We start from the raw sequence: 144,179 nt of genomic DNA on the forward strand, positions 1-144,179 counted from the left end.
CTATCTCCAGCACAGCTACAGCAGTATCTAGATTTTACATGTGCTAAATACTGACAGCTTCCACTTTATGTCCTGTCAAGTAAGAAACATCAAAAACACTTTAAAAATCACTTTAAATTTATAATACAGGAATTCATTTTCAAAAAAAGTATCCTACAGATCTATGGAAAAAATGAAAGAATGTTCTTATCTGGATGCACACATTTAAAACTCAGCTGGCCTGAGTTTGGAAGTGGCTCAGGGCACCAGATTGGAAGTTAGGGCTCTCTGGATTTGTACTTAAATTCCTAAATGCAGATAAAAGCAGTCCAGCTAGCAAATTCTGGTGAAAGACTTTGAAAGTGAAGAAAATAACCCTATCCATTACTGAATAGCACTATTAAATGATTAGAAAGGGCTCGACACCACCTCGTTATCTGCACATGACCTCTCCTGAGGCATTCGCGGCCAAAAAAAAAAAAAAAAAAGAACAGAACAGATTAGGCAAGAGCATCAGTCCGCTGCATTTGAAAGCAGATCTTCGGGACAGGGACGCTTTCCATAGAGTCATTTCAGGCAAAGGTCACATGTGTGCATATAAAATCAATCCTGAAAGCAGTGCCTTTGTCCCCAAGCTCTGTCCCAATGGAGCCATTGTCCTGCGGGGCAGCTGGCACCCTGACTCCAGCTCCCAGCCCAAGGCGGCCGGGCAGCTCCCAGCAGCCGGCCCGGGGCCAGGGCAGCCGCTGCAGGGGCCGGGGAGAAGCGAAGTTTCTACGTCAAACCTCAGCCATGGAGAAAAAAGACCCGCTGGTACGGTAGGCACATCCTCCCTCCCCTCCTGCCCCGTGTTTTTCTGCCTTGTGGCAGTAGGCTGAAGTAAATATAATTACAAGCAAAGTCAGGCTGTGAAACGGCGTGAGTGTATTTCTGCCAAGCACAGCTCGGACTGGGACTTGGCAAGCTGAGCGTCCTTTCGATGTGCATTTAGGGGTGATGATGGGAGTCCTCTGAGTCATAATTAAAGTAGAACACGTTATTTAATGCACAGAGCAGTAAGGATATTTTAAAAATCATAGTAGATCTCTTACAGCTTGTTCTGCTTTATGTAGATATCCTTCCCTCTTAACCTTTTAAATTTAAACTGCCTTTCCTATCTTATTACCCTGTGGCAGTGTTAAAATTGGCATCCAGTACAGACACAAGCAAAGAAATGTCTGTTTTGTTTGTACTGACCTCCTGCAATATTAACGTCACGTCAAGAAGTGATGATGAGTTCAGCTCCACATCACCTGGCATTTGATTTGTATAAAATCTTCACCATCTGTTGGGTGTAAAGGCAATCTGTTTTAAATAAGGTTCCCATTACAAGCACCTCTACCTAATCCTTGTTTTCCTGAAAGAAATGGATAAAATTTCTTTAATCACTGCAGTATTACAATATTTGTGTTTGTTTTTCCTAACCCCCCCTGCCAAAGATGCAGAGTGCTGATTAGAGGTGTAAGTCGATAAGGAGTTAACAAAGCCATGCATACCTTGCAGTGCTCAGCGTGGTTGGAATTAAAATGATTTTTTAAAAGTTTGATTCTGAAGTAATCATCTTTGGTTCCCTCTTCTGAGTCTCTTTGGCTTCTGATTTGCTTAGATTTTAATTGTGATTTCCTCCAATTACTTCTGTCTCTGCAAGCTTCCTTTCAGTGTCCATCAGCACTGAGGGTGCTGGGTAGACAGCTGGAGCTCTGTATACCTAAAGGAAAACAAAAGAGGCTGACTGTGCTCTGAGCTGCCTATGAGTGACCTGCTGATCTTTTAGGGGTTATTATGGACATTTTTATATTAAGAAGGAGCTTCTTTTGAAGTGCATGGCTGTAGAAATGCTTCCTCCCAGCAGGTTGATCTGTAGCATGTTAAGAAAACAAGACTACTCCATTTTGTATGCTACAGAATCTTGTCTCACTTTAGAGCATATAATACAGTGCTTAAACTATGAGTTTATGTCACTGCTGTCACTGCAGCAGAGGTTTCCAATTACTCCTAAAGGATGCTAGCTGAGCTCGAATGCTAGACAGATAAAGATAGGTTAGTGTCATTCTTGAAAGCTGTAACTGTTAGCAGCAGTGCTCACGTAGCATCCTTAGCCTGAGTGCTACTTGTAATCCTTCCCACATCAAACTGAAGTGGAGGTACTGAGTGGTTCTGAGGGAACAATGACAGGTGGTGGCATGAGACCGCTCCTGGCAGTGCTGGAGCTAGCACCACCTTGTCTGAATTTCCATTTTGAGTGCTCCTTCATGGTGCTTCACCAAATTAACAACCACAATGTGACTGTGTTCACGGGATGTCAGATCTCACAGGCTTTCACTGTCTCAAAATCCATGAAACCGTGTGTGCTCCACTCACTTTGAGTAATGGATGACAGGGTCACTGTCACCTCAGTACACAAGGAAATATAAATACATAATTACATGTGGTCCCTGTTGGCAATGGAGAATGACTTTGCTCTTCTGTACTGTTTGAATTCCAATAGGAAGATCCATAGTCAGCAATCTTTTGTCCTAGCAGCCTTCATATTTCAAGACACTGATTTTCTTCCAGAAATGAAAAAGTCCTTAGAAGTTTCAGTTGCTGAATATACAGGAATAATTCAGTTCAGTACATGAATAACTGGATGAAAGATTTAAAATGTAGCAAGTGTGCTTAGCTCCTGTGTTCTGTTTCTGAACCAAATAGAGCTGTTCTACTGTGGATGGATCTTCCTCACTTATGGAACTGGAGAGAAATTGTGTTGCCTCTTCAATACAATTCCTGTGTAGTCAGTCTCTTTCCATTTCTGTAGCAAACTTTATGCCTTCCTTCCACTCTTTCTATTGTGAAGTACTTCAGAAATCTGCAGGATTTCTCCTTTGTTTATCTAATTTCAAACTATTGTGTGAAGATTTTTTAAGAGGAAGCTGTGGTGGGTTGGCTTGGCTTGGCTGTCTGCCCGGGACCCACCAGGCTGATGTATCTCTCATTCCTCAAGAGAACAGGGGAAGAAAATAGGGTGGAAAAGCCTGCGGGTTGAGGTAAGGACAGGGTGGGTGAATGTACTCCAGTGTGAGTTTCTTCCATGGGCTGCAGGGGAACCCTGCTCCAGTGCCCCCATTCCTTCTTCCTTCACTGATTTTGGCCCTGCAGCACCCCTGCTACCAAACCCTGGCACAGACACGCAGTAAAGATTTTAACCCTCTCATTTTGGAGGCCACCTCTGGCTTTGCTATCAAGCAACTCTTTGCTGGTTTTCACTTTTTAATTTAATTTTATTTTTTTTCCTAGAGGGATGCTCATCCTTTAACATAACCTTACTTTATACTCCCACGTCATCTGGTAGAAACCTGCACACTACTGGCAGAACATGGCCAGAGCTATTCCTGCCATTCTTCTGCAGAAACCCTCCCTCCTGCAGCAGTTACATCCCCTCTCCATTACTGCAATTTCCTGTTTTATTCTCTTTGTGTCTCTCTATAGAAATCAAAAGACTGCTGCTCGTTCTTTAACAGTACCTTCATCTGAGGCCCTTCCTCTCACCTCTCTAATGCTCGAAGAACTCAGGATATATAAACTATCCTGGATAAAAACACTTTTTGCTTGCAGGCTTTTTGACCTAATAACAGTTTCTGGTCTTTATATTGGCACCTGCCAAAATCGGACAGATGTAGGACAAGGCCAGGGCACACTTCCTACACTGCTGGGCTGTGCTGCTTGCACTTTGTCCAGAGCTAGCCCATGGAGAGGTTGTTTACACACAAGCTCACCCACCAGCTCATTCTTTTGCCAATCACTCCAGGTTTTCCAGAGAGCCCAGCGCAAATCTGGGATAGGATCTGCTTCCCTGGGCACTTTGCATGCAGCATAACAAAGCAGATGGGAGGAATATGGCCTATGGACACCCCATCCCATCCCTATGTATTCAGTGACTAGATTCCAACAGCTCATCTCTGCCAGGATTGCTCTAAACTGCCCAATTTATGTGTGAGTCCTCAAGGCAAGAAAAGGCAGGAAAAATTAGCAATGCTGACAAATAAAAAGGCAAAGAGATTAAGATAATTTAAAAGTAGAATTTAATATGTGCAGAATAGCTGCTTACACGTGCTGTATATTTTTCCCTGGGAAAAAACCATTTCAGTTGTACTGGCTACATGTGCCTGATAGATGTGACACTGATGAACGCAATATTTTGAAAATGCTTTATGGGATGAAGAGAGAGAATTCTGATGAAACAGTGCACTGTAAATAACTAAGCTTGAATCATCTGTAAGTTCTTGTTTTCCTTTCTTTACAAACTGCTACCAACAGAGCTAAGGTGGCAGTGAAGACAACAAAGGAACTCAGGACAAGGTTGTGCTTAGGGTAGGGCAGAGGAAAGGGATCACTGCTATGAAGTTGGGTGAAATTCCTTTGGAGCTGATAGCCCTTCATTCAGCATAAATGTAAGAAGTCCTTAAGTGCCTTTTAGATATCCAAAACAATAGGATTCCTTTCTGTGCTCAGGGAAACTGCATTTTTTGGACATTCTTTGTAAACGACAGGATTGTACCAAAGAATTTCTTGATGCCACAATCTAAGACCTCTATTAAAGGAAACATGTCCAAAAGGATTAATTATTCAGGTCACTTGTGCTTCCCCAAATAAATTCAATTCACCTACATAAGCTCTAATTTTGTTATGTCCTTCAGCCTATATTGGACTTGTGCACTAGTGCACAACAGAAAAAGAGCATTAACAATAGAAGAGAGATTACAGGGATGGTTTTATCCCCTGCAGTCCCCCAAAACAGGAAACAAAAAGGAAATATTTCCTCTTTTGGAGTCTCCAAAGATCTGTCCTCCTAACATACTGTCTCTTTTCACCCTCAAATTCAAGGTTAACTTTTCTGCCCTTGCATCACATAGGTTGGAAAGTAAATGTTCTTTAAGGTCCTTCCAACGCAAGCCACTCTGATTCTATAATTCTCTGCCAGCCATTTCCTCAGGGATGCTGGAATACAGCTCTGACTGTAGTAGGACATTGGGTGCCTCCAGATATTGCTGGCAGCATTAAGTCTAGCTTGTTTGCTGAAGCTGTTGCCTCTCCAAAGACCTCCCACACCTCTGCTCTATGCCCTCTGTTCTTACTATGTAACAAGCAGTTTTCCTTGTTTAATTTTTTTTGCCTTATATCTTCTGAAATCATCTATAGAATCAAGCAGATGTTTCAGCAGGCTCAGATTGCCTACAAACAGGGCTATGAACATGAGATTTGGTCTGATACTCATTTGCAGAACAGCTGTTGTGACTTAAGCTACTATAGAGGAAGCATGTACGTGCTCCTGCTCTTGTCATAACGCAAAGGGATCCAGGTTTGCCCCAGGGATAGGGATCCACCTTTTATGACTTCACCTAAAGGTATTTCTGCTCCCTATCAAGTTCCACTGCTCATCCCTGCTCCTTTACCCAAGATCTGTTTATTTGTTTTTCATTTTATATGTAAGGTGATTTTATCATAGAGTTCCTCAATACCAAGTTGGAGGGAAGATTAGCTGAGCAGTGAAACTCCTTTGGTTGTTGCAGCGCAGTGCAGAGGGGACAGGGAGAGACAACTGGAGTGGGCGTCTCTTCACCTGAAAGGAATAAATGTTGAGCTTGCAGATGTCAGCAAGGGCAGCAGGCCTTTCCTTCAGCTGCCAAAGATGGGAAAAAAAGCTGAAAAAGCTGGAAAAATAGCTCTTCACCAGAGCTCTATTTTACTCAAGTCCATTTTACATTGCATTAGAACAGGCACTGCTTTCAAGGGTGTTACGTTGCAGCATCTTGGAGAAGGGGCAGCAATGAACAGAAGAAAGAATACAAAATTAAACAGCCCCAGCTGTTCTGCAACCTCTATATGAATGCCCAGGAACATCTGTCTCTGCTCTGAGAAGCTTCAGCAAGTATAATTTGGAGTTGACTTTACTTGTGTTTGCTGTGGAAAAGGGATTTACTGGGGTGGGGAGGAAACATGCATCTCTTTTCTGTGAGGGCTGAGCAAAGCAGGGCTTCTTTTATTGTACAGCAGTCAGAAATCATTAAACGGAAGAACAGATTAATTCTGAAAATCTTGTATAATTCGATGGAAAAAAACAAATTAGAAAAACAAAACCTAAGTCTGTAAAATTATCCAGTTTAAAATATTGAAGAAATCTGTTAATAAAGTGGCCGGTTTCACTGCAGTCACCTTGTTTAATCCATAAAAAATGACTCTTTGTTCCGTTCCAAAGTTTTATGCTAAATAGATGCAAAAAGAATTTACAACAACAACAGCAACAACAGAAAAGGGCTGATAATCCTTGAGTAAATCCATGCTAGCAGAGAGTTGCATACTTTTGCTTTCTAGCACTTTCCTTCATGGCTCTTTCTTATTTTTTTTTTCCCATATTGCACTCCTGCACAGCTTGAAATGTATTCAGTTACACATTATGATACGGGTAGGAAAAAAAAAACAGCAATGGATTGCATTGTTATGTTGTTGAAACGTTGCTTATACTTTTCTCACCCTGAGAATACAGAGAGTACTGTTCCAACAGGATGTTTTTCCCTTTGTTCCTACATTTGTCATCTTTGCACTCAGCCGTCATCAAAAAAAAAAAAGCTGGCATGACACAGTTCAACTTAGGAAAATTTGTGATGCTTGGAAAATGACCCATCTGTCCAAAATGATCTAAAAAGTAATATGCAATTGTTTTAAGCTTTTGTGCTTTGCTGTTAAAACAGGCAGTGGCAGATGCATGATAGGGAACACAAAGAGCTATGAGGGAAGAGACGAGTTGCTCTGTGCTGTCTCCAACCAAGAGATGCTGCACATTGACATTACCCAGATCCTAGGGTTCAGAAGCAGTAGCAGCTTGCAGCTTGCTGCTGTCTACAGCAGACATGCTACTCCCAGGTCTGAGAACTAGAGCACAAAACTCATTCAACTGCAAAAACCAATGAAAGAAAGGATTATTATTTTTTTTAACTCACATTGTGACCCTAGGTAGGAGTGAGAGGAATTGAAGTGATTGCCAGCCAGTCTATGGGATTGTTCAAATAAGAGCAAAGATGCTGTAAAGGGTTTGGAGCACAAGTCTTATGGGAGTGGCTGAGAGAACTGGGATTGTTCACTATGGAGAAGAGGAGGCTCAAGGGAGACCTTATTCTCTACAACTGCCTGAAAGGAGGCTGTGGTAAGGTGAAGGTTGGCCTTTTCTCCCACGTAACAGTGATAGGATGAGAGGCAGTGGTCTTAAATTATACCAGGGGAGGTTTGGGCTGAATATTAGGAAAAACTTCTCAGAAAGAGTGGTGAGTTATTGGAACAGGCTTCCTGGGGAGGTGATGGACTCACTTTCCCTGAAGGCATTTTAGAAATGTGTAGATGTGGTACCTAGTGATGTGGTTTTGTGGTATGGTGGGGATGGATCAACAGTTGTACTTAGATGATAGTTTTTTACTACGAGAGTGGTGAGGTGCTGGAACAGGCTGCCAGAGAGATTGTGGATGGCCTGTCCCTAGAGGTGTTTGAAGCCAGATTGGATGGGGCCCTGGGCAGCCTGGTCTAGTATTAAATGGGGAGGAGGTTGGTGGCAGGAAGGTTGGAGGTTCATGATCCCTCATGATCCCCTTGAGTCCCTTCCAACTCTGGCCATTCTGCGATTCTGTGATTCTATGATTCTGTGATTCTCTGATAGAACCATCAAAGAATCAAGTCCACCAAGGTTGGAAAAGGCCTCCAAGACCATCCAGTCCAGCCACCCACCTACTACCAATATTTCCCCACTAAACCTTGTCCCTTAGTACAACATCTTGTGGCTCTGGGCAGCCTGGTCTAGTGGCTGGTGACCCTGCACATAGCAGGGGGTTGAAACTCGATGATCACTGTGGTCCTTTTCAACCCAGGCCACTCTATGATTCTATATCATTCTATGATTCTATGATCTAAATGCGTCTTGAACACCTCATGGTATGGTGATTCCACCAATAGGCAGCCCATTCCAGTGCCTGACCACTCTTTTGGAGAAGAAATTTTTCCAAACATCCAACCTGAACCTCCACTGGTGCAACTCGGGGCCATTCCCTCTAGTTCTTTTGCTAGTTAAACAGCAAAAGAGGCTGACCCTGACCTCACCACAACCTCCTTTCAGGGAGTTGCAAAGAGCTATAAGGTCTCCTTTGATCTTAGAGTGCTTTTCCAACCATGTGATGGTTCTATGATTCTATGACTGCTGACAGGTGCCTAACATTTGGACTGTACCTGCTGGTTTTGTTCAAACACCTAATTCCTCTTCGTGGCTGGGGATATCTTCAGATCGTGGTATGAGTATTTCAACTATATGACAAAGCATTCCATCTAGAATGGTTCTGCATCTGTGAGAGCGTTAGCTGTGTTGTCATTTTATGGATTTTTCTTTAAGCAGCAGCCTGTGCAGTTGCTATTGTATCCTCCTCTGCATGAGAAATCATGGGGACATTCAATGAATAAGATCCGGAGTGTAGCCAGCTTTTAATAAATGTGTAGGCTTTCCTGTTGTTGTTGTTGTTTTGGTGGTTTTTTCTTTCTTTTTCCTTTTTCTTTTTTTTTCTTTCACCAGAGTACATCTCTTCTTCATCAGCTATTCTGATTTCTTCAGAACTTGTTTTTAGTAGACTACCTTCTCTTTGTATTGGACTAAATGCACCACTGCGTTTAGTACTCCACTTTTGTAGGCCCTCTGCAAATAAAACAGCACTGAGCTGGAATCAGACTTGTGTTCACATGAAGTAGGTTCAAGCTTCAGATGGCCCATAGCTCTTTTCTGTGTAACTGCAGCTCTGTCACAGCCTGTTGCAGGACTGCAGCACTGCAGTCTAACATACCTTCATGCATCCATTCACTGTGCCAAAAAAGCTTTCACAGGTACAGGCACGGGTTGCTGTAAGAGCAGACAGTTCTTCAGTCTTGAAATACCTCCTTGTGGAAGTGCAGAAACAAAAGGAGAATGTTCCCAAATGGGGACATGCCGCTGCTGGTTGAGGAAGAATCAAGCCTGATCTCTCTTTGCTATTTCCTCAGAACATGCATTGGTGCTGGAGAGCACAGATGGCCAAAGCAAGTTGAGAATATTATTCTCAGTGACGTATCTCTTTAAACTGAAATCAAATAGAATTTTGCTGTTTAGAAAACAACAATTTTTTTTTTTTTTTTAGATTAACAAGAAGAAAAATATCAATTAAAATACTTTTCTTGATCCAAATGCCAAAAACTTTTTAAAAAAAGAGATTTGAAACAAAGAAATAGAAACTCTTGTTTGGAAAAGAAAACAAACTGAAAGTAAACAGCGCAGTATTAATTATATCCACATTTTACTTGAAGGGAAGAGATTAGCACTTGGAAGTTTTTTAATCATAACCAAGCCTTGAGCTTGGAAAGAGTGCCAAAATGAAGTTTGGGCTGAGAGTAAATACGCTTACGTAGGAGAGCTATCTTACAGGATTATTGTAGAAGTTCTCACAAGTTATTTTATATATCCAGGAAGTTCAAAGCTGATATTCTTCTGAAAAAGGGTCAAACATGGTATTTTGCACAAGTTACAGAAAGAAAGTAGGAACGTGGTTTGAGGTCTAGGAAACCAGCTTTCTTGCATCTTTAAGTGACGCTACCAGCTTTGCTCTGTTTTTTTATTTTTCTTTTCTCTTTTAGCTTTAACTCGTTGTTCCTAAAGGACTGTGGTTTTCACAGAATGGAAGAGATTGTACACTTTGTATAAAAATCAGGAAATTAACAGTGGTTATGTAGGCACACGTTTGTTACCATATAAAGCCATCAAGACTGGCTGTGATGAACTCACAAGTAAAGTGCTTGTGCTGCTTCTTAATAATAACATTATGCACAAACTGAATTCAGAAGGTGTTAACATATTTGAAGGTGATGAAAGCATGTGTGTTGGAGTGATGTTTACGCTCTTATTCTTGTATGTGTGGTTCTCAAGGACATGTTAACACGTGTTGGACCAGCTGGTCTGTTAGGTGCCATACTGCTGGAAGGAGGGAGGCTCTCAGGTACACACAGCTTTCTACACTTGCCTGTTTTTTATTTGACTTAGCTGTCTTTGCTCACAAAGCTTGCTTTGCTTGTGTATGGTCACAGATGTCAGGTGTGTGTGTTGCACTACTGATAATGTCCTGCCATGGGCATCCCAGGCAGCTTCAGGAGCTGCAGTGCTCTCACCAAACTCACAGATCTCTCTCAGTCACTGAAGCAGTCATGTATGATGTGGGGTGCTGTGGAGTTGTATTGCATTACACCTTCCTGTTCTCACTGGGCCACCTACTGGGATTTCAGTCCTCATCCCAGTGAGGACGAAGCAGAGCATGATCCTCTTAGGTCAGTGGTATCTCTTCTCTCTCAGGATAGGCAGCAGTTTAGGCCAGGTGTGTGGACCTGTTACACCTATGTTTCATGCAGGACCTTGTTTGGTAGCTAACCACCCAGGAGGGCAAAGTGAGGAGGACGGCATGTGCCTTGCTGCTCCTTCTCAGTAACGTTCAGTCTGGATTTGGGCACTCCCTGTGGGCCTCCTATAGGGTGCTCAGAAATGCTGATGGGCCTGTAGGTGCCTCAGGCACATCTTGCCTCAGGTTGGACTGCAGAGAACTGCAATTTTGAAGACTTTAATTTGTCCATGATCCTCCCTGAGGGTCTGCTGCCTCTTTACAGATCTTTCTGGCCCAAAAAGTCTTTCTCAGCCTGCTCTTTGGGTGCACTTGAGCACAGGGTTTGCATACCTTTCCCTTCAGGATGGTGATGAGCAGACAGATAATTGATGAGGCATTCGTTAAGCCCTCAGGCACTGCTGGGTGGTGTTTTGAGGCTCTTCATAAGCAGGCACTTTCATGAGTGCAGCCTGGCCTGTGGGTCTTCCAGTCTTACAGGGTAGCAGCAGACATGGTGGAGGAGCCCATCATCCCTTGGACTGATGCCCTCTACCGTGGAGATCACCTCCTTGACAAAATGGAGCTTTTCCATGTACGAGGAAAAAAGATCCTTGCAGAAGCTTCTGTTATTCTCACCACATGTTCAACAACCCAAAGAAGGGACAGTCTGATTCTTGTCTTTCCTAACTGCTTCTTGTGCTCTACACCATGCCTCCACCTTCACGTATCCATATGAACATCTGTATCCTTACCTACCCTTTAGGAATGGATTGCATGTTTTTGTTTTCCAGTACAGCTTGCCAGCCATTTGAAATTTATCCCTTGCTGGAGAACACAATTCAGTTTCTGGGCTCCTGTATGGCTGTGGCCTGATTGCCAGGCTTGTCTCTGCTGAGGTGCTGTTCATTGCAGGCCATTGCCTTCCCTCTTGGCTCTCCTGTCCTCTGACACTGATGGGCCCTGTCTCTTCATCATGTTGGCTTTGCTGAAAATATTGGGTGTTTTCAGTGAAGTGCCTGCATCTTCTCATGTTTGCTTCAGTTGCTGGAAACTTATTTGCTTCCACTGTACGTGGATCTGAGGGCACTCAGTTTGGAGATTGCTGGAATTCTGTGGCAGAGTTTCTGTAGCTTATCAAAAGATTTTGTGATTAGAAATTTTTCTACCTAACAAAACTTTTTTCTTGGCCACAACTATAATGAAAGATGTTTATGGAGGGAGAGATCAAATTCACATTTCTGCTACTCGTGTAGCTATCAACTACACTGGAAACATTCATGCTGGTCCTCTTATTATTTAATTGCTCCCAGCAGTGCACCATGGAGATGAGGAACTAAGAGGGCTAATTTCTTCAGAGCCTATTCTCCATTCCCAGCTACTGACTCAGCCAATGTACTTGATATCTCTGTAATTTCCTTTCTCATTAAAAAACAGAAACCAAGAACAAAAACAGACACAAACAAATCACAAAACAAAACAGAAAAAGCCAATTTTATATAAGACAGTAAGTATTGCCCTTCTTATATTAACTCTGTGTATTAACAGAGATAAACTAACTCTGGAACTGTCATAATATGAATTTCTCATTTAAAGTGTCACCTAGTGGCTGGTTGGAAGTTCAGCATTCTGAATTAAGCATTTAGTACCATTACATGTATTAAGCAGGCATAAATGCTAAATCCCCATGCTCATGGATAATAATTGATAAAAATGCATTTCGTATTCTGTTGATCTTGTTAAAATCCCCTTGTCATGTGTTTTATTTAAGCCCTAAAACTCATACTGAACCACTGCGTGACCAAAGGGTCAGGAACATATTATTTCTACTCTATTATTTCTTTTTCTGATGAGTAGAATGGAAATTAATTGCTAAAAAGTTAATTGCCAGTGCTCCCAGCAGTGAAATTTTCCCTGAACAAAATAATTAAACCTTGTTTATGCTAATAGGTTCCTTGTGCATCTGCGGGGTGGCTTCAGGCAGAATCCTTGTTACAAAAAGATGATTGTGCATCTAAGGATGCGGTCAGTTCAGAGCTACTGGAAAATGTGTCTTACATAACACATAAGAAAAATATTAGCAGTTTCAGGATCGCTGTCATCTATAGTTCTCAAAGGATATTGCAAAGGATGTTAATTAATATAACGTACTTGTAGTGTGAGCCAGGAAATTTAAAATGAACTTCTCCATTAACATAAAATCGTGCAGTTTATAAGCTGCAGATGTTACATGAATGAAAAAAAAAGATATCTATATTTTTACCTGGAGAAACCCATTCTGATATATATTTTGGTTTTATTTCTTGCTTCATTTTTCTGGGTGGTCATTTTTAACTTTTTTTTCCAAAGAGCTAAGCATTTGCACATTAGGAAGACATGCAGAAACTGCACGGGCTTAGCATCTCTGAAATTGAGGCTAGATATGTTGCCTTGGTCACTCAAAATGGACAACTCGATTTGAAAATTCAATTGTGTTTTGCCCAGGGTCACTTGGTGATCTGAGAATCCCAGGCTGGAAGAGCTCTATCTGCTGATTCTCATGCTTTACTCATCAAGTCATGAACTTCATCAGTTGTGATAATTGACATTGTAGAGTAATTTGGTGTGTGCTTGGTTTCCTTTCTGCTGCTGACACGCACTGCTGTAATACCTAGCACTTGCTGGTGAAGATGTTTAAGCAAGGATATATCAGAAGCTAAGAGTGAATAATGTTATAGGAAAGCTAATACAAAATCTGGTTATTACTCTTCTCTAGCTCTAGACCACTATACACAGGTCTTTCAGTTTTGTTTTTGTTTTTGCTAGAGAAAGACTGCCTTCAGCACATTATGCAACCTGTACTTCAGCTGCCTATTTCATCTTCAGCCAAGGTGGTGATGAAGCAAACTTTAGAAAAGTCTTTACTTCGGACCCCTGATCTGTGCAAGGGGAGGAATACAGTGTCCTGGTACAGCTAAGATTGAGGTCTTCCCATGCTAATAACATTTCCCTGAAGCTTGCAATGCAAAGATACAGCTGCCCAATGGATCCTCTCTTGGTTAAAAAACTGCATTAAAAAACATAAGCTCTGAGCCACGGGTGTCAGGCAGATGAATTGGGAGAAGCAAAGAGGAGACTCAGCCCTGCAAAGCTATGCAGTGGAAAGGGACAAACACTGCAGCAGCTAAAAAGTACCTCTCAGCAGAGCTGCAAAATGCGTGTGCTTCATATTGCAAGATGGCTTAAAGAAATCTGTTACGTATTTCTCAATGCCACTATATAGTATGACAGTGTTGCAAGAGAAGATAAGTCTGTCAATAGGCTTAACAGCCTTGATTCTGTCCCTTTAAATGCTATTGTTAGTAAATACCTTAATGAAGGGAACTCCCATCAGGAAAAAAAAAAAAAAAAAGCAAACCACACTGGTCAATAATTTGCCTTGGTAAACAATATTTAAACAACTGATTTGAACCATAATTCTCAGCATTACCGTCTGCTGTGTAAATAGAAGCGCTTCTCCAAACGCTTTAGCTTTCTGCTGCTGGGGAAGAAAATGGGAAAATGTGGGGCAGAAGGAACGTGCCACTTCCCTTCCTTTCCGAAAGGCTGTGGTTTCCAGCCCTCCGAATAAAACCGTGTGCGTTGCCATTGCTCTGCGCCTTGCACCGCGCCGGAGCTGAATAGCACCCCTGCGCTGGCGTGGGGACACTGCGACCCGGCTGGCAGCGCAGAGCGAGAGCGGTGCCCAGGTCGCTGCCCCACGCTTTGTGGCACTGGAGGGTGGCGTGGGGATATTTCCATTTCGCAGCCTGGGCGAGCTTCCCCCCCTTCTTCTTCTTCTTCTCTGAGCCAGATGGAGACGCATTTGGTTTCTCTTTTAGACATGTTACTTTTGCGAGGAGAATAATATGAGCAGGAAAAGCTATTGGCCGCAGTGAGAGAAGAAAGCCCTGCTTTGCCAGAGGAAACCACATAAAAGCGTGCGTGTGTGTGTTTGGGGGGAGGGCGCAGCGAGGGATGATGCCTGGAGCTTCTTGTACTCGGAGCTGCGATTTGTGAGTGAAACATGATGAAATCACCCCCTGGACAAATCACACGAGCCTGTCAACCTCACCAGGTGGGATTACTTGTAGCTAATAGCCCGAACTCTCAGAGCAAACAGAGCTCTGCTCTCACTATAAAGCAAAAGGGACGGTACCGTACGGGCTTTTCAAGAATCCTCTAGTATGGCTAAGAAGGGCTGCTTCCACTTCCACCAGGTAGGGAAGGAAAAGAGCATGTTTGCTTTTAAAGGAGGAGTAACCCGTCTCTCCTGAATAAGGTCCTACAAAAAGGAGCGTTTCAGCTTCAGAAAGAGATGTTTTATTCATAAACCCCTTCTGGTTTGTGCGACTCTAAAAGGGTGACTCTGTCAGCTGCTGTGCCAGTGATGGGAACTGCAGCGCTGGGAAGCTCGAATGTACAGGGACCATCTCTGCCCCTTTAATCCTAATGCTCTTGGCTTGGAAGTCTGGGGATTTGCACCGTCTGATCACTCTGCTGTTTTGCTTTTGCAGGTTATATCTTTATTTGCTTTTGCCTTTGGAGTAAATGTCTGCATGGGATTTACAACAAATCGCTTTAGGAGATCTGAAGAATGGGATGAGGGCCCAATCTCAGGTACAGTAACGGGCGTAAATTGTGGATTGCAATGTCCTTGTGTTGTGTGCAGTGGTTAGAAGCCATTCCTACTCTGAAACAGTAGTTTGCTTGTTCCTTTTACCTCTAGAATATAATGAAGAAATAACTCACTGAGCCTGAGTCAGTTGACCTTTGGGACTCACCTATAGGTCTCCTATTTACTTAAACTTTTGCTCTGTGTGCATGCGACTATGGAAAATCTAGCCTATTTTAGGATTGAGCACCATCAGTCTTGCAGAGATCGGTTTCCTTAGCTGCTTCATCTCTCCCGTGCTGTTTTGTGCTCTGTACAGTTTCCCCTTTAGATCTAAAAGAAACAGCCCTATCAGTTTAACAGTGCCAGTTTACTTTTGGTAACTACTGAAGCAATTTCTCTAATTTTGAGTAACACTTTCAAGAATGTGCTGCTGAGGAAAGCTTTGGGGATTTCTGTGGCGTCTGAGGTCATGATAGCTTGTGAACAGTAGAAGGCAGACATCTGACAGTGGCGAGGCTGAGCAGGTGCTAGTGTCCTGCACCCAGCAGATGTGCTGTCTAGGGGAGGAGAGCAAGAATGTGCCATAGAAGGGACTGTTTGTGTTTGGAAGCACTACAGGGTTTTGTGAGTTCAGGCATCGTTTGAGTGGAAATAACATATACAATGGAAAACTGGTGTTTTTCTTAACAAAACCTAAAATAGATGTAGAGTTCAGTTGTGTCTCTGTTCCTTCTTTTGGGAGGAGAAAGGGAACCTGTGGTTCTTAGGGCTGGGTAATATAACTGAAGTGAAAGGGTTTCATTTCCAGTACCCATCTGTAATGATAGCCTGTGAATTTTCATTGTAAATTTGTTTATGGTGGCCTGAGTTTGTTGTGTTCCTGGTGAAGAATATTGTGATCTCCTTTCCCCTTCTATCACAGAAACCAGTCACATCCAGGCTGCTGATCACTGAGCAAAGGTATTTTAGGTAACTAGAAAGATAGTGGCAGTTACTTTTGGTATTTATATCACAGTTAAACAAATTTGCTCATAAATCAAATTTCTTTCTAATTTAATCTCTAGTTTGTAGAGCATTTGGGTAATGTGTGTAACAGTGATGCGAAGGATTTACATTTTATAGTTGCAACACCTGACTGCTTTGCTTTCACTGGTGGCTGTCTAGGTTTCAGGCAGAGATGCCTTGCCTTGAAGTCCCAAAGGTCTGATACTGGGAATCAACTGCAGCTCATCAGCGCCAACTCTGCTGAGCACACCAGCACCATTCAGCGCTGCCAGGGCTAGGAACAGCAGCTGTGTGCTGTTTCCAGTAGCAGGAAGGTTAGCTCAGTATCCCAGGAGAACAGCAAGCGATACAGGATATCTCCCAAAAAGGCTTAATATAAAAATAACCCAAGTAAGGGTTATTTTGGGGCAGTCTGTTTAGGATTTCACATATGGTTGGGATTGGACCTGAACCTGGCGTTGACATCGTCTAGTCTAAGTGTCAACAATGAAAGACAAAAGGTAATGGAGGGTTTTGTCCCTTGTGTGTTTGGGCAGCCTCGTTACTTTTATTGCAGTAAAAACTGGAAGGTGATAACAAAGACAAAATTATTGCCACATGAGTCTGGAAGAGAAAGTAAACTCTTATGATGGAGAGGTGCATTTTTAACAAAGTAAAAACACTATGATCAAGTAAGCTATTTAGATTCTTGCAGTTGTATGACTTCCAGTTGTACTTCATCAGAAGCCCAGCGTTAGGAAATGTTCAGAATGAAAGGTTGCCATAAATTCTTTCTCAACTCTAGTCTGCCTTGGCTTATTCATTTCCAAATTTGTTGGTGTTCAAAATTAATTGTTTTGTATTGACTCTCTTTACCAACCATTGCCACATATTACCAAGTTTTGAATTCTCTAGGAGTATGCCATGATTGTAGGCAAACTTCAGTTCTCATCTAGTGTAGAACTGCTCTGTAAGTCAAATCCAACATCTGTTTTTTTTCCATAGCCCATTATACATAGTACATGCATGCCATAGAAGTACTATAGTGCCTATAAATGTTTTCTTGGTCTCATTTTATAGTGTATACATAGTGTATAGATCTCTCTCTAATATATATAAAAGACAATCATTAGATGTTTTTGTTTTTGTTTTTTTTGAGTTTAGTTGGACAAAAAAGAATGCTTGAAAGGGATATGGAAAGCTCTATCTATTAGAAAAGAAGAGCAGGATCTTCATGTGCGAGGTTCCTTTGCCTGTTGCATGGAGGCAAATGTCAGTGTGGAATTTGCAGACAGATGCAGGAATTTTAAAAGAAAATCTGAAACTGCATAAGTTTGTTCTGTACAAGGGCTTCTGTCAGTATGAAAATGCTAACCATGAATGGGGCTCCTGATGATATATTTTCAAACTATTCTGCATGCACCGGTAGTTGTGCCATGGCATTGTGCACGACCTGAAAATCATGGTCTGGCTGCAAAGTTGAGGTCAGGCATGGTAAACAAAGGAATGATCTTAATGTATAATATATAACGTATACAGAGATCAGGGAGTTAAGCCACATCTACTTTTGTATTGCTACATGGAAAGTGTTTTACATTGACTCGTGCTTTGTATTTGCTATGGAATTTGGGAAAATTTGGCTCACCGCTAATAGAGAGGATGCCAAAAGATCTGGAAAAAATGACAAACGAGGTAGCTAGGCTAAGCCATCCTCATGTGAAATGGAAACCCTAATTACAGTTGCAGAAGATGGAGCTAGAAGGAAGCTTGACCAGCTCTGTAGACATTATCCCAAGACATGGGCAGTTATTCCTGAAGTGCTGCTGACAGATCTTGGTCTAACCTGTTCTTCAAATCTCCGAGATCTGAGATTGCACAGCTTCTGTTAACAATTTGTTGCAGTGGTTTCCTGATAAGTGAGCTGCCCTTTACAATAGCTAGGCATTCCTTTAGATAGAATTGATGCTGTTACTTCTATAATCGGCAGTCAGGTTTACAACTTCTTCCTCCTAAATCTATGTTAGTGTGTGTCTCTTTGCCTTCTGAAATGGTGTCCTTCTCATTCCTTTGAAGTGAAGAGAGCAAGGCCAGTGTAAGTACAGTAGAGTGATGGTTTTGGTGGAAGGGGAAAGGGTGATGGATGTCATCCATCTGCACTTCTGCTAAGCCTTTGACACGGTCCCTCACCACATCCTTCTCTGTAACTTGGAGAGGTGTAGATTTGAAGGATGGACTGTTTGATGGATTAGGAATTGGTTGGCTGGACACAGCCAAAGGATTGTGATTAATGGTTCTGTGTCAGGGTGGAGACCGGTCACAAACAGTGTCCCTCAGGGGTCGGTCTTGGGACCGGTGCTCTTCAACATCTTCATCAACAACAAACAATGGAATCAAGTGCATCATCAGCAAGTTTGAGGATGACACCAAGCTGAGCAGTGCAGTCGATACATTGGAAGGAAAGGAAGCCATCCAGAGGGACCTGGACAGGCTGGAGAAGTGGGCCCATGAGAACCTCATGAGGTTCAACGCGTCCAAGCACAGAGTGCTGCACTTGGGTCGGGGCAATCCCAGGTATTTATGCAAACTGGGGGAAGATCCGCTTGAGAGCAGCCCTGCGGAGAAGAACTTGGGGGTCCTGGTGGACAGGAAGCTGGACACGAGCCAGCAGTGTGAGCTTGCAGCCCTGAAGGCCAACTGTGTTCTGGGCTGCATTAAAAAAGGGGTGGCCAGCAGGGAGAGGGAGGTGATCGTCCCCCTCTACTCGGCTCTTGTGAGGCCCTATCTGGAGTACTGCGACCAGGCACTGGTTACACACTGGAACAGGTTGCCCAAGAGGTTGTGGATGCCCCATCCCTGGAGACATTCAAGGCCAGGCTGGATGTGGCTCTGGGCAGCCTGACTGGTGGTTGGCAACTCTGCACACAGCAGGGGGTTGAAACTAAATGATCTTCGTGGTCCTTTTCAATCCAGGCCATTCTATGATTCTGTGATACTATATAGTCTGTCGTTGTATGTAATACCTTTGAGTCCAAATTTGCAGTTTATTCAATCTGTGATTATACGAGTATGTTACCTATCTTCCAAAAGGAATGTAACAGGAGAGGTTAAATAACAGAATCATTCTTTAGTAACATATATTCAGGAGCATTTAGCACAAAGCAGCTGTCATTAATAGGGACTAATACTTCATATCTCTGAAAATCCGAGTGTTTACATGCTTTGAAACAATTCTCATGTGATTAATTTCTGGCAGAGACTTGTGGCCTTTTTGTGTAACCAAAGAAAACACTGGTCTGTGTATTGCCAGCACAGATAAACCACTTTTAGCTCCAAGGAGGTCCAGGTGACCAAAATATTGAGTGGAAGTTAATTATTCTTCTGGGTCCCTTCCAACTCAGGATATTCTATGATTTTTTTATTTTACCTTTACCAGCCTGCAGATGAATGTGCCTTCCCACTATCGTGATCCATGATGACAGCCGTTGTCATCCCAGCCTCCCACTGTAACCTTGCTGAAGGATTGATCTGCTGCCCAGTTTGTTCCTTGAAGTGATTAATGCTGGTGTCCAACCTGCGTTGTTACCAGTGCCACGAGAAAAATAGTGGATCAGTAGTGCTGGTGATGGCAGCCGATGGGACATATATCACCTCTAACCTTCCTCTCCATCTTCTTTTCTATCCATCCTCTTCTCTATCTTCTAATGCTAAAAGTGTTGGAATAGTGCCATTGTGTTTGGAAATAGTTCTTTTTTTTCTCAGTTTATGTGGAGACTAAACTTTCAACCATGTAGAAGAGTAGGGAAAAAATACATGAATGATCAGAACAGCTCTTTTCCAAAAGTGCCATTGCATCAGTTCTCTTAAAATCATACTGCTAACTATGCTGAGCTTTGCCAAAGTCGAAGCCAAAACATAGTCTAAAAGAAAAATACTTAATTTAATTGGTTCCTCAAAGTACCAGTGAAATTGTGAAATATTCCTTGGAACACTTCTGTTTTTAAGGAATAACATGAATGTGTCTCAGTTTATTTTATAAAATAGCATTACCCCAATAGAGCAGCACACAACTGTCCTGCTTTATACAATATACTATGCTTTATAATGTGCTGCTACATAGGAATCTTTGGTAGGAAAAATGTGTGAGATAATAAGTTTTGAGAAAATAGCTGGGAAGCACACATCAGCTCTGACAATAAGGGCCACAGCTAGTAGATTATTGAAGTCTAATGCATTATTCATGGTTTCAGACTATCCATCTTCCATTTAGTTTTACACATCAAATACATTGACTTCTTATATATTTCAGTCTTTTGTTTAGATATTATAATTTAACGCTCTGCAGAAGCCCATCAAAAAGCCTTGCTTTACTTGCTTCTCCATTAATTTATAGAGCATCTTATGGTTTTCACCCATGCTTGACATTGATTTGGCACCTTCTAGTATAGCAGACCAAGTCCTGCTGACTGCGTGTAGATTAATTGCAGTTCTTTCCTATGTGAACTGCCCAGCCAACCATGAAAATGTCACTTGGTTTTTGAAAACAAAGGCCTGCTTCTAAGGAATAGCTGCAGCTCCTGGAATTGGGCCTTGCAGATATTAATACATTTCTGCTAACGATCTCTTGATTGTTATAGGTAAAGCCAGGTCCATTTCTATATGGAATGTTATGACAGCATGCTGCTTCTTCTCTACCCCCCCCCCCCAAAGCTGCCTTTTTGCAATTTTTAAAAATTTTCTAATTATTTTTTTTGTTCTGCAAGCAACCCTTTTCCTTTCCCTGCTCCCTTCCCTTCCTTCAGCAGGCAGCCGAGGTTTCACTCATCCAAGTGGCTTGGGGCTGAGTCACCTGTCCCACTGCTACTGGCCTGACAGATGTTGCCCTGTTTTTTGTTCCACACAGTCCTGTCAGATTCCCCCTGGATCAGTACCTCTGGCTCCTGCAAAAACAGATGCTTTGAACTTCAAGAGGCAGAGCCTCCTGGCTGCCGCTGTGACAACCTGTGCAAGAGCTACAACAGCTGCTGCTTCGACTTTGATGAGCTGTGCTTAAAGACAGGTAGGATGGGTCTCCTGCCCCGCGTTGGTGGGGGCTGATGATGCCTGGCTTATGTGAATAGTTGGGACTGGCCGCTATAATCCAGCACTCCCTGCCATAATCCGGGTCTTCTTCTGCTCCTCTTGCTGACTGGGCTTGTCTTGATCCAAAATGCAGCCCACGTATCCTTGCTGGGAGTGGTAGGGATATGCATCTATTGCTGCTGAGCTTCTGCCATAGTTTCTGCAGAAAAAGGCAGGGTACTGCTTGTACTATATGAAAAGGAGATATTTTGATACTCATTCACAAACAATAATTGGTATTCAGGCACCAGTTGTCCTTCCAGATTACAGTGTAGAGATAGTAAAGATGGGAGGTTGGTCTCTCAGTGTCAACCATCCTTTTTTCTCCAAAGTGATAACTTAATAACTGAGCAGTTCATGCTTGCTTTTGGATTGTTCATTGCATTTATTTGTGAAAGTACCTTGGAAGCTGGGAGTGCTAAAGCAGTGCAGGTCTGTTCAGAGGTGACAGGCTGGATTTGTTACCAATGCTCCAGACTCTAATTTCCAGATGTCAGGACAAATACAGCACACCGGTAAAGACGTTTACCTTCTATTCATTAGACCCCAGGGAATGGAAATACAGCTCTACATTCACTTTCTTTTTTCAGGACTCACATGAGAAGGGAACTTCAAAGAGTGTTATGAGTGTTGTTTTGTTTCTTACCATAGTGCGTCTGAATTATTAGTTGTACTCATCTCTTTGAGTGTTGGCTTAGTGGTCAGAGTTGACACAGGTGCCTTTCTACTTTTGCCATTAAATGTTTCCTTGCTTTATCAAGGAATTACACTTACAAAGCAAATAAGAGAAGTCTAATGACTAAAATTATCACTGCTCATGGATGGGAGATGTTTGAGAGTACTTCCCCAATTCTGTTTATTATGATATCATTTCAGTACCTTGGTACCAAAAAATTGTAAGCTAATCCATGAAAAAATCATTTGATTCCAGGCCAAGAAATTCCAAATTTAAAGCTAAGACTGTTTTGTCCCAGTGAAAATGACTGAAGAATATGAGGATCTGAAAACTTTCAGTGCACTGCACGATGTTTTCTACAAAAGAACAGGCTTTCAGTTCCTCAGCCTCTGGTCCACAGGGTACATTATCCACTTAAATGTGGGGATACCTCTCTAGCTCTTAGAATTGTTGTGTACATTTTCTTATAATCTCATAGGTATTTATTAAGACAATTATCACTTGCACAGTCTGTAAATATTAAATATTTATTCAAAAAAAGTCCCAAATCAAGGAGAAATGGGGAGTAAGAGAAATTGCTCTTTTCTTTTTTTTTTTTTTTTAAACTAGTTGCATGTTGTCAAAAGCAATCTTTTAAGTTTCCTGTTCCTTTGGCCAGAGCATACGGGAAACCATACAGTTACATCCTCTGGCCCTATTCTAAAATGTAGCACTGTGCTGCCCTAATTTAGACAGGCCTTTAATCCTAGCGTCATTTGCAAGATAAGAAGACTGCACGTTTCTTCAAGTTCTTCTAACTTTGCAGTTGGTGTTGAATCTCATCCACTGAGTACTGGAAGTTCCTTCTGTCTGTGAGGAGCTGATGGGAGCGTAATATCAATTTCTACCCATGTAATCTCTTCCCAACTTTCTCTTTTATTTCCCATTGGTTCATCTGGGGTCTTGAATATTTGGGCAAAAATGCACTCCAGACAAATCCATTTATCTTTCAATAGCCTTTCTTTTCTTCTCCCCTCCATGTATTTTATGGCATTCTAGTTGTACAAAACCTGGACTACAACAACTCTTTGTAGCTGAAGCACTTCTGTGAATGCAGGAGTCCTGTATCCGCAGGACACAAGGTTCCCTTTTATTTCTGCTTGACATACTTGAAATCACAAAACTGGGACAATAGATTTAAGACTCTATAAAGTTGGATGTAGTCATTATGGCTTGAGTGAGTGCTTTTCGTTTCGATTATGATCTCTCATTCTTGCTTACTTGTGAATATTTTAGCTCGAGGCTGGGAATGTACCAAAGACCGCTGTGGAGAAACCAGGAATGATGACAATGCTTGTCACTGCTCTGAAGACTGCTTAAGTAGAGGAGACTGTTGCACTAATTACCAAGTCGTTTGCAAAGGTATGTCTTTGGTCTTCCTGCCTCTTATCTTTTGAACCTGATAATAGGCAACCCTGATGGTAAAGTTTTTTTCTAGAGAAGGAACCCTCTTTGTTTTGTTCTGAATTTTGGGAATAGGGAGGAAGAAAGGGTGAGTTTTGGACTCCTAGTGGAGGTGAATGCAACTAATTTCTTGACAGTAGAAACCCTGTAAAGATACTGAAAGCAAAGAGTTTAAAACAAAATACAAAGGTATTCAGGTGCATTTGACTGCATCACAAGGAAAGCTGGGAGATCTGATGGTTTCAGAAGGAACTGAGCATTCCTAGATAGGTTATCTCTGTCTCAGAAACCTCTCCCATCCCTACTACAAAAGCATCTGTTGAAACTACTTGCATCAAGTAGGCTTTGTTTCTTGCAGGACAGTGTTTGTGAGAATATAAGAGCTTTAATTTATGGATGGAGTAGCATGGGCTCCAGGTGACAAGATGGGAATGACCATATCACCTTCTAGACACACGATGTCTGCAATACAGCCTGAACTGGCTGATGGGGGGACAGGCTGTGAAGGCTTAATTACCACCCTATACCTAGATGGTTTGGATCATGTCCTGCCTTGACAACGTGTCTCCCATTCTGTGGAGGTATTCTGATCCTTGGAAATCAGCCTTAGAAACTCTTACTATTATATTTCACCTAGTTCTAAATTCTTCATTTGTTTAATAGTGAAGAATTTAAGCTTTGATTTCCTTCCCGCCCCCTGCACCCTTTTGGCCAACTGCACAGTTTCCAAATGCTGAAAGTGGGATTTTCTTTACTTGAATTTCGCTGTTGGGAATTCAGGTGAAATATACACATTCCAACAAGTCTCCATAGATTATTTTCTTCCTATTCCCAATGAGACCCAAGGCTTAGTCTACTTAAATACTGATGATACAGTTCTCAGTTCCTGACGTTTTTTTGAGCTCTCACTTACAAGGGTCAAGACAGAGGAATTTACATCTGCTGTTCAATGTACATAATCTTTTTTTAATTGCCTGACAACAAATCTCAGTGTCCCTGATATTCTGATAGGAATAAGCCCTATCTGAGATCTGTGTTTCCTCTTTATCCACGCTTTTGCTTACCTGAGGATAGTGTTTATTTTTATTTTCCCTTGGAAATCATCCCTCTACATCCCATTGTGGTCAATTGGAATTGCTGCAGGACGCGTTTCTTGCCGATATTTTCTATGGTGCTTTTCCCTTTGTTCTCTTTATTGAGCTATGGTTCCCTTAATAGTGCTAGGTTGGGGAAGTAAGCCTCATTAGCTAGTAATTTGTTTTTCAATTGACCTGTGAAAGTGCAAGTCATGAGCCAATCTATAGTCAGCATTCAATAGTAAAAGCCTTAACAAAATAGTTGATTATGTAAAGTAATAAGCTAGCTCTGAAAGACTATTAATACTTTTTCTTCAGCTGCTCCTGAGTCTTCACCTGATCCATGAGCTGATCAGCTCCTTCAACCTGTTGAAAGCTACTTAGAGTTGTTTTTCTTCCCTAGAAAGAGTTTTTATTTTATTATTTTGTCGTTAGCCAGCAGAAGCAGGTCACGGAGACGTCAGACCTGTCGGGATGGAGGGTATGAATTGGCAACCAGAAGGAGTGCTGTACTTTTTTGACAAACTGAAAATAATAGAAATTTTTTTTTAAATGACTGCTGTTGCTAAAGCTTTACTACCATTTTTTCATCTAGGAAGTTTTAGCTTTAGTTTTAAGAGCTGCTCCTAGAAGTGACAGTTTGGATATTCTTGTTGAATAGAACGTAGCCAGAACATTTGTTCAGCTTTGTGGAAGGGACATTGTCCCTTCATTGATCATTGTCTGCGAAAGTATAATGAGACAGTCTGTTAACAGATTTAGACTTCATTTTTTTGAATTTTTCTTTGAAATCTGATGCTGTGTTCACAGATTTTTTTTTTTTTTTTCTTAAACTCTGATTTGAATTTCTGGTAGGAGAAACCCACTGGGTGGATGATGACTGTGAAGAGATAAAAACTCCTGAATGTCCAGCAGGGTAAGTGGTTTGCTTGTTACCCTAAAGCCAAGTACAACAAGGACAGTGGTCCAGCACTCTGAGCATCATCTTTCTGCCTTATCTTTGTAAAGCCTTTGCTGAATAGTTGAGTTGCTTACTTCCCTGTCCTTCAGGGTTTGTACAATTGGGTTGTTAATGTGAGCAATGATGGGGGCTTGAACTCTTGTCCTCGGATCACCTTTGATGGGTTTGCCTGTTTTACTTATCTGAGCAGGAAAGATAATTAAGCACCCTTTGAGACCTTGGGAATCTTTTTCTGATTTCTCTGAAATTTAGGCTGGCTGAGGCCTTTTTTTTAATTATTTTTTTATTTTTTATTTTTTTTTAATGTTATCTTACTAAGTGAAGGGATTTCAAAACTGCAATGGGTAATAGGCTTGACTTAAAAAAAAAAAAAAAAGGCAGAAGAAGGGCATTGAAAATGTAAGAGCATCTGAAACCAGTTATCTTACTAATATGCTTAAAGGCAAACATCTGCTTAGGTGCTGCACTGGGCTGCAGCTCAGTCTGGAGAAGAGGTTGGAGGAAATAGGAGCTCCTGTTCTACTGGTAACAATGATATCTTACCCCTGCAGTGAGTGACCATCATTAAGCACTCAGGCATGTCCATCCAGGACACATCTATGCCTGCTTGGATTCAAATCCAAGTAGAAGTAGTAAACAAAATGTAATTAAATGACATGAAATACCATCGTCTTTAGTATGTGAGAATGGGCTGTGCCTCTTAGAGCTTGCACAAGATGCCACATGGACTTTTTGTGAAGACAGAAGACCAGCTGTCCTGAAACATGTGGTTTTTAACTACAGGCTGTGTGCTAGGCTGGGTACTTCTGCACACAACTTTTTGATATTTTTTTTTTGCCTCTACTTCATCTCTTTCTGTAAGCATTTGCCTTTTTGGGCTGTGTACTTCTGGCTGCTTAGGGAAGATTTCTTTTATGTTGGAATGTAGTCATTCAGCTGACTGTGACCACAGTCTGAATGTTACTAAGAATGAAGATTATCAGTTTATACTGCTCTGTTGAGTAAGCAAGTAAGCCAAATTAATTAATTAATTAAAAAAACACATAGCGCATGTAGTAACCGTACTTTAAATTCTCTGGAGCCTCAGTTAGCAAGTGAAAATTAAAAAAAAAAAAAAAAAAAAAAAAAAAAAAAAAAAAAACCCAAAAACAAACAAAAAAAAAACCCCCAAAAAAACCATAAAATCATTTTGAAATGCTGTTTGAAATGCTGACTTATACTCCTGCTGCTTCTGCTTTTTAGCTTTGTTCGTCCTCCTTTGATCATCTTCTCTGTTGATGGTTTCCGTGCATCATATATGAAGAAAGGGAACAAGGTCATGCCCAATATTGAAAAACTGAGTGAGTACATCTGTTTTCTTACAATAAACGAAAGACAGTCTCATGCAGTCTGGTTGTTTTCATTGTGTATTGAGTAACAAAAGTCAGCATGGGTCTGGCGTGTAGAAGGGCTCTGCCAAATGCAGGGCTTTTCTGACTCAAAACTCTAATAAAGATTACATTTATTTTCCATAAAAGCAAATTGCATTAGTCCCCTTAGGTTTAGATGGTATCATCTGGTGGCTTGAAGGACCCTGGCTAAAGCAGCTTACAGCAAAGAATGAGAAGAGAGCTGCTTTAGGGAATGCAACCCAGAATTGGTGGGGTTAATTTGGTTTGCCAGCAAATAAACGAATCTTCAGTATGTGATATGTATCATAACATTGTATAGCCTAGTTGAGGTGTGCCTGGAAAATTTTGCACTTGAATCACACATGTGGAAGACGTGGGTCCTGGATTTGCAGTGTACTGAACACACTGTATGTTTGAGCTTTTTAGTGTAGTATGGTAGCTTAAGATATGTGAGATATTGAGATATGTGCTCATATCCTTGAAAGGTGTTTTTTTCACTGTCTATTTACTGTCCCTTGCATTTGTGTAGCCAACTGGGGAGCTGTGGCCAAAGCCTATTGTGAAACTCCTGCTTCAGTGTATTTGTCATTTAAAATTAGTCCGTGATTTCTCATGTTCCTTTACTTAACAGCAAGACACTTCCAGTGAGTATGAACACTGAAAGCGGGATAACTGGGAAGGGAGTCCATGGAAATGTAGCTAGTTTAGTAGTACTAGCTTCTCTGTTTCAGCTGTTTACTGTGAAGTGCAAAGTAGCATGTGTGGATTTAGCACTGCAGGAAGTCTTGCCAGTGGTCATCAGAGGGTGATCATTTAAGTTGGTTAAAGTTTAACCACTTTCTGCAGCATTTTCAGTGAAAGCAATTGACTTTTTTGTCTCAGAGCTTCACTTTTGTAACGTTTGCATTCCCTGCTGATTTTTCAGGATCATGTGGAACACATTCTCCTTACATGAGGCCGGTCTACCCTACAAAAACCTTCCCCAACTTGTACACCCTCGCTACTGTAAGTCCTTGGGAAGGATTTTTTGGTGATAAAATGTTGCACTTCACTAGAAATGTGGGTTGTGGGAAGCAATATATATATATTTTTTAATAGAACTCCTTCACAGTCAATCCTTCTTTCCCTTATGTTAAGTAGTTTTTTTCAGTATTTTGAAGTTTTGAGATAAAGCATTTCTCTCTAATATGCATGTTACTGTTTTCCTGCATTTTCCTATGCCTGTTTTTGCAGTTATTTGTACTGCTGTATAATTACAGGTCATGGTTTTTCTGGGGGGAAAAAAAACAACAGCCCAGAATACAACCAGCAGTTGTTCCTTCATTGGAGCAGCTGAAGTCAGTAGGGCTGACTTAGCAACCCACTTAAAATTTACAGCTGCTGAGTGTGTCTGGATGCTGCTTGGGTTCTACAGTAAACGAACCATTACTTCTGTGCCCTGGTGGCACAGCTGGTGGCCAGGCTGTCCCCAAGTCTGAGATGCAAACACTGCCATGTGTCAGTGCTCCTGAAGCAGAAGCCACTTTTTTCCCCCCCCTTTTTCTTCCTTTGCACAAATATTAAGATAAAAGAAGGGATGGACAAACAAGTAGCTGAGTATGGGAGAGGGCAGGAGAGAAAGGGAGATCAGAAACCTCTTAAATCACCTTTACTTCTGGAGAAGTGGAGGTATAAAGCCTCTGGGTTTATATCACTGTTTGGGTGTCTTGCTTTCATTTCTTCTTAGAAATAGCTCTAACAGAAGCACTAGTAAATATAAACTATTATAAAATGAGCATGCAGATTCTAACTCTTGCTACTGGAAAATGAATTACCATTTCCAGAAAGGGAATTCATAAAGAGGAACTCAAAGTTCAAATAAATCTTCTTCTTCTTTTTTTTTTTTGCTTATTTTTGATGGCCTCAAACTAACTTCTAACCAGTGAGAAAATACTTCAAAATATCCAGCAGCAGCAGTATTTGTGCTTTTTTTTTTTTTCCTTTTAGCACAATTCAGTCATTTCCTGCTGTTTTCACTACTACAGCCAATTTTAAATGTTCTTATGTTGAAGTTAAAACCTTTTTTGCTGTTACAAAGACACCCATTTTAAAATAATTCAGTGGTATTTGCAGATAGCTATGGGGACTGCATTTATGTGCATTAGGGTTTTACTAATTAATCTACTTCTGCACAAAGGGACTCTATCCTGAATCACATGGAATCGTTGGCAATTCAATGTATGACCCAGTGTTTGATGCCAGCTTCAGTCTTCGAGGGCGAGAGAAATTCAATCACAGATGGTGGGGAGGTCAACCAGTAAGTTTCAGTTTCCCTCCTTCTCTCTCCCTCCTCCTTCCCCTCCCCCTGTGCTGTGGAACATAGCCAATAATAATAATTAAAAAGTACATCTGTGAACAATTTGTACCTGATCTCCCCATGGCTGGCCTTGTGTCTATCAGTGCAATGTAACGTTTTTAGTTGGCTTTTGCTTTTCAGAATAATAAAGCCATTGATTATGGAAAGGTGCTTGTGTTGATAAGTATAAATTAGATGTGGCTGGGAAAAAACCCTCATTTTAGGCAGCAGTTTAACACGAATTACTGTATTTTTGTCACTGTGGCACAGCGTTTCCTTTTCATTACGGGTTTCTCAGGTTTTCGTCCTAGCAATGTTCTTCTGGCAGTTTCAGTATTAATGTTCTGTCAGAGTAGCATGGCACAACTTCATAATTATTATTTGTTAAGTCCACAAGTGATTGCTGTTACCTGACATGCTGCAGAGGGTGTAGAAGTTTGTGAATTAATTTCTGCCTAGAACACAGCAGCAATGGCTGAGTGGATCTCTCTCTTGAATAAGCATTGCAATTGGTTTTCTCCAGGTCTGAATCCTTATTTTAGGCATGAAAATGGCCTCTTTCTAAGGATTAAAAGGAGGTCCCTTTACTTCTACTGAACTTTCTCCTATTACCATATGCTTTAGTGACCTGCTTTAAATTGCCAGCAAAGATAGTTTTAAATTAAACTAGTAAGTTTTACATGCAAGCAGCCAAGGTGCATATACTACATTGATAACTTAGGGACTAGCATGTGAAAACTTCCTGAGCAGTTAAACCAGATAGTGCCATTTTCTACACCAGAAATTGACGCCATTTTTACAGGAAGCAGTACAAGTCTTCTTACTCCCTGAGGAGCCACTCTGTAATCAGAAAGAATGCCTCTAAATGGGAACCAGTGCTAGATTTCTTCATACATCAGTACAGATTAAGGCTTGATGGAAAGGAGCTCTGTGGAGAAGGACCTGGGTGGACAACAGGTTGACAGTGAGCCAGCAGGGTGCTCCTGCAGCCAAGAGGGCCAGGGGTATCTTGAGAAGAGTGTGGCCAGCAGGACAAGGGAGGTTCTCCTCCCTCTCTTCTCTGCCCTGGTGAGGGCACATCAGAAGTTCTGTGACCGATTCTGGGCTCCTCAGTTTAACAAAGAGAGGGAACTTCCAGGGAGAGACCACAGAGATGATGAGGGGCCACTCCCATATGAGGAAAGCTAGGAGACCAGTGTCAGTTCAGCCTGAAGAAAAGACAGAGAGGAGATCTTATCATTGCTTACAAACGTATATAAGGTAGGTGTCAAGTGGATTGGGCCAGGCTCTTTTTAGTGGTGCCTAGTGACAGGACAAGGGGCAATGGGCATAAACTGGAATACAGGAAATCCCATACAAGCATGAGGAAAAAAATATATTTTGAGGATGATAGAGCACTAGAGCAAGCTGCCCAGAGAGGTTGTGCAGTCTTTCTCTGGAGATATTCAAAACCTGAGTGGATGCTTTCTGCTGCAGCTTAATCTAGCGAACCTGCATTAGCAGGGGGTTGAACTGGATGATCTCCAGAGGTCTAGCCTCTATGATTCTGAAATGTAGGTGTGTATTGGAAGGGGACTGGGAATACCATAATCTGTCATTGCTGTTTGCTCAAATGATCAATGTCATCCTCCAAATCTCTAAGACATTAGTGTCCCAGGAGACGAAAGGAAGTTACTTAGCAAGCATGTGTTATTTGTCCACATGTAGTTTTAGTCCACAACAAATGCGAGACAAGACCATTTAGAGTTGCAGGCAGATGTGTGACAGGCAGATGTCTGGCTGTAGCTGAGCCAGAATGAGGTATTTGTGCACTTGTAAAATTTGTCAGCAGTAATGAGGGGCGTAGTTGCTCCCTCACCCAGCTATGACCTGGGTTAGTTTTTAGCATAGTTTGTGTAGAGTAGAGAAGGTGATGCAGTGCCAGGCTGTTATCCATCTAGATCAGAGCAAAGCAGTGGGATAAAACTAGGAGCAGTGAAAGGGAGGCAGCAGGTAGCTTCTTCCTTCATCCTAGCTACAGCAGCAGCCACACACTGAATGGCATCTGCAGTGTGCTTGCTGCAGTCAAACATGGATCTCATGGACAATAGTGTGGGCCAGCTGTTTGGTAGCTTGTTAGGCAGCAGCAATTTTAATTGTACATTGCAAATTTAATTGTGCATCTCAACCGAGTTTATGTAGGAATAACTCAAACTTTCAGGGACTGTACAAATGTCTCTATTTTTAAACTGCAATATTTTAATAGCCTGTGTATGTTGCATCAGCTGTCATGTTGAGTGGGGGATATTGGGTAATTCTAACACCCACTCATTAGGAACACCTCTGCTATTACAGAGAATATAAGTCATTCCAGATTGTAAACAAGGGTCATGAAAAATGTCAGCTGAAAAGGGTTCAAGGAAGTTACACAACTGTGGATGACCACACGCTAGAAAAAAATTCTCAGAGGATAAAGGGGAGTGTTGTATACACAAATAAGGGTGTTAAAATAGAACAGCTGATCCAAGGATGCGTTAAAAGAAAAATACAGGAATCAGATAATAAGCTGGAAATCTCCTTGGAGTACTGGGAACATGCATAGAGGGATGGCTGTAATTCAGTTCCTACGCACTTATTATGAGGAGAACCTGTAAGTCTGGCAAATGTGAGTGGCCACCACTGCCTGGGTTAGAAGAGAGAACATTTCTGCAAGAAATCTGCTAACATAAATGACCCCCTCTCTGCACATGGAGGAAATGCATGGTTTGCATGTATTTATTTGCAGAATCAAGGAAGTGTGAAAATGAGCTACTAAAACTTAGAGGGCAGAGATTTTGATGGGAAAAAAGTTCTTTCTCCTTTATGTGGATTAGATACATAGTTCTAATTCATTTCTAATTGAATTTGATCTCTAAGTGAATTTCTAATTATTTTTTATTATTTTACCTAAACATCACACTGACTAAAAACTGCCAAAAAAAGGACAGGTTTTCAAAGACAGTAAAATTAAGGGAGGAAGAAAGAAAGTCTTGCCTGTACATCACAAAGTGTTATTCAACCAATCCCTTTTAGGTCTTGGTCTCAAAGTGTAGTATGCAGCTTCAGAGAGGTACTTGGTTAGCACAGAACAGGGAATTATCATCTAAAACTGCCCACCTTCCCTAGGAAGGAAGAAGTTGTTATTGGGGTCCCTAGCTTCACATTATAATTAGAAACTGCCTTGAAGAGAATGTCATTTAACATTAATCATTCCTAAAATACTTCCTTGCTCCTGGACAAGTCTACTGTATATAGTTTGTTAAAATGTATGTTGTTTTTTTTTTTTTTTGTTAAATTACTTGTTCTGATAGTGAGCACTTTGCTAGGAAGCAGCCAAGCTAACACATGGCATCAGTGAGATTTGACAAATGAGTAGTTTAATGTTTTCACACAGGGAATTGTGAGAAATTTATTTTAAAAGCAATAGGAAAAGGGGAAGGAGGGAGCAGGTAGCTTTGGAAGTGCTCAGGGATCCTCTAACTGGTGGTGAGACTTCCTGAAACCTGTTTTTCGGACTTAGTATATAACCTTTATTTATTATATAAGCTTAAAACCACCTTGTTTTTTGAAAGAAAAAAATGTGTGACAGGAAACAGCTGCATAACCACTCCTTCTCGTATTGCTACAGCATCTCACAGAAATTGTGAGCATCAGAGCCCCTGTTCTCAAAGGAGAAACTAACTTCACTGCTCATTTTTCATGAGACTGAGACTGTTTTCATCCAAGAAACTTCAATCACTGAAGTCAACTGCCTAAATTAAGACCCCAGCTGCCTTTGGCTTCCGTTTAGCAGTAGTTTTCCACATGTTGATTTGGCTTACATTGCATGCAATATGTTGCTTTTCTCAGTGATCTTAGAAATAATCCTTTGGTCTCCTTAAGATCAGAAGATGATAGGTATAATACTGTAGTTTTATGAGGGCTGTAGTTAATGAGGACAGAGAGGCCCCTTGAGAAGGCTGTCCAGCTTGTATGTGAGTTTGCCGCAAAAAATGCCTCTCTTTTCAGAAATATCTTAATTATAACAGCATAGAGGGTGCTTTAGGGCACCTTGTATGACACTTTCACTTTTAAAATTGTAAGAAAGAGGAAATATGGCTAAAGCAAGGCCTGTGGGAGTCATGACTCCAACTTTTACCTCACTGGCAGGAAAAGTGCAAATGATGCAGGAAGGTAACAAGTAGCATCACTGTGCCAAGTTAATTCTACTTGCATGCATCACTCTTGTTTATGTTTGTTTGGGAAATAGTGATCATCAATCCTAGACATGGAAGGGATTTCCCATTCCTGCATGGCCTCCTCCCAGTTGCAGTGGGTGTCTGTGCTACCTCCATTCCTGACGTGGATTTCCTTCCCTGGCTGGCAGCTGTGTTTGCTCAGCTCGCAATGAGGCCTGCCCCTCCTGTTGGCCCTGACCTGAGGTGTGCCACTGCTGTTCTTGAATGATGCAACAGGACACAGGCAGACCTTGAAAATGTATGGACATTCTTTTATTCACAGAAGGTTAAATGTAGGGAGATGCTGCGCTGTCCGTGCAGGTTTTCAAAGACAGTTCAACAGCCATTTGAAGAACTTTGTAGTATTTGTGCAAACACATGCCTAGGAACTGAAAGAAGGGAGAACTTGGGACTTGTGTATTGCATAGTGCACTTCCACCTGAAGTTGCTTAGCCTCTCTATTTTTATCAGTAAATAAAAGAGAAAAAGAAAGAATAACTGTAGTCTGTCAACAAAGAGGATCTACCTAGCTTACAGTAGATGTCTTGTAAGCATCTAGTTAACCACGTTTATCATGTCTTGGGATGTTTGCCAGTGTACTTGAGTTGAAACAGTGGTTCTGTAATTTACCAAATCTTTTTATGATGGAAAATTTAGATATCCTCCAATTCCCAATATGCCACAGTATGAACACAGACTAGTTAACCTTTTATATATATATATATATATATATATATATATATATATATATATATATATATATATATATAAATTTTAAATATGTATTCCTCTCTTATTTGCTTAAGCAATTAAATCAGAAATATGGTCTTTTCATAACTTACAATGCTATAAAATTGTGTCCCATCTGAAAACCAGAGTGCTCATCTGATGTAGAATTTTATAGGTATCTGTTTAACTAACATTTGCACTTAAAGCCAATGTATTTATGTATGGCAAATAAATTACATAAGTTCACAAATGGAACTGACCTTGCAATGGGTAACACAGTACACTTTATGATAAATGACCTGAACAGATGTGACAGATGTGTATATAACATATTGCATTTACATGCTCAGTACTGGAATATCTAGGATTAAATAACTTAAGGACTGTGACTCTAACCAACAGAGAGGAGATGAAACAATTTTTATTCAGTTCCTGATTTTGACTGTTTCACATGGACAGTGTTGAGAGCACATCACCTAATTTTTTCTTTTGTATTGTACACTGATTGCACGGACTCATATTAACTTGGAAGAGGCATGAATGACTTGCACTCTCTCTTGAAAGTCAGTGAATTTAAGTTAGTGACACTGAGAGATGAGGCTGTAGTAGCAGCTTACCTTGATTTTGTACTGGAGTTAATATCCTATAGCCAAGAGTAGGAAGTAAATTTGTGCATGCCCATCATCTGTTCCAGCTGCCAGTCTGTTACCTGATTTTAGCTAATCAGTAAAGGGTTATGGCTACCAGGAGCACATCTGGTAGAGAAATAGTGACTGCCATCACTATATTCTGTCACAGCTCCAAAACATATTAGAAGTTTGATGTTCAAGTTTGTAGGTGAAAACTCTTTCATCTGGGAGACTGCTGCTGCTTCAGTGAGTACTGTAAGGTCACAGAATCATTAAAGTTGGAAAAAACCTCTGTGATCATCTAGTCCAATCAACCCATCCCTGCCATGCCTACTAAACTTCTCATTTTAAATGATGTCTCTGCAAACGCTTTGTTATGTGTAGTGGCTTTAGGTATGATGTTGAATCACATTGGGCTTTATTATTTTGCTTTTAAACAAACCAAAGGTTGTTTTGTTTTTTTAATATCCTGTTCAAAGAAAGAGGGATGAATGTCCAGTAGCTTTTCTTTTAACCTTGGTTTCAACCAGTCTCTGCCTGGAAAAGTCCTGAGGGAGTCGTTTCAGACTTTACTTCACATACATTGCAGATAGATATGGACCATTTGACTTGTTGGTCTTACTTTAACAGATCGCTGTCTTAGCCGTTTCAAGTGCAGCAGATGCATTTTCTCATTCAAATCGTTAATGCCAATGTAAATTGCTGCATTGGGAGCAGAGGGAGTGCTTTTTTTCCCTATCTGAAGCCAATCCAGGTGCCCTTTCAAGGGACATGCTGTTCTCTTACTGCTGACAGAAGATAGTACAACTAGGGGTGATCCCTGCTAAGATCACCTGGGAGAGATTGTCAGACCCTACAGTATGATAGAGGAGAAGCCTGAAATAGACATCTACAAGTGATTTCAGCAATGCTAACAGTCAGGAGAAGCACAGGACATACTCAGCTGCTGTGGGTGGAACTTGGCTTGTTTCATTTAGTTGACAAGATGCAGACTGGACCACCTGTATGTGTGCAGTCCAAAGCACTAGAAAGTCAAACAGATGGTAAAATTCTAAAACTGAATTCCCTGGACTTAGTTTATTGGTACCATCCCAAAGTTAACTGCAAAATTATTTCAAGTTTGCAGGAACACAAACACTTTCAAAGAAAAATAAATCTGCTGCAGCTCTGGAGGGACAATGGTTTTCCAAGTATAGCAAGACCAAGGAGCATAACAGCAGTGGAGCTGACACTCGTTATGCTAAATTTATATTTGACCTCTCTCCTCTGCTGCGGTAGGATTCTGCTCTGGGAATAAATCTGAAGTGCAATGGAAAATGTATTTGCTTTAAATGTTGACTCTTTTTCATGTGGGAAGGCCGAGAACCACTAATGAGTATGGAGTAGCTCCTGTCTTAGTTTGACACAGGGTCTGGGTTGGAGTTATATACCCTTTGCTGACATAGATGACACAAACGGGCTTGTGGATATGTCTTTGCATTACAGGCACACCTCTGACTATAGCATACAGCCTCCAGCTTGAAGGCAGCTTTCCTTGCCTCTCCTCGCTTTCAACCGCATCTTTCTGTCCAGTCAGTGTTTGTCCATGAGCATTCCAAAACAGTCTCTCTGTTGTTCAGTAGTGTCCAGATTCCCATGTAAAATCAAATTCATGGACTTTCTGCTTCTGTTCTTGTTGCGTTCATTTAGTAAACAATCATTTCTATAGTTACCTTGGATATATTCTTCCCTGAAAAAGACAGGATACGTTACCAGAACGTTAGGATGTAATAAAAACAACTGCTTTTTTTATAGCTGTGATTTTAAATGAACTGGATTGAGTTCTGTCAGATTTGAAGGAGTAAAAGATGTAAAGATAAGGTAGGAGGTATGTTCGTGGCACTAGAAAGGAAAATAGGATCCATTTTTCCATAATTGTGAACATAACAATATTCAAATTTAATTTCCATTAACTACAGCCTCAGTGTGGAAATGATCTTCCGTTAGACTGTGACAAATTAAATTCAGTTAAGGCTAATGCATGAATAATTCATGCATGACATTTGAATAATGCATGCCTAGGTGACAGTTTATAAGTGCCCATTAGAGCAAGGTAGAGTGGCCTTGAATGTATTTTGAAGAGCTGATTTAAAGTAAGTCAAAGATTTTTCAATCATTAAGGAAGGGATCTGTGTTTTGGCTTAAATGGTCATAAAATGACTAAACTGTGGAATGTGTAAATAATGACACGGGAAAGCAATTCTCTAGTTTTATGCATAATATTAGCATTTAAGTCATTACCACTTTTGAAATAAGTTTTAAAATAATTTGCTAGATCCTTGCAAAGAAATTCAGTCCCACCAGGCTACAAACTGATTATGGACCTTTTTGATTTTGGGTCATTCTGTTTCCCCTGCCTTCTATAGGTATTCTTAGAATAAAAATAAAAGAGAAAGAGGCAATGAGGATAACTAGAGTATGATGTGGTTTTCACTGAAGAAAGATCAAACTAACTTGAAAAGTAATAAACAGGAGTGAATATAGTTGCAATGTTTTGTAGAAGTGAGAAGAATTAATAACGTGTTTTCCCAGTATGGGAACAATATTAAGGTATGTGACATTGTGACATTGCCAGTCTCAAACCAAACAAAACTACACTCATACATTGTGTGTCTATACTGTAGAACGTGCTGCTTCAAACTGTTTTATAGCCAGAAAATAGATGAGTTTAAAAAATGAATTTGAAAAACTCTGGGAGATTGTTCCTGTCATTTCCATCCATCACCACTTTGGGTGAGCTCAAAAAGTTCTTCACCTTCTATGGAGCAAGGTGTTCCTTCACGCTTTCTTTATACCTCTGCTCCCTTTTATTTTTTGGTACTCCTTATCAGCTCATTATTTGCTGATGGCTACTGATAACAGAATCAGCAAAGAGGGTTTTTTATGTAGACCCTGCTGAGTATTGAGCTGTGTTCTTTCCTACCTGAGTGTCCTTCAAAACTTGAATGTTAAAGAGCGCAGGTGAGGTATGTCTGATTTTTGGAAATTAAATGGGGTGAGATACTTGTGAAGTTTCGGTCCATGTATTGTAATGCTTTCTGTTAGAAGTAACAAAGATATTTAGGGGTGAAACTACAAAACATCAGCTGATGCATTGCTACAGAATCTGTGTAGGTTTGTCACTCCACACGTTCAAATTAGGGATGGAAGCTGAAGCCTGCAATTTTTATTTCTAAGCTCAGGGTAGAAGAATGTGCCTTGAAAACATTTTCTTTTGATTTCAGAGGGTCATTAAGGATCTGAACACATTCTAATCCTCTTATATTTTCCTCATTAGATTTGGATTACTGCAGCCAAGCAAGGGGTGAAAGCTGGCACATTCTTCTGGTCTGTGTAAGTGTCTCTGTTTTCTGGAGATTTGTAACTAATAAGTCTGAATTAATTCAGTGCAAATATTTATTAATTGTTTTCCTTGCTGTAAACGTTTGGTAGCTGCTCAGTTGGAGACTGTACCTGTAAGCCTCGCATTTCATTTCTCAAATGTTTCTCATAACTAAAGCTAACTACAGTTTGACACAGGTTTATACACTGATATTTAGCAGCTGTTTGAACAAAAGTAGAGTGACTGTATCAAAAATTACTTTCCTTCATTTGACTGTGTTGTTTTGCCTCCTCAGTATTGCTGGCAAAGTCTTCTAGACTTCTGAGTGTTTGTGCAAGACTTTTATTTTCTTCACTTCATGTGACATCAACAGCCTAATTCACTCCCTCCTTTTATGATCCAGCCTGGCCTTTGAATAATAATAATCTAGTTCCCATTTATTAAGAGATAGCCTTGAGGACCTTTGCTCTTTTTTCTGTTCTTTAATGGTTCTGAATTATTTTCCCTTGTCCCAACTAAGACATTTTTCTAACTAAAAATGAATGAGTTTTAATAACTTCTGAGTTCTGAGGAATTCAGATGTATCAATGTCTCAATTTCCTTGAAGTGGCAAGATTGCAGGAATGAAGAAAATGGTCATACTATCAAGATCAAAAGTACTGATGGGATTTGCCTATTTTTTGGTTCCATTTTGAATAATATTCTTTGGTGCTCTGAATATCATAAGCATATGGAAGAAATAATAAATGTACAGTGTATATAGCTGGTGAGAGGTTTAGGTTTGCAAGTCATTTACCAGTCAGAGCTTTGATCTGCTTCTCTACAAAGCACAGAAATTTATGCAATACCAAAGCACTACAACTACATGGGAACCAGAAGCACCTTGGCTGATCCATATCTGGGGATATATAAAACATTAGGAAAAATAACCAAGGCTGAATTGTAGATATATATGCCTGTAGCAAGAAAGGGATTCAGCCACTTTACATATGAATGAAATACATCCTCCTTAAAACTGTACCATTTAATTTGGAGCATGGAATGTTTTTGGTGAAGAAAACTCAGAATAACTCTTTTAAGGAAACAGTAGTATTTAAACACTTCTAAGTCTCAAGTGATTTATTTTTTAAATAATGAAGATTTTTCAAATTGGCCAGCTAGTAAGTTTCAAAACGGCAACACCTAACATTATTCTGTCTTATGATATTTCTTTGTCTGCAAATTTTAGCATTATTTCTCATCTTATAATTCTACAAGTGGAAGTTTCCTGTGTAGATGGAGAATGGCAACCAGTGTTGTTGTACAAGCCATTAAGTAACTTGTTTCAAAATGACATCTGCATTTCTCCATCAAATACACTTCCAAAAAATGCTGAATTTAATTCACTAAGGTGAATCCAAGATGGTTGTACATGACTCTTATTGGGATTCTGCAATTGATCTAAGGGAATTTGAAACCACTGGTGCTGTTGTATTAAAACACTTGTATGGTCACTGATCTGCAGAGCTTTCTTAAGATGAGATATTTTGAAATGTAATAGCTGTTTACGTGTTTAGTAATTCCCATAGCAATAATTTGGCTTCAGCAGCCAAGTGAGATGTCTCAGGATAACAGTGAATTGTGATTTATCCATTCTGCAGAGAGAAGTTGTAAATGTTGTGTGAGTCACCATGCTGATTGCCTGATGTTTCAGATGACTCTGGTTTGATTTACACCTGCTTAATCCTGTTTGGTTACTATTAAGTCAGTGGGAGTTTTTCCAATGTCTTTAAGACTAGCAGTTAGATTTGTACCAGTGTGAGAAATGTCATGGTTTTCACTCATGCCAGCTATCCAACGGCAGCACTACCGTGCATAAAAGCAGTTCATCTGGGTTAAAGATACCAGGATGGATCTTTAGTCACTGCTATTAGAATAGTTCAGTTTCCTACCTTCAGTTCTGACTCCGTTTATGAGCTTTTAATCCAATTTATTTAGGAGTATGTGGACATTCAAGAGATCAGATGCGACTATTTGCAAAATAAGAATCAGTACCAAACAAGAAACAAGATGCAATATACTAAAAGGAAATGACATTATTATGATTGATGATAGTCACTGTAGAATCAGTTCATAGCAAGACTGTTCTGATGCTTCTTGTAGTCTCTGATAAAAAGGCGTTTTTTTGTGTTTTTGTGGTCTAGTGTCATTCCCCATGAGCGCAGAATACTAACAATACTGCAATGGCTGACCCTTCCGGATAACGAAAGGTAATTCAACCTGTTATTGGTTAATTTCTAGCCTATACTCTTCTCAAAAATAACTGGAAAAGAGCAAGAGGAAGTTTAATTTTGTTAAACTACCATTGATTTCAGGATTTGGTTTGATTTGTTTTGATTGGTTAGATTTGTTTGTTTTTTTATCCTAGCTTTTAACCATCTTCATTTTGATTCTCAATAAAAGTATGGTATCAATTTCTTTCCCATCTAGAAGCATTTAATTACATAGATTAACATGGATAGTTCTTAGCCTACTGAGTCTCATATGGCTTAACAACCTTGTAGGCAGTGGCAGAACTGGACTCTGAGGACTGGGAAAATTTTAAGATTTTAATGATGACTGTTTTTTCCATATACAAGTTTGCACACTCTGCTGGCTGCAAAGCTCCAGAGGGCTACTGTTGTGATCCCACTTATAGGGCTAAGAAAGCACGTGTCCTCAGATGGTACCCTGGGTGCTTCTCGGGATGTGTTCTGGGATTTAATAAAGTTGTAGAACAATTAATTACTTAATCATCATATCATGGAAACATATGATTGAGAAACAGTTCTCTTTAAAGCCAACTCTCATTGCAAGGTTGGTTTTATTTGGCTTGAGCTGGCAGGTTTGGGGCTTTTTGTTGTTGAAGGAAAGCTGTCCTGAACAAGGCCTTTCTTTCTTTCAGGCCTTATGTTTATGCTTTCTACTCCGAGCAACCAGATGCTGCTGGCCACAGATATGGACCTTTCAACTCAGAGGTTAGTAGAGATTTTCATCCGTAGAAAAAGCACACATCTAGAATACATTTTTAGAATAACTGCTGATGCTCAGAAGTAATATTTTTAGCAAATTTTTTCACCCATTTCTGTAGTATGCGTCACTTCTGCCAGAGAAAGCAAAATTATTGTTTAAGGATTTATCTTGTGATTCAGTTCTGAGAAGGAACGGCCCATGCCTTTCATAGATTGTTTCTCTTTGTGATATGAAAATGCAAATGGAAACTTCTCTTTGGCAAAAATGAGATTGTAATTGGGTGCGACAACAGAATTTAATGTTCCTCAAACAGTTTATCCTTCTTAAACGTTATAAAACTATAATGCACAAAATACTGAGGAAAAATACAGTGAAGAGAAAGGCTTATTTAATGCTAACAGCCTGCAGTAGCCAAAGTAATAATTCTAGTCTGTCATGAGCTGTAAAAAGCAGCTATTTCCAGTTTCATATAGACCCTAGAGGATTTCAGTTAGTTTTGCCAATACTGCTCCCTCAGGGCTGGTCTGTTGAGTTTGGAAAAGATTTTGAAGCATTGTAAGGTATTTTAAAGAAAAATTATGTGCAAAACACTGCAGTAGTTTAACCCCTTGTTTGGGGGTTCGGATTGCCAATGAGTACAGCTTCTCTGCCAGCATGGTGCAGGTTACAAGAACTTAAAGACTGTGTGGTTGTCTGGGATTTGTGGGGAGGGAAAGTAAGTTCTGCCCAAGTGTTTTACTGCTTGGGGTGGCTGGGGGCTGAGCATCTGGCAAAGCTCCTCTAGTCTCAGTGGAAACATATGCCTGTAAGTTGCAGCCACAAGACTTCAGGAGTTTTCATATGTGCTTTTTAAAGGGTAAACAAATGTTTTCAAATCTTTGAAAACTGAGGAGTATATTTACGCTTTGGAAGGTAATACCAATCTCCCTGAGCAGCCAGTTACCAAGCATATATTTCTTACTTGTTTGCTATACATCTGGTAGCTTCCTCTACTGGAGAAATGAGCAAAGAGAAGTAGCATTAATCTTTTTAAATGTACTTGAATTATTTGGGGCTGTTTAAACAAATTTACAGTGATTATGGATTTGCTGTGGGTAGCATCCCTGCTGGAGTAGTTTTAGCCATGGTCTCAAGAGCAGCATCAGAGAGGAGTTGAAAACACCATAGTGGATGGGAAGATAAAGTCCATGTTATGGATATCCTGCAGTTAATATCTGCCAACACTCCTGCTAAATTGATAGGCATTGATATGTTTTCATGTTGTCATCTGACTCCAAACAGGAGAGGTATCTGACTGGGCCAAGCAAGAGATGGATAATGAGAGCTGTCTGATTCAGATGCAGCTCAAGGATACACCACTTAATGATGCTTTATAGTTCCTCTTTTTGAAATATTACAAGTGTGCAGCTTATGACTGACAACTGTAATTTTATTTATCTGTAGACAACCGCTTCTGTCTGAGCAGAGTTGTGAGGCTCTTTCCATGGACTTAAAGGACAATATAAAGAAGATGACAGTGAATTTGATCTTTACATTCCAGCCTTTAACAAACCAATTTAGCACTTTATGCTGAGTAATGTAGTTTCAGATTGATCAGAAGTTTCTAAAAAGTGCAGTGTAACTGTATCATCACAGGAAAAATCCCTATAAAAGCAAAAGTCCCTAATGGCTTTTATTGCTTGAGGGTTCTTCTGGACGTTTATCTGAAGGCTGACCTCTAATTCAAGTTCTTAATAAGCATGAATTAATAGCTTGTGAAATTTTTACAAATGAATTGACTTATGCCATTTGTATTAAACACAAGAAGTGCTTGAAATTGATTTCTAGCCCATTGAGAACAGACAATTTAGCAGATGAGCATGTATGGGCTTGGAGTTCAAAGAGTGGCCACAACTTTCTGAATGGAAATTTAAGTAAATGAATACAGCTGTGTAAGTATACAGATGCTGAGATTTGTGAGGGGCCTCATTTCAGGATAGAGAAGCTGGGAATTACTTTATATTGTTTCTCTTGACACTTTGTTTTCAATATTATTTTTAGGAGCTACAAAATCTACATAAAACAGCTGGGAAGGAGTCCTCAAAGGGACCCTGTCCAGTTGCTTCCTAGATACCGAGAGCATGACCTCCCTGTGCAGTCGTTCTTTTCTTGTATACAGCTGGCTGTGGCTGGACAGTTGGAGTAATTCTGACCACTTCATTTTTCTTCATACAAAGGCAGATCAGTCCAACGCTTGCATTTGAATAAACCCTGTAACAACTATCTGCTATATTTAAGATAGGCTTTTTATTTCTTTTTTGAAGAGTCAAGATTTCATGCTGAGCTTTTGTTGCTGCATATGGTAGCTTGATAAATTGTTTCATACCTCAGAATCCTCCAGATCCTACAAAAGTCCATTAGAAAAGTGGGTGTTTACTAGAGCTTCTTATGCCAAATAATATTGTGAATGTTTTTCAAATGTATAATCTTAAAGGTCAAATGGCATCCATGGCCAATAATCTTCGACTTCCAAACTTCCAGACTTCAGCTGATAGCACTTAGAGCTTCAGAGGACGCACACAACAGCCTATGGACAGAGTTAAAAGCTAGGATTAAAGGGAATTAGAAGAATTTAAGCTTTATTGGGTGAACTGTCAGCACTGTTGATATAAATGGAATACATATTATGGTCAACATCCACTACGCTAACTTTGCATGTTCTCTAACATTATGAATTTCAGTGCAAATGAAACTGATTGCCTATGTAGGGTTTTTGTTTGTTTGTTTGGAGGGACATGAAGGAACTTCTCAGGAAGCATATTAATGGATTCTGCTGCATTTCCAGGGGCAGTTATGCAAGTTATCAAATATGTGCTTGCTCTTCATTTACTTCTGCAATTTTTTTTCTTTCCCTCTGTGCTTCTGCAGTTGAACTCTGGTATGTTGGTCCATCTGGGTCAAGAAGCAGAGCTTTGGCTGGCTAGTTACTCTTGTGATGTTACAGTTCCCTTCTGTAAGCAGGGAGGGAGATTTGTTTCCCTCCTCCATAACTCTATTCTGACTCTTTTCAAGCAAAACTAAGATGTGGCTGGTTAATAAGAACTTGGCTTTTTTTTTTTTTTTTTAATCTTAGCTAACTTTTATTTTTGAAAATAAAACTTCTAGATGTATACTACTGAAAGAGCTCTAAAACACATCGAAATCTGGCATTGCTACACTGTTCCTGCTGCTCCTCTAACACGCTGTCTTGAGACAGCCATTGTCAGTGTTCAGACCTGGGTCTCCTACGCTCGCGTTTCTGGCATACTGAAGCTCTGTCTGAGCGCCTTCAGAGAGAGTAAAATGAGAATCCTTCCTTTCCTTGCTGCTCCTCTCATCAGGACTGCACAAAGCTTGAAGCGTTTTAAAAACAGAAAACTCTGGTGCTGCTTTATTAAAATGCCTTTCTGGAGAGAGACGAATGAGACTGGACTAGAATCTCCTTTCCAGCTGCTTGCCTTGGAAGCAATGAAACAGCATGGCAGATGGTAACATTCCCTTCCTTCCCTTCCCTGTTTACATTGCACTGTTACTGAACAACTGTGAGAAGCTGACTAAACACATAGAAGTAAAATATCATCATAAACCAACTCTTGTCAAGCCCACTCAGCGTGCTCCGTTGTGTGCAGCGTATCTTAGTAAATATCTCCTTGTAGGCATCATCTGTCACTGCTTTGTATGCAACCCTGAGCAGTGCTGAGAGCCTGTGACTCACGTAAAGTCAGTGAGAGTGGTAAAGTTCTAAATTACAAGTGAGTTGATTAATGGGATGGTATTTTTTTCCAGTTATGTCTTACAAGGTTTTTCCCCTTCTGTTTATATATCCAGATATTCGTGCATTTATGAACAATTACCCACATGAGATATCATACCAAATGTACTAAGAAAATTAAATTTTCAAGTTGCCCTTAAAGCTGCTAACAAGGCAGGTGCTGCTTTCAAAGGCTCTGCCACTAATAAATATGCCCTACCTAGCTGATTTGAAGGATGCAAGCTCCAAGCTAACTGAGTCTCACCTTTACGGCTTTGTTCTGTGGAACTGCAGTCCCCAGTATGGATTAATGGGACTCTGGTGATTTCAGTGGGGTTTATGGCCTGGCACACAATGCGAATGCTACTGATGAGAATATCTACTGTCACCTATTTGAACAAAAATGTGTATGGAAAATCATGCAGAAAGCCATTTGGTCTGGACAGGTGCTAGTACTCATACCTGAAACACCCCCCAAGTGAGATGCACGTCCACCTGCCTTCTGCCCCAGACAATCATGACATTTTATGCAGAGATTTTTACTAAAATTGAAATTAAGCTTACTTTTGATAATACTAATGAATTGACACTTATCAGTTTTGAAAAACAATACTCATTCAAAACCAGAAGCCCCATCTATTTTCTGAAACACCAATTTCATTTGCTTTTATCCTGTCTGCTCTTGTAACTGCTGTTCTGCTTCCAGTACAATTTGGTGTATTCCTCTTTAAAGAGAGACAGATGCTAAATTGTCCAAAGGCCTGAATTTTTGAAAAGGCCTCCATTTATGCATAAGGACTAGCTGGCATAGGTGGCTTTGCTCTCTGATGTGAGTGGAGACAGGCTTTTTTTCTGAGTCCAGACATCTCTCCCCGCCAGTACAGGAGAGTAGTTATGGCTCCCCTCTTACTCCGCCTAAGAGACCTAAGAGAAAGCTTCCTCCTAAGAGGAGACAGGAAAGACCAGTTGCAGCTCCAAAGCAAAGAAGAAGAAAAGTACGTAGAGTGGATCAATATGCTGCGGAAGCTCGTCGGAAGAAAGTAAGTTTATGCATATTCCAAAATTCTATGACAGAAGTGCCACTTTTTAGGCACTTCTCTAGCTTTACCTTTTTCAACTTGAGAATCAATCCGTGCTTCAGGTTGGGATTTTGCAGACTTGCTTCTGTAAGTGCACTGAAGCACACAAAGGAAAGCAGCCAAAGCAGACCAAGTCTTCTGGGAGCTATGTTTTGCTTGTTTCAGACTGTTTGCTTTAGGGAAAGTCATCTTAAATCCTCTTATGATTCCAACCATCAGCTGGAGGCAATGTCAGATAAATACATGGGAAGGCAGAACTAGTGCTGCCAGCCCTCATTAACTCCCCAACTCTTTGGAGCCTGGTGACTATTTGAGACTCTATGTCTAGTTGCCCAAGTTCTGGAGATGTCTTGAAAACATGACTTATAAAATCTAAAAGGGAAAGAACTTGTAAAAGTTGTTTCAGAAACAATTACTTAAAAACTAGTTAGAGGCTTTGGAGTGCAAACGAGTCTTGATAACGTGGTTTCCGAATGCAGTGTATTTGCAATGGAAATGGTGCCAAAGTCTGTTTTCATTGGGCAAATGTCAGATGGGAATTGTTTTATTAGGAAAAGATGCAAGAGAACAAAAAAGCGTGTTCCCTATTATATTGTCTTTCTCCACCTGGCACTAAGTAAACATGTCAGGGGTGGGAGGTCACTTCAGTATTTCTTTCATTTCAGAATTTTAAGTAAACAATACAGAAACATAAACAAAATATTATATAAACCAAAAATATTTCTGCTTTAGGCATCAAACAAGAACCTTGGCGTGCTCCCTTGTTTCCTAAAAAAGCTATAGTCTTCTTCTCAATAGCATTTTTGTGGATGTATTTTTTAACTTGTTCCATGATTGAACTTAAAATAATTGTTTTGAGACAGATTTGGGAAGTGTGAAGGAGCAGACAGGGACACACAAAGCTTCAAGAACAGTTAATACAGATCTACTTGAGAGGAGAACTTATAACTGCTGCGATGATACTGCTATTTCTCATTAATTTACCTTCCCAAGTTTTAGCCGTCTGGCACAAACCTGCAGTATTCCTACTGATGTGAGCACATGTAGCTCTCCTTTTTCCTTGTTTCTCTTTCTGTGATTGAAAAGGTCATACAAGCTTCTTCTTATCCCTCTTCTTATCCTTACTGTGTGTTTATCAGTATTATTTTGAGAAACAAAACAAAACAAAGACATGATGTTACATGATGTTTCTCATCCTATCTGCAAATTCATCTTCTGGTGCTGATTGGTGAGGGTGGAATACAGTACAGATCGGATTCTACCATTTAAAATGAACAGTGACATTTCTTCTTCCTCCTAACAAGGCTTCTTCTAAAGGAAAATTCAGGAGAGAATCCAATTGTAATCTGTATGATTCAGATCTCATACTCAGTGTTTTCGCAATAATACCAACTCTTTAGTACTTGGATATCTGTATATCTTGAAAGACTATATGCTTTCATACATCTTTGCAAAGCCCTGATATCAACATACTGGGTGAAGAAAGATATATGCAAGACTTACTTGATCACCAATAATTCTTTGGAAGTTGCGCCTGGGGAAAAACACCAGCTTTGCTTCAGCACAAAAAAAGTAGCCTGAAAATGCCACCTACAGCCTTGAGTTGCAAGTTGAGGAACAGCCTGAGTGTAGTAAACTAATAAAAGCTAACTGAACTTAAAAAATAGAGAGAATGCAGTGAGGTGAAGTCTTACTGCCAAGGACTGTTTTCTGGGTTACTCTGAACACAGTCGAAATAGTAAAAACAGAAAGGTGAGTTGTGGATTTCTTTTATTTTTTTTTTCATGTGTGTCTTGTTTCTTTTAAAAATAGACATTTTCATTTATATTGACGTTTATACATTTTCAGAAATGTCACTGCAGACTTGTAGATGAAACTGGGAACGAGGGTAGTTAAACAATATTACCATTAAGCATGAATTCTTGAAATCTCAGGAAGCCTGCTGAGATCCACCTGGCTTTCCAGTTTCCCTAAATTAGCTTTGGATTCAGCATTTGGATTCAAAAATTGTATTTCCTTATATGATAGATGTTGTGCAAATAGAATTTCATAAAAAGCGTGCTCTCAGTCATTGAAGATGATTGACATGATAGTGAGAAAGCGCCGCTGCAAGAGGCATTTTTTTTGTTTTGTTTTTTCCTTTTATTTTTTTCCATTTTAATTTGAACTGTCCCATGGTTTTAACGAAACCAACTACTTAGTCTTTCCTGATTTCAAATATTTCAAAATATCACCTGTTACTTGGACATCTTACATAGTTTATCAAAACTATTCTTCCTCTATCCTCCTGTTTTCCTCTCCCACAGGTCACTTCTTCATCTACTTACAGTACCAACTGGGAGATGACATTTCCCATCTCATCTTCTGCACACTATCAGACTCGTTTAACATCCATCCCTTAATTCAGGCAGAGGGAGCTGAATTACTGCTTTCTGGGTCATACTAAAGTGATGTTTCTTCTCAGAAAATTCTGCCAAAATTTTGCTTTTTCTCATCCAAAATTTGTCAGCTTTCTGTTTTTCATTGGAAGAATATTTTGTTTTGTGTATTTGTACCAGCCAAATCAAACTGTCTGCGTACAGTGACAAGATACGCTTTCTTACAAAAACCAGAGCAAAATCCAAATCTTCTGCTTAAAATCTTACTTTAAAACATTTTCCTTCTCCGTTCTACCCAGTAAAATTGTTTCATTTTCTTGTAGCTAAAATCACAATGCTGTTAGAATTTTTTGGTGTTTTCTGTTTTCTTAAAGAAGCTTGAATTAAGAAATCACAATACCATATCTGTCTTCTGGGAGATGCTGACACTTTTGGCAAAACTATCACTTGAGATTTTGGAAACTGTTGGCTTTGAAGATGAAGAATGCTCCCTCCAAGCCCCATGTGTTACTCAAGTGACTTGCATGTTGTCATGCTAGTATCAAATGTAATTTGAAGTGAAATTCACTAACTAATTTGAATGAACGATCTTAAATCCAGAGCTTCATTTCATGTTTTGACTAAACCATTCACATAAAATAGCCACTTACAAGGAGCTGTTTAAAAGAAACAAACTGAAATTCACATGCATTTTTCTAATATTTTTACATCGCTTTACAAAGGCATGTATGCCATTGGGAGGCCCAGGATCATCCATAAAGATCTTCTGCTGTCCTGTGACAGCATCTCAACAAGGCTTTCTCATGTTGCAATAGATGTTTAGTGCTTGATCTAGTAGTGGTTGGCAATACTGCCTGTGACAAAGGGGTTGGATCTTGATGATCTCTGAGGTCCCTTCCAACCCAAGCCATTCTATGATGAAAATGGAAATAATAGTACAGTAATTGTAGGTGTAACAGCTCAGCCAAGGTTTTGCCTCTTGACCTGGATGTTATCACATCAGAGTTCTGCGAAAGGACCTTCACTTGTAGTAGAAGGAGGAACATTACAATTACAGTTAACTTTTTTCTCTCCTTTCTACATGTTTGTACAGATGATGGTAAATCCCCTGAGAGAGATTGACAAGACAGTAGGACAACTAATGGATGGACTGAAACAGCTGAAACTACATCGATGTGTCAATGTCATATTTGTTGGTGATCATGGTAAAATAAACAAATTCTTCATCAATATATGCAACCTTGCACAATGTAGCTGTACATATAATAGGTAGCTTAAATGAAAGTTCAGTTGAAGTTACTTTTGTGCTGTTTTTTTCCCCCAGTAGTTTAAATACTAAACCACTGCCAGTCAGTGTAAACTGGTAACTCTATTTTCCCTTTAATTGTCATTGGAGGACACTTCTCTTTCACATCAGAGATCTGGGTATTCTCCATTTAGAGTTTCTCAAAACTTGGCATTTTCAATATGACATCCAAGCACAGCTCTCCTTGCATGTATTGGAACACCATAATGTGCCTAAAATAATCTTTTAATAAGTTTTTGTAGTAGAAAACATTTTAATAGCATGTGAGGAGAGGAGTGGAGCAAGACATTTCTTGGCAATTAATGAGACAAGTTTTTCTACTAGGAGAAAGACTAGTATCTGTAAGGAGCTGTGTCCAACTTCAATAGAAAATGTCATCAAAGTAGTGGAAGAAGATAGAAAAACAGTCAAAAGTTATTTTCAGATCAGATGAAGAGTCACCAGAGAGCAAATATATTATTGGTAGGGTTTTTTTGTTTTGTTTTGTTAAGTCAGAAGAAACTTTGCAATGAGAATAAATCGCAAAGTCAAAAGAAAATTTTATTAAGTGATAAATGTGATCATGTTTGAGAGAAACCTGCTTTATCGTACCATTTTAGCACTCCTACTGAAAGTCACAGATTAATCATGCATTTGTAAGGAATTCTGGTCTGTGTAAGTCTTTGTCTAAGAACATCACACAAGAATGGCTAAATGAGCAATAAAATGGAATATGCCTTCTTTCTGGCCTTGGGGAGAGAAGGTTAAGGAGCAGGAAGAATTTCCAGGGGAGGTAGTGTTGTGCTGTACTGACTGTGACTGGCAACACATTCTTCCCTACCACAAGTGGCTGTAGGAGAGAACTGTTTATCTGTGGCTGACTTAGAACAGACCACCAACAGACAATACCTTTTGTGTATGACTTCTCTTAAAATCCTTTGTTTAAAAAAATTCAACAACCCCGAAGTAGTACACTAAACTAAAAACAGACTTTGATTTTTCCATGAGCTCAGTCTGAAGACATGTCAGTGCACACATGGTGGATGGGGTGCCTGTTGCTCCAGTGTTCAGTGCTAAGACTGGTAGTGCTAAGACTTGTGCAGGCAAGTACTAAAAGTACTCTTGATTTGGTTTCTATCAGTGTCTGTTGTTGCAACTAGATGACTGGAAAAAACAAGAATAAGATTTGTCACCCAAAGGAAAAGAGTACATAACCTGTTTGGTTGTTTTTGTTTTTTATTGTTCCTGTGCTATTTTGGAAAATGTGTTTATTCTCAAACTGGTTTAAACTTGTATTTTCTTTCTGCAGGGATGGAAGACACTACTTGTGAAAGAACTGAATTTTTGAGCAACTATCTGACCAATGTGGAAGATATCATACTGCTGCCTGGATCTTTAGGGAGAATTCGCCCTAGGTCTAGCAATAATCTAAAATGTAAGTTAACTGTATTTTTTATGTTCTGAGAACGAGACTCCATCCTTTCCTTGGGATGAAGTGTTCCAAAGGGTGTATGTCTGCAGAATGTTGGTGGGACATTCGGAGTGGAGCTCACTAAAGATCAGCTGTATTTCCAGTCTCTAGTTCACAGACCCTACAGTGTCAGAGCTGTGTCAAGTGGGTAACTGAAACATTCTGGGTTAAAAATCATCTATTTTGGTAAGAACAATCTTGAAGGCAGTTTCAGACAGCAGCATACATGTGATTATAAGTTTATTTATGCCCTTCTTCTCTCTCCCGGTGAAAATGGGACTTGAGGGAGCTCATTAGTGCATGGTTTGGATATAAGGAAAAAGTCTGATTCCTTTTTTGAGCTAACAGAGAAAGTGAATTACTAATTTTGAGTTCATTGTCATGCTTTTAGCATAAATGAGGAACAGAGCAGGTTGCTAAATAGCAACAGACTGGGGAACTGTAGAGCACACATTCAGGCACTGTAGTAATAATTAAACCTTGTGAGAAACTCACTCTGACTTGGTGTTCAAGGTTATCTGGTCTACAACATGCTCAAGAACCAATCAGGAGTCCTCTGGTGAAACTTAACTCTGTGATTTAAGACAATACTGTCCCATCTGTACATCTGTTGCCCTGATTTCCCTCCAGGGAAGCAGTGCCACAATGGGCCTTGAGCCAGCACCATGACTGCTCTGGTTCTGAGTACTGGGACAAACATTGCTTTGCCAGCATTTTAAGCTAACAATCAGACAGTGAAACTTATAAGTTAACCCTAAGTATCTATGGTGACGCAAACTGTGCTACAAGGATGATGACTTTTGGAAGAGGGGAAGATCAGATAAGTGGGACATCCTATTGATTCATCTTAGCAATGCACATATATGCAGGCTGAGGACAGATTTTACAAAACATTGGACTCTGAAGATGAAAGATTGCTAGAATGATAGCAGAAATAATAATAACGTGGTTAAACTTTTAGATACTGATTTATTTCATTTGAGACTTAATTTATCTGGGTGTTTGTGCTCAGAATACAGGAATACAGAATGGATGTGCAAAAATTTGTTGGAAATAGTCTGTACATTTTGCAATGTACTAGGATAGCATAAGACTGAATTTCTACACTTCAGTCTACTAAAAATTTGTATTTTAGTTCCTCTGAGAATATTTTTTTATGATCTTTCAATCTTTGAGTTCCCAAATTGCTGAGCAAAGTTAGTTTTCTTTGGAGCATGAACAGCAATATCTTTCAAAAAGATCAACTAGACTGATCTCTGAGTCATACTTCAGGGTTTCCTGCAATGCAGTTTTCCTCTTTTGGCCTCTGTCCACAGCTTCCTTGTTGGATATCTGCAATCACACATAAATCATCTGTTTGAACATAGAACAAAGAAGAATATTTCTTGACTTTAGAACTGGAGTTTACCTCCAATAACTGCCAAATCACCCATTTTTTGAATTCCTTTTCTGCTGTCCTATTCTATGATACTGCATCAAGACCTGCAGACACTTCTTTGCCATGGATAAGCCTGTAGCTCGTTTTGGGATTCAGTGGAGCTCATTTGATGCTCAGCAACATCATGCTTTCAGCAGTGAAACAATAAGAGTTAAGCAAAAGATTTTCCCCTACTAAGAATTTGTCGTTACTTTTTTTTTTTCTTCTCAAGACTGAAGAAATGAGTGAAGTACTAAGAGACAAAAACCACAACGTATTTATCTTACTGTTTTTAAGGCAGCATGTTAGTGCGTTCAGATGTGCTCTCAAAATCTTTCAGAAGGGATGATTTTGTATTTAAAGCAAACATAAGACTTAAAATTATATTTCCAGAAAATAGAGTAATTGTTCAGCTAAGAGTATTTCAAATCATAAAACAGTGAGCAACCTGAGCAACTAAAATATCATTAAGTAAAGGATAAGACGTTAAATTTAGTTCATATTCACCATATCCCAACTGATGCATTCTTTTAGTAAATATCAGCCAACCTCTAGGAAGAATCCTTCTGTAAGTATAAATTCTGACCTTGTGACATCTTCTGCAAATGTCTTATTTTATTAATACTTTTCTCTTTCTCTTTCTTTTTTGTTTGCTTAACAGATGACCCTAAAGTGATTGTTGCCAACCTTACAGTAAGTATTTAGCACTGCTCACTCTGTGTCCTAATTTGGACATTATTCAACATTCCCTCCTATTTATCTGTTTATCTATTTGTCTGTTCCTTCAGAAATGGCAAATAATCTTTTAGGATAAATATTTTACTAGCAATTTGAAGATGCTGAAAAAGCTCATTTGATAGCCTTCAACCATAACCCAGCTTAATGGAAAAAAAGTATTTTAAATAAAAACTAATTAAAAAAAAAAAAAAAAGGAGATTTGCTAACCAAAGTGCTTTAAATATATCTGCAGACGAGATGTATTTTCAGCATTTATCTTTCCTCTGAAATTTAATCTTGGGTTTGGTTAGCTCGCAGTTGAAGAATTTTATTCTTAAGTAAGCATGACATTTTACATGATGCTTTCAAAAAGACTTCCATGAGAATGAAATTTTCCAAAAATCTTTTGATTGCTCCATGTGCCCTGATTTTATGTAAACGTTGCAAAGAAATGACTGAACCACGTATCTAGAACTACATTGCTTCCAAGACATCATCGGTAATGCACTTAACAGCTTCATTTCTGTACTTCAGGGTTTCATGTGCCTCTGAGCTAATTGACAGCAGTGTCATCTGCAACCATTTATTTTACAGTGCAGGAAGCCAGACCAGCACTTTAAGCCATACTTGAAACATCACCTTCCTAAACGCTTGCATTATGCTTACAATAGACGAATTGAAGACGTCCATTTATTGGTCGATCGCAAGTGGCATGTAGCAAGGTAAACTTTGCTTTCAGCCTAGTGTCAGTGTGTTTTTATTTCTGAGAAAGCAAGACCTGGGACTATTTTGTCTCCAGTGTCCTCCTCCTGCCATCTGGGAACAGGAGCAGTTTTGAACTCCTGGTGAGATTCATTAGGTTCATGGTCCCAGTTTGGAAAAATAGTTGTTGGATGAAAGAGAGAAACCCAGATTAGTTTCCTTTCCCAAACAACTGTGTTTTTTGACTAATTAGCTTATATATAGGAACTGATAAACTTTTTTAGTAAGGTGCAAACTTACTCCAACCAGGTAGTGGGGAATATGGGAGGACTGGAGAAGTTAGGGTACAAGAGGCTGGGTGGATGTACAGGGTAAATGGAAAGAAAATTGAGATATTTACATAGTGAATGTAAAGCTGAGAACATGTGAAAGAGTAGTATAGGCTAATCACTGAAATGTCTGCATTGATTTTCTTGCAAAACAAATCCACAGCTAAACAGGATGCTTTCTGTCAAAGCAAACTCTGTTTTGGCTTGGCCTTTGCCATTTGCCTCTGAATTTTCAGTTATAAAGCATGGACAATTTTTAATGCTCTTGGTTCAAAATGATGGAGAAAAACCACAGAGTGAGCAAAAAAGACAGGGATCTCTTGGAAAGAGTCCAGTGGAGGGCCACAAAGATGGTGAAGGGCCTGGAGCATCTCCCCTATGAGGAAAGGCTGAGTGAACTGGGTCTGTTCAGCCTTAGAAAAGAAGACTGAGAGGGGACCTGATCCAGGTCTATAAATATCTAAGGTGTGGGGGGCAGAATGGCGAGGCCGGACTCTTTTCAGTGGTGAGTGGAGACAGGACAAGGGGAAACGGCCGGAAACTGCAGCATAGGAAGTTCTGCACCAATGTGCGCAAGAACTTCTTTACAGTGAGGTGACGGAGCACTGGAACAGGCTGCCCAGGGAGGTGGTGGAGTCTCCTTCTCTGGAGATGTTCAAGACCTGCCTGGATGCCTACCTGTGCGACCTGCTGTAGGGAACCTGCTTTGGCAGGGGGGTTGGACTCGATGATCTCTGGAGGTCCCTTCCAACCCCTACAATTCTGTGATTCTGTGTGAGCAGAAGAGGAGTTGCTTTGGCTTATGAGTTTCTGATTTAATGTATATTGCTTTTCTTGCTTTGATCTTTTGCCACATTTTGTATTACAGCAGAGAACGACTGGGTCTTAACGCATAGAGCTGACTCAGTGGTTCCTGGAAGATGACAGAGATTTTAGCATATGCCACTCTGTTATGAGCTTTAAATCATGGCAATTTTCTTTACCTATATAGCTGCCAGGCAAACACAAGGTGTGTTGTAAGTGCCTTTTGACATCTGTGCATACCGTGCTATGAATTATGCAAGGATCATTCTGCTGAAGCAGTGAATGAGAAGCTCCAAATGCTTTCTTGCATAATTTCACTAGCCAGTTGGCCATTTGCCTTGTATAGTTTCTGTGGCTAGGGCTCACAGAATTTTAGGCCTATCAAAATTTTTAATTTTAGGATTTTTACTGGAATTGATGGGATTAGGCTGGAGGGTCAAGTTTATTATTTTTTTATTAATTGCATCAACTTATTTCCTTTATTTATTATTTATATGTTCTGAAATCTGATTCACTAGTGATCCATTTGTTAGTGTAATTAATTGTATACTCACAACCAGAAAAATGGTTGTTTTTGACCCAGTTGCTGTAATGAAAACTCTAGAAATTTACAAGGCTTGAATCAAATTTTTGCAGGGCATAATTTTAATACACATGAATAAATGAATTTGTAGGATAGTCCAGTCCACTGCATGGCTTGCTTATACATGGCCCTGGTGAAATCAAATGCAAAGAAGTGTTCAGGAGCAAGCTGATAATTATACTTTTTAGGGTGCAATACTTATTTTTCCACGTATTTTGTAAAATAGTATTCAGTCACAAGCTGAGAAAATAGCTAATACTTTTTCAATTTAGGAAAGCTGTGGATGTTTACAAGAAACCAACAGGAAAGTGTTTCTTCCATGGAGACCATGGCTATGACAACAAGATAAACAGCATGCAGGTACGAGCAATGCAGTAATCTTTATAGAAGTGTTGTTAAGCCAGAAGATATTTGAGATCTCTAAAATGTAAATACTCACTGAAATAAACCCTATGATTTAAAGTTGTTCTTCTGTATTCTTCTCACTCTTTTTTTTTTTTTTTTTTTTTTTTTTAAGACTGTCTTCATAGGTTATGGACCTACATTCAAATACAAGACCAAAGTACCTCCCTTTGAAAACATTGAACTTTACAATGTCATGTGTGGTAAGCTGCCTGCTTGAGGAGTTGTAAGAGAAACATGCTGCTTTAACCATAAGGGTTTATTAGACACCTCTGGGCTCAGGCCCTGTCTCTCTCCCAGCATCCCTTCCCCAGGGTCTCCTTCCCAAACACTAACTGAGGGCATTTCTCAGGGGGCTGGGCTTGCTCTACTTTAGCAGCTTGCCAATCAAATGTATTAACATAGTTCTGCTGCATGCAGATTGGCACAAATCAAATATGCACCACTGCAGCGCATATTTTCACATACAGACCTCATTAGTCTAGGAAGGAGGCTTCTGTACTTCCATGTTTCGGGGTGCAGTTCAGGGGCATCAATTAGCTTTCTATGGCATTTCCTAATATTATTATATTTCCTAAACTTTTACTGATGATACATTCTGATATTCTGTACAGTCTTTTATTTAATAATGATTTAACACAGGAATAAAACTTGCTAGCTGAATGTATAATTAACTTATTTACTCTTTTTTTTTGAAACATGAAGTATCAAAAAGGCAGTTAGCCCATATGTGCAAAGCAGGTCACTAATTACACTGTGTTCCAGATGGTTGGATTGTAGGTTTGTGTTGGAAACTGCAGTAGTTATAATAAAATGGTTTTCTGGTGTCTTCATGCAAATTAACCTTCTTTTCATACAGTCTACCATGTTATTCAGGCAGGATTTGCAATTTTATGTTTTGGATTAGCATTTTTATTACATTAAAAGCATTCATTAGCATGGCATAGATGTAAACAGTATTGCAAATAAATATCTTTGCTAAGTATATTTACTGCTAAATACATATGTTTCCAGTCTAACCATCATTAACTTTCCTTGGGTGTTTCCACAGATCTGCTTGGATTAAAGCCTGCTCCCAATAATGGGACCCATGGAAGTTTGAATCACCTGCTAAGAGCCAATGTTTATAAACCAACTGTGCCAGATGAAGTTGCTAAGCCACTTTATCCTGTAGCTCTACCTTCTGCATCAGATTTTGATATAGGATGTACATGTGATGATAAGGTAAGTGTTAGTATCTGTTGATACTCCCACTGTTAGCCACAACTGTCTAATAAAGTTTATAGCCATTATAGCTATTTTGAGAGTGTTTGATCTGCAGGAATTTCCCAGATCCTTCCTGTGAAATGTTCTTTGCATCTGGAACAATTATTGCTTCTTGGAAACAGGAAACAAAACAGTTGTCTTTGTTTTATAGTGTTAGTTTTGTTTTGCTAGATGCCTAGTACAACAAGATGCTCCAGTGATCCTAATCTTGTTCTTTTTTCTATTCTTGAGAAGAACAAGTTGGATGAACTCAACAAGCGCTTTCATGTCAAGGGAACAGAAGGTAAGAGCTTGCTGCATCAGTTAATAAAAGCTATTTCTGTTTTCTTTTGCAAGCTAGTTTGCATCACTGATACCAAACAAGTTCCTGTTTAATTTTAGTTAATGTGTAGTAAATCAACTTTTCAAATAACTGTCAAAAGAACACACAGACATATATGATTTATGTGGGCAAGACTAACTGCTGCTCACATGGCAAAGTGCACACTACCTTTTGCTGTGATCAGAACTGAAGAATCCCTCAAAGTGAGACAAGTTTTACTTCTTTTTCATCACTGTTAGGAGGTTTAATCTCTGCTGTAAAAGCAGAGAAAGGAGGAAAAGAGAAAGTGCATGAAGCAGTGCTCTATTTAAGCACAAGAAATAAATGGGGTAAAAAACATAGACCACATCTGCACACTGGTTTTCCAGCATTGATTGGGTGTTTCACCAGATCATCATTGGAGAGCGCGGTGCAGCTTCTTTGACAACTCCTGATTGGCTTGTAGTGCTTGTTTTTTAGAGTGCAGGTTATCCACTCAACTTTCATCAAACAAGTACATCAGCAGTTCCTGGTTCAGGGATGCTCAGTGCAACTTTGTCCTTCACTACCAGTGTTTCTCCCAGGAGAAAGCATACTCTGCTCCTCTGGATGGCTGTTCTTGTGCCCTTGATGCTGAACCCGATGTTCTTGCAGCTGTGTTGTCAGCTGTGTGTCAGGCTGCTATCCAGGTTAAAAATGTACCAGAATGTACCAGTAACAGTTGGCAGTGTCCCCCTCATCATAAAGATTTATATTTCTTCTTCTCCATCTTAGCAAATTCTAAATCTTTGAATTTAGACTTAAGTTTAGACAGGTTTAGACTGGAGATACTTTGGATAATCAGATGACTGAGATTCCTTACAAAGCTGCTTTAGTTTTACTTCTGTGAGCAGGCAGTGCAGCCTATCCTTTAGTTTCTGCAGGTGAAACTGTTAATTTTTCTGTGAGTAAATTGCCTTTTTACAGCTTCCATCTTGCTAAACTGATTTTTACAATTAGTGAAGGGCTACTCCTGGCTGTAGCTATTTCAAGATAAGAAAAAAAAAAAGGAAAAAGAAACAAAAAAAAACAAGTAGTTGTGCTCCTGGATATCTCAACATCTTTATTTTGCTTAGGTTTGGATACTTCCTCATTCCAGTAGTATAAAAAAAATACTTTTGCTGTATTTTAAGAAATAAGCATTTGTATCTTTTTCAGTTACTTGTCTGTGAGCTGTCAGTTATGTGGAACTAGGTAGGCTTCCCTTATGTGAACAACAAAAAGTTCTACTTTGTATCAGTTATTTTGTTATATTCTGTGACAGGCTATAGCGTGCATTCTTGGATCTTCCTGCATTTAGCTGGTAATTCACTTGTCCCATTTGGGGAACATTTAACTGAACGTGATTGTTATTCATAAGCAGCAGGAAGAATTCCTTCAGCTTCTCTCGAAGAAGGGAAGTTTTTCATCTTTGTCCTTACACAAGGTTTCTCCTACTTATTTTCTGCATCCTATAAAAATATCTCCTATTTGGACTCAAACACTAATAAAAGATGCCCTTTTCTTTAAAGTTAAATGCCTATCTATGAACAGCGTTTAGGCTGGTTACCTCACTTCTATGCTTTGATTTCCAAAAGCAAGCCAAACCTGTTTTTGGTTATCAAAATGCATGAATGCAGCACAGTGCAAGATTAGCCAGGAAATTTGTTTTTCCTCTATCTTGTTTAATTTTTGTTTATGAAAAGATAAAAAAAAATTATCAGAGGTATCTAGTGACACTTAACCATAACACATCAGAACAGCAGAAGAAAAGCAAATTGTATGGATTTGGAAGTGTTTTTGGTAGCCAAAGTTAGGAAAAGGGCTTTTTGTTTTGTTTTAATTTGATATTTCTGACAGAAAATAGCATGTAGGTCTTCAGAATATCATCTGTATCAGCCAAGTGAAAAAAAAAAAACAACAAAACTCTTTTATTGAGTAGACTCCTTTGCCTTCCTTTTGTGAAGATCTTAGTGTTGTACAGAAAACAGAGGAAGAGGAGAAAAACAGGAAAACTGAGACAGTGAGAGATAGGATGAGAGCAGATTTAAGGCAACAAAATGATTTTCACCTCACATGCTTCAAATGTAGACACAGAGATCCTTGTCTCCTGTGCCTGGAGAAACATATTATGACCCCAACAGTTTCTCAACTGCAGAGAAAACTTATAAGCTCCAAGTGAATTTTGAGCCTGGAAGTGGGATCCCAATCAAAACTATTGAAGAACAGCTATTCCCTATGTTACAGGATATCCTTAGCAGTTTTTTTTTTCAACTTCAAGGTTTTGAGTGATAAATTTAAGTGTAATTTCATCTGATCTGTAGAGAAGCATCTTCTGTACGGGCGCCCCGCAGTGCTGTACCGCACAAAGTACAATATCTTGCACCACCATGACTTTGAAAGTGGCTACAGTGAAACATTCCTGATGCCTCTCTGGACATCCTACACTATTTCCAAACAGGTTGGTGATGACTTTTCTCTTGGAAATTGCTCTAAAAAAATCCTGGAAAGTCTATTTGCTATGTGTGTTTTTGAATTTGTAGAATCCCCTTTCCCAAACAGATTTTCCGATCAGAAATTATCTCCCAAATGCCACTGAAAATAATACCGTAGGAGAAATGAATTTTTAAGGCAGATTGTTTGAATATTTCTTTTCCTGTTTTCATTTTAACTCTCAGCTTTTCTCAGTGGGCATTTGTCTTCCCCATTTCTTTCAATCAGCTACTTCATTTGAATTTCAGCTGCCTGAAGGAGGGGCAGACTTGGTTGTAGAGCTGTGGTACGGATCACTGTGCACAATGTAGACTTACAATCTGTAGACTACCAGATGCCATTTTCTTTTAGCTATAAGTGCTGGAATTACATTTCTTTCACTGCTCAATGCAGGCAGAGGTATCCGGTGTGCCAGAGCACCTGGCCAGCTGCGTCAGGCCCGATCTCCGCATATCTCCAGGAAACAGCCAGAGCTGCTCAGCCTACAGAGGTGACAAGCAGCTCTCCTACGGCTTCCTCTTCCCTCCTCGTAAGTTCAGTAGCAAGTCTACAGAATTCAAGGACTTGAATGTCATTTATATGCACGACACTTCATTTCATTTTTAAAATAACAAATAGTGGTTTTATAAATTTCTGTTTAACTACAGAAAAACTTAGGTATGAAAAAAGCCCAGATGGAAATGAAAAGGGACTCAAGGGTTTGTTTTTTTTTTTTGAGATATTTGAGGAAAAATATAGGTAGGAATCCTCCAATTTCTCAACTTCCTGGGGTGATTCCTTCCTTCACACAGAGGACCTGGTTCAGCACCAGCATCACATATGATGCCAGATGGGATGGATACATTATTCTTGCTGCGTGTGCTCAGGACCAAGGGCTGAATGCCAGAAGTTGCCATCATGACTGTGACCTCTCACTTTCACAAGACTGGAGAGGTACTCCAAACTGGAACTTAGCTTCATGCGTGAAAAAGATAAAGTGTACCTCTTGAGTTAATAAAAACAAAGGTGAAAGCAGAGTTGCACAGACTAGAAGCACAAGCTGTAAGACAGTCTTCAAAAGCTGGCCTTTTAATATCAATGGACATATATTGGCACATATAAGCTGGAAATCTATTTGATTCATAATTTTGACTTCAAACAACAGAAGAATAAATACATATAATGTGTAAGTCCATATTAGATTGTTGCACAGTATAAAAACAAAATAGAATTCTACCATCTCCAGAAACAGTGCTAGTAGAAAATCTCTGTAAATGAGTGTTCTGGTGCAGATATATTTGTCAAGTCTTCAAAAAAAACTTGTATATTTAGTAAATGTTCATGGGAAACAACTTTGCTGTGTCACAGACGTGAACTTCACTGCTCTGCCTTCCTTATACAGTGGCTGAAAGAGTTTAGAATGGATTTCTGATGTAGAATTACTCATGCTGAAGGCTTGCTCAGAACTGGAAGATAATCCCACAGCCCTCTGCCTATAAATTGTGTGACTGTTTTATGAAAGCACACAGAGCAGCTGACTTCTGTTTTGATGACAGTATTCCATTTGGTTACTCACTAAAACCACTTTTGAAAACATTTTTATGTTCTTTGAATTCTGACATTTCATCTCATCAGTGTTTTTCTTTTTTCAGAACTAAGTTCCTCTGCAGAAGCAAAGTACGATGCTTTTCTAATAACAAATATCATTCCAATGTATCCTGCTTTCAAAAGTAAGTGTTGTTTCTATGGCTTTGTCTCTTTTTCCCAAGCTTGTAACATTTTTTTAAAATGTCTGCTGAACTGTGGAATGAATGGATGGGAGAAATTTAGAACATAAATCCAATTACCTCTAAGCAGCAGATAATATACGTGGGAATCTCAGTTCAAGGCATAGGCTTTTTGTACCACAAGAAACATGTAAGGTTTAGGGAGGGTTTATTTTCCTTGCTGCTGGGCTAAGAGCACAGGCACAGTCAGTTCCTGGAGTTCAGCAATTTTGCTGAAGTGTCAAAGTCAGTTTGTGCAAAACCATTCAGATTTTCTTGTTTGTGACCCCAGTTTGTGCAAAATGTACTCAGCGACATGTTTTTACTTCCCAACAGAAGCAGTCTGGGAGTGTGCACTTAGCATGTTGTAGTTCAGGGACAAGTGGCATCTGGAGCACCTTTGATTTTTCTATCCCTACCCTTAGAGGTAGACCAAACATTTTTATTACCTTTCAAGAAAAAGGAAAAACAAACCAATTTATGGAAAGTGAGGAATGACTTAAAACCAACTGAAACTTTCAGTGCTGCAAGGATATAGCATTAAAGTTCCTTTTGTCTGAACATCACTTTTCTCTCGAGCGTTGCCAAGAGGTAGGAAAACCATCAAACTATTCTGGTGGCATTTTTTGGCTTGGCAGGAATTGGGAAGCCTTGAAAGAATCTCAAGAGCCTGTTCTTGTGAGATTTCCAATTCAGATTTTAGGCCAGGGAGGTTTGGATAAACATCAAAGACTATGGGAGGCTTTTTCTTTTTAGCCTAAGAAGAGTGCTTTTAACTGCAAAACCTCTGAGTAGGAACAAATGGTGATGTTTGCTGGAAATTTGAAGAAAGGCACACTTAACTGATTATAGAGAGCAAAATTATTGGGGATTTCCCACTCTAAAATCACTTCATAAAACTGCTTTTTATGCTAATTTAGTCTATGTAAATTAGCTGAGATGCTCATCACAGGAGAACAACACACCACCAGCAGTGCTTTATATCCCAGTGCCACCAACTTCATCAGAACCGAGTGAAGAATCACCTGAGAACAGATGTTGTAACTTGTAGTACTCCTGGGGAATTATGAACTAGTACACATGTGCAGGTTGCAATGCAGAGCTCAGACCACTCATTACATGGAGCTGGCTTAAGCAGTTCCCACTTTAGGGGAGCTGCAGGATCATGCCCCGAGGCTGCAGCACTGGCATTGCTGTCTGTGCGGCTGCAAGTGGAAAACCAATGTGGGAACTGATTCAGCTGCAAAAATCTTTCCTTTTGGGGCTATTTTTGTTGTTAAGGCTGATGCATCAAAGGAGTGAGCAGCTGGAGGAGTGGGACTGCCAAGTGGTTACTGCAGCTGAGGTTCTTGTTAGACCAGCTTGTGGGTGCCTCTGCACTAGCCTGAGCATCCATTTGGCAAAACACACTAGGGAAGGAAGTTCTTGAGGCTGGTGCTGCTGTCAGTGCTGGGGAAGCATGAGCTAAGCAGTCCGAGCTGGCAACGCAAAAGTTAACTTTATACAAGTTAGAGCTGTTTTGCTTGCACACACTTCTGTTAGTGTTAAAATGAAAAGGGGAAAAAAAGAAGGAAAACAATTATGCAACTGGAGATCCCAGTGTATTTCTCAGCGAGTCTCTGTAAACAACTTGTTAAGATTCAGAAGGTTGTAGTGGGAGAAAGTGTCATGCTTTTCACAAAAATCATGGTTAAAGTTCTCTACTAGGCAAACCTCTGCCTTCATGAGATGCTTTGTTATAATTTGGCCATCCTAGATGGCACCTGATTTAGAAGTTGGACTTTTTATATTCAGTGAATATTTGTGAGAAATAATTTGACCTTTGTATTTCCCTGACTTTTAAAATATTTGAGCTTTGCTTTTAATCATGGTACTATTTCCTTTTGTGAATTAAAAAAGAAAAAAAAAAAAGGAAAAACCAACATACCCAGTAATTAGATAAGGAGGACAAAGGAAATGTTTACAGGGACATCAAAAGTGTGAGAATAGCTGCTTCTGCTGGCAGTGAAGGAACAGCAAACTCTCTGTGCAATGTCTAGGGCAATGCCAGGCTTAGGATGGGACCATGCATTTCCTTTATTGCTAGTTGGGGAAAAAAAATTCAAGAGAGAACAAAGAATTCTGAACAGGCTTTATTGACCAAAACAGAATGAAGTTGCAGTAAACCTGTAAAGCTTAGTCTTTGATTTCCTCTCCTATTGTCTGAATGATGCCCACTGGATTTTTTATCTTCATGCAAAAAAAAAATTATTTACAATCTTGACACGTTAGTATGTTTATCCAAATTTTAGTTGTTGTTGTTTTTTTTCTTTTTCTCCCCCATAGAGGTATGGAACTATTTCCAAAGGGTTTTAGTGAAGAGATATGCCACTGAACGAAATGGAGTCAATGTTATAAGTGGACCCATCTTTGACTATGACTACGATGGTTTACATGACACACCTGAAAAGATCAAACAGTAAGAATTTGTATTTAAATTGGTTTGCTGCTGTTTCTTTTAGTGATAACTTTATCTCAAACAATTTATTGTTTGCACTTCATTTGATTTGGAGAAGGAGTTGAATTTCGTGGCTCTGTCCAAAATGGTTCATTGAGACTGAATAAAACAGGGCAAAAATTAAGGGAATGGCAACTCGCCACGTAGCTCTTCACCTTGAGTCATTCAGACGAAGCTGATTTATATTCCAAATAATGTTTTCTCTAAAGCTGTCTGGAAGCTTAGAGTTGCAACTGGGTACCAGAGCACACCATACTGCTATTGAGTTAGACACTCTAAGCTTTTGTTAACTCTGTAAAACTTGCTCTCTGTTTCCCTGAACTGAAGAAACCTTTCAGCATTGGCATGTGGTGTTTCTGTGGCACAGTGTCAAAACATGATCTAACTGAAACGCTCATTTTCAAATCAAGCTTGTGAATCAAACACATCTTAACAAGTACATGCATCCTCACACGTAAGGAAGGAAAGACCACATTGCCTGTGTAATTCTTCTTCCAAATGGATTAGTCCTTTGTGGGTAAACGTTTGCTTTACTTCCCCAGGTTTGTGGAAGGCAGTGCCATCCCTGTTCCTACTCATTACTATGCCATCATAACCAGCTGTTTAGATTTCACTCAGCCAGCCGACAAGTGTGATGGACCACTCTCTGTTCTCTCGTACATCCTTCCCCACCGGCCTGACAACGATGAGAGCTGCAATGTAAGTTCTGCTGCCTGATGGTAAATGTTCCCTGGGATATTCCCAGGGAAGACGCTAGTTAGCTGTTAGATGATCTTAAATGAAAGTACATGGTATTGACTCAGTCACGTTCAACTCATTAGACAGGAGTACTCTTCTATGAAAAATGGGGGTAACAGAGAAAATGTGGAACTATTACTGCACCTAAAATTGTTTGGAAGAACTAAAATACATTAGGTTGGCTGTAAACAGTGTGTGGGCTTCTATGCTTTGGCAGACACTGTCAGAGTAACCTCAGGCTGAAAAAGACTGTGTGAGTAGATGTATTGTGCTGGCAGCCAGCCTAATGTTTTTATGGAGGTCTGTTTCCATATGCAGGTACAATATAATCTGTCTGCTCTTGCAGTCTGGATGCATCAGACGGCACGATTACATCCAACCCACACAGCGTTAAACTGTATGCTAAAACCTGCTGAAGGCAGAGCTGCCAGTAGCTCTTGCTGGTTCCAGATCATGTCTCAATTCAAGGGAAAAATTAAGATTCTCTTTGCCAGAGATCAAAGATGATGAGCCACCCTCCTCATTCCTTTTCTATCTTCCTTTTGGATGAAAAATGCTGTAGTATAGGAATCTTGGTGAAGTACAAAGGCTTCAGTTTGCTCAGAACTGCAGAAAGCAGCACAAATGCCCTATACCTGATGGTGTGGCAGGAGAGCCATTAGGGTCCCCATGAGCTCCAGCACTCTGCAAGGACAGCAGTCCTCCCAGGCAGCTGTATTTAGACTTGTCCTTCCGCCTGAACTTGTTCTCCCATTACACAGCTGTGCGGATTCCTGCACACAGACGCTTCACTATAGGCTGCCAGGAGTCTGTTTCCTGAATGAACGCATTAATGTTATGAATTTTGTATTGGCACAAAAAGTTAAGACTCCTATTCCAGCTACAAGCAGAAATAGTAATTCCAACTCTGTACACAATTCACCTGGAACACTGTTTCTTTCTCATTCATCAAACATCGCCTACTTTCAGGTCACTCTGTTTGAAACCACGCTTTTGGAGCAGTACTCCTCTCTTGAGCAGGTTTGGATTCCCTCCATTTAGACTCTTAACTGTTTTGGGCAGAGATGTCTTCTATCAGAAGACTTGGAAAGTCTTCAGGGTATTTCACTGTGATTTTATTCCAGCCTGCCTTCATCTGAATGAAGGTTTAGTTGGGGATCTGCAAGTTACTATCTGGCATTTATCTGTCCTTGTATTTCTGCCTGTTTGTGATTTTTTTCTTCCTTCTATTGTGTGTCATTGTGCTTTTAAAATCCTGAAATCTTTTTTAAGAATGGCTTGTAATAATTTTTACTCTTCGATTTCTTACATTCCAACCCAAGCTTCTTTTCTCTGTTGGTCATGCTACTTATGGTATATGTATTTAGAGTACCTTCAGTTCTGCTATACAAGCTCATTAGCAGCTGTTGCACTATGCTTGACATAATAAAGAAGCAGTGGAAAAATATATCAAGAACTGTAGTTCTTGAGTGAAAGAACAAGCAAAATTTTGCTATTCCAATACAGTTTGTCTTACTTTTGCACTTGATATTTCATCTCACGTATTCAAAGAAGTGTCTAAAACCTTACATGGTTCACAGATTAAATGCTTGGGATAATGTAAGAATTTTCCCCTAGCCTCTCCACAGCTTTCTTTTCAGATGTAAAGAAATATTAGCTTTCCTCAGCTCTGCTCTTGTCACACATACTTTCTCTCTCCTCACACAGCCGTTGGAGAACACCACTACTCTTCTCATTAGAATTTGTTCCATTTCCAAACTGTGTTTATTCATGGTGAGGTTATACCCATTTATTCTTGTGTCAACATTTTTCTACGGCTTAAATAGCCCTTCAGTGGTCTTCTTTGGGATTTATCCCTGCTGATGATTTACGATGATTCTCAAAGCATATACTTTTCTCTGTTCATGGGTGACCGGGATCTTTTATGCTCTTCTTGTAAGAGAGGAAGAGCATTTTATTAGCCTTCCTCTGTATCTATTCCTGTCTGACTTTTTTTTCTGGAGCACGAATGAGATAAAGTATTCCAGCTTATACCTCAAAATGGAAATGATTATCTTTCCATTTCACATCATTCCTCTGGTACTATCTAGGATTTGGTTCTTCTATAGCTGCATTATAAAGGTGGCTCACAAGATCACATAATAAACCAGCACACCCACGACCTTTCCTTCTATCTGCTGTTTCACCTGAAAATCTCCCAGGTTAGCAGAAATTCTTACTGTCAACATGGGTAACCAAATTTCATACTATACCAGGGACTCCGTCATCTGCATCCTGCAGTATGGTATTCCAGCCTTCCTCTGCACTGACAAGAGAGCCCGGTTGCTTTTAGTAGCAAACTAATGACCTTGGCACAAAAAGCATGTATGAAAATACTAAATAAAAATCCTTTCCAAAACCAAAGCTGGAGGAACTACTAGAAACTTCCTCTAGTACACAGTTCCTTTTTCTGTGGTGACTCTAAATTTCTTTTTTAACAAGACAGTTCCTCACCCACCTATATAACTCTGGTCATCTTGAGCTTTCCAGCCAACAATCTGATATTTGAGAGATGGGTAATACAGGAGTTCTTTTTCATAGAATATCTGATATCTGGACTTTAGGTTAGTTTCCTATTTTATTGCTTTTTTCTATTTACCTCCAAGTTCTCAATAGTTATTTTTTACTTCTAAGACCCATTGTACTGCTGAAGTGAGACTAACAAGCAAAGATGGAGAAAAACATCATTTTCAATGTACACTTCATTTCCACAACAATATATACCATACTAACTGATCACTGTGCTTAAAATCCTTGCTGCTTGAGGTGAGATTTTGTGGGCCAGTTATGGAATGGAAAAATTAGTGTGGACCAGTTGACCAATCTTCTAGGCTCATGGAAATGCTGTGTCACTGGACGTGGTTTGAAACAAACCCGACAGTCCTGTGAGCTCTGTCCAGAGCAGATTTGCTGATCAGAAGAAGGTTTGAAGACAAGAGAAATGTTACAGTGTTTGCATTTAGCCTCGTTGAGGCCTGTCTGCAGACAAGCAATGCGACTGGCTGACTAGGACTCTTCTATTCCCATGGCTGCAGGCTGCCATGTGGGGCTCCCGCGGCGTGGCACCCCAGGTGGAGGAGAAAGAGCAGGGCATACTCCTTTCTTTTCCATCTTAGTAGGGATCTTTATTTCATGCTCCAGTCATGGTTTTGGGCCGTGCTTCCAGTGTGGAGAGGAAAGTGGGTTTGGAGCTGAAAGGTTTAAAATAAATGAGCAAATGTCATTTCTTGTTGACAAATGGACATTTGCTTTAGAGCAGCTGGTTGTGACTAAACTAGTACTTTGTGTTCTCTCTGTGCAAACCATCAAGCTCACCCTCCTGGGCTTTACAGAGTGACCCATAAAATGGTCTGTGGGGCATCTTCTGTTTCGGTTAGGCTCTGGCATGACTGTAGCTTCATGTGAGGGTGTGTTTTGGAGGGAGACATCCTCTGAGGCCGTCAGAGGCTCACTTGGAGCAAGCCCAGAAAGACAAATTTTATCAGCTAGATTTCTAGGTCACATACATGAACCTCAACCTGAGGCTCAACCCCTCTGTTCCTGATGCACGTCCCCAGATGTACCAGCGGGGAAAAAGTCCTATTTTCCCCGTTCTTTTTCCAGGTCTGTTCCTCACCATGTCCCCAGGGGTGCTTGGAACATGACACTGGGCTGATTCAACACACTCAAACAGCCTGTCACTGCAGGGTTTTGCAAGGCAGGTTTTTCTGATTTCTGTAGTGAGATAAATTAGGTTGTGGATGGCTCCAACATATGCTGGATCTGGTACAAGGTGAGCAGCAGGGAGCTGATGTGGTGACTGCCTGTGCCTCTTGGAGCAGTTCCCTAAGGGAGATTACACCCACGCAGTCCAACCCCATCACTCTGGCAGCAGCACCTTCCTGATTGTTTTTCATATTGGCAAACATCTGGTGAAAGGTTTTTTGTTTGTTTGTTTGTTTGGCTTTTGGGGCTGTTTTTTTTTTTCCTATCTGTGAATAATATGTATGTTTTAATAGCAGTATTTTCCAGCTACCAATAAAAGGTGTAGTCCCAGTTGTGTAAGGAATCAAAGAGGTCAACAAAAAATAAGGTGGAAAGATTAAAATAATACTGTGTTAGTTGAGTCATAGAATCATAGAATGGCCTGGGTTGAAAAGAACCTCAGTGATCACCTAGTTTCAACCCCCTGCTGTATGCAGGATCACCAACCACCAGACCAGGCTCCCTAGAGCCACATCCAGCCTGGCCTTGAATGCCTCCAGGGATGGGGCATCCACAACCTCCTTGGGCAACCTGTTCCAGTGTGTCACCACCCTCTGTGTGAAAAACTTCCTCCTAATATCCAACCTAAACCTCTCCTGTCTCTGTTGAAAACCATTCCCCCTTGTCCTGTCACTGTCAACTCATGTAAACAGCCGTTCCCCCTCCTGTTAATGTGCTCCCTTCAAGTACTGGAAGGCCACAATGGGGTTTCCCTGGAGCCTTCTCTTCTCCAAGCTAAACAATCCCTGTTCCCTCAACCTTTCCTCATAGGAGAGAATCATCTTAGTGGCCCTCCTCTGGACCCGCTACAAGAGCTCCACATCCTTCCTGCACTGGGGGCCCCAGGTCTGGACACAGTACTGCAGATGGGGCCTCACAAGAGCTGAGTAGAGGGGAACAATCACCTCCCTCTCCCTGCTGGCCACCCCTTTTTTAATGCAGCCCAGAACACAGTTGGCCTGGTCCCCATTTGAGTTGCAAATCAGATGAGAATAATGTTTAAAAATGGGGCACGTGCTAGGATTTGGGTTTTGGTGACCTGGAACAGCTGATTGATATGGAGCTCTTTCAGTGACAAATTTTTTTTATATGGTGACCAATGAATTTTCTAAAGTTGTAAGCCTGTTCTGAAATACCTACAACATGGGATCAGCTTTTCCAGGTGACTATAGTCCTTGTTAATTGTCCTAATGTCTGGAAAAGCTACTTTCACTTTTGGAGTTAACTTTAGATGTGAAAAGTTATAAACATTTTGTTTTTTTCATTTCAGAGCCTGGAAGATGAATCAAAGTGGGTTGAAGATCTTCTTAAGATGCACACTGCACGGGTGCGGGACATCGAGCAGCTCACAAGCTTGGACTTCTTCCGAAAGACCAGTCGCAGCTACACAGAAATCCTCTCCCTAAAGACATACCTGCATACATTTGAAAGTGAAATTTAGCTTTCTAACCTTGCTCAGTGCATTCTTTTATCAACTGGTGTATATTTTTATATTGTTTTTATATTTATTAATTTGAAACCAGGACATTAAAAATATTAGTATTTTAATCTTGTATCAAATCTTAAATATTAAACCCTTGTGTCACTTGTTTTGTTTCTCTAATGTTTAATGTAGGTATGCCTCTTGGTTTATTTAGTAGCGCTTGTAATACTGCAGCTTAAGTCCTTACACCAAGCGTTTATCTGGTGCTGCAGAATTTGATACGTGAATCAAGGAAATACTAAATTCCCATGCTCCTTTACCACACTTTTAGTCCTGTACTGTGTATCAAAATACTGAACATGTAAAATTACATTCATTTACTGTTGACTATGTGACAGACATATTTAAACCCTATAGACAAATAGCATCTTAAATATAATAAACCACACATTCAGTTTTTTTAATGTCTTTTGGTTTCCTTTCACAGGGACTTTCAGAGGGACTTGGTAGCAGCTGACTGCTGCTACATCTTTCACATTCAGCCTTCTCAAGGGCTTAGGTTTTCTGGTAAGATGGATGACAGGGGCTCAGATGTCCTGCCCTGGGGCCTAGCAGTGAGACTGCATAATGGCACCTGCAATAGTAACTGCTGGTTAGGTTTTGCTGCAGTGGCAGAGCTGGGAGAGGAGGTAGGCTGGTACCATAACTTCACCAGGAGTTCCCTGCACTTGGCCCAATTGGCCCTGCTCTGGAGCTTGTGGGGAGGACATGAGCTGATAGTATCTGCTGTTACCCATAAGGCTGCATCACATCCCTTCTCCTCCAGTGCTGCTCTGAGCTGGTTCTTGGGCATACCCGCTCCACTGCCTTTTGCTTTGACCTTGAGGGAGCTGCAATAAGGCAAATGTTGAAGGAGATAACCTTGTCGAAAATCCAGCAATGGGTTTTTAACCAGGAGGAGAAGAAAGTCTTATTTCCTGTATCTCACTCTAATGGTCATAATGTGCAGCTTTCTCCTAAGCTGAGACTGATTCCAAGTCCTAATGCCAACCCCCATTCTCAGAGGAACTTCCTTGGCCTGACTGTGCATACGCAACTTCTGTTAATGTGAACACCATACAGCACATGTGATTTACAACCATCAGTTGGTCAAGCAGGCCAAGTCTCCGTTGGCTATTTCTGTGCAGTCAGTCTCATAATCCTGACAAGCCCCTCCACGTGACACTGATGGCACAATCCCAAAGCAGTGGAAGAAACGCTTGCATGCTGATTTCTAGATAATAGCCTGATTTGGCTTGGATTGTTTTTTATGCAAGGCACATAGTATGGAGCATAAATAAAGACTCGCAATAATGTTAGTGTACTAGAATGTGTAAAAGATCAATTACTGTGTAGAATACCTGTTGAGGAATTTGGAAAAACAATGAGGGCTGAAACAAGTGCTAGCTCTGTTAGAAAGCCATCTTTCAGAGTTCCCTCTCTGCTCCAAAGTGATTTGCATCTGTTTTCTCTTTGAGGGCTGCGAATGTAGGTGGGAAGAGGTGGGAAGCATCTTGGCCATGTACAAAGATGAATAGTCAGTTCTCCTAAGTAAAATTAATCTGCCACAATTTTCGCAACTTACATCCCTGTAGCATCCATCTAAGAGACAGTGGTAAACTGGAATTAATCATGTTAACACTGATGATCATTGTAATGATTTGATTCCTCTTACCAGTAGACAGTTTTATTATTCCAGGTGCCAAATTCTGTTTAAATTAGAAGTGCATGAAATATGAGAGCTTTAAAATCCCCCCAAAATGTTAGGATGGAAATTCTGATATGAAGCATTGGGAAACATCCTATCCTTGCAACTTAAAAGTTGTCTCTTGTGGTTGTCTGGTAGCACAGAAATATTTTTCTGTAAGCTTTTGGCAAGGCTTCCTGCCATAATAAACTTTACATTCTTATGTCTGATACAAAGAGTATTTCCTCTGGATTTAAAACAGTCTTCAGCTAAGACTTAATTTCTCCAATTCCGACTTTAGCAATGATGTAAGTACTGGTTCATAAACTAAACCAAAGACCACCACTATTATGTTGCATTGACATTCATCAGTTGCCTTTTTTGTTTGTTTGTTTGTTTATTTATTATTCTTAATGGAAATGATGCCATTCCATTGTTTTCTCCCAGAATAAGATGACATTTATAGCAACGGAATGTTTAAGCTCTGAAAGATGCTTTTTTTTTTCCTATGTCCTTAGAGAAACTTGCTTTTGAAACACGATTACTGTTGATTGTTGAGAGAGAGGCTTTATCTCAGATTCAAGGAAGAATGGTTAGTGTGTAGGGAAATGTTTTGTTGTTTTGAAACTCAGTTTCTTGCCATGAGAATAAATACTGGGGATTTACCTCTGTTCTCCTCACTTCTCTTCAGCCCCACGCTGCTGTATGGAATTGCTGTTTCATTTCACCATGCTGGCAGAAGTCGCTGAGCTGGGGAATGTTTGTGGTGACCTCTGTGAATTGCATGTTCTTTTTTCCTGTTGAAAGATGTCTTATCAACACAAAAGCTCCAGTGCAAAGCTAAAGCCTTGTAAATCCTTTTAAGCAGCACGGGCTCTGAAGGAACAACAGACTTCTGAAAGCAAACTTGTAATTTCCCTTTTGTATTCATTGTGGTAGATGTTAGCTGAGGGCAGCATGTAGGAAGGAACCCCTCTGCTTTGCATTCATGTTAGAGTGTTTTGAAAATATGAAACACTGTTTGCTTCTGTTGCATGTTTCCTTTCTTGATATTACTTTGGCTTCTGGAAGAGGTCCACTGAGGAGAACAAGTACTGAGTTTGTCTGTCAGGCAAACACCAGTTTTGAGGGTTTGGGTAATTACTGTTTGCAATTGGTGATGTAAATATGAGGCATGTTTAAGGAGTTGGAGGCAGTTCAGTTGAGCAATTGTCAGAGCAACAAAAACTGTAAGTGTCCTACATGCCTAACAAAGTTCTTTTGCTTTGAGAAAAATTCTCTAGAGGCAGTTACACAACTGGAATATCCCTGCTAAGAGAAACTTGCTTTTTTTTAACTCCTTTTCCACAATCGCATACCAGAACAAAATCAAAATCAGTAGTAGATAAGCTCTGAAAGCAAGCCAGGTGACCTGACCTATGGCATGGTATGGTTAAGATGGCAAAATCGTAGGAAAAGACGCAATGTGAAGACAGAGCGATCTGTCCTGAAAATCTCACCTGAAAGACACAGACCTATAGCAGCTGGAGCTGATGTTCCACTAGTGTCTCACACCCTCCTCAAGTATCTTTAATTGACTTTAAATTCATGTTACAGAGCCATTCAGTTTTGTCCAGCCGCTCTGTGTGGGAGATGGAGGAGATATTGCTCATCAGAAAAGTCCTTTCTGTGACTCTCCTTTCCATTTCCCTTCTTACCATCCTACGCAATCGTTGCACTTGACCTGAGACACAAGGTGCACTCAAGCTAGTTTGAGTATTCTCCAGTCAGGGTGGGACTTGCCAGCAAATGATTGGTACCACATTAACAACACATCTTCCAGGTGGGGCCAAGCATGTTTGAAATGTTTAAAGTTCAGTCCTTGTTCAAGAAAGGAGAAGAAAAAAACCAACATTTTCAACATTGTGGAAAAATACCTAATCTCGTTTCTTTGCACTTGTTGTGTAAATATGAGATAAGAGCACTATTCCCAAGGTTACTGCAAACAATCCATCACTACAGAGTACAAGCTAACATTTACTAAAATGTACGTTGACATAAAAAGCAGCATTGCTGCAGTCAACTGCGGTAAGTGAAACCACAGCTTTCTTTGCCTTCACAAATCAAAAGTTTGAGTTGTAACCTATTTAGACCTTCCCTCATAAAGAAAAATCTCTTCCCTGCTATTAGCATCCACAGTGTATGCACTGATGTTCTGGAGCCTTACCTTTTCCCACTGTTTTCTAAATACTGTGGGTTTCACCATGGAGAGAGATAAGCAGGCAAAATGAGTAATCGTGGATTAGCACTGCTGTAACTGATTGACCCTAAAACTGGAATTTACTAGAAAAGAAGTGGGATTGTTATCATAAACTCTTAACAGAAAAGGAGGAAATCCTTTGCCAGGGGATGTTTTCCTGAGAAGTTTTCTGTTTCCTGGCCCTGTGCAGAACGAAGGGAGCCATTTCATCTGTTCTATGTAAAGAATGGATCTATAAGAGGATGGATACAGGGGCAACAGAGACTTCATAAACCTGCCAAATAAATCTTCTCCAGCTCCCGTGCCCTTCTGCCAGCATCTCCTGGACCTTCAACACGTTCTGTATCTTCTCTCTCCCAAAGTGGGCAACTTCCTATCTTATCTCTTTATCACTACTATTCTTTTTCTGACCTTCTACTTTTTTTTCCAGTTTTGATCTGTTCACTGTTTCCAAATAGCTTAAGTGTCAGCCTAGCTAGTGCACTTTCTGTGCACATGCATATCTTTGCAGCAAGGACTGTTGCCAGCTCTTCTAGCTCTTAGTACTGTCAGGTCCTACACTCTGCAGAGGAGAGGATGTGGGTATAACTGCAGTTTCTCCTCTAGTACAGTTAAACCCAGAAACCAACTTTTGTAAGTGAAAGCTCTCTTCAGAGAGTTTGAGGTGGTGACTTGTACCTATGAGTGGCATTGCATGGAGGTATCTGACATCACTGAGTGTTGGATGCCCTAAACCAGGAATTCTCCACACAAGCCTCGACCAACTAGCCAGTTAATAGTAATTGAGAAAATTCCCATTTCCTATTATGTCAGTATTTTCTCCTCTGGGACTGTGAAATTTGAGCCCAATCCAGCTACACCAGAGGATGGAAACTGTCTCAGCGTTGTCTTCTGTGGGAATTATGGAGAAACATCTTCTCCACTCATCTGTCCTTTTCATCTAACGAATTCCCAGGAATGGTGTTGATGTTTAGTAGTTTTACCTGCCATTTTCCTGATGCACTTTGTCATTTGTATTCTTAGTCCTTTCTGTATCTCAATCTGGCTCTTGGGAGGTGTTTTGGGATGTGTGGTCATGGTGCTCTGGAAAACTTCAGTCAATAGCAACTTACCTTTCTCTTCCTCCCCTGTCATACAACCACGCGAACACTTGTCCCTACCCCTCTCTCTTAATCACGTATCTCTTAATCAGTATTGACTGCAAGACCTGCCTGCACCTATGTGCCCTCTGGCTGAATTCTGTAATCCATTCCCTGGATGCACATGAAGGAGAAAAAGACAGTAGAAATAAAAGTTATAAGGAACCAGCCTCAAAATCCACCAAGGGAGATGTAAATTATGTGTCAGATAGAATTTCTTCATGCAGTAGATGGTTAGGCATTGTAAGATGCTGACAAGCGAAGTGACAGTGTTGCCATCCATAGAAGTATATAGGAGGTGTAGTTCTTAGGGACATGGTTTAGTGGTGTATGTGGTAGTGATAGGGTTGATGGTTGACCTTTATGATTTTAAAGGACTTTTCCAACTTAAATGGTTCTATGATTCTATGAAGCAGGTCAAGACTGTGTTTTATCTTCTTTTAGGCTGTGTCTAAACCGTGTGGGGTGCAGGCTGGTCAGACATTGATAGTCCTTTACCATGTGAGTAAAAGTTATTCCCAGACACCGGTAAAAAACCATTTGATTTCAAAGAGTCTCCTTATCAGTAACATCAGTAGAAATATTTGCTGCCTTAGAGAACTCGGATCTGGCATCTTTTAGTATTTCTTTCATGGCAATAGAGAAAAAGAAATCTGCAGGAAAATAGTACCTTTTGTTCATCTGAAGAAGCAAATCATTACATTGTGACATGCTCAGCTTGTTTAGCAAGCATCCGGTCTGAACTAAGGATGCAGCTCCAAGACTTCCTTGCTTCTTGATCCATTTCTAACCTTTTTCAAAGGCTTCCATATGCATTCATGAAACCTGGGAGCCCTCCTGTGGTCAAAATCATGAGCTATTCTGGTTGTTACCCCAAATCCGACGCAGTCCTTAATCCAGTTCTAAACCTTACTACTGGAGTGTTTGTTGAGAGGCTCAGATGGTTTGTTGGGTGTCCAGGGATGACTTTGCTGCACCTCACTCCCCTTAGCCTTCATTTGATGCTGTCCGCATTTCTTTCCCAAGATGATGGGATTGACCATTTGCCTGTTCTATCTTTCTTCCCTCCATTCTCCTCATCCCTTTCTGCTGTCCTGAATAAATGATCTAGCCAGTTTCTCATTTCTGCATTACATCATGTAGTTAGTGTATATTCCATGCTTACTGTCTCATTTGCTTCCAACCTGGAAAAGTTCATGATTTTGAATGTAGGAAGTTCCATAAGAACTTTGCACAAAGAGTGACGGACCAGTGGAACAGGTTGCCCAGAGTGGTTGTAGAGTCTCTTTCTGCGGAGATATTCAAGACCCAGCTGGATGCCTACCTGGGCAAATTATTGTAGGGAATGTGCGTTAGCAGGGGGGCTGGACTCAATGATCTCTTGAGGTCCCTTCCAACCCCTGCAATTCCATGATTCTCTTGATCCATTTGAGAGTTTTGGTGTGCTTAATTTTCATGTTGCTCTGAATTTGGAGAAAAGATTCTGTGGGAAGTTCATTCCGTCTATCTCATGGGAAATTACTTGCTTATTAAAAGTGTTTCATTGTGCCAGATAAGCAAAAGTGCCAGCTACCTGGAGCAGGCTTACGAGGGAGTAAGATAAGGTGAAGTAAAGATGGGAAAGGAACAAAGGAGTAGTAGCCCCTTTGGTTTTGCCTTTAACTTAATAGTCTTTGTGTTGTATGTTCTTTCCTGCTGTATGACTAAATAGGGGAACAGCTGCACAGTTGGGCTAACACCCCTGACATCATGGCTGTTTGTGGTCTACATCACATAACTAGAAATGCTGAGCCATCAGAAATGCTGGAGTCACTGCACAGAGTGACTTGCAGAGCAGAACGAAGAACCTCAGCTCTTCCAGTACGCTCCCTGCTATTGAATATTTAAAGGCATATAGCTTTGTAATACAGCATTTGTCACAAAGACATGAAGAAGATTTGAAGCTTCTAGCTTGTACTATGGTTTCAACATTTGAAGATACGGAGGAGCATGGAATATCCCACTCAAAATTTCTGCACAAACTATTAATTGAGAAGGAATTGCAAGGCTGTCACAGCATGGGACAGAGGTTAGAGTTTTCTTATCAATAAGCATTACCTCATAACAAATGAAGTATCAAAAACTCCACCATCTTAGAGTTTGCACTTCTGAATTTCACGCCAAAGGGTGCACAAATACTTTGAGAAGTGAGAATCTTCCAAATTACTTGCATCCCAAATTGAACATTGAAGGAAACTGGTGTAGGAAACTGCTAGCAAGGCCTGCAACAAGTTGGCGCTACGATGGTGTTGTATTCACACTCTAACTGGAAGCTCGATTCAGAACAGTAATGATAAGAAATGACAGGCCTAAATATGTTTGTGGTCAGATTATACCTTCTTATCCCTTTTGTGTCAACATCATTCTTATCTTAACAAGCTCTCCTTCCTTTCTGGTATTTAAGTAATACACCCACTCTCTTCCAAAATGTATTTTTTTTAAGCTGCAAGCACATCTCTTCTGAAAAGACATGAAACTGTTGCAACTGATTCCTGGAAAAGGGGCTTGTTTAATATTTGTACTTATTTTATGGATTTAGATTTATGAGAACACATGCCTACATTTTATGCCCTGGGTACTTTTGCTTAATTCTAGTTTTAGTCATAGAGAGGATTGTATTTCCCTTCCTCATAATTAAATGTACGCCAGTAAATAAAGTTTGCAAAAAGATAATCGTTCTCCAGCAGCCACTTAGTCCGTCCCCACATAATTTAGTGTTGTTTTTTGCCTGAGGACTTATTCCTGTGGGACTTTCTGGAATGGCTTAACAAATCACCACCTCCAGCAGAAGGCTGTATTTTCTGGCATTGCAGAAGCGGGTTGTGTGATGTTCCTGGGCTCTTGATATGGACGCTTTCAACTTCACTGAGCTGGGTGAAGAAATCAGTGCTTCCTCTCCCAGCAAGGGAGCATTGCTTCCTCAGTGCCTGCAGAATTAAATTACTAAGCCACTCCACCTGGAGTTACAGGTGACTTCACTGAGCAACTTAAAAGCTAGAGATACATTTATGTGGCTCATTGTACTTGGAAATGGGTTAAGAATCAACAGAGGATATGCCCAGTTACATAAGCAAAAAGAGTGGTAATTGGTGATGGAGGGATTGAATTGTCCCAGAAGGACTAGACGTACTTTCATCTGGAACAGATGGAATGAGGAGAAATGATCCACCACAGCCTTCGTCTGCGTCCAGCACAGAGCATCCCAATTACTTTAATTCACCTTTACTAGCGTTTCAAATGAATCCAGTTACCCTTGTGGGTGTGGGCTTGTCCTGTAGGTGCTTTGAGACAGCTGAGCCTCAAATGGTCTCACTGCTCCCCAAACTTGTGGCCTTACCAACTTCTATAGCTGCCCTTCCTCATCTCCCAAGTCGCTTTGTTCTGCTTCCAGTTCCTATCTGATTGAGCATTTGTCAATCCAAATCACCGGTATGCCAAAAGTTGGGTTCCTTTTGGACCAAGCCTCCTGCCAGTTCAGAGAGCTAGTGTGGTCTCTTGTCTTCTTTGACCTTGACAAGACTTTGTCTTCTTTGTGCTTCCAGCTTAGCCCAGCTCCTGGCACCTCATCCCAGGGCTGCTTCCCAGGGCACTAACTGGGTGCTCAGCCGGTACTGCCAGCTGCTACCAAGGAAATCTCTGCTGCAGTTCATGACAAGTGAAAATGAATACATCTCTAGAGTGTACCCCTGTCTCCAACTGTCTCCTTAGCTGCACTGGGGCAGAATTAAGCAGTTCCCAATTTTTCTTCCTATCTTGCGTTCTAACTCTCTTGCCTAAGAGAACTTCAGACAAAAGCATGAGGACTTTGCTTGTATGGAAATCATTATTTTACAGAGTTAAAGGAAGTTGCCTGGTTACCTGTTTACTCAAATAGACACTACTTGATTTTCAGCACTGCTGGCAGCTTTCATTGACTCCAATGGGATTCATTCCCAGCTCATAAGCCCTGAAAGCAGGGCTTTGGCTTTGCTGAGTTCTCTGTTCAGTAAAACATTTCAGGAACCGCTTATGTCCAGGTAATGTCAGAGTTTGAGGATACTGCTGAGAACGCTCTGTGAGTGAAAAATTTACTCCTCTTCAAAGTGCCAAGGTAGTCTGCCCAGTAATGAGATCATGCCATTTGTGTGAGCTCCTCCCTTCCACAGCCTTTGTATCTGTGGACCTGCAACAAGGAAGATCTGAAAAATCTAGGTCCAACAGGTGTTTCAAATAGGAGTGACAGGCTGCCCAAGCTCTGCTTGGGAAGAGGACATCTGCAAATGGACATGTATGAACTGATGGATCATAGACTGATTTGTCAGGAGGAGGCAGAAGATGCAAACGTCGCAGGGTGTGTTTTGGCTTCTATATGTCCTATGTGTGCCTCTTTTCTGAAAGGAAACTGCAAGCCGTGAGGAGAGGTGGGGCTGACGAGATGAAGTTTCAGCCAGTTCTGCTGTACCAGACACTATTCATGGAAAGTCCCTGTTAGATCATCTTATTCTTGCCTGTGCAAATGTTCCCTGCTGTGCTTTTAAAGGACACAAAGGTTCAACCAGTTCATAAGCAGCCCTTTTCACATCACTCTTTGTCGGGAATCATTTTCCTACACCCAACACTTTCCTCACTGTTTCACACCTTGTTTCCAGCTGAAAATCCTCTCACTGCACCACCCACTGCTCATTTTAGTCATTGTTCTCTATCAGCTATTGTGCCTTTTCAGTGTCAGCAGGTATTTCTGCAGGGCTGCAGGAACAGGAGGGGCAATATTTGCAGCACTTTGCTGCTTGCATTAGGATATGTGGGAGCAGTTCTTACAGCTATGCTTAACATTTGAATAAAAAAGCTGCTATGTGATTGATTTGTGTTTTCTTTGATACACCCTATTTGCAATATGAAAAGCAGTATTTCCCTCTGAAAGGTGCTTAATCTCTTCCTGCCTTTCATCTTGATCTCATTCTGCATTATCTACAGATTGTGATTCTCCATGATTAATTACTTTTTGTCCACCCTGCCCAAGCAGAGGTTTGCCAAGCCATTTACTAACCACATTTATTGAGGGAAGAAGGAGGTTAGTTTTACATTGTGTCTTACATGTGGTCAAAATGTGGGATTCGCCTGGTTACCTAATCTGTACAAGTTAATAAATTTAAGTGTAAATCACTTCCAAGAAGTTCCTTCCCAACAAAAAGGTATTTCAGAGTGCCAGACCTTTCTAGGAAATATGAGTGTTTCATTCTGCACGACATATTTTACTGCTAGAATAGATGAACACTAACTGTTACAGCAGAATAAATTGAATTATAATAAATAACAGTTACTTCTTTCTAGCCTGGCTAGCTATCCAAAACCCTGGAGACATGAAGGCTGGTTAAGTTAACTGGAAGGTCTGGTGATGTTGCTCCTCTGATACCATTTGTTTCCAGGGAAGTATTCTGCAATTTAGCCAAACATATGGGAGGGTGCAGTGGGCAACAGTGTCTGTGGTGCGCCCAAGGATCACTCCTGCCCCAGGAGTCCTGGCTGCTGTGAGCGTGCAGCACCCTTGGGCATCGCAGGGCCCTAGAGCAGATGCACGAGATGAGCACAGCACATCTGGTGTGTGCTGCTCAGACCACAGCTGGATCCCGAGTATCTCATAGCTGGGCCTGAAAGGCAGCAGGGCCCACGTCTTTGGTTTGGAAGCTGCCTGCACAAAGTTCCCAGCTGGAGAAAGAAGAGGCTCTGTGGGAAGCATGATTAAAAAGTTGCATTTTTCTAGATAAAGCAGGATGCCAGCAAAGGAGAAAACTCTTCTCAGTGTCTGCACTGTTTTCTACTTCTTTTGGGTAGACATCTACCCCTTTGCAGAACAACTCCTGAATGAAATACTGGGCTACTGTACCTGACACAATGGATATGTTGTACCACACAACTGCCCTGGATACAAAAATATATCTGTAACTGGAATGTGGATTCAATTGGCCACGTCAAACCTGTGTTAGTCTGTGAGCAGTGTGTGTGCTTAGATCACCTTTGTAGATGTAAATCTCTTTAATTTCTTAGGGCACTTGAATGTGTGTTTGAAACTCTAAAGTGTTTTTCTACATTGAGCTTTGCTTTGATGGAGAACTGTATTGGGGTTTAAAAAAAAACATTTATAAACTATAAATCCTTCCATGGCTTTTCTGCTTTGTTTGCCTGCTCCCCTGCAAAGCACAGTTATTCTCTTATGTACTTTCTGCAAGAGTGTTGGGAGTGTTGCACAGAGTTACACTGCACTTTCCAAGTGTAAAACGCTGTGTCCTATTGCAGCCCTGGTGTAGGTGCGAGATTTAACTAATGCCCACCTGAGGATAACTCCTGTTGCACTGCAGTAGGAGGCTTTGTGTTAAAACATGCTTGGTCTGTTACACCACGAGTCGCAGGATCGAGCTCCTACATAGTGATACCAGCTGTGACTATGATACATGTTCCCTTTGGAAAGAATTCACAGTTTCCACTTGTCCAAGTCTGTCTGACCATGTCCTTGGCAAATCACTCAATCATTACTCCCAGTTCCTAACCTGTACTAAAAATAATGTAGATTGATTTTCCAGAAATGGTAATGTATGGTTGCAAACAACCTTGATCTTTATAAGTAAGTATTATGTCTGTCATCTGCAAATTACATGTATAAATTTTCCTGCCCATTGCATTTCTGTGTGAGCTCTGCATGCTGGAATAGTAATTGTTTGCTCCATTAGCTTGAATTTATTTCAAAATTCAGGGCTCTGGGGAGCTTATTGTTTGTTTATTTTCTTGTTTTCAAGTATTATGGTAAATTCTTAAATACTTGGATTGTGCAGAAGAGCTTATAAAAGAAAATAATCGCATATCTCTAAGTGCATCTGCAAAATAGCAGTGATTACAGGCCCTGAAGTAAGAGCTTAATATTTTATGTCCTATCAGGTAGTGAACTTTCAGTAAAAACAAACAAAGCAATCTTTTAATGTTGTTGTTTTTATCATAAATTATGAACAATGTCAAAATTGCCTTTTATTTTGGTAAGATAAAGTTCCTTGGCCTGAGGCTGTCCAGGATGTTGTGAAAAGTTTTTCTGGAAGGTTTGGAGGAACAAAAAAAAGAGGAAATAGATTTTGGCATTTTTGACTGCTATCTTGATATGAGCCGTTGACTACTGTAGTGTTTGTTCTGGTGTTGGTTTGGATCACAAGCTCCCAACTTAATAAAGTATCTGTTTGACTATCCTAAAAATAGACACTTAACTTGCCAGTACCTTTCCAAGTCTGTTCTATTCTACGTAGTACATTCATTTCAACAGATTTCTTCTCTGTATTGATGAATTTTAAATGTGGAGCCCTGGAAGATCTGTAAGCACTAAGCATAACGCTCAAAATAGTTCTTAAATGGTCTTTAAATGTTGAATTAAACATGAATTAAATGATGTAATGAAGTAAAGGATAAAATACACGTGTAACATTTAAGCAGGTGGACTGAAAAGAATTAAACTTGCAAAAAGCTATGCAGTGTCAAGGCCAAAGATAAGAATATCAACCTTGCAACCTATTTGTAGACCACTTATCTTTTTTTCACCCATAGAGCTCAGTCCTTTTTTTACCCATTGTGTTGAATCTGTTCAAACACATCAATAAGGCTAATGTATAAAAAGTACAAGATGAAAACAAGGCATGAAAAATCAAGGAGCAACTCATTATTTTGTTCTCGGCAGTGAGGCTCAAATGAAGTCCAAATTTTTCTGAGTTTAAAAGATGAAATCAGAAGACCAAAATCCATAGTTTTCCTAAACTTACAATGAAGCAAGTCTCCCATTTAACTTTTGTTAAGCTAAATGGGACATAATTTAGGATATTAAATGTTTATTGAGCAATGTTCCTTGAAATACCTCCCACAGTGAGGGATGATTGCATGCCTGAATAGGACTTAAGTCTAGGAATATGTCTGAAGAGTTTCTAAAGAGATGCCCAACCTCTTTCCCTTCCCATCTCCTTGCCTTTTACAGGGAAGTGGCCAAATTTCCCAGGTAAAAAGGTGAGAGGAGAGTGCTCAAAGAAGAGATTGTCTGGAAAGGTGGAACCACAGCATCAAGCTAAGAGCCCTGGGATTCATGTCTTGCCTGCAGAAGATGCTGATTGTGAGAAGACTAGGAGATATCCAAAGCTGCAGAACTGTGCCCTTGCCAGCAGGCCCAAATGCAGGAGGAGCTTGTGAACCATGCTGCCAGATGTTGCTGGAAGAGAAAACACCAGAAGAAAGCTTCAGGGAAACTTGGAATTAAATTATGAAGATTTGTAAACAAATCTCACTTCTGCTCATGCTGTCCTTACCATCAGGATCTTTCTATCAGGCTGGAGCTTAAGGCAGCCACCATCAAGTGGTATCCCCAACAGCTGCCAACTTCCTTGTCCCTCTCTGGGCACGCTCTCCATCTTTCTGCTCTTTTCTGGGCAAAGGAAGGATATTTCCTCTGCTCACTGCATCCTTCCTGCCAACCACCTGTGTTCCTTTCCCGGGATTTTTGGGGTGAACACCATCTCAGCCTGACCCAGAGCACGGCAGCCAGGCCGGAGCAAACTGGTGGCATTTCTCTTTGTTGTTCGGCCAAATCTTTTCAAATGAACATAACATATTAACATACGACCAGCTGTGAGCAAAATGCATACCATCTGTCACAGCAGTTTAAAACCACTGTTCTCATGGACTGGCTTCTTGGAAGTTATTGTAAATGCCATGGATCAAGTTAGTACAGGAGTCTGGACTTTGCAGTTACTTTAGGGATGCCTCTTTTCGGGCAAATAAATACATTTCCAGTGAACATAAGCACTGACGTCAATGATCCTTTGACGCTGGGGTGTCAGACTACATTGAAGGCTAAATGAACTGGCAGAAAGCCTACATAGCCCAGGAGGTCATGTGTATGTGCAAGGTCCCAGGCCCTGCCACGTCAGAGACTGTGGGAGTTGGAAATGGAGGGTGATGGACGCTTTCAGCTGACCCAATCTTGCTGCCCAGCTCTGCCCAGCTGCTGTTTCTGGCTCTGGGGACCTGGCACTGGAATGTCTTTCAGAAACCTGGGTTCAATTTAGGCCTTGAATAGGTTACGCAGCTTGCTTTGGGCTCATGAAGTGTTCAGAGGCCAACTTGTAAACAAGTAAATGGCTTTTGCTGCCGTGGGTAGGGTGCATAAAGGGTGGAGAAACCTGTAGCATAACATCCTGATAGGAAAAGAGGAAATTGTTTGAAATAGAATAGGGGAAATTTAGACTGGATATAAGGAAAGAATTTTTTACAAGGAGGGTGGTGAGGGCAATGGAACATGTTGCCGAGAGAGACCCCAGCTCTGCACACATGCAAGATCAGGCAGCACAGGACTCTGAGTCCTTGTTGGCTGCAAGCAGTTGGACTGGATGACCTTTAAGGGTCCCTTCCAACTCAATGGGCTTTATGATTCTATAATTCTATGTTTCTAACTCTGCAGGAAACTGTGAGGTACTCACACCTGGGAGAGTGACCTCTTGCAGACCATCTCTGTCAGCCTGCCCTGCTAAGTTGAGATGGTCTTTTTCCCCTAGCACAATCCTCCAGGCCTCAGGTGCAGAGTATGTGTGATCTGGGATCTGTGGTGGGACAGGCTTGTGTCTGCAGCCAGAGCAAGCACATCTTCACACTTTTCCTTCCACGTGCTGTCCTTTGGATCCTATCGCAGAGGCACTGATCAGTGCTACCTTGACTAGTCATTTTTGAGCATATTCATTGTGCACTAACCTGAATTTCTGCTGTTGCATTACTTTTTCCAACTTCTTCGGTTCCAAACTGAAAGAACGTTATGGAGATCTAAGTACACAGTGACAACATGATGGCCTTTACTAATCTTTGTAACCTCAACAGGAAGAAGACGTTTGTTTGACAGCAGCTATTTCTCATGTATTTGTTGCAAAGAAGTATGTTTCCTGCTACCCCTCACTCCCAGTTCTTTGCTGACTAAGCCCCATTGCAGCTATGCTGTTATTCTACCTGCATTCAGAGTCAGGCAGGTAAGTCTGCAATTCCTTACATTGCCCTAGAATTCTGAAAACTGGCCAAAGTGCAATGTTCTTACAATCTTGTATCCTCGTCAATGATCTGAGTAGCTGGAAATCATAGAATGATAGAATTGCTCAAGTTGGAAAAGACCTTAAAGATCATCAGGTCCAACCGCACCTGTCTTCTGGATGAGACACTTGATGCAAGGTGATGTGGGCCTGTTTATTTAGATCTTATTTTTGTATCCTTTTTGCTACTGCATTTCATCAGCACCAAAGTCAGCCCAGTACAGGACTAAGACTTCTGTTTTCTCCAAACAAAGCACAAAAAATCTGGGGGAGAGGGGGCAACATTTCTAAAATCTTCCATTATGATTCATAGTTCTACATTTAACATCTAAGAGTGAAAAATTACTGTGCTTTGGGGGCCTTTTTCTTCTAATATACTTAGGAAGAAAGCCCCTTCCAACTGTCATTCTCAGGGCCGTGCACTCCCATTTGTATCCTGTTGCTTCCCATTCCAGGCATCTACCTTTGCTGAGGTCTGATACACAGTTGTTTTCAGCAGTTCCTTCCTTATTCATTATGATATATGTGTTTTTGGTTTGTTTAATATTCTGTTGCTGGGAGAGTGGTGGAGGGGGATTGTTTGTGGAAGTTTTTACAAAAGCTGATTTAATTTCCTCTCTAAGCCAGCTTGTGCTTTTGTTTTGTTTTGCTTTTGTTTTTAACTCCACTTGACCTCTTTTGTGCAATGTGAGAATGTGCCTTTTGGGGCATTTAGAAAATTATGTTTAAATAGTTCCCAATTATCACTCACATTTTTCCTGTTTAAATTCTGTCTCAGAAATAATTTCACTCATAATTGTTTTCAGCTTTGCGTAACTGAACGTCTTGAAAGCACAGAGTGTATAGAATTGCTGGTTAGCATTTCATTTGGGCTGCATTCAATTAATGTAAAGCAGCCCTTCTGATTCCTTCCTTTGTAGCTGTCAGGACAAGTCTAAGACTGATGTTTCCTTGAGTTGGCTGCTGCTTTTTTTATGTCTGAGTTTCCATATTTGTCAGTACGTGCCCACTCCTGTAAGAGCTGCGTGCTCTCTTGTCCTTCATGTCATGTTCTCCTGCTTGCACTTGGGAATCTTCAGGCTTCCTTCTCAAGCTGGAGGTGTTTCTTAATTCTCTTTGCCAGGATCGAGTGGGTAAGAAATACCCCTCCACCTGCTTTTTTTCCATTGCTGGTAAGAAGCACTGTGGGAGGAGTGGAATATCTCCAAATTCAAGTTTCCCCTTGCCTTAATGTGGTGAAAGAACTGTGAATTGGTGACTTCCTGCTTTTTGCAGAGCTCCAGTTGTGCAAAGCCTTTTGCTGCAGGACCTGCCATGAGGTCATCTTGTGATTACTATCATTATTTTTAATATTGACTTGGTTAGATACAGGATCTGAACTTTCTCCACACTCCCATTTTGAGTGACTATAACCAAAGGCAGTTGATGGGAAGTGAGATCTGGAATGACACACTCTACCCAAAGCAAGAAGGGACCAGTGTGGGAGCCTGACCCCATGGAGTGGTGGTGGGAACACCTGGGAGGGCTGAGAGGACCCATATTTGGTTTGCTTTTCCATCCAGGGAGGACTGTACATGTGGTAGCCTCTCTTCAGGCACATACCTCAGCATTCATGGCATGGGCAGATGGATTCAGGGCATTCCCTGCACTCTTGCTCCTGGTGGCTCCCACTGCAGGTAATCCTACAGCATCTCTGGTGCCAGAGGAAGCAGCAGTCGCTGCCCAGCTGAGTGCTTGTGCCCACTCCAGTTCCAGCTGCACTAAAAAGCTCAGTAAAGGCAATTTATGCTGGAAAAACAAGACCTCATTCTGGAGCTACACACCGATGCATCTGGGTTAGCAGGGAATTTAAACTGAGTCTTGTAAGCCCACCATAGCCTTATTTCCCTGTATGTTCTGAAGGCTCACACAACGTGACATTTATTCAGCCACAAAATATTTACTTGCTTATTCTTTTTGCCAAGTGATTCAATTGTTTCTCATATGCTTCTAACCTTCTATCCTCATCCACATTTCATTGCCACGCATCCAGGATTTTAGCTTAATGGTCCCGATTTGGCCCATAAAAATCTGTGCATTTCATGGGAGAAAAACTTCATGCCAAAAGGGCCACTAATGAAAGATGATAACAGCCTTGCACAATGAAAGGAGGTATGGTATGGGGCAAACAAAAAGCCCTTTTACAACATTATAAGGTTGTTCCCTTCTGTTTTGCTTAAGGCTCCATTCATTTTAAACTGAATGGTGTTTCTAATTCCACACTCTCTAATTTTTCTGCCTCCAGGAAGGCATTGATCAGTATCATTGCCTGGGTCACCATGTCAGATCTCAAGCACTGCTACTGTTTACTCCTTCCCCAGCATGCTAACTTTGGTTTATTTGCCCATCATTAGTAATCCCTGAGGTTTGGCTATTTTTTCCAAACCATATGATGAAAGTAATTTTCAGTCTACTCAGAGTAAGAAGTTCACAACGTCTTTAAAAGCACAGCTGCTGTAGCAATCTGTCCTACATTTGCAGAGATGGATTTGTATGGTTTAAACATCACTGCACAGCAAGGGCAGTCGTCATAGCAGCAAGCTGATCTGTCTCAGAATCTGTTCTTGGTTCCACTTTCTGAACAGAGCTGCCCATGACAAATAAGGAAATAGAAATAATCATTAAGGCATATACTAAGGAAACAGAGCTTGCTAAACAGAAGCAGCAGCAGTAGCTTCTTAGCTGGCTAAATAAGCCACAGCAAATATGAACCATGAGAAAGAGAAGTATGAAAAAAAATCTATTAAGTTTGAGAAAAGTCTCAGGTACAACCATCTCTGTTTCAGATGAAGCCTTTAATTTCTGCCACTGATGTCCCTTAGTCCAGATAACACTAGTTCAGATAGACAAAATCTGCTATTAGCTGTGATTTCCTCTTGCGCAGTTTACTCTGGTTTCAGGCAGGGGAGAGCTGAACCAATGTAAATTGTGGTTTCTAGGACATTTTCCTGCGTAATTAAGAAGATGGTTTAACCGCAGCAGCTGCAGGGGCTGAATCTTGGCTTTTGAGTCCCTGCCGGCCACCACGCCATCCTGGCTGTAGCAGGACCTGCTGAACTCCTCTGCCCAGCCCTGGAGAGCCAGGCCACCGCTGCTATTCCTGGAGAAGGCACGGAAGGATGGGCAGCTCCTGCTCCCACTGACCCCGAAGTCCTCCCTGCTGCCTGGGATGGCCACAGACCCGCAATGAAACTCAGAGTGAGGAGAAATGCGAGGGACAAGCAGCAGGCTTTCTCCCTGCACCTGCCCTGGGTCTTTGCTTAGTGGGCACAGCCTGGGGGGCCTTGTTCCCCAGGAGCTGCAAAATCTCTCTTGAGCACATGGGCTGAAGACTGTTTGCACTGTTTAATGCAGAGGAGGAGGTTAGTGTAAGCATGACCTTAGCAGCACACGCAACAAGATGCTCTGATCTCAGCAGGTTTGTGTAGCTGTTTGGGATGGTGCTACACCTCAGATTGCCTTACATAAATCAGGAGATAAATTGCCTCGAGTGACAGATATTTGTGTCAGTGAATGTCATCACATTTCTCAGGACTGTAGGTGTGAGATCTTCTGGCATAGCTCAGGAGGATCAGGACAGCTCAGTGATGAATAACTCCATGTTGCACCCCATCATCAGCTTCCTGCTTCTCCACGGATCTCATGTGTGATCCAGTGAGCTTTCAGGGAGCTGTGGGGGTTTGCCCCCGCTTGACAAGGAAAACCCAGATGGAGGCTTGAGATCCTGCCAGTGCAGAGAGAGAACAAACTGCCTCAGGTGCCAGTGCGAACACAATATGGGGTGAGGAGCAGCCTCAAGCCAGACCTTAAGGAGCACAGCACACCACTGGGCCTGATGCTGGGTGGGGTCTGACTCCTGCATGGAGACTTGGTCTTTTTGTACACATAGAGATCACCTCTGGCAGCTGTCAGGGCAGATGCTAAGGTGATGGCAATTTAGTGGATCTGCATTTTCACACTTTCAGGTTGAGGAGAGTCCCCAGCCTCAGCCTCCCTGAACACATACCTTCTCTTCTGGACAAAGAAGAGGAGTTGTGGTTGTTCCCCAGGCTCATGTGGCCTCAACAGAAAAAAGAGCTGCATATTGCAAACAAGGCAGATTCTGCTAGTGTGCATTATAGCCCAGATGTCCTTGCTGAAGGCGTCTTGGAAAGAACTGCCCCATCCAGGTGTCCGATTTTTGGTTCCTAGCAGGTTTTATATAGGATTTTTGTGATTTTGTGTTGAGCAATCATTGCTAAGAGAGGCCATATGGCAGGGCCTGGGCAGCTGCTGACTCGAGTTATTCAAACTGAGAATTGGACTTAGGGCGAGAAGTGACTCTGGTTAGAAGAGAGAACTCTGTGAGGAGCCTCAGAGATGCTTTTTGCTTTCCAGTTGCCTTGTGGAGAGGGGACAGGTCTGTCTCCCAGGCATGCTGTGCCACAGGGAGCAGAGGTGGGGCTAAGGGTGATATGCTGACCCTCATGTAAGCATCTCCTTGGTATTATTCTTGTTTCATGGGAAGAAGGTATGTCTGAAGAATTATGACTACACTGATGGAGACAGATAATCCCACAGAGGAATTTAAAGTGAAGAGTTTTTTTGTTAGCTCTCCAGTGGAGTGAAAAATAACTGCCCCTGGGGAATTCAGCTCCTTTCCTCTTCTAAGATGGAGTTTTTGTTTGTTTGGTTTGGTTCTTTGTTGTATTAATACTAATTCAAGAGAAAGCTGTGGTGAAAAACTGAGGCAGGCTCCAGAGGGGCTCTTTTGTGGAGCAGTGTCATGTCCTTTACAAGCGGGCATGGGGAGGCCCTGCTGTACCCTACATCAGCTCCTGGTGCAAGGAGAGCTGTGTGATAACACTGCTGATGAGTAGGAGGAAAAAATGTGGTTTCCTATGAAAGTATTTTCCTTTGCACAGCGCTTCTTAATCTGGCTCCCCTAAATAGTCAATTTTTCAGCAGCTGAACCTCTAGGTGTGCTGTTACTGAATGATGCCACTGCTATTTTATGGGCATATGACGATCTAATGCACTAATAATACAGCTTCAGATTTGCTCACTGAATGCACTAGAATATGAGAAGTTTGCATGAGAAAGTGAAGAGTGCTAACAGACTTATTGGAAGAATGAAAAAAACAGTGGTATCATTTGCTTTTCATTGTTAAGAACAATATCAGTAACTCTTATTTGACTTTGGTCTTTTCAAACATAGGGAATGGGAAAATAGACTGTTTGCAAAACAGAGCAGACTATGGCATCCAAAAGTTGCTTTGAAACAAAGAGATAAATTCAGAGCAAAGAACTAATTTGTAAGTCTTCTCATCCTGAAAGGTCATGATGGACATAGTCAGAGATGGAAGGAGTTACTGGTAGGCAGCTGGGAAAACTAAATAAGGAGAAGAATGCAAAGGGATAGAGACAAACTAAATATGCACCACTTAGTGCCCCAACCAATGGCAAACATCACTTATGTAGCTCTATGAGTCATGAGACATCTGAGGAAATATCATCTCAGTGAGAAGCACTATGCAGTTGAGAAACATGTGTTTAGGGGAAACCCAAATAAAGATGGATTTCTTTGTCTGTGGGTTCCTTCTCTTTCTCTGCTTATTTTTTCTTTTCTTTTCTTTTTTTCTTTTCTTTTCTCTTTTTTTCTTTCTTATTTCACAGGCTTTTTGAATCCCTCAAGGAGCATCCAGGATGGAATGAGATTAGGTCTGGTCTTACCCTGCTTCTTCCAAGCAGGCTCTGAGGTATCATGAGAAAAACAGACCTGCTATTTCAGACCCATAGCCTCCTAGCAATTCTCAGCACTTCCAAAAGCTCTCTGTGAAAAAAACAAGTGTATAAATGCTAGCTCACATGTATAACCCTTACAGAAGCTAGTTATCTCCTCCTGGAGAGCTGCAAAGCTGCAGAAGAACACCGAAACCATCCACTCCCTAAGGTGGGTACAGGACCACCTGGAGGTGCATTCCCAGAGCAGCCTGCCACGGGCTGGCTCTGTGCACTGGAAGGAGAAGATGACAAAATCTCTCTGTTTATTTCTTCCCCAGAGCATCACAGGATTATTTCATAATATGTTGCATTCGTATCTCAGTTAAGGAGACAAAGCAGTGCATGGTGGTGGGATGCCATTGGCAATGGCAAGCATTAGCTTCAGCCCTGTGGCTGTGTAAACTGAGTTTATCTACATAATCTTTGTATGAATAAACAAATCTCCACAGCTCCTCCATCTCAGGAAGCCATGTGCTTCTAACTTATTATTTTTTTCCCCAGAGTAGAGCTGTGTCCAGTTTTACTTTCTTTTCTTCTTCTTCTTCTTTTCTTTCTTTTTTTTGTTTTTTTTTCAAGAAAAGATCAAGGATTAAGAAGGAAAAGGCGAGTTTCTGCTACAACCAACCAAAGATGAGTTGGCTTACTGGGTCAAGTCCAATCTTTAAGTAACTTTGTCTCTTTCCTTTGCTGAGGTTGCTCAAGAGATAATTTGTCTCCTCAGGCTTGGCCTGGGAGTGCTGTTCCTGTGTGACAGCCTTTCAGGGAAGGTACACAATGTCTTCCTCTCTGCAATCTTTTTTCCAGATTTTTTAATCTTACTCTTCTCTTGCTTCCTCCATCTCCTGTGTTTGGCTAAGTGAAAAATGCCTTTTGCAGCAGTGGGTCAGGAGCATGGAACATGTAATCAGCACTCCCCTCTCGGTTTCTGGCCCTGCTGCTGATTTGCTGTGCGATTTAGAGCAGCTGACCCAACCTTTTTGTATCCAAATGATAGCATGCTGTTTGCTTCCCAAATGGCCAGAAGTACTGTCCAAAGAGGTGTACTGAGTCCAAATCAGAAAGCGCCAAAGATGAGTTTTACATAAAATGTCCTCTCAGCCTTCAAATGCATTTGCAAGAGTTAGTGTTAGCAATGGTGATGGAGATCCAAAGAGGCCCACTTGCCCCTTCTGGCTGCTTGAAATCCTCCTCCCTCTGTGCTTCCTCATACTTCCCATTTTGTAACAATTCTATTGCCAACTGGGGACTTTGCTGCTTCTTAGAGAGAGTCCAGAGGACGGCCACTAAGATGATCAGAGGGCTGGAGCACCTCTCCTATGAGGAAAGGTTGAGGGTACTGGGCTTGTTTAGCTTGGAAAAGAGAAGGCTCTGGGGAGACCTCATTGTGGCCTTCCAGTACTTGAAAGGAGCGTATAAACAGGAGGGGGAACAGCTGTTTATGAGGGTGGATAGTGATAGGGGGAATGGTCTTAAACTGAGACAAGGGAGATTTAGGTTAGATATTAGGAGGAAGTTTTTCACACAGAGGGTGGTGACACACTGGAACAGGTTGCCCAAGGAGGTTGTGGATGCTCCAGGGATGGGGCATTCAAGGCCAGGCTGGATGTGGCTCTGGGCAGCCTGGTCTGGTGGTTGATGATCCTGCATACAGCAGGGGGGTTGAAACTAGGTGATCATTGTGGTCCTTTTCAACCCAGGCCATTCTATGATTCTATGATTCATGGTGTTCACTTACCTCTCTGTGACAGAGTGAGGACTGGATGTGATTTTTTTATTTCCTAAGGCACCAAGGAAACCTGTAAGCTGTAGAGAATATGCCACTTACAATATACCTACACTGCTCTGTGAAGTCTTGGCAACACTATTTTTGGCATTTGAGAAGTTGGGTTAGAGACAGCATGTGCCTCTCTGCCTTGTGGTGTACACACTACACCAGAAGCAAAAAGGCTCTGGCCCTTAAGGTCCTCCGGGTTTCTAAGCAGAGCTCTGTGCAGAGCTGTGCACTCCTCAGCAAGGTCACTGGGAGATAGTTAAGGCAATCCTGCACAGCACCTCACTGTCCTGCAGATAAACCCCCTGTGTGTGTGTGTGTATGTGTGTAAACGTGTATGCTGCAGCAGATTAAACAAGTATCTGCTATTCAAAGATTGATGTGTATTTAGAGTTTGGATGAACCTAAAAACATAAACCAAGAATTCAAGGATGCCCAAAACATATAAGTAAACTGTATTTGGGCAAGACTCGAAGTAGTCATTTGTGGCTAGGGATCTGTGCTTTTCCCTGCTCCACCTCCTCTATGTGAGGAAGAGAACCAGGCCTTAAAATACAGACCCACAAGACTTGGGGACTTTGAAAAAGTAGCTCAGGTCCATAACTAGTTAAAGAATGAGGCAAACAAGAAGCCCAATTAAACTATTTTATTAGATGTAGGAGAACCACCGGTTGTGAAATTTACTGGTAGCCAAGTTTTCCTCCTGGCCCTAGCACATGTAATTATTTCTTAATTGTAGCTACTGGCTGTGGCACAAAGCTCATGCATATAAACAAATCCCAGGATGTGCTGCAAAAAATATGGGAGGCATTAACAAGAAGATAATCAGGAGCTGGAACTGTATTCCCGCATGGAAAGCTGTGGGTGGTTTACAGAACTCTTATCCATATGGGTAGTTATGTGTAATGGCATTGTACACTAGCATTGCTTTTTCTGGCATGTTTCTAGCCTTCAGTCACTTGGCTGATATATACCAAACTGTGGTCTTCAGACCACTGGTGGTCCATGAAGTTACGGTGAGTGGTCCACAGGTGGTCTGCAGAGCTATATCGAAAAGTTTTCATCTGTTTCTTTTTTTCTTTTTTTTTCTTTTTTCCAGTTAAAAGGTTGATAATGTAGAGCTCACAGTGGTCCACAAAAAGATCTTAGCATTAATGGTGGCCCCACTGCCATAAAAGTTTGGGAACCATTGAGTCAGACAATCATGTACATCAGCTGCATTTTTGTGTTCTGTTATACCAAGTAAAAAGTTACAGCATGCCCTCTCCTTTACACTAATAACTTTTAATAATAACGATGACATGAGATAGTGACAAATGAGGGCTGCTCTGAAAGTAATGACTCCTATTTTATTGTTGGCCCATTACATCAACAGTGGGTATTGGTCATATGGCAGTAAAGGATGAACCTTCCTGCCAATATTTTGCTACATGTTGTTGCTATGTTACAGATGACAGCAGAAGAGCAGTCTAACAAAATGGCATCTGAATTGGAAGCGCACATGAAGTAAAGACGTGGAATTTCACTCAGAGTGGTGACACACTGAAACAGATTGCCCAGAGAGGTTGTGGATGCCCCGTACCTGGAGGCATTCAAGGCCAGGCTGAATGTGGCTCTGAACAACCTGGTCTAATGGTTGGCGACTGTCCATGGCAGGGAGGTTGAAACTAGATGATCATTGTGGTCCTTTTCAACCCAGGCCATTCTTTGATTCTATGATTCAATTCATACCTCCATGCAGAAAAAATTGACACCCACTGACATTCATTGATGCTTGCTAAATGTTTATGGAGACCCAACAGTAGATGTGAGGACACTGAGGTGATGGGTGATGTATTTCAGCAGTGGCAACGGTGATGTGAAAGACAAGCCACATTCCAGACAGCCATGCACAGCTGTCACACTATGAAATTAAGCATCTTGATCAACTCATCCACACAAATCAGCAGATTATGACCAGCAAACTGTACACAGAGCTGAATATCAGCTTCAGCACACTGGAAATGGCAATGTTGGAACATCTCAGCTTGCACCAAGTAAGTCCCACAAATGCTCACACAGGAACAGAAAACACCATAGACAAATTTGTCTGGACCTAATGAACATTGACACTGAAGACGACAGTTTCCTGTATCACATCATCACTAGTGACAAGATGTCACTGTCACCACTACGACCCAGAGTCCAAACAGCAGTACATGAAATGGCAACGTGTGAAGTCCCCATCAAAGAAAAAGTTCAAGATGCAGCCCTCAGCAAATAATGTGATGTGCACTGCCTTTTGGGATAAGAAAGGGGTGATCCTTCTGCACTTCTTCAAACCAGGACAAACCATCGATTCTGACCACGGCATTGTGATGCTGACTAAGCTCAGACTTCAGAATCAGACCAGAAAAGAAGACAACCTTTCTCTTGCAACACAATAACACCAGGCCCAATAGCAGTTTGAAGACTGTTGCCAATCTGAGCTGGGCTGTCCTACCGCAACTATCATATAATCTGAATTTGATGCCTTCTCACTTCCATCTGTTTCAGCCAACTGCATGGGCAACATTTTCCTAGTAACAACCCTAGCAGCTGTGGAATAGTGGGTCACCAGTGCAGATTCTACAAGCACAGCATGTGGACTCCTGTTCATTGCTGGCAAAAGAAAAAAAAAAAAAGGCATAGCTAGAGGTGGTGGTTGTAATGAAAAAATGAAATATAGGGTTTTGTAGCTGAGAGTGCTCTATCAAATAGTGTTATTGTGCTCATTGTATCCGTTGTATTTTCTATGGAAATAAATTGAAGACATCACTTTCTGAGTGACCTACATATTTAGTGGTCTACTCTTCCCAGACCTGCAGTATTTTGGGAGGGAAAAGCGAAAAGTTTTCCTCCTGAAATATTTCATTCACTGAAGTGGGAGTTGGGAAGATGTGTGAATAGATATGAGTAGTAGAGAGACTTCTGAGAGATGGTCATTTCAGCTTGTTGGGACAGATGAAGCTGAGATGAATAAATAAGGTGATAAATCCTACTTTCTTTGGGAAATTGTTAAGTTAAAAGCTGAGTAGTTCTCTAAAATGGAAAGTACCTCAGTTTAGGCTGGATGTTTAAGATTAGGCAAAAGTTTGCTAGATCTTTGCAAACTCTGTGTGAAGGCTCATAGCCTTTAAAGCAAGTACTTTCCAAATCTGTCAGCTTACAAGTAGGATTAGCTCAAGGCTATTCCAGTGAACACCAGTTCCACTTTTGTACCTGGAGGTAGGCTCAAGGAAAACCATGGGAGCATTGTGGAAAAGGCACTTGTGGCCATGCTTTGGACTGCAGTGCTGTCAACAGTGAGACATCAAGGCTGCCTTGATGCTGGGTACTACCACATTTACCTTCTGAAGGTCCCTATTAGTCTGAAGGATGGTGACTTTCAGCCTCATGGAGCAGTGTCATTTCAGACGAGTACCCCCATCCACAGCAAGCCAAAGAATGTGCTGAGTACAGGAGAATGCCACTCCTTGCAGGATATCCTGGAAAGGCTTTGTGATCCTCAGCCTAGAAACCCTCCTGAAGACTTTTTTCTCTGAGATATGAGAAGGTGGAGACGTCTATGGTGTATGACTGCAGGCTACTGCAGCTCATGGCCTTTGTACACCACATCCCCAACAACATACATTTACTGATAAAGGGAAGAGTAGGAAAGAAATATGTCCATCCATGCTTGTTTTTGGTGGTTGCAGCAGATGTCCATCACTCAAAGCCATGGCTCCTCTCAAGAAGCAGCCTCTCAGTCACCAGCTCTGGCCTATTGCTGCATTGTTCTTGGGGAAGCTGCAGGGAAGAATTCAGGATGCCTTGGAGGAGAGGGAGAACATAAACATGACCTTTTAGTTTAGGGCATGGGGTGTTTAGCTGGGAAGGAAGTGGCCTGGCTTCTCATGTCTGCTACCAAAGCTATTTTCTTGTCTTTAACCAGTGTTTGGTAAAATTACAGAAAGACTCCTGGGAGGAGGAACAAGGCTTACATTTCCCTTCTGGACTTTTGACCCCCTCTTGCCTTTCCTGACTCACTGAGCTATGTGGTCCATACCCAACACTGAACATGGGTCAGGATGAGTTCCCACAGGTCCTGTATCCCACTTCGTGGGCAAGCATATTTCTGCTAGAATGTAACAAGAGGACAGCAGCATCCTTGTCACTGTCACCTCACTGAAAGCAGAATCACAGTTGTGTGGATACAGGTGTCTGACACTGCCGGCTGGTGGGGTTGCAGCAAAGCGAACACCTCAAGCTGAACTTCTGGGCTGGTTTAGGAGGAGTAAAAGAGTAATTCTCGTGTCTCACTCAAGTTCCAGTGTCAATCAGGTGCTTGACTGCTTGTAAGGCTGTGCATAGCTGGGATTGTCCAATGTCTGTGTAGCAATCCAACATCAAACTCAAGACCTTTGATACTGCTCTAAAACAGATGGTTCAAATGAAATTAACAAGCACTGCACTGGAAATAAGTTAGTTTGATGATTTTCCTCTTTCTACTGGAATATGCTGTTGACCTCATGAGTAAAAAGCCCTTTTAAAATTTCTAGCCTAAACTTCTTCATTGGCAGTCTGCACCCATGTATCCTTGGCCAGGCTTTTCTAGTTTATTGTGTCTTTTACTTCTCCATTGCTGGTCTGTTTTTCTGTAGAGAGTAATCTCAGTTTTTGTCAGTGTTTAAGTTTATTTCAGATTCTTCTAATAGTCTTTTCTAAGGCAGCCCTTCCACTTCTCTGTTCTCTTTACTCTTGCTGAAATTCAATTTTACTAAAGAAAGTATCTAAGAAGAGAAAATGCTTATTAGATACTGCCCCCTAAAAATACTCAAGTAAACAAACAAACAAACAAACAAAAAACTCCTGAATTCCAAGTAAATCCTGGAATATCTGGTATATTCTGTAGTCACAGAAATATTTCTTATTCTGAGTGCCGTAGCGCATCCCTGGCTGCATCTAGGATACACGTAAGTCTTTCTCTGACATTCTCAAATCAGATTACTTTGTCTTCTATCAAATCATGCTGTCCATTTCATGCACAGCTTTGTATTACATACCATAATGTTGCATCTTGTTTCTGTTCTTCTAACCTCCAGATTCATACAAGTCTCCCTCCGTGTTGCATTGCTCTTCCTCCAAGTTTAGTGGGGCAGCTACCACCAAGCTGTCAGCCAGGGCCAGATGCACTGAGCAGTTGGGATGTCAAACTTTACTTTGATAATAAGTAACATGACCTAACAATCCCAATTTTGAAGTAGCAAGGCAGTGTGAAGTCACTCTATGCGGACACCCCATGCAGACCAATATCCTGTTTCAATTTGACCTAAACCAGAACTATCTTTGGTTAGCCAAGAAGATGAAAAGTTGACCAAAACACAGAGGTTTTCCCACTGGATCTAAAAGGCTTTGCAACATTCAGAGACCAAGAGGTCAGATTGTTGGTGGTGGCTTCAGCTGTTGGTGAGACGTAAGCGTTATCCCAGTTAGAGAAGCTCCAAGTATTTGTGTGGAGGCTAATTCTGCAACATTTAATCCATTATTACCCTTGTATAATTTATCATGACGTATACTGCATCACTACAAGCACCATGATGCCAGCTGCAGCTAACTAGGCTTTTTTCCAAGCCTAATTCCAAGCAAATACAGTGACACACATATTTGAGAAAGTAGCTACAGAAAGTTTATGCTGAGATTTTCTCACATCTTCTATTCAGAAAATGCTTTCCATGACTCTTACAACCTTTGTTTCAGGAATGCGCCTGCTTTGTGTGTGCTGTCTCACACTGCTGCTTGACAGAGGGCTAAAACAGTAAAACTCACAACAGAAACAGTAAAACTGAAAACTGAAACAATAAAGCTCAAAGACAAAATGATTCCAAGTTCAAAAGAGTCTACCAAATGGTCATGTTTGATGCAGTATTCTTTTGGTCACCACATCATTGCTGTCTGCACAATGTTGTAGGCATTTCAGCTAAATCTTTAGATCTATTTTAAGGGAATTAAGGATTGTAGTGTTTTTTTGAATTTTTTTTCATTATTATCTCAACTGCAATTAATATACTGTTTTGTTCTATGAAGAAAAAAAAAATTCTGATCAATTGGCTTTTGTTTAGAACTCTTGAATCAAAGGTACAGAAATGAGATCCAAAGACCTCGTGAGAACATGACGCACAGTGACAGCATTGCATGCAGGCTGGCTCACTACCCAGAGTGCTGTGTGAGCATTGGGAACCAGGTTTTGCAGGCTTTTTGATGTGGGTCACACTGAACAGCGCAGTCTTTACAGACTGGGCCTTGGTTACATCACGTTGGAGATGATTTCACAATGCTGTTCTTTATTTATGTATGCAGTACCATTCTGAGGGTTGGGAGGTGGACAGAAGGACTGCCTGGAAAAATAAAGTGTATTAAAACACATCTTGATGCAATTTTTTGTGGTGATTTTCTGGATGCAAATATCAGACAACTTCAAAAGCATGAAATCGCACAGTGGAAAACAGACCTGCAAATGGCACACAACAGAGAGAGCCCTGAAGGCTGGAGCACTGGTCCTCACCACTTGTGGCTCAACTGCCAAAGTCGTTTATGTGAAGTGTCCCCTCTGTGCTTATGGGGCAACTTGTGAAGATTTTTATGTTCCTTGGACTCCTTTCTAAAGGGTCACGATCCAGATATTTTATTAATATATCTCCATTTCTTCTGGCTTTCCAGGCTTCTGTTCTTGTCCTGCGCTGTCTTATTCTATTCCTAGAAGTAAAATATAAATGAGACCATAATTTGAAATGTAGAACCATCTAAAAAATGGCCAGGTGAAGATAGAAGATCCAGGCACAGCCTACAAAGAACTCATGCAAAATAAATAAATAAATAAATAAAAATAATGCAAGAGGGTAAAAAGAGGCCATGAGGGAACATACGAACTAAGATATGACTGAAGTTACTGCTAAAGGACAGCACTCCCCATGACTGTCGTATTATACTCCATACTGCTTATGTCAGTGACTGTCAGTCACTGACAGTAATATCAGCTATTTAAATGCAGTAAAACTGTCTGAAAATGTTCTCTGTGATTCATTCTTTCAGAGAGATAAATTCAAGCCTTAATTTGTAGTTCTGTAAGAGAACACATGTCCCGAAGAGGTAGAATCTTGAGGTGCTTTGAACTGACAGCAGGTAAGATCTGTGCGTGAGTCCTGTGTTGAGAATGACGAGACCCTTGCAAATGAGCTAACTGCTAACTTCCTTTAACATCTCTCTGCTGGGTGTCTGTAGGAAGTGAAGACCTTGGATTTTCAAAACTTGGAGTTGGCAGAGTTCCACCTTTTCCTATGATCATCCAAAGTGGCTGTGGTGTGCTACAACCTCTGCCATCTTTTGTCTGTTGTCACAAATGACATTTCCACTACTTCCATCTTCCACCTGGCTGATCCACTTTATTTCAGAAATAGCATGGATTGCCTCGTACAGTTTGCTTCTTTGTCTGTCTGCCAGGAAAACCAGCTCCGACTGATTTGTCCCCTGTCATCTTGGTTTGGTGTCATGGAGCCTCCTCCAGCTGCTGTTTGCATCTGTTATATCCAGTATACCCAGTACACTCCAAGAGAGTTTCTTGGGGCTTGCAGTAGTTGTTTTGACCACAGATCCCAGGGAAGATGTGAGTTCTTGGTTGTATCCTTGAATCTTCAACTCAAAGCAAATTAGAAGTGGACCACACCTCACACAGGCAATATTACCTGGGGCATTCAAAGATTGAAATGACTTGAGTTTGAAAGGCTACATGTTCTCTTTTAAAATAAATTTCATTTTTTTGCTATAGATACTTCTTTTTGTGCCTATCACTTCTGCAGGCTGATTCCTGGATGTCTTGTGCGTCGGAGGGGCTCTGTTGATTTTCCTTTAATGTGATTTGAAGCAAAGTTCAACCAGGATAAGTCCCTCTGTAGCTCAGTGCTGTCCCTTGTTCCTGCGTGCCATCTGCATGCCCTTTGCCCTTGGCTACAGCTCCCTCTTCACCACAGGCTTCCTGCACATTCCTTTCTGTGTAGTTACATACACCTCCATCAGAAAGCTGGCAGAGTGAGGGGTTTTCATTTCGTGGAAATACAGGAAACTACTGTGCCTAATGGCATGTGACCCTGCCAAGTGACATGAATAGGTTTGCACTAAGGTCTAAGAATTTCTTCCAAGATTTCTTTTCTATGAAGTTGAGTTTACCCCAGGCCATGAGACACGATCTGTAAACTGCGTGGATCACAGGGGGCATAAAATGCTCGTTGTCTGCTGTTGGCTCTGCTGCACATAGTGTCATGTAACCACGGGGGTGAAGATACCTTTCCAGCAGGAACACATTACAAAGGTTGCACTGTTGTATCCCTTCCTATCTGCCATATCATACAGTTCTGGTTCCTTGCAGCTCAGCAGGCTGTTACTACAGCTGTGGTTTGAGCAACTCATGGTCACTGATGGCTGAAAAGCACAGATATGCATCTCAGCAGGGTACTGGACGAGCACAGCCCACCTTGTCCATACTGTTAGCACCACACTGAGCAATGCAGCCTCAGGCTTCATGGACCAAGGTGCTGCAGTCTCCCCTCACCATCCTGCTCAGCATGCAGGCATGCAAACCTCCTGCAATTAAGTGCCACATCTTCCAGCAATCTGCTGTCCATAGAGCAGGGCAGTTCTGAATGCTGTCCTTCCCCTCAGGAATCTGAAGAACTCAATAATATGTGATGGTGAACATCCAGAAGCTGCCACATTGGACAGTGGTTACCTCCCGTGAGCTGGCAGATGTGCAAGTAGCCTTGTTCTGGGCTTTGCAGCATCCTCCTGTATCGCAGCCCTGTTGCAATCCCTCACTTTTTAAGCCATGGAAACTGAGGCAAACAAAGGCTGAGTAAGTCGACCAGTGCTACAGAGCAAGCCTGTGGCAGAACTGGGAACTGAACGCAGACTTTCTGACTCCCGGTCCTGGGCTTGAGCTACCCACTGAGCTCCGGCGTAGGACGAAGTGAATCTCACCAGAGACATCAGATAACCACAGCTTAATTTGGTTTCTCTGTGCTTCATACCCTGGGGAGATAGCAGACCTCTGGCCACGAAAGGCACATTATTGAGAGATTTACTGTTAATTCCTCCTTATGAGGTCCATCTTGTTATGTTTGGAGTTGCCATAGGTTTCTGTTTGTTTTGCCTATTTTTTTTGCGTGTGGGGCTTGTGTATTTTATTAAGCCCTTGGCTAGTGTCTTGCGCATGTTGAAGATTTTATAAGGATTTCTTTCGAGGTTATTCATTATAGTTTTCAAAGGTGACCTATTCTGCAGGCTTGCTACTGAATGACAATCTTTGACAGGCCGATGCCTCATAGAAGGAAGAAGACTATTTCTCATATGCTCCCGAGCGTTCCACAGCTGCTTTTCATAGCACCACATTGACACTGACCTTGGACATTAAGTGCTCCAGGGCTTCTTGAAGCATAGTCACTGGAGAGGCATGCTAAGAGAGCAACCTCCTCTTATTTTCTTCACTTAAAAAACAAATGTCTTCCATGACATACTAGCTAGTACCTAATACTCTTGGCTCTGTCACTGATCTGTTGATGACCATTAGGAAGGCAATTAAATCTTCTGCCAGCTTTTACCTGCCTTGTTGCTGGTGCTGTGGGTTTTGGTAGTTAACTGCTTAAAAAAATCTTTCAGACACACACAAAAATTGGGTTGGAGAAAAGACTTAGAATGTATAGAATATTCTAATAGGAAGAGAATACAACCGTTGTTATTTAGTACAAGTATGTATTTTTAGGTTCACTGTATGCCATAACACATTGAAATTTAGAAGGATTTTTCCTTTGATCTACTTCATATAAATCATGCAGTAAGAGTTTGTTGGTTGGAGGAAATTTTGGAGGAACTGTTTTTGTTATTTCACTCCTTGTACAGAAGCAAGAGCATTGTTTCAATTAGCAGATTTCCTTCCTCTGGAAAATGTTGACTTACATTGTAAATGCAATTATTAAGTTTTTAAAAAATCTTCCTTAAAAGAATATGAGCGGATAACAACCGCAAAAAAGATTAATATTTCCCTCAAAGTTGAAGACAGATTGTTTATGCTCTTTCGGTGGACATTTCCTTTTCTCACTAAGAGCAGAATTCTAAGAGTGGCAGTTTGATAATTTTTCAGCTGCCTCCCTCTCGTGGTCAATCTGAGGCACATAAGGAAATGTTGAAAAACAAGGTAAGCTCAATTTGTGCATTTAAGCTGACTCTTTTTAAGTGGAGCCTTTCAAATGCTGAACAAATTCGAATTAAGGTAAGACCATATCAGTTCTTCCTAGGAACAAAAACCCAAACTAAATTTCAATGAAAGACTGAAAATACCACAAAGAACATGATGTGCAGCTGCAACTGGCGTCAGCAATTTTTGTCTCTCTCCAAACTATGCTCTTGCCCTTTTCTCTCTTCATCCCTTCATATGGGCCTGACTATTACAGCACAAACTTTTCCTCTTGCTACTCTATCTGCATGCCAAATGCCTTGAGAGCAAGCCATTGACTCTTCCTGGCCTCTTGGCTTCTATCTTCATTGCTTTCTCAAGAAATGGTTCTGTTTCCATATATGATCTGCACATATTTGATTGATCCTTAGGTTTTGTGATGGATTTTTATTACGAATTTGGTTCCTGGACTCTCATATGAAAACTAAAATGTTCACTACAGCCTGAAAGAGGAAAGATTCACCAAGAAGTCTGGATAAAAGTCAATGCAAGTGAAAGATGACCATTATCTCCAAAGACATCCTGAGAAAGACAGATGCAAAGCCATATAATAGAATATAATAGAATAGAATCATCAAAGTTGGAAAGACCACTAAGATCATCTAGTCCAACTGTCAACCCATTCCCACTATGCCCTCTAAGCCATGTCTCTCAGTGCCACATCTACACATTTCTTGAACATCTCCAGGGATGGTTACTCCATTACTTCCCTGAGCAGCCTGTTCCAAAGTCCCACTACTCTTTCTGAGAAGAAATTGTTCCTAATATCCAACCTGAACCTCCCCTGGCACAACTTCAGACGTTACCTCTTATCCTATTGCTGTTACGCAGGAGAAGAGACTGACCCCTACCTTGACACAATCTCCCTTCAGGTAGTTATATATATAGTTACTGCCCTTCAGGCAGCAAGGTCTCCCCTGAGCCTCCTCTTCTCCAGACTGAACAATCCCATTTCCCTCAACCACACCTCATAAGACCTGTGCTCCAGACCCTTTGGAGCTTCGATGCCCTTTTCTGGAAAGTCTCCAGGATCTCAGCATCTCTCTAGTATTTAGGGGCCCAAAACCAAACACACTACTCAAGGCCATATTCACCATGTGGTGTGAAACCTGAAATACAATAATAAATAAAATACAATAAAAAATAAAATACAGTAACTTAATAATTTGCCATCAAATGAAGTAGGAATGTCACAAGTAAATGCACATTGTACACAGAAAGCAGTATTTTCACCATGAAGCACATACTCATATTTCCTGAGACCATAAATTTACCTGAGCTTGTTGGCCTTCTAGATTGTAAAGATATTAGGCATTAGGCCTCAGATCTCCACAGTTCTACAAAAAGAAATCATATTACTTCCTTTTCTCTGCAATATGAACCGCTGAAGTTCAGGACTGACTTGAAAGAAAACCTCTAAGAGCAGGAGGACAGCCCGTGCGGTGGAGGCAGAAGTTGTTCGCTTCTTGGTTTCACCACAAATTGTGTGTGGTATGAAGGAAGCTGCTCGTGTATTCGGAGCTTTTAGTGCCTCGTATGCCAGCCAGAGAAAAGGGCCTCTCCTTTCCTTCGTCTTTCATGTCTTTCTCACTTAACTGCATCAGCACTGTGTCAGCATGATCCCAAACCAGGCCTGGATGCGGTGGGGGCATGCAGGACAACTGTGTTGCTGACAATAACTCGAAGGCATTTTAAAAGGAGTCAGCTACCCAACTTCTGCTCTGCTTCACTGTTATTGTCACCATAACCAGTGATGGCTGTCGTATCAGTTATGATTTTCAGGATGAGATCCTAAATAATTCTCTCATTTATAAGGGGAAATGGCCTGCAGCCACCAGGTGTCCTCCTTCTCCATAGTTTGGAGAACCAGGCTGTTGCACTGAAACACACGCTGGATTGCAAATTGGAGACGAAATACTGCTTGTAATTCTGGACCAAAATTAGGGGCTCTGTGCTGTGATGGAGGAGGCAGTGTTTACCACCTCAGTACCCAGGGCTGCAGGTGGGCCAGGGTCCTGGGATGAGAACAACAGCAGTTCAATATTCAGTCACAAGTTGTTATCCCATGGTGTAAGAAAGTCACAAACCATGTAATCTGCAAAATATTAAAGGTGTATGCAGATGTAGCAAGCCCGATTCTTCTTCTACCCAAAGACATGCAGTTCGTTTCTGAATCAAGAAGTCTACTATACAGTCTAAAGGTTTTGCTAATTGGAGAGGGTACAGAACTTTATACATTTCAGCACTTGCAGTCGCTTATGAAGGCAGCTCATGAAGCCTTAATCCATGCAAGGATTTTTCTATTTGTAAACACAAAACAAAATGAAATAAACAAACAAAAAAACAAGCCCACCAGTTTTCTGTGGGTTGTTGAAACATAATTATTTAATTCAAAAGAGAGGGAAAGAAAGAAAACAAAGCAGCAATCTTTCCACAGGGCCTAGCATGCAGATTTTTCCACCCTGATAGAGAACAAACTTGTGTTATATATATAGGTTCAAATTTCTGTCCTGATGTCTTTTTCCTTTCTGGAATACTCCAGCTCAGGTGAGCTGATCTGAACCAGATCCAGCGATATCGCAGAGCAAACCTTCTTCAACACATCTTTCTCTCTTTAGAATAGCCTTGTACATTGTTTACCTTCAGCAAAATTAAAATTGGATTTGCTTGAAAAAACTCAGATTAGTTCCAAGCTCCAAGCATCGTTTCTGTTTCTGCAACAGCAATGGATGTAACACAAACCCTGAGTGCTGCGAGGGTCATGGAGAAATGAAGGAAGGCATGACGTGTAAGGTGCATGGGGTGCATCACAAAGACCTCTGGCCATGGGATATGCATGTGTAATTTGCCACTTGAGGGCACTGTAGAAGTGAATAATAAATATGGACTTTGAGAATTGTGATGAAAACAGCATTTTGTAGGAGGAAATAATGGAAAAGATATGAAGGAGCCTCAACACATACTGAAATAATGGGAGGTTGAAGAGAAGAGGTAGCCTAAGAGACCAGACATTCAGGTCTCCCTCTATAAAATGAAATGCAAAGTATTTTTTTACAATATTTAATTCAACCACTGAATATAACAACTGCTTGAGAACAACAGCTGTGAACAAAGAAACATTAAAATAGTCAGCGTGTTACTTTTTTGTCACTGTTTTAACATCATCACTTTCACATCCAGTACAGATGCCCTGGGACACAAAAAGTACTTTTTCCTGCTAGGTAATCTACAAATCATTAAACCAAACAAATCAATCGATCTGCAATGGCTATTCCTACTGTTTCACTGAGTGAAGAGGCTTATCATGAGATTAATGTTATTTCAACAAGCTCACTGGCAAACAATCAATCATGTGGACTTCCTCTACAGTCCACACAGAGAGAACACTGGATTTTAAAGATGTCCTTAATAATTCAGATACAGGCTGCAAGTTCTAGCTTTGCATATTTATAGGAATAACAGTGTTAAGTGCAGTGATTTAAACCACTATAAAGAGTAATTAGTAGATATTTGCAAGTAAACTGTTCCCCTCACATCTGCTTGGCAGGTCTCTTGACTGGTATCAGCATAATAACTTCTGATCAGAGAATAGTTGTTCATGCTGGCATAATATATAAACTAGGATTAGTAATGGGAAATCCAGTGCAGAATTTCCCCACGGGTCATACAAAATTTTGTGGTTGCACTAGAGAGCTCATATTACAAAATTTAGTGTGGTAAACATAACTAGAATGGCTTTCAAAACAAGAGTTAATACTGTCTTACCAAAGAATTATTTTACAATTGCTTCAGAAATTAAGAAGAAATATAAATTCCAAGGTAGTAAGTTGTCAGAGGGGAGAAATAAAATCCTATTTTATGAAGTTCAGATTTGTCACAAGATAAAAATTAGAGCTAGAAAGAGTAACAGAATTCCCTTCCCCACTATTTCCCCACACACTTACAGATTTAATAAAAATACAGTGAAGACAAATTGTGACTTGGATTAGACAGAAAAATATAGGGCAATTCTATTTTTTACTTTGTTTTAATACTACCTTGGAAATATACTGGAAAACAGAAATGGTGAAGTCATGATATTTCTGAAATTGATCGTAAGATTTAAATTGCTGTGAGATTTCCACTCTGATGTCAAGCAGCTAATAAAGGAAGATGACAACTAGTCTACTTACGTAGTCATTGAAAGGAAAAGAACAAATATATTAGCAATACTTACATTTTATTTTGCGTTATTCTTTGAGGACTGTGCAAGCACAGAAAAGAAATGATGGGACTTGAATTCTGAATGGTAGATTTACAGCAAAATGTATGGCTGTATTTAAGCAGAACAGAAATAAATTCTTAAGAGGAGCGTGGGAAATAAATAGTAATATGTCTCTGTTCCATTGACAAAACTCAAAAAACTTGTTAGTAAACTCTTCTTTAGATTTGCAATTAGTAAAAACTCTTGTCATGAGGCTAAGACAAAGCAATCAATTGCATTTCCAAGATTAATCAAGAAATACGTGCTTTGAAATGTTGTTTGCGTACCAGATACATAGAATGCGTTCTATCTCAGTAGGAGATTCAAAGGGAATCAAACCAAATCGAATTGAAAATTAGTAATTTGATCTCCTTTTACAAAAAGGTCAACAATGTAGTGGATGAATGGATGGTGGTGGATGTAATCTTTCTGGATTTTATTAAGGCCTTTGATGCTGTCCATTACAGAATCCTTCTGGACAAATTTTCTGGCTGTGAGTTTAACAGGTCTATGCTAAACTCTGTATTGAACTGGCTCAACAGTAGACCTCAAAGTGTCATAGTGAATGGGACACCATCTGTCTGGTGGACAGTTACTACTGATATTCCCCAAGGTTCAGTTAAAGGGCCAGTTCTGTTCAGCTTTTTTATTGATGATCTGAATGCAGGAGCTGAATGCATCCTTTACTCAGTGCTCTATTCAGCACTGAGGTGGTGCTGAGGTGGTGTCCAGATACATGGTGTCCAGTTCTGGGCTCCCCAGTTCAAGACAGACATGGACATGCTGGATAGAGTCCAATAAAAGGCCACTGGGGTGATTAACAGATTGGATTACCTCTCCTTTGACAAGAGGTTGAGAGAGCTTGGACTCTTTGGTGAAGAGAAGGCTCAGGAGAGATTTTATCTAAGTAAGTCAGTCCCTGAAGAGAGAGTGCAAAGAAGACAGAGCAAGGTTCTTTTCAGTGGTACCCAATGCCAGGGCAAAAGGCAGTGGGTACAAACTTCCTCAGATGGAAATCTGTGAAGATTTAGGTTAGTTGGATTTCGGTCATCCAGAGTCTTCAAATTTGGCCAAATGTTGCATTGCTTGGTGGCTCATATTTTGCAAATTATGATGCATTTAATTTATAAGATGATCCTGAGAAATACTTGATAGCTTGTTTTATATTAGAAAAGCATTGCACAAACCAGACCAAACCTCAGAGAAGCATATAGAGATGTAGAGTGAAAGTAATATTTATTCCTCTCTCCTAGATTCTAAACTGCTCCTTAGACACCTACAGAGATCTCCAGCACTCAACATATCCTACCACATAAGGTTTCTGGGGTGCAAAACCAGGAAGAACTTCACAAATTCTTCACAACAGGAATCAATCAGTGCAAGAGCAGAGAACATGCAGTGTCATGCTCCAACTGAGGGACAAGACTAGACTTGTTCCAGTTTTTTTCTACAGGAAAAACCAGACAGGGATGATTTGGCAATAGCAGTAGGTGCCGATGCATTCATCATTGGTGCGATCATTGGGGAAACCATGCAAGAGTCCAGGTGAGGATGAAAGACGTAAAAGAGCAACAGAGCTGTTTCCTACCACATACTTTTGTGGTCTAGTTCATGAATGTGGCATAAATACTGCTACCTCTTACACTCATACTAAATTATGTCTAAGCAGCTGTAAATCTGCACAATTGCACTTAGGACTTGTTTGCACACTGCTATTAAAACACGTGATTTAACATATGTGATAACATACGTAACATATATGATCAGAGGGCTGGAGCACCTCTCCTATGAGGAAAGGTTGAGGTAACAGGGATTGCTTAGCTTGAAAAAGAGAAGGCTCTGGGGAGACCTCATTGTGGCCTTCCGGTACTTGAAGGGAGAACGTAAACAGGAGGGGGAACGGCTGTTCACGAGGGCGGGTATTGATAGGACAAGGGGGAATGGTTTTAAACTGAGACAGAGAAGGTTTAGGTTAGATATTAGGAGGAAGTTCTTCACACAGAGGATGGTGACACACTGGAACAGGTTGCCCAAGGAGGTTGTGGATGCCCCATCCCTGGAGGCATTCAAGGCCAGGCTGGAGGTGGCTCTGGGCAGCCTGGTCTGGTGGTTGATGACCCTTCACATAGCAGGGGGGTTGAAACTAGGTGATCATTGCGGCCCTTTTCAACTCAGGCCATTCTGTGATTCTGTATGTGAAACTGCCACCCTCAGGCTCTATATTCTTTAGGTATACTGCTATGAGATACGTATCATAATCAAGGTCATGGGCCAATCTGTGAGGCAGAAATGCTGCAGTATGAAGTTAAATACTTTGTTTAGCACTTTACAACCAAATTCCAGGTCACATAGTTTTTCTTTTCCACCTTTCATGGCGCTGCATCACAATATTTATTTACATCACTATGTCTCCCAGGCTAACATACTCCAATAAAAACCCCACCTCTAATGTGTTCCTCACAAGTTGTTTACCCTTTCTTGAACCAAGATATCACATACCTCTTAGGGCACAGATTAGGAAGAGGTACACTAAGAACATTGTGAGATCGAGTGTTTTGATTTTAGGAACCAGCAGGCTCTTTATCCTCCCATTAGTTTCAGCCATTATAATTTACTGATTTTTAGGGGGAAAAAAAAAATACCCAACAAAAACAAAAAATTAAACTTTAGGAAAAAATACTTTTTGATCACATAAAGTTTATTTCCCTAAAAAGTTATATTACAATATATACAGTTTCTATTTACATAAACTTCTTTCTAGTAAGTGAAGCACCATCTGATACAGTTAGTATTTTAAAGGAATTTACAGAAATTTTATTTTTGCATACAACTACTTGTATCTACAGACAGACATTGGTTAGAACCTAGCTCTCCTAAGACACTTATTTCAGCGGATTTTGGATTAGGCTGCTAATAAAGTTACGAAAGAGAAATTTGTTATCAGCTATCAATCTCCTATGCTTCAAGATACGAGATCTTAGCTATGTCATTTCTGAGGCTATGTGCAAACTAATTTCTCAGAGGAAGTCAAGAGGTACAGACAGAAGATACCTTATTAGCCACAAGAATTCAGCACTCTGATCAGTAACGTTTTCAGTTATCAGAAAGAATTTAATTAGAACAGAAAAAAGAAGGCTGTGTATTTGTACACATTATGCAAAGTGAAGAGCCTGGAAGCTTTTGTGACATATTATCATGCATTCCCCAAAGGATCCATTATTAAAAAGCCTACTTACACCTACTGAAAATCATGGCATGGTCCCCTAACCTCAGAGAGAAAGACTAGCTGCTGACTTTGTAATCGTTATGCCACTGTCAAGAAAAAAAAGAAGGCTCTGTCCAAGGTACAACATTTCCTTCAAGTGAATAAAGGACATTTGGAGGGATGAAACGTCATGAGGTATTTAGAAAACTACAGGAAAAAAAAGGCACTTAGACTGTTTAGAAAAAATCTCAGATATTTTACATATGCAATTATTACATTCACCTGATTGTGGGTCAAGTTTTGTACAAACTACATACCTTTTGGGCCACCTAAACTATACATTTCAAATTTTTGCTTCACTAGACATGGGATCTAGTGGCTGGAAGAAAGCATTGTTATTCTGAGGACAGTTACCATGACAGACACAGGTATTGATCAACATCATTGGCTTTTTTAGGAATTTGCCCTGAGGACAGCGGAACTCAACTTGAATCGTTTTGGTGTTGTGTGGGGTACAGCATCGCCCATCATTGCAGAGGCCACAGTAACGAGGTTTGTAAGTCTGCACACTGGTGCAGTTCTTGTATTCAAAACGAACAGCCTTCATGGACTTCTTTGTTCGGATACATTTTTTCCCTTTCTAAGAGAAAAAGAAAAGATATTAGAGATACCACTGTATAAAAAAGAAAGCAACTAAGAACTGACATGCAAGGATATAGGTCTACTTGGAAAGCTTCCATTTGTTGTCTTTGCTAGCTCTGCCTCAGTAATACTTTGCAGCTATTTCACCAGTTTCTTACCCGTCCTCACTCCTGCAGGAACTCTCCTCGACAGCAGTATGTTATTAGGATGGAAATAAATGACAGTTAAAGCTTTCTTTCTTTGTCTGAGACAAGATAAGCTGACGTTCATTATGAAACTCTAATGGAAAACTTCTCGGGCAACTGTAGCTCCATTAGAGAGAAACAGGAAGACAAACAGCAAGTTACAGAACTAAATTCAGGAAAAGAAGGCTAAAACAAAACCCTGAAGCCTAATCCTTGTGACCCAAGGCAGAACCAGTTTTCTCCATGTTACTCTTAACAGATGCTTGTCTAACCTGTCCTAGGAAGCCTTCACTGGACAATCCTAATGGTTCACTATGCTTACTGCTTGGAAGGTTTTCATACTTTTGATTTTCACATAGTCTAAATTCATATCTCAACATACCTCCCACAGATTCAGGCTGTAATATCTCAGCACAGTTATGAAAACTTGCATAATTTCTCCTGCTTGCAGTTAAAGTGCAGTTTAATCAAATTTTCTTTAGAACAGATTTTCTAGACCTCTGACCATTCCTGTTAGTTTCCCCAATCTTTTCCAAATGTTTCACATCCTTCTCAAAACACGGCACTCAAAACTGCATAGAGAATTCAGCAAAGATCTCAGCAATGCTTTCCAACACAAGAACATTACGAAACAAATGGCTCTCTTCCCTACCTACATTATTCCCACTGGCAGCAAAACTTGTAAAATGTCTAGAAGCAGCTGAAATAGTCAGCTCTCTTCAAAACATATTTATTGCTGTTTCATTGTCAGTGTTGGGTTTGCTTTTGGCAAAACATCAAAAGGATGAAGATTTAGTTTACTCAAGTAGATTCACACATTTCTCTGCACTTCTACAAAGTTCATCAGACTAGAAATATGATGTATCCATTCTGCATATGCAATATGTTCGATCTCTCTGGGATACCTCAAACGATGTGCAGCATAAGCTATTGAGCATACATGACAAATCTAATGCTTTGGAAAAACAAAGGGTTTGCTTCATGTATGATACAATATGTATGTATATACACATCTATCTAGAGCATTCTAGACTGAAATACTGCAGCCTTGGAATTACAGCTGAAGAGATGCTGCTCCTGTCACTGCTCAGAGCATACCTTATCGGATGGCTCTTCATTTTCACAAGGTCTCATCATGCAAAGTCTTGTCTGCTTCACCATCTCACACTGCTGATTTCTGTTGGTAACACGGGTAGAAAAGCCCATTCCACAACTTTTGGAACAAGCACTCCATTCTGTTGTCTGTTCAATACAATTGGCACTTGAATCAGACACGTCTATCCCAAGTGTGGCCTCCTGTCTGTATGCTAGAAACAAAATGCCACAGAACTTGGTTATTAAGAAAAACTCAAGAAAGCAGAGTATCTAATTGATCTGTACCGCATCTGGGATGAAACATGAAACAAATACAGCTAAAAACCCCATAATTCCAGAATTGTAACATCTGCTCGTTCAGCCGTTCTGGATGGCTACTTCCTACATCTAAAGGTCAACGTAAAGGTGCAACAACTATTTAGCCTTCATTCTTTCCAAAGGAATACATCACAAATTCATTCTTAAGTTGTCACAAAAATATTTATATCAGGTATGATTTAAGAGAGGTCATATATTTTATCTAAACTAATAAACAGCGTGGAAGTAAAGTGTTTAACTCCCACAGTCATAAAGTCACCCAACTTCGTCAGTTATTGACAGATTATGGTGGGAAGGAAGCAGGGAGGAGAGGAGAAAGGGAGGGTGGGAGGGAAATTCCTGGGTGCTCAAAGCCACTGCCAACTCTGATCACTGTTCTGCCCTCATGGATGTGTTAAGCTCCATTCTGCAAACATTGCTAACTGTGGTTGGTTCAGTGGTTATCACAGCAGTAAAGAGAATGAGGAAACATGACTAGGCTAGTCACATGAATATTCCTGTGTCATTCCCAAAGCTTCAGCTGTTAAGCTTCTCTAGAAATGTATTTTCACCTTTTGCAAGGTAAAACTCCAGAAAGGTGGCCTTCTACAATGAATGGCCATCGACAGAAAGAATCCACATAATCAATCTCTAGGTATTTTAAGGACCTAGGATCAGACCCAGTGCCTGATGTAGTGGTTGGCAACCCTGCAGCAGAGGGTGTTAGAACTAGGTGATCTCTAGGGTTCCTTCCAATCCAAGCCATTCTATGATTTGCCTGTCACTGTCAAAAAAATAAAAATCGAAGAAAATGAAAGACAGTAGAAAGATGGCAAACTTTTCATTGATATCTGATGTGCCTTACATCTGACTCTTCATAGCACTCTGAAGTTACTACTAGAGCTTTTCTTCCTGAATCATTCCTTAATATTTTTTCAAATGGATTAGCTGAGTTTCAGCATAAGTAACTGCTTAAGAGCACAAAGAGCAGTGACTGGAAGAGAATGCAGTGCCCTCAAATCTCAGTAAAAGTAGCTCATGAAAATTCATGTTGAACTGATAGACTGCTTTTGAAGAGAAGGAGGCGTAATCCAGTAAGAAAATAAGAAAAAATATTATGTAGCTTAATTGATTTAAGTTATAAAAGCATTTGATGAGTTCTCTGTTTTGGAATGGAAATTTTTTCCAGATCCACTCATTATATTTGTAACTACTGCTTCTCTGAGTACTTCAGAAAGCTTTTAATGCCAACAATAATGATGAGAGCTCTAGCACAGACAGACAGGAATTTGCTGGCATTTTTGCTGCCATGCTGACTACTTGTAATAGCCGGGGAATTTGGGGGAGGAAAAAGTGTTTTACAGACTAAGCTGTAAGAATGGTATTATGATGTAAGATATTCATCCAGAGCAAATAGCAAGACTACAGTTTTGATTCTGAGGGGACAATAAAGTTTGGAAAATTATGACCTTGTTCTACTCACAGAACTAACCTGCACCAGATAAACAGCAATTCCAGAACTGGAAAGTAACTCAGGCTAACTACTCTAATAACTAATAACTGTCACTGATGCAAGGTATGGCTGTACCAGGCTCTGAGCAACCTGATCTAGCTGTAGGTGTCCCAGTTCACTGCAGGGGAGTTTAAAGGTCCCATCCAACTTGTTCATCCTCCAAGTATCTTTTCTTTTACCTGTCAACCTCTGCCTTTCTTCACAACCAGTGGTGTACTTACTGGTCACTCTAGATGAGAAATAAGAAAAACAAAACAACGACAACAAAAGAAAACAGCACAAAGCAGTTGCATCTTAGACTTTGCAAGCCCCGGGACATTTCCATCACATCATCCTCTCCTCCTAACAGCTGTGATAGTTTTAGCTCCTCACCAGCCATAGCAAAGCCTCCCAGGAGCACTTCATCCCTGGGGTCGCAGACCCACTTCTCGCAGCACTCTCCGGGGACTTCGATCTTCCGCGGGAAGGGGCAGTCGGGGCCGGGGAGCAGCAGGCCCAGGTTGCAGCGGGGCAGGCATCCGATCTGCCCGTCCCGGCAGGTGCACTGGTACTTGCAGCTGGGCTGGAACGTCTCCCCGTTGCGGTAAATCATCCCATCGAACACGCAGTTGTCTCCTTCCAGCACTGGTGAGGAAAGCGAGTGCGTTTCAGCGGGGGAGGTGAGCCCGCCCCGCCCGTCCCGCCGCACCTACCCATGCAGATGCCGGTGCCGCCGCCGTCCTCGGGGCCGCGGTCGCAGTAGAGGCCGCCGCTCTCGTCGCAAGGCAGCAGAGGGGAGCAGCTCTCGCCGCGCTGCCGGGCGCACACGAGGCAGCAGCCGCAGCCGTCCAGCACGGCGGGCACTCCGGGGGCGCAGCGCGGCGGCTCCGCGGGACAGCGCCCGCCGCAGGGCCGGGGGCACGCCGCCTCCCGTCCGCTCACCTGCGGGGACAGAGCGGCCCCGAGGGGCTCGGGTCACGGCGCCCGCCCGCCCGACGGCGCCCGCCCCCCGCGCCCCCCGCACTTGCCTCGCACGGCCGGAGGAGGAGCAGCAGCAGCAGCAGGACGGGCGGGCCCTGCCCGCCGCCCGTCTCCATGGTCCCAGCCGCCTACCTGCCGCGTCGCTTGGCTCTGCCGGGAAAGCCATTGCGGCCGCTTATATAGAGGCCGGCAGGGACCCCCCCCCCCCCCCCACTCTCCCCCTCTCTTCACACGCCCCGCCGCCGGCAGCGCGTGACGGAGGCGGGGAGCTGGAGCAGGGCAGGGCGCTGCGCTCCGCTCCTCGATCTGCTCCGCCACCTGCCCGGCGGTGCCGAGCCCTGCCCGCGCCCCGGCGCTGCGGCCGGAGCTGAAGCCCTGCCGATCTGCTCCGCAGGGCCGGCGCCGTAGAATCGTAGGATCACAGGATCGTTAAGTTTGGAAAGACCACGAAGATCATCTGGTCACACCGTCAGCCCATCCCTACCATGCCCACTAAACCGTGTCCCTCAGTGCCACATCAGGATGTCTCCTGAACACCTCCGGGGATGATGGTTCCCTCTCCCTGGGCAGACTGTGCCAGTACCTCACCACTTTTTTGGAGAAGAAATTGATCCTGATATCCAAATTGAAACTTAAGGCCATTCCCTCTCATCCTATCACTGATGCTTGGGAGCAGAGGCCGACCCCAACTCACTGCAGCCTCCTTTCAGGGATTTGTAAAGTGCAGTAAGGCTATCCCTGAGCCTCCTCCAGACTGACAATCCCAGCTCCCTCAGCTGCTCCCCATAAAATGTGCTCCAGACCCCTCACCAGTTAGCTGCTCTTCTCTGAACACACTCCAGGGCCTTGATGTCTTCTAGTGAGGGGCCCAATACCAAACACAGCATTCGAGGTGCGGCCTCTCCAGACCTGAGTACAGAGGGATGATCACTTCCCTGCTTCTGCTGGCAATGCTATTTCTGATACAAGCCAGGATGCCATTTGGCCTTCTTGGTCACCTGGGCACACCGCTGGCTCACGCTCAGCTGGCTATCAGCTATCACCCTCAGATCCTTTTCCTTCCTTCCCTCAGGACATAGACCCACAGTCCAGGGCCCACTTGCTTCGCCACATTGAGTGGGGGGACCTGCATGGCTGGACCAAGGCCACCAATGTGCCTTACGAAGGGACAGCATTACAGGGTGACACCTCTCATCAATAAACTTCACTGAGCACAGCCCAGCGAAGAAGGACTTGGAGGTCCTAGAGGATGAAAAACTAGACACAAGCCAGCAGTCTGCACTTACAGCCCAGAAGACCAACAGCATCCTGAGCTGCATCAGAAGAGGAACAGCAGCAGGGAGAAGGAGGTCATAGTCCTCATCTACTCTGCCCTCATGAGGTCCCATCTGGAGTGTTACATTCAGGCCTGGGGCCCCATGCACAGAAACTCTTGCAAAGCTGCTGGAGAGGGTCCAAAGGAGGGCCATTAAGTTGATCGGAGGGCTGGACCACCTCTACTATGAAGAAAGGCTGAAGGAGTGGGGCTTATTTACCTCGGAGAGGGGAAGGCTCTGCAGAGTCCTCACAGTGACTTTCCAGTACTTGAAAGGAGATTATAAACAAGAGAGGGACTTACTTTTACATGGTCTGATAGTGATAGGAGAAGGGAGAATGGCTTTAAACTAAAAGAATGGAAATTTAGGTTTGATTTTAGGAAAAAAATCTTTACTCCAAGAATGGTGAGGCACAAGCTGCCCAGAGAAGCTGTGGATGCCTCATCCCTGGAGGTGTTCAATGCCAGGCTGGATGGGGCCCTGAGCAGCTTGATATGGCGGGTGGCAGCTCTGCCCACTGCAGGGGTGTTGGAAATCAATGTTCTTTAATGTCTCTTCCAACATATGGCATTCTATGATTGTATGGGAAACTGTATCTGTTAATGTGCCTTATCTGTCAGGAATTGTCTTCTGCCCATGGTAGCTCTGGGTCTTTCTAGGATACAGATAATCTCGATCCCCCTGCTTGTCTAAGGCAGATCATAGCAACAGATTCTGTCGCGGCTTGTTAAAGAGAAAATATTTGAAAAACAAACAAGTTGTGGGCAGATCAGTGAAAACAGGATGCCTGTTCAGCTTAAGACATAACACAAGTGGTACACATGAACTTACAAGGCTGATGTAGCTCTAAGCCAAAGCAATACTCAGTGCAAAACCAGCAATCGTCAGACGCAAGTTTTACTTTGGACAAGAATTACCATTCCTTCCCTAATGCTACGTGGCAACAGCTGGGTTTCTGGTGCAGCCTGTTGTCCCCACGAACAGCAAACTTCACCGGCACAGAGACAAGTCACACGTTGACCATTCATGTTCTTATTCCTAAGCAGCAGAGCCAGCCAGGAGGAACAGAGAACTGCTCAGTGCTTATTTACAGCATGGCATTATTTCAGGTATCCAGAGCTGCACAGGTCATTTCAACTTACTTTTCTCTTTTTTTCCCTTGCATTTTGCCTACCACCTCTGATTTAGCCAGTTAGTGTAAAGCCACTTTTTACAGTGCCTTGCTTGTGAGCAGAATCACGGATGCTCTTGGCCAAGTATTAATTTTTGCTAAAAAGAAGCATTGCTACTCCTGTAGCTTTCCCAGAAGCAGGGCTGTAAGCCAGAGGGGCACATACAAGATCTGTTTTTGCCTGTTTGTCTGATGAGGTTTTCAGTGCCAGTAATCATCCACAGCCACTGAAAGTTACCTTCCCTTTAAATGAGATTACTTCACTCCTAAAAGGTTTCACCGTGTAAAACTTTAGAGAGAGTTAAAAAAAAAAACCAGAGAGAGAACATTCACTGGCATACTTAATTCGGAAAAATTAACAGCTTTATGTACATCTAATAAATTTATTAGGGTTCCGTGCTCTTATAAAATACCAGTTATAAAAGTAGGATGATGCTGCAGTTTAGTGCAGTGGGTCCTAAAACTTTTTTTCCAGACGTTTCTACCCCTCCAAAGCATGCTTAATTTGGAGTCTGGTGAAGTTACCTGTTCTAAGATGCTTCTTCATCTTTCTAACGTGATTCCTTTTGTCTGTACTTGCTTTACAACTTTGTTGAGAATGACATAACATGCTTATCATATGAAAGTACTCTTCATTAATGTTCTTCAGAGAGTAAAATAACGTTGAGGTGGATGGGTATGTTGCTGGCTCAGCTGACAATGCATAGCCCTTCCTTGTGCTTTAAAACTGGTAGGTATGAGTGAATGAATGGTCTCGTTTCTTTGGGTTTGCTTTTTTGTATTTAAGTGGGGTAATATTTGGTTTGCTGCCCTGGCTATGGTTATTGCAAAGACTAATTCCTCCTAATATGTAAAGAAATCAACCTCTGCTGCTCACTTTGCAGGAAGATATAGCTGATGAGCAGCATGAGAACTGCAAGTTCAGGAGCAGAGTCCAGCAATAGAGTTCCAACTCTAAGAATAAACTTCATGGCTTTTCCGTGCCAAGGTCACAGGCAAGGAGAATCTTGCATGGTACCTAGTAGGAGGAAAACAGGTTGGTAATCTGCAGTTTCTAACTGTTAGGGATATAGTATGCACTGGTATGTAAATCACCAAGGGGCTGTGCAGAACAAATGCAGAAGTGTTTTCTAATCTTAACTCTAGAATTCATCTTCTATTGCGATAAATGCTTAAGCAAGCAAAATAATGGGTCTTTTGTTGTACTTAAACATTGTCAAGACACAACATGCTTTTCATGTCTTTTTTTTTTGGAAGGAGTACAGCTTTCTGGTTTTGCACAGAGAATGTATGCTCAAATTCAGCCACAGCTATGATCTCCCACACTGGCCAATATCAGCCTTTGCAGGCAAAGATTTCTCACTCTGAATTTCCATGTCTGTCTTGTGCTAAATCTCTGGCATGGTTCTCTGGACATGACATTTCACTTAGATCTTTACCTCCATAGAGCTAGTAATGTTAAATATGTCGCTTTCACCCAAAACTGTTTACTTCTTCAACACCCAATGGTTTGTAGATATTTTACCACCAAAACAACCACAAGACTGGAAGCAGAGGTGACAAATAATACTGGCTTAACTCTTAGAGAATTTCTAATTACTGATCCTATTCCTATCCAGAAGTGTTTAAGCATGTAGCAAGCCTTACAAACATTCAAGAAATCATGGCAACGTCCCTCTTTTCAAAGAAAGCCACCTGTCCAGCTTTCTGGCTTCACAAAAACCAGTTGCACAAAATTTTTACATTTACAATACAATTTTTTACATTTACAAATGCTATATTTTTCTTGAAAATATAATGATTTTGGATTTTAGCAAGTTTTTCTCCATTTAGATGACAGCTTCAAATTCCTAACATGCTTTGGGATATGAATGTTCAGTGACCTAAATATGGAGCAAAATATATGTATATAAACACCACAGTAAATTCATATGTCAGTGTTATTATCAGTTTTCCATTCACAATGCACTTGACACACTAATAGCAAACCAGCAGGTTTGGTTACAAACTTGCTTAGGTATTAATTGTGTTGCTCACGTGGGTGAGTGGGTACCAAAACCCCTTCAAATCAGTTCTCCCTTACTGCTACTACTTTGAGGTGTGTACCACAGTCATTGTGTTTCAGGAAAAATCTGTCCAAGTGGAATCTCCTACATTTGTCTCTGTTTATATGGCTAGTCTACATGGCTAGTGTGGAGTTTGGTAAACTCTGACTTACACACTGCATGAAGAGCTATCCAAACTCAAATATTTAACTGGACTTTTGGGTTTATGTTCAATGTTTGGAGCTTTAATATTGATGGATGCTGTGACTGCGAAGGTGGTACTTGCACTGCAAATACTAGACGCTGGTGCTGGTATTTCTGATGTCAGTCTTAATGACTTATCCTATTTCTTATCAAACTATTGAGAAAACCAAGAAGATTTCTTCCTATGAGGAACAACACAGTTTCCTAAGCAATCCCTTCAACATTTTATGAAGACTCAGTATTTCCTATTCACAGTAGGATTCCTGTTACCTTTAAGCAAAGGAGCTGTGTTCACAAAAGAAATGAACGTATTTATATATTGATACATATATAACCTTTTGAATAGAATCTAATGGGTAACACCAATACCCTGAAGATATGCAGAATGGAAAGATTCTGAGAAGATTCTGTTATTGTACAATAACAAAAAAGCCCTGACAGTCTGGTCAGCATGAAAATTATCAAAGGAGCAATAGTAGTTCACCATGAGTAAGACAATCCATTTCTAAAGACATCTGGTCATGCTGGAACAGATCTGCAAATCCTGTTGCAGGGCTGCTCTGAAAGTAGTATCTCCTATTTGATTATATTGGCCACGATGACAGAGGTGTATGTCGGTGGTGTGCAGTAGAAGTTGTTTCTTTTGCACTTTATTGCTGTGTGACAAATGGCAGCAGAGGGGCAGTCTGACAAAAAGTCATCTGACATGGAAAGGCGTATGAAGCAAACGCGTGTCACTGAATTCCTCCATACAGATAAAATGGCCCCCACTGACATTCATTCACATTTGCTGAATATTTATAGAGACCAAACAGTGGATGTGAGCACGGTGAGGGGTGGGTGGTGCACTTCAGCAGTGGTGACAGTGATGTGAAAGACAATCCACGTTCCAGACAGCCATGCAGATTTTGACGAGCGTAACACGTAGGCTTTTGTTCATTAGTGGCAAAAAAAGAAAAGTGTAGGTAATGGTGATGACTGTGGTGAAATATAGTGATTCTGTAGCCAGAAACTTGCTATATCAAATAGTGTCATTGTGTTCCTTGTATCTATTACAGATTCAATGGAAATAAATAGGATGAATTACTTTCAGAGCAAGCTATGTATCATGAAATGGATGATGAAGATACGGCAGGCCAGTGGAGGTCAATACGATCCTTTATGCTCTTGCTGAGTAAACCAGGCTAGTAAATCTTCCTCACTAGAACACTGAGTGAACTGATGACCTTTCTCTCCAGAAGAGAGAATTTTCAGCTGAACGATGGATACTCCAAAAAAACAACTGGTTTGCTCAATGTTTAATGCTGTTTGCTGTTTCATTCCTTTAAGTAGGGTGTAAGAAGTAATTATTTTTCTAATGACAAAATGTTCAAAATGAATCCCTAAGCATGGTTGTGTTTTGCAGTTGAAATTAAATATGAAAATGAAATTATCCTTCCTACTACAGAAGCGTTTGTCTACTTTTTATTTAGCACAGTGTTTCTTGTGTGGTATTTCACAATTCCATTTAGCCTATGAAACAATATGATCTGTTTTGCAATACCTATGAATTGTGTGACTGTCATTTGGATTCTTTTTTTTTTTTTTTTTTGAGATATGCCTGCTTTATTGAAAAATAACCAACAAACCAACGGTTTTGGCAAATTAGAAATTTGGAAAAAAATATATTGGAATATCTTTATTTTAGAGATTCATCTTTTGGATTTTTATATTTTTAGATACAATTGAATACAACCTTGGAATGAAATAATATTTCATACAAAATTGAAACATAATTTAGAAAACATCAGAATGAATTATGTGGGGATGGGGAGTTGCATCATTGCTTTGGACTCAGACAATTTTACGTACTCAAAAGAAATTCACAGAATGTTCCAGTTTAATCCAGCCTCCAAATTCCACCAAAAAAGATCCGTTGGTTTCTTTCCATCAGACCTATTTTAGCTGTAAGACACTCTGGGAATTCTTACAGCACAAGTCACCAGGTGAAATTGCCACGTGCTGTGGTTATTTTGGAAAACGAGGAACAACAGAATCATAGAATCACCAAGATTGGAAAAGACCTCCAAGATCATCCAGTCCAACTGCCCACCTACCACCAATATCCTACCTACCACAAATATTTCCCCACTAAACCATGTCCCTTAGTACAACAATAGATGCTGGGTGTGCTAGTTCATGGGTGTTGTGCACTGAGCAGGTAAATCACAGAATCATAGAATGCTTGGGGTTGGAAGGGGCACTTAAGATCATCTAGATCCAACCCCCCTGCTATAGGCAGGGACACCTCCCTCTGGGCCAGGTTGCTCACAGCCCCATTCAGCCTGGCCTTGAATGCTTCCAGGGAGGGGGCATCACAGCCTCACTGGGGAACCTGTTCCAGTGTCTCACCACTATCACAGTAAAGAATTGCTTCCTAATATCTAGTCTAAATCTACCATCTTCCAGTTTAAAGCCATTTCTCCCCATCCTGTCACTACATGCCCTTATAAAAAGTCCCTCCCCAGCTTTTCTGCAGGTCCCCTTCAGATACTGAAAGGCTCCTATAAGATTCCCCTGAAGCCTTCACTTCTCCAGGCTGAAGAGTCCTACCCAGCTCTCTCATCTTGTCCCTGTAGAGGAGGTGCTCCAGCCCCCTGATCATCTTCGTGGCCCTCCTCTGGTCCTTATTCAACTCCATGTCCTTCTTGTGTTGGGGCCCCAGAACAGGATGCAGTACTCCAGGTAAGGTCTCACAAGAGCAGAGCAGAGGGGCTGAATCACCTCCCTTGACCTGCTGGTCATACTCCTCTTGATGCAACCCGGGACATGGTTGGCCTTTTCATCTGCAATTGCACATTGCCAGCTCATCTAGGAATCTTAGGTCCTTAAGAAAACTTTTTTTTTTCTCACAGTTTCTAATTTTGACAAAGTTATAATCCTTATATTCAGGAGGCTGCAAGCAACATTCTGTAGTGCTAACTTCTGCTGTGCTTGGAAGAAAGGGAATGAGACTTGTGCAAGAAGTGGGTCATTAATGCTTACTCTCAAAAGAAATGAGATAGTATTTTCTTATTTCATTTGATTTAAAACTTGACTAACCCTATTTATATAATTGTATGTTGTATCTGAAATAACCAGACTGATATTACAAAGTGGCTAAGTTTGGTTCGTTTTACTGCATAAGATGATAATGGATAAAATGGAAGGGGAAATCCTCCTTTAATTATTCACCAAGTGAGATTTGTTTTGGTGCATGTGGCCAATGAAATCTTGAGGAACCTATAACCTAACTGATTTCAAGAGCTACAGAAGGGGCATATGAACAGATCATTTGGAATGTACAGGTTTTTGGCTCTTTCTGGACAAAACAGCTCATAAATGGTTGTCTCTTAGGGTATTTTTCAGAATAAGAATATACACGTGAGCAAGATCTGCAAGAACAGGCTGGCATTTTGAAGAACCTAATGGTGATTAAAGTGATGTTCTGCCATCAGAAAGTTAGATCAGTTGAGTGGGGTTTCCCCATCTTTCTTTCCTCTCCAAAGAACAGCCATTCCTTGAGCATGTCTGACAGAAAGGGGTATGGCTAATTGATTCAGCTAGCTGCCAAGTGAGGTTTGTTGCAGTTTTTGACACTGCCAAGTGAGGTTTGTTGCAAACTGCATGATTTAGGGCTGCCCTTTATGCCTGTTTCCCATATCTGTGTTGGTGTCTGCCAAGAGCTGAATAATCTGGCCATAAGTAACAAAAACATATTTTATAGATCTCATTTCATGTTGCAATATGCTTTTGTCATATTCTTTTGTGACCTTTACTGAAAAATAAAAAACTGGGGAGAAGAAGTGGAACTTACAATGTGCCCTGGGAAGGAGCAGTTCCAGAGTTTTTGAATTGGGTGAGATCTGAATTAAATGCTTCAAAACTACTGAGAGTGCAAGCCAGTGAAAACAGATGAAAGGCAGTTAAATTGGACTCTCCTAGATCAAGCACTCCCTGTGATCTTTGTTGCTTTGTGCCACAGATGTCAAGGCAGTCTCAGAAGTAATTCTTACCATTTAAGGCTTTTAAGGTTAAAACCAGCTTTTGCTCATAGAGCAAGTTATTAACTGGTGAAGACAGAGAAGTATGAAAATATGTTCCCCATAGAGGAGTATCCCATATCAAGCACTGACCCACTGTGCAGCAACTGCACTCTGGTAGGGGTCTGAGGGGTGCATTACAAGAGTGAGAAGGGCAAGGACAGAGAACAGCTACAGGGGGTTGTATCAGGCACACGCGCACAAGGTATTCCCTTCTTCTAACTGGAATGAATTTGAAGACCATACATTTTGAATCAAACATTTGATTTTGAGCACCTTTTGTTTGTCTCAGTCAGTAATGCATCTGCATTTTCTCCATCATCTGTTCTGTGCTGCTGCAGCATCCATGAAGTTCAGGGCTGTGCTGGATGCCTTTCCAAGGAACCGTTCCCAGCCATGGTTCCTGGATCAATTGTCGATTCTTCCCAAAATCTCCTTGTTGTTTCCTTAAGTTAGATCTTAAAAATATTCACAAGGAAATACTGAAATTTTGGTCTCGTGATAGCCAAGACTTTCTATTGGCACTTCAAAGAATTTTTTTTCTCCTTTTACAGCCATACGATATCAGCATCGCATACCTTGTAGCTGCATGTAATGATTTTTGCCAAAGGCAACATACCGAATCGAGGTTCACCCACCCAGAGGAGTCGCTGAGTCCGAGCTCTGCATCAGCCATCCAGCAAAGGAATTGAAGACATGAGAGATGGAAGAAACAATTGGTCATCTAATCTCTTTTTCTATTTTTGCTGGTCTTGTTGCCAGGGAGATGTTGTATTAAAAGGAGTCGCCTACACAGTCACTTCACTTACAAGCTGCCTCACTGTAAAAACATCGTTTAAAAATAAAGTTTAAAAATACTTGTAGACTGAAAATGTTGTTGTGCCATTGTTTAGCCAAGCTCAAATAATTTAATACTTTCAATATTCCTTGTAAATGATCTGCTCAGTTTTTTTTCTTCTTTTTTTTTAATTTTTTTTCTGTGTTTAAGTTTTCTCCAGGTTTTCCTACTGAAGCTCATAGAACAGAACAGAAAAGGTCTGTTCAGAGTAGCATGTCTTTTTTTTTTTTCCTAAATCAAACTTGGGGGCTTGTTTATAGAGACCGCTTCAACTGTCTCTACAACACAGTTGATTCCATTTTACCCATTTTCTTTTCTTTGGTGCTTCTAGAAGCTTCTGAGAAAGTCTACCTCTGTTTTCCCTTTTGTGGAAATGAGATGGATTCAAATCCACATGCTTTTTCTTTGGGACACAAGTGCTTGCTGATACATTTGCTTCTGAATTCAGAATAAACACAGCGCAAATATTCGTCGAGGTTAACATGACATTTACTTATTTAGTAAGCATTTCTAAATTGAAGGAATGGGCAGAAGATCCAGACATCTGCAGTTACAATCTGGATTACTATTTAGTCTTCTCTTCAAAGAAGTGATTTGTGAGGAATGCGGGAGGTCCCGAAACAGAAGCAGAACTGCCCTATGGAAGCAGGAAGCCCTACTCGTGTGTAATGAGGGTTCAGCCTCATGCTCTGTTCCTGTGATCTCATCTCCTTTTTAAAGAGTTCTGAGGGAACTTCCCCATGTAGCTTCTGTTCCATATCTTAAATGTTTGGAGGACACAGCACAGGAGAACAGCAAATATTCAGAGCATCAGTTCTCTTGAGGTTTAAACATCTCTGAGATGCTGCCACCACTCCCATCAAAGTCTGTGGGCCCGCACTGTTTCTTGCTGTACATGTTATGGTTGATTCTTTGTCATCAGTTTCCTACAACAGATGTGTTTTTGTGTGTCTTCCAGGCCACTAAGAGTTTTACTTTTGGTGACAGGTTAGATGTTGTTTCTTTCAGCTGGTGTTCATAATTCCTTGAACAAGTCAGTTGGCCACTAATGCAGGAAAGCCAAAGATGCATATAGTATTAAAAGAAATAAATACAGTCATTTCAGGATGTCTCGTGACTACTTTTCCTGGCAGTTGTTGGTAGCACATGGTGCTGCATATACCATTACCACTTGTGCAGCTGGAGAGCAGTTGTGAAGACGACAGCGTAGTTACCTGGGGGAAATTCCAATCTCGCTACTTAATTTATAAGTTTGGTTCTAGAGGTGGTGTGACAAGAAGCTCCAGGGCACTGTTTCTAACTTCAAATCACTGCTTCTGCCAAAGCTGGAGAGTGCTGGGATGGATTTACCAAGGTGAAAGGGCTATTCAGGTGGTAACCACCTGGTGTGGCTGGATCTTGTGAGAACTGAGCAACTTAGTCTGAAGGAAATTGGTCCCATAACGGCCTAAATGCTCGACACACAAAACCACATGTTTTGGAACACTGCAGCCTTGATGTTTTTGCAGAGGTGGGTGGGATAAAATATAGGACTATCTCATCTTATATGAATTCCTGTAAGTCACTTTGCTCAGTCTGGACCCCAAATCCTGTTGGAAATTGAACAGCATATCATTTGAGTTTGCTTATAGCTAAATAAAAGCAAATATTAAGAAATGATGAATGTGATTTTTTCTAGATTATTACTGTATGTAGAGGAAGGCTGTAATGTCTTGAGAGTGTCACTCCACTGAGAGTCCACACAGCTGAGGAAATAGATTGAAAGGCATTCCTGATGCTGTAGAAAATGAAGGGCATTGGTTTTCATTAGTGACATTCATATTTCCTCCTGGCTCATAACTTTTGAATGTGAAGTATTGACATGAAAATTTGCAAGAAGATGGAGCACCTTGCATTAATATTCGTATGTATTGGTATCTGTAGCATTCGAACTATAGTCATGTATGCTAAACAGGTCTCTTGACTACCTAAGTAATAAACAAAACAGCTAGGACCTTTACAGTGACATGCAAACAACACTTAAATATAAAATTGTATAACAGGAGTCCCACTGTGCATTTCAGTGACTGGCTGCTTAATGCCCGGACTATGAATGAATCTAGATGCTATCATTTGCTCCAGTGGAACAATTAAAGATAAAAATAAAACAAAAAGTAACATTATAAACAGACAAACAAGTAAAAAAATCTTTGAATAAATATTAGCCAGACAGTAATTTGACCACTTCCTTCATCTGCAAGGGATGATGTTGGGTTGGAGATGTTAGACCCATGATTGGTGCACTAAACATGACATCTGCTATGTTGGGCACACTGTGGCAGTTGTGTTGGAAAAAAAATTGGCACTGTGAAGTACAAATGGTGTCACTACAGCCAGGAATGACAATCAGACTCTTTGTATCAAAGCAGATGATTATCTGACTGCTCTTTGTGCCATCCTATGGCCATCGTTATCTCTGTGAAGTGGTAATTCCAAACTCTGTCAGTAGTGATCTGAAGGTAATTTCCTTGTTCTTAGAAAATAATGAAAATTCAGATCTGCCAATGGATTGTACTACTTGTTCTTAATATCTGTTGATGTTGGAGAATGATGGTTCTTCAATAAACATAAGTCTAAATGAAAGGGAAAGTATTAAAAGAGCAACAAGGGTGAAAAGTAAGAAAGAGTTAAGAAACTTCTGCTTAGTGAAAAAGATGGAAACTTTTGATAAATAACCATTCACTTCTTCAGTTAATGGAAGGAAAAGCTACATTCTTTCAGATTGCTTGCCACCTGCACACAACTTGATTTTCCTGTAAGTAAAGGAAGTAAAAGTCAAAAATGGGGGAGAGGAAGGGAGGATAGCAAAGCAAAGCAAAGCAAAGCTGTGCTCTGTTCCATTTCCTTCCGTTTGCTTGCTCTGCTCTTTAATCTCTGCAGCAGCTCATAGGGGTGTTAACAAGGCTGGCAAACACAGCTGGTGTATCCTGCCTACCGGATCCATTTGTCCTTCAGTACCAGTGCCATGCTATTATAAATGGTTGTAAAGTACTTTTAGTTCATAAATTTTTCCAGAAATATTTTCTTCAGTATAACCTTTCAGTTTAAATACAGTGCAGACAGCAGGCTAGGTATGTGAAATCCATGGCTACAGAAGTATGTTTGAAAGTCTCTAGGCCACAAGTCCATTTCTCATGCCAAGAAGAGAGGAAAATTTTAATAAACTGGAAACAGAAATAAAAGAAGGTCAGGGATAAACCAGGAGAAAAGAAAAAAGGAGTTACAGAAAGACAGGCAGAAAAGAAAGACATATATTGATTTTAAATCAGTGCAATCTTTTAATCAGTTGCTATTGCATTGAACCTTATCTTCGAAAACAGACGTGACAAAAGCATAGTTTATATCTTGGAAAGTGCTTTGCAGCAGTAACTTGTTGATATCATAAGTACAATTATTATTAATTATTAGTAACTTATATTAAATATGTAATGAGTATTAAGTAAAGTTTTTTTTATAGATATCACTGCAACTTCCTCTAATACTACATGGTAGGTGTGCTACAGATACAGAAAAAAACATAAGCTCTGATCATGACAGGTTGGAACCTAAATGAAATTAGCAAGTTTATTACATCATGAGGTATGGATTTGCTGAAGCTGAAACCAGAATTTACAGTGTCTGCGCTCATGGTAAATATTTTCTGCATGGCATTGTATTCATCACTCCAGGTTTCATAACATAAGATAAAAGATGTGTATACTGCGCCATGAAAGTACATCCAAATATTGTCTCAGCAGTATCAGCTTGTTTTAAACAAATGTGTGCTCTTTGTTGTGTAAATGATCTATTTTCTTTTCTTTTCTTGAAAATACGAAGCCCTTTTCCCCCTATAACGTCTCCCTGCTTTTCCACTCTGAATCCTTTATGACTTGAAATATTTTCATTTCAGTAATTTGATGATCTATTAATGTAATTCAGGATCTTTAATATCCTGTCAGACCATCAGGCAACCAAAAGTTTTAGAATTACATCAGATGATCATAACTAAAATAGTTAACACCTATATTTTGCATTCAGACTTTAAAAATTGTCAGTTCTTACACGTATATTAAATATGCTGCTGATTATAAAGCTTATGAAGGCTTATAATACTTTGTGATGTAGACAAAGCTCCAGCTCGGCTCTACAGGAAAAATAGACACATCATAGAAACCATTGAAATGAATGACGTTGTGACCAACAGTATCAGAACAGAGACTGGGGATCGAAGGAGGAGGAAGCAACTGGAAGACTTATGGATTTCAGCTGAGTAGCCCCAAAAGTTCTTTGCACCTTCTGATATGGTGCTTGCCCAGGAAAATTCAAATGATGCCTTTTACTTATTGAAAAGTGTACTCTCTCCATACTATTTATCTATTTATTTACCTATCAGTGTCTGGTTTTAGAGCATTTTAGAGCATGCTAAATATGAATAGAGGAACATCTTATCATCAAGCAGTTCAGTTTCTCTTGCAGAAGGAGTGAAAAACAGCTCTCCTGAGATTTCAAAACCAGTGGCTTTCTTAATCTTTTTCACACTTCAGCTCAACTTTCAGCCATGGAGATGAGCAAGAAGGTATGCGTGTATTCCTCTGTGTGTTTTCGTTGTGAGTAAGCTCAGTGCTATTTCACCCAGATGTTTCTGTACTGTGATATGGGTGGAAAGTTCACAACATTCATTTGGCTTCAAAGATCCACAGCTTAATATGAGCTACCCACCAGCTGGAGTGTTAACCTGCTGTAACATCTCCTAATCTCTACGGGGAGAAATGTCTTACTATTACATTTTGCTGAATATAGTCCTTCTTGCTCCTTATTACCTGGAAAGTAAACTTCAATTATGCTAAAGAAAAAAATCAGTGGAGAAAAAACAGACAGGAAAGAAAGCAGTCCAGGCAAAAGCCTGAAAATGCCTGTCTGGAGTTCAGGGGAAAAGAGGTGGAAATGTCCAATATTGCAATACTGGAATACAGTTGTCTGAGTTTTCCATACAAAAGTTATAAAACAAGGATCTGAATATTTTATAAAAATGATACCAATATCAGAAGTATAACAAAATAGAATTGAAGCAAAAATATTCTCAAAGATCTACAAATAATGACTGAATTCGGCCTTGAGGCTCTTTCTTATTTGACAGATGGTAATCCCTGGACACTCATCTGGAGAAAAACAGCCTCCTTTCCCCACTGACATTATAATTCATACTCCAAAAGCATGTTTCCTAACTAATTAACTACTTTAACTTACTTAGGTATATTACTATCTTCATTAGCTTGCTTTTGTTCCCCTTCTCAAGATTCAACCATCTCACATTTCTTTTATTACCTTCATGACTCTCTTCACATTTTCTTTTCTTTCCTAACTAGCATTCAGTCATTTAATGGTATTTCATTCAAAAATACTGCTTCCCCCATTCACCTACCTTCTGCCTTTTCCTCTTCATAGCAGGAATGCACCCTGAAATTTAACACATTCATGTTAATAGAAAAAAAATCCATCAAAACCAGCAGGTTTGGGGCAGGCTTGTTCCTACATCAGGTTGGAAGCACATGTGTAGAGCAGACTTATCATACTAAGGGTAAAATCTTGACTTTTTCTAGCCTTCCTCTGATCCTGAGCAAAGCACTTAAAATCTTGGCACCTTGAGCTCCTGCTGCTCTCATGATACTCATGAGCTAATGATGGTACTCACCAATTTAAAGCAATTAAAGTCTTACAAGGAAAACTGTTACACAACTTCTGGACAGAGTTATTCTGCGCCAAGATGCTCCTATAGCATGGACCTAGGATACTGTAACTCTTAGTGTATACCACAGAAGCCCTTTAAAAATTGCAGCACGATGTTACTCTTCAGATTAATGTTATCTCACAGTACCTAGCTGAGTCTCACTTGGTGGCCTACCAAAACCTCAAAGGCTTCTGAGCAGAGGGAAGACAGTCTGGTGTTACTGATGGGAGAGGAGAGAGTACAGTGTAGGAAGACTACAAAGGCAAATCTGTTGTTAGTACTTCAGAGGCAAGTTATGCAGCAGTGTCCTGTAACAAATCAAGGAGATAACGTTTTCCCTATGAATCATTATGGTATAGAAGTGTACCACACCATGGGTTACAGAGCTATGCAGACAACCCTAGGCTAGCCCTGGAGCTCGTAGGAGCTGACCCATGGATCAATCAATTTCCTTTTCAGTCTGCTGGAGCTTCCATGTTCTCCAAGCACCAACTCCTTGTTTTCTCCAGCACATGAAAGAATTCAACACAAAGAGAAAGCCTCTCGTGGATCTTTCAGCATCCATATGTTCACTACAAGGGAACCTTTGATAATAACATTATCAGAAGGCAGTGAAGGGAAAGCAAGTAGGATTTGACAAGAAAAAGACAGAATCCTGCTCAAAGGATGCCACTGAAGTCCTGGTATCCATTGCAGTGCTTTTCCAGTAGGACGTCTGGTCAGGGGAAAAGTAGGTAAAGTGACTCTCAGCAGGACAGTAAAGTTCTTTTTATATTCTTTCTCTTTTTCCTTCAGAATGGTTTCTTTCTGTAAGAATGCAAAGTAAAGCCAAATGTCTCTAATGTAGCATTTCAACAGACTTCCAATCTGTAATGATGACTCCAATTGCCAAAATATTTAAAAGACCTCTGAAAGAGCAGATTTAAAAGCCTTTCTCAGGCCTGAAGAACTAGATTATACTATTGTTGTGGAAATCTTTAGAATAGGATCATAAAAAAGGCAGGGATGAAATCTTGCCTCTTTTTCTACTAAATAATCCCTTTCAGGAAGCCCATTGCAAGTTGCATTTAAAAATATTTTGGCACCTGCCTGTAGCATTTATCTGATTTTCCTTCAAGTTGTTTCTGTCAGCTGAAATAGTCCTTCCAGTGTCTGAAACTGTGCTAGATTCATTAACCTTTCTGTTAATGCAAAATCAAAGTTTTTGAAGACCTTTCCTCATATCTCAGCTTTTTAATGGATCTAATTGAGGTTTTGTTTTTGTTTTTTAATCTTTCAATCTCAAGCTATATTATGTGGATAATAGCAAATGAAGGTAGTGTTGGGTTGCTGTTTTCCTTTTAGCTGGAAAAAAGAAATATCTTCTATTTGATAAGCCAGTTTTTGAGATCTGTTTGATACACCTCGGAGGAGGAGGGAGAGGGTAATGTCATTCTCTCATTGCCAGACCTAAGCTGTGGGCTCAGGTGGTGCACACCTCAGTCATGCCTTGGCTTATGTGCACATCTCAGGCATATCACAGTTATGTGTCAGAAACACACTTTTCTCCTCTTTTCCATTTCTAGTGGAAGAAAATCCAGGCTTCTGGGCTGGAAGCATACTGTACTCCAAGAATCTCCAATTGGCTCCAGTGGTCCACTGTGGAGCTCCATTGGCTTCAGTGGTCAGGAGACCTGATTTACTCACCTGACCTACACGTTAGACATATGCTACCAGGTTAATGCCAACAGTCAGGGAGATAAAACCAGAAATGTCTCTTCTGCCTCTCTCTGGCGTCTGGATGAGGTGCTACAAGGTATGGTTTAGTAGCTTAGTGGGTAGTAATGGTGATAGGAGGACGTTTGGACTAGATCTTGTAGGTCTTTTCCAACTTGTGATTCTATGGTTCTATGATTCTATAACTCTGTAGACTCTTAGCTGAGCTTTCTATTCACTGTGCTCTTCACCTTCTTCACCAGTATGAATCCAGCATGGAAAACCCATTTTAATGAAGGTGGAGAAGGTGTAGCTTGAATCTAATGGATATGGGTGATTGGAAGCCATTGAAGATGAGAATGATTGCAGTTAGATAAGGCTGAAGAAGTTTTCAATTTTGGGATGTTGCTGTTAAAGTCCAGCATTTTTCATCAATGTATTTATGCCAGCCTATGTAGAGGTTGCTTTTTTCTTATTATCTTTTTTCTTTTTTTTTTCTTTTTCTTTTTTTTAACAGTAATATTCCTTTCATATCTTTAATTTGATTGTCCTAGTACTTTTTCTTTAAAAGTTAATCTGCTACAAAAACAGTAGAAGCATCACTTCTGGCAAAGGATTAAAGAAAATGAAAACAGACTCCACCTTGTTGAAATTGATCCCTTAAAAGAATTTCAAAGGAGTTATCAAAACTTGATAGAAGGCTTTGATTAGGCAGGTCGTGATAGCCAGATAAAACAACCATTATTGTTTCAATGCAGTCATTTAAAAAGTGTAAGAACGGGGAAGCAATTATAAGTTTTACAGTATATATGCAATTCCTATACAATTATAGCTGTATGAGAATGACATCTTTATTATTATATTTGTTACCCGACGTGTTTGTACAAATATGGGGAGTGGACTGTTGACTAGACATTCCCACCAACGCTGCTATAGAAAAGAACAGACAGTTATCATTACAAGAAGTAAAGAGGTAGGTTCCAACCACAATAGGCAATTACAGGATAACAGCATGGTTGAGGTTGTCAGGTACCTCTGGATCCATCTTGTCCAACCCCTGCTCAAGCAGGGACACGCAAGACAGAAGACCCACGGCCATGCCCAAGTGGCTTCTGGAGATCTCCACAGAGGAAAACCCACAGCCTCTGGGCAGCCTGTGCCAGCGCTCTGTCACTCACACAGCACGGAAGTGCTTTGGTATTCAGGGAAACCCCTCGTGTTCCAGTTTGTGCCCACTGCCTCTTTTTCAGGCACTAGGCATCACTGAAAAGAATCTGGCTTCAGATATTAATATACACTGATGAAATCCCCTCTTAGCCTCCTCATATCTAGCCTCCCAGCCTAGTTTCATCTTTCTTGGACTTTCTTCACTGTTCCATTCTGTTCATCACTTTTGTGGTCCTAATTAGATCATCCAGAGATGATCTTCTAGTTTTGGTTGTAATGAAAGTGGGAGGAGCTAGCTACGAAGATATAGCAGAAGGGCAGCAAGTGTGGCAAGAATTGCATTAATTCAGTGTTAGGAAAGGAAGAGGCTTCCTGAGAGCAAGATTCAGCATATTCAGGGTCCATAGATAAGGTCTAATAATGGTAAAGCTCAAGAAAAAAAGAGTTAAAGAGACACAGTGGGTCTTCCAAGAAACTCCTCTAAAGGCACAAGCCAATATGTAGGGCAAGTTTGGAAGCCAAAGAGAAGTTGTCAGCATGTTGAGAGGGATCTGCAATACGGGAATAAATTATTTGAATGATGGAGTAGAGAACTATAGGATTAAGCTTGCCAAAGATGAGCAGCTGAAGGAGACTTCAGGAGTGCTGGAGAACAGAGTTAGGAATCAAAGATACTGTGAAAAATTGGAGAAATCATCAAAATGGTAGTCTAAAATTCAAGGGAAGAGTAGAACTAGTTCCTAGTAGAACTACTAGTTCCTAGTAGAACTGGGGTAGCAGCATCTGGCTACAGAACAGAGCTTTGAAATGAAGATTTCCCCAAAATGTTATGATATTGAAGAAGGTAAATTGTATTCTGAGATGTATAAGCAAAATATAATATCATAATCCTGCTACTCTGTTCACCAAGTGGAATACAGTGTCTAGTGCTGAGTACCAGCTTTGTAGAAATGTATAGATAACTGGAGGAAGTTCAAATCAGCAAGAATTTATCAGAGAGCTAGAAACAAATATACATGATGGTAAGATGACTTATTTGGGATTCTTTAACCAAAGAAAGACAAGGCTGAGCATGGAGGTAAGCTAATGATCTTCCAAGTATGTAAAATTTAGTTCCAAAGACTGAGGTAATATCTCCAGTGAATAGGGCAAGAAATGATCAGCCCAAATCACAGCAAGAAAGATTCTGACTAAACAGTGGTATGAACTGGTAGAATTACAAATCATTGGAAAAGATTGCCTGAGTAAACGATGAAATCATGGTCAGTAGTGGTCTTTAAAAACAACTCATAATAGGTATTGATTTCCTCCCTGTGCTTAGACACTGCTTTTCTTACAACTTGATCACAGTTTCGAAGTTGTAACTAAAGAAAGAATGCTTCATTCCTAGCAATATAGTCTTAAACAACATTGGCAGTTAGGTGCAGAAATAAAATAGAAAGTAATGTAGAGAAATATGTAAAAATCAAATGAGGATGAAACACTGAAGAGAGAGGACATGTAACACCACTGAAGCAGGGGGTCCGGTCTAAGGAAGAGAGAGATGTATTCTTGTGAGGAAAGGTATAATCAACAGATATTTGTTCACAAATGTGCTCTGCTCAGAGGTACTTGGAAACATGAGCTGAAGTTACAACATTATGTACTTGTTGGCATTTTCTCAAGAAGAAAATGCTTATCTCCTCAGTTTTGGCCAAAATGTTGCCTGCTGAATATCTTCATCCTGAATACTGTAAATGCTGTGAATCTAATTCAGTGTTGGATGAAGGAAAGCAAATGTAATCTTTTGAAGAACTTCGTGCTAGGATTGTCTATTCTCCATTGTGCGATAGATGGCAGAGGCAATGCCTGCTGATGGGCTTGTTTATGAGAGTTCTGATCACATCAATATCCTCATCAAATTCAAAGGGTGCTTCTGCTCACTGCTTCTTTTGGTCCATCTGGCAACTGGAAGGAACAAGACAGTGGCAGTTTCTTCTGTATCTGTGTCATATGTTGCATGCCATACATCATGAATATCTTAAAAAGTTTAAAATCTTGAATTTGATTTCTAAGCTGGAATTTTCTAACTTTTTATATTTAATGTATAAAAACCCATCTTCTGATATAACCAAAGAGATACATCCTGTACCTCTTCCTGCCCTGCTTGACATCACTCCAGCAACAGTTGTGCTTATGGGCATACTGCTGAATATACAATTCTAACATTATTGCATGAACACTGTGAGCAGAAGATGTCTTCCTGAGAAACATGTTTCTGCAGGGAATTACCTTCAGTCCACAGTAACTTCAAAACAATGCCATCCCACACTGGTTATAGAATTACAATTACACAGTTCATGACAATGAAATATTAATATTACTGATGAAAATGTTTGCAGTTAAAGATTTTAAGGATACATATTTTATCTGTTTCCATATCACTGCTTATTAATATTTAGACATAATCATGTTCATGTGATTAATTTTTTATTTATTATAGTTTGCCATTAGTAAATTCTAGTGAGAAATCTACTGCTAAAGAGCACTGCATTAAGAATTTCATCCAAATCACTCCTTGCTGCGTGTTTGTGTTTTACTTTTGAGTCCTAGATACACATCGTCCATAAGTAATGGGGGGATACAAAGTACTTGCAGTTTAAGTCCCTGGTGGCTAGCGCACATTAACTGCTTCTGGTTGGCTTAAAAAACACAAGGAGGTAATGTACAAGACTCAAACTCAATTGCAAAATACTGAAAGCAAACTTTCCTTTTGCAGTTTTTCTTGAAGTGCTGTACAAGACGAAGAAATACAATAGCTGAGAACATTTTCTTTTGGTTATATGGCCAATCTTGGTTAGCTTAGGTTTCATTCCCCTGTGCTTTTTTTGTTGTTGGTTTTTTGTTGTTGTTGTTGTTGTTGTTTTTTGTTGTTGTTGTTGGTTTTTTTGGTTGGTTTTCAATTTTGAAGACTGATTAAAAGATTGACAGAAAATGGGAATAAGGGAATACATGTTGAACTAAGATAAAACAAAAGATTTATATCGTCTTGTTGTCTTGCTTTTTTTTTTTTCTGGCTCTGGTTTTTAACATTTTTTCCTAATGTTCTGATAAGCAAAATGCTACCAGTTTGGGGAGAGACAAACCCTTTCCATTATGAGACAGCAGCTATGACAACCGCTTTTATTGTTGCTTAATGGTGTGTTCAAGAATGTCAACACAGCTTGCAAATATTTCTGGTTTTGCTGTTTCAGGGACATGAAAACAGCAGTCTCAATTGTATTGCAGCATTGTTCAGAACAGCTTAATAATTTGGGAGCATTTCCTGTGCCTGGCCATATGCATAGTGATAAACTGACCAGTGGTCTTTGAAAAGAGAGGTTAAAACTTTAGTATAGTCAAATAAGCTACACTCAATAAAGTAAAGATGCCGTCTAATTGGATATGGTGACTAAATAGTCAAAGAGTAGCTGACTTTTCAGTTCTCATTCACAAAAATCACAGAATAGCCCAGCTCACCATGACCTATGGTTTCCATTTGAAATGACTGCGTATGATCGCCCACTTAGATATGAAGCGGCTCCTGAATGGTTTTTGTGAGTGTGGTGCCAAATCATAAAAATTGCCATAATAAATGACATACTTATCAGCAGTTTTCAGCCGTCAGAGGAAGGAATGTGCTGGACATGGTAGGTGAAATTTGTCTCTGGAAATAGAGTTTAAAAAGATTAGGGAAAGTTATTATCTGTTCTCTCAAACATAGTTCGAAAAAAATGTAATAAGTCATAGGACCATAGGAAAATTCACACTGGAAGGGAACTCGGGAGATCTCTAGCCTGACCTCCTGTTCAAAGCAGGGTCAGCCCTGAGGTCAGACCAGATCATTCAAGGCTTTGAGCAAGCCCAGTCAGGGCTGAAGCCCTCTTAGGATGGACACTGAACCATCTCAGGGTAATTTCCTCCACTGCCTGACTGCCCTCGTGGAGAAAAAGTTCCAGCTCAGTCTGAAGTTCTCCTCTTTCAGGGTATGCCCAGAATCTCTCATCTATCCACCAGGCAAAACTGGGGAAAGCCTGGCTCCCCATCTTCTTATGGCCATCTTAGAAGAACTTGGGACTGCTGTCAGGTCCCCTCAATGATGCCCCATCTCCCGCTGGACCAGCCCAACTCTCCCAGCCCCTTCTCAAGGACAAGTGCTCCTGCCCCAGTCATCTCAGTCACCTTCAACTGAACTCCCTCAGTCTGTCAATGTCTTTCCTGTGTTGGGGGCCTCAGAACTAGATCTCAGTAACATATCTCAAAATCAGAAAATGATTTCTACATTCATCTTCTCCACTGTAAAAGAGGAGCACACAAGGTCAACCTCTGAACCCTTCATAATGTAAAACAAGTCGCAGGTTGGATATCATAGGCTTTGTTTCTTGATCTAGGGTAATGGAGTTCAAGTAATTTTCCTCCACATAGATGTTTCTTTTCCAATTCTTATACCACTTCATTCCAGACCTTTGTTATAAAGTCAGTTCAGATTCTGTCTTCCAGTGGTACTGCAAATGTCCACTTTCAATTTTCTTTTCATTAACCCACATCTCTGATCCAAACAGAAGTCTTTATCTGCATCATCTCACCTTGAGAGTGGGAGATGGAGCAGTAGCCAAGTGATATTGTTCCCAAACAATGAAAAGAAAGGACTGTGGAAGAGAAATATCAGCCCTTATTGGGAAATAAATACCTTACTGTATATAACAGGTTACTGTTTTTTTTTAATTGCACAGAACCACAGTATGGCTGAGGTGGGAAGGGACCTCTGGAGGTCATCTGGTCCAACTCCTCTGCTCAAGAGTAGCAGGCTCAGGCCAACATCCAGGTGGCTCTTGAAGGCAGATCTCCAAGGAGACTCTATAGCCTCTGGGCAACCTTGCCAGTGCTCAGCCGCCCACACAGCACAGAAGAGTTTCCTGGTGTTCAGAGGGATCCTCCTGTGTTCCAGCTTGTACCTACTGCTGTTTGTACTGGCATTGGGCACCTCTGAAAAGAGACTGGCTCCATTCTCTTTGCAACCCCCTTCAGGTATTTATAGACATTGGTAAGATCCCTCCCTGAGCCTCCAAGCTAAAATGTTCCATCTCTCTCGTCCTTCCTTCATGGGAGAGATGATCATCTTCAAGGCTCTTTATTGGATTCTCCATTATGATCATGTCTCCCTGAGGGCCTCAGAACTTAATACAGCACTCCAGGTGTGGCCTCATCAGTGCTGAATAGAGTGAAAGGATCACCTGTCTTGGTGATGCTTTGCCTAATGCAGTCAAGAATGCCATTAGCCTTCTTTACAGAAGGGCATGATGCTGGCTTATGCTCAACTTGGTGTCCACCACAATCTCCAGATCCTTTTCTGTCAAGCTGCTTTCCAGCTGGGTGGCCCTCAGCTTATATTCTTGCATGAGATTGCTCCTCCTGAAGGAATTCAGCAATCCTTGATAGATTTTCCTTTGTTATGTTAAGAAATGGATGTAGGTATTTCCCAATTCCCTTACCTGATTAAAGTGTCTATAGGATTACATAAAAACTGTGCAGTACTAGATTCCAGGGTAGTAGTTAAATATCACTTCAGTTACAGTTACATTGTTCCATACTCTTCCAGCAGGACAGTTTTCCCCGCAGAACTGCAACCAACAGAAACACAATAAAAAGAATTTACTGTCCATTATGCACCTTGTCTACCTCTTTTTTTTTTTTTTTTTTTTTAAAGAATAATATAATGCAGAGTGGCACCCATTTTGAACATGTTTTCCCATCACTGTTCTATCAGCTCTGAAAACTGCTTTTGTTTGGATATTGTTATTATCTGCTAGAGACTGATAGGAATGTGGAGTCACTCACTGCAAAAGGGAAACATGGTTCTCATTCAGAAAGAATGCAGTTTCATCCACGCATTCTGCAGCGCAGTTGTATTTGAAGTAGAGCCGCGGGATCTTGTGGCAGTAAAAATCACTGTGATTTATAGGAAAATGTCACTCTGGCTGTCTCCTCTATAAAGGCTTTTTACTACTCTTGTTGAATATAAATCAGAATTATGTGGCCAACAAAATGATGGTTTTGGCAAAACGTTGCGAAGACAAAAAATAAACGAGTTTGAATTGTCTTGGCTTTATTCTACAGAGAGATATTACTGGAATTTATTGCCTTGCCAACATCAATATCCCTGTCCTTAAAAATAGGTGTGTGTAACTGTATGTCTAAATTCATATCCAAGTTAATTTAAAGATGCTCACTGTGAAGCTTACCTTCAAACCACAATTACAGCAGATCTTAACTGCTTGAAATGAAGCTGACACAGTTTCCAAATCTTATTCTGACCACAGCTGTAGCACCACACTTTAAACTCTTTGGTGTTTGGGACTGGTTGTCCCAGTCTCTTAGGGGAATGTGTGCTGGGTCTCAGCATATCTGACTCTTCAGTCACCTAGAAGCTTAAGTAGGAGATGAACCATCCCTCCAATACTATGTATTAGCTTAATTTATAAGGAAAATATGTGAAAATAAATAAACAATCAATTAACTGGTCTAGTATTAGATACGGAGGTTGGCAGCCCTGCCTGTGGCGGGGGGGTTGGAGTTTGATGATCCTTTAAGTCCCTTCTAACCCAGGCCATTCTATGTTTCTACGATTCTATGATTTAGTTCAGTGTTTCTCCCTTTGGACCGAAGCTGCTGGGTGAGGTGGAGGAGAGTAGGGACAGCAAAAAGAAGCCAAGGGAGTTTGGGATTAGTCGCACATTGTTTCTTTCAAGGCTGTGGTGTTAGCAAGGGCTTTGAGCCTGTGACATTTTATCCACACATGGCTCATGGGTGTGTAGTCAGTGTGACTCTGGATCTGGTGCTGGACAGGGGTAGGCTACGGGGACTTTGGGATCCAAATAAACTCTCAGCTTTGGCCTGTTCCTGGCTGGAGCAGAAGGCTTCGTCGAGACCCAGGGACATCTCTCATTGTTCATTTCTCCCTGAGTCCTGTGAGCATGATGGGTCTCTGTCAAATGAAAGTAGAGTATCAAAAAGTTCACCTGCATTTGCTTTACCAGCAGTTATGGCACAGTCTAAGTAACATTTGGAGAAACTGTGCTTGCAGCATGTCTGGGCTAGACAGAGGTTGTAACCCACCCTTCTGGGCTTTATGTATTTGTAAGTTCATAGGTCCTGCCATGTACTTAAAAGACCTTTCCTGCTGGTAGCTGAGCACTCATGCATGTCATCTGTTCACAATTAATTGTACAGCAATTGGAACAGCCAGCACACTCCCGACTGGTGAATTTTTCAGCATATACAGTTCAGAGTGTTGCCCTGATTGGAGGCACCTGCAGAGATTTACAAACCACAGAAGAGCTTAGCGTGCAGAGTGCATACAAAGGAAGCTCCTGTCTCAGGCATCCAAGCCCTTCTTACTTAGAAGTCCACTTCTCAAAGAGGATTTAGCAATATCACAGAGAGGTGCAGAAGGGAAAAATAACCCATCTTTTTCTTTGGTATAAAATAATGATCTAATAAGTGAGATACAAGGAATAGTTCCAGGCTGGACCCAACACTGCTCTAACACTTAGCTTTTGTTTTGCTTTGTTTTGTTTTTTGATAAAATATAATCTAGACCAAATTAGTTGGTGCAAGTGTCAGAAGTATCATATAGCCTATATATAACCTATATAATATTTAGAAGCACGAACATAGGTGGTAATGAGAGCTGATCTTTTTATTTTCCATTCTGTTTGCTATGCATGAAAAATGCTCGTATATCTCTGTAAAGAGTCACTATGGCATTCCCAAAGGATACTGGTCCATTTTGACCATGCTAATGAACATTCAGGGTTAAGTGATACAGATTTCTGACTTCTGAATTGGGAATATATTGTGTGATGTGTGATATTTCTGCTTCAATCTTCCTGTCTGTGCAATGGTGATAACTTTACCTACTTTCTTTCTTCAAGGAAGGGTTGGCAGAATTAAATGATTAATACTTACTGAAGATTTTGATTCTTAAAATGGAAAAATGAGACAAGTACAAGTTGCATTTCTTGTCTCATATATACAGTGATGGGTTTTTTCCTTTGCTTCTATTGTCAGAAGACTCCAACGGTCCAGAACATTTGGCCAAAGCAGTTGCAGTTGTAGACTACACCCACATATATCTGAAGCTTTTGGTAATAAGCATGTAGGCTGCAAACCTACAGGAATAAGCATGTACTGGTTCACACAAAACATGAAGATTCAGCAGTTTAAATCGAGCGCTGATTAACTGTGCCTATCTCCCTCAAGCTATTTACTGCAATTAAAAAAAGAGATTAATTTGAATTAGTAATTTTACTCCTTCCTCCATAAAACAACAGGCTTCCACATCTCCTTCTTCTATCATGCCAACGTGTCAAAAATGTCAGTGTGCTAATTTTCAGTCACTTCAGTGGGATCATACGTTAAAAGACCACAGTGAGAAGGAAATAGGAATGAAAACGACTTTGAAACTTGAATAATACATAGAGGTTAAAATATTAAAACTGTTCAACTCCTGGAAGTTTACAGTCAGGTGGTGTATTTTTCTAAAACTGCTGTATACACAACTTGTTAGCCAAAATCTCTGGCAGGACAGGAAGCAGGAATATGAAAAGCTACTATAAGATGGAGAACTATTGTAAGAACTTATTCAGTCTTCTCAGAGACAGAGTCATACTTAAATTTCCAGTGCCATATACATGACAGTGAAATTAATGTGAGTACACAAATGTTTAAGTTTTGATCTGTAAAGTCAAGCTCTTCAAGTAGAATATTGGATTCGACCAGATTTCATTGGTTTGGAGGACTGTGTGATGTTTACTTTGGGAAACTTAATAAATGGTTATTAATTCCTTGATTTGGGAAGAAAACTTTACTCACAAAGTATAAAAAGCTTGACTATCATGTGAAATTCATCATGTTCTCTGTTGCATAACGGTGTTCGATTTTATGCTTCATTCACGGTAAGAGCCCCAGAAACCCTGTAACTAAAATAATTTTCTAGACTGAGGTTGTTGTTTTTTTGCTTTGTTTTGCTTTTTGGTCAATGAACCCTTATTATATCTATAGTCAGCAAGGCCCCACATTTTTCCAGTCACTGCTCTGGCCCTGCTTCCTTTGCTGCTGTTTCTGACTGGGCAATTGTAAATCTGTTTTGAGCACACAGTTACATCCCATGTGCTCTAAAGCTTCTTCACGCAGCAGAACCACCTCTAGTGTGATGCTGTGGTCAGACTGCAGAACATCTTTATCTTCTTCTGAGGATGAAAAGACCACAATTTAGTCATTTTCAGAATCTGTGAATTGATTGTTATGTAGAAGAAAGTTATATCTGAACCAAATGAATGCCCCAAAATGGTTTTTTTACTTGCAAAAAAACCCCATAACTTACATATGCAGATAAAATAATGCAGGTGCCATCACAAGTCTTGGCTTTTTTTTTTTTTTTTACTACTGGAAAATGTTATGGGATTGTGGATCAAAGCACATAAAAGAGCTTAAATTCCCTCCCCTTCCCAGTATCTATAATAAATTGTTTCACTTCCAAGACCTACATATATAGATTTTGGTCTAGTCTAGATTTATTAAACCTTAATAGAAACCTTAATAGAGGCTTCAACAATCTATACATTTTAGTGTTAAGTGGCAGGGGGATTTCTTAATGAAGACTTCTCCACTTATCCTCTTCAGTGAATGCCTTTTCTCTCTATTATCATTCATGTGGTTTCACCTTATGGGGAAAAGCATAGAGGAAGGTTTTCTTGAATGTATTTGAAAGCAGAACAACCAGGGATCATTCCAATTGAAAGAATCCAATTGAAAGAACCCAATGAATTATCTCAGAAAAGAACTCTGTAATTTGCCTGAGGGCAAATAATGTGTAAGGGTGTTGAGTTTGGCCTATATCCCACACTTATGTCTTCTCTTGCACAACAGAACAGATGTGACCATTAAGATTGGTTAAAGGTCTGTGGCTACTCATATCTTTAAGAGCTTTGTGTTTAGGAAAAGGATAGATGAAATGGTGACAATGTAGGTTGTCAAGATTAACAGCGTTTAATATAGAGATTTCCATTTATTCATGTATTTATTTATACAGGCTTAATAGAATTTGGCTTGCTAGACACCAGAAGACACCAGGAACTTCCAGTTATCACTGAGAAGGATAAGGAGACACAAACGGAGAAGAAACCAAGGATTTCTGGATCCGGTCCTAAGAGAGAAGAAAATAAATAACTGACATACTCTGGTTCTTTCCAGGTTTGAAATGGCTATTAATTAATAAATAAATTAAATTTTTTTGCTTAAACTTTTGGTGGGTCACATAATCACAGTGTTGTGAGCTGTCCTGGCATTCCGTGCAGGACTGGGTAGCGTACACATGCGTTCTGCCATTAAAAATAGCCTTATGAGAAAGAAAATAACCTTTTGGAATCCGAACCAAAAGAAAAATACATGGTTTTTGCCATAAGTTGACATAATTTGGCTGTCTTATTAATCTTCATAAATCAAGTTCTACAAACAGATTAGCAA

The 144,179-nt window shown here is 40.8% G+C and overlaps 2 protein-coding genes across 10 annotated transcripts; one reads left to right on the top strand and one right to left on the bottom strand.

The window, feature by feature from the left end:
* Nucleotides 1–566: 566 nt before the first annotated feature.
* On the top strand, nucleotides 567–70,645 carry ENPP2 (ectonucleotide pyrophosphatase/phosphodiesterase 2). 9 transcript variants are annotated; one of them, XM_048940820.1, is made up of 26 exons: nucleotides 567–797; nucleotides 14,957–15,059; nucleotides 20,942–21,097; nucleotides 23,111–23,236; nucleotides 25,210–25,270; nucleotides 26,558–26,655; nucleotides 27,632–27,711; nucleotides 28,883–29,002; nucleotides 37,951–38,006; nucleotides 40,179–40,244; nucleotides 40,919–40,991; nucleotides 45,640–45,795; nucleotides 49,306–49,417; nucleotides 50,807–50,932; nucleotides 53,047–53,078; nucleotides 53,697–53,824; nucleotides 55,793–55,880; nucleotides 56,038–56,125; nucleotides 56,974–57,146; nucleotides 57,420–57,471; nucleotides 59,832–59,968; nucleotides 60,394–60,529; nucleotides 61,632–61,709; nucleotides 64,071–64,203; nucleotides 64,785–64,941; nucleotides 70,034–70,645. In XM_048940820.1, the coding sequence occupies exons 1-26, from the start codon at nucleotides 567–569 to the stop codon at nucleotides 70,202–70,204; spliced, it is 2,937 nt and encodes a 978-aa protein (XP_048796777.1). In that variant the 3' UTR covers nucleotides 70,205–70,645. The 9 variants fall into 9 exon arrangements, with proteins under 9 accessions (XP_048796777.1, XP_048796768.1, XP_048796770.1 ...); XM_048940811.1 differs by lacking the exon at nucleotides 45,640–45,795; XM_048940813.1 differs by lacking the exon at nucleotides 45,640–45,795 and having other exon boundaries at nucleotides 57,423–57,471.
* Nucleotides 70,646–110,180: 39,535 nt separating this feature from the next.
* CCN3 (cellular communication network factor 3) lies at nucleotides 110,181–115,530 on the bottom strand. The gene is made up of 5 exons (XM_048940839.1): nucleotides 115,439–115,530; nucleotides 115,124–115,352; nucleotides 114,804–115,055; nucleotides 112,625–112,833; nucleotides 110,181–111,339 (listed from the first exon to the last, which is right to left on the bottom strand). Exons 1-5 carry the CDS (start codon nucleotides 115,505–115,507, stop codon nucleotides 111,043–111,045), a joined length of 1,056 nt encoding a protein of 351 aa, XP_048796796.1. The 5' UTR covers nucleotides 115,508–115,530; the 3' UTR covers nucleotides 110,181–111,042.
* Between the last annotated feature and the right edge of the window lie 28,649 nt (nucleotides 115,531–144,179).

This window comes from Lagopus muta, chromosome 3, assembly GCF_023343835.1.
Source record: "Lagopus muta isolate bLagMut1 chromosome 3, bLagMut1 primary, whole genome shotgun sequence".
NCBI lineage: Eukaryota > Metazoa > Chordata > Aves > Galliformes > Phasianidae > Lagopus > Lagopus muta.

What these genes read in the sequence shown, in the direction of transcription:
- CCN3 (XM_048940839.1), bottom strand. Translation starts at nt 115,507, where the DNA reads ATGGAGACGGGCGGCGGGCAGGGCCCGCCCGTCCTGCTGCTGCTGCTG. An exon ending in TCCTCCTCCGGCCGTGCGAG is followed by an intron (nt 115,353 to 115,438) that starts GCAAGTGCGGGG and finishes CTGTCCCCGCAG; the next exon opens with GTGAGCGGACGGGAGGCGGC. An exon ending in CGGCACCGGCATCTGCATGG is followed by an intron (nt 115,056 to 115,123) that starts GTAGGTGCGGCG and finishes TTTCCTCACCAG; the next exon opens with TGCTGGAAGGAGACAACTGC.
- ENPP2 (XM_048940820.1), top strand. Translation starts at nt 567, where the DNA reads ATGTGTGCATATAAAATCAATCCTGAAAGCAGTGCCTTTGTCCCCAAG. An exon ending in GTCTAGCAATAATCTAAAAT is followed by an intron (nt 50,933 to 53,046) that starts GTAAGTTAACTG and finishes TTTGCTTAACAG; the next exon opens with ATGACCCTAAAGTGATTGTT. An exon ending in GATGTACATGTGATGATAAG is followed by an intron (nt 57,147 to 57,419) that starts GTAAGTGTTAGT and finishes TCTATTCTTGAG; the next exon opens with AAGAACAAGTTGGATGAACT.